This window comes from Sprattus sprattus (assembly GCF_963457725.1).
Source record: "Sprattus sprattus genome assembly, chromosome: 9".
Classification (NCBI taxonomy): Eukaryota; Metazoa; Chordata; class Actinopteri; order Clupeiformes; family Clupeidae; genus Sprattus; species Sprattus sprattus.
Window position 1 is genome coordinate 24124133 of NC_137928.1, and position 136243 is coordinate 24260375.

The window sequence follows — 136243 nt, forward strand, 5'->3', positions numbered from 1 at the left end:
GAGCACCCCCAGCTGCCGCAGGCCAAGCACTTGCTCTAGTCCCTCAGCCCCACCCATCACCACAGCTCCACTCTCCACCGTCCCAGCCAGTGCCTCCTTTTCCTCCTCACCCCCTGCAGCCACCCCATTATCATCCTCCTCTACCACCACAACCACAGCAACAACAACATTGAATATAATATAAATAATATACATTTTGTTAGGAAATTGAGATTTTAAAACAGCATGACTTTTTGTCATCATTGTTGTAAATGTGCAGGTCATGTAAATAACTGTTTCTTATCTGGAGGACAGATGCGGAAAGCTGCGGCACCGAAGACTTATTTTTTAATACATTTTAGTTAAAGGCATATTTTTTCAGCATCAATTCTGAACAAAATCGGAACATTCGGAACAAAATCCAGGTAACAGTAGCCTACATACCATTGGATGTTCTAAACAATCATGTTGGAACTTGAAGGAGTTGAAAAAATCTGAATTAAGGATCAGAGTTAATAATGATTGTCAATAATCCATAATCCAATGAAATGTAATCTTAAGAGTTTCTGGTTGAATATACTGTTAGATGAAATTACCTGAGAGAGGTGTGAATGAGTATTCTCACCTCTCTCCGGTCTAGAGTGAGCAAGAACACCCTGCACCCTGAATCATTCCACTCATCCCTCACTGTGTCCTTCTGAATGAGGAGCACGTTAAAGTGTCTTTGATATTCCTTACCTTCATGAAGACGGGCCTCATATTCATGGAGGGATGGGGCTATGGGGTGACTCCCCTTATGCTATGGAGGATATAAAAACTGAAATGTTACAATGGCTGACCTGATGAGACACAGGTGAAACTTTTGAATGAAGCCTCTGTCTATCTCTCTTGAGGCTGTATCACAGTACAAAATTAAAGAGTTTCCACCAATCTTTTGGTACAAAAAATAAATAAATAAATTTATGTACGTTTATATGTATTTACACAATATTTATTTATTCTATGATATATATTTTCTTATTTATTAAAAAAGTTAATTTTTAATGCATAACATACATAATCATACCTTGTTTGTTTTGCAGAGATTTTTTATAAGTGTACGTATTACAGTTATACCCCTGAGCACGTTCTCTTGAGCAATTCACACTGTTAAGCATTTCATACTTTTCATTTTCTTTGCGGAATGCATCTGTAGGTCTTTTCTTCTACTTTATTCCACCTGTTTTTTGGTGCCGCTTCTGCTTCTAGTGGATTTGAACACTAGAAGCAGCCTCACAGATTTCAGTCATGTTAACGTGACAGGTATGCAGTATCTGCACTCTCTTCTCTCCGTTGCTCTTCCTCTATATCCTCTGCACCTGGTACCACTAACGCCTGCACTCTCTTCTCCTCTTTTGGCTTATCCTCTCCACCCTCTGTCTGTCATATCAGCTGCATCTGACCAGCCGTCACTGACTTGACTTGACTTGAGGGCACTTCATAACGGGGCTGCAACAAGGAAGAACAGTAGGCTACTATTTCGAAATAGATTGTTAAATTTGCAATATGTTATCACTATCGGGGGCTGGAAAGAATTAACTCCAACTCCAGTGTGTCGCCTATTTAAGGAGAATAATCATTCCATCTAAGTCAATGGAAGTAGCGCATCTCTCTTTTCCTTATGGCTCTGACATTTGTCATTTGAAATAAGTATTATCTATGTAAACTATAGGTTGAGTTCATGCTGAGCTTGCACCTTTGCTGAATGGATGGTTGCTATGTATCATTTGACACAATTGTAAACACATGGCACATGCAGGCATTTTTAATACTAAGCCAACATGAGGCCTTCTGCCCGGCTCCTCCAGCAGGGGGTAGAAGTGTCACACCATTCTTCCGTAGGTGGACGCATTTACCTCCATGTAGCTTGCAGAGATTAAGAAAATCCTGGTCCTCTGATGCGACAATTCAATTACACTTTGCATCCTGGCAAAAATGCATCTCCAGTTTTAATATGTGTTGTTCAATACATTTATCCATCCACTTCTGTGTCGTGTTGGGAGTGTCGTGTTGGGAATACATTTCCTTAATCCACATATTCACTGAAAAACTGGCATTGGCTAAGTGGCGGAGGACATTATCCTGCCGTAATAAACAGTCTGACCCATAGTGAGCAAATGATCCATGTAGCAGCCTCTTGTGCTATCTACTTTGGTGTCAGAAGCCATATAGAACCAGGCCACCATATTTGAATCCATATTGAAAGGTCACTGAGTAATCATGTAGCAGGCATTTAATCTTCAGAGGTAAATGTCAGTCAGCTAGAACCTTTGCTGCTTAGCAAGTGTAGAAAGGCAGTCAGACAATGTTACTGTTTAGCATAAGTCTGACATTGAGTTGTGTAGCGATGCACGCCATGCAGGGCCAGTTGAAACACGTACTACGTGCCCTTTATTGCTCCCCTCACAATCCTGCATGGACAGCATGGTCTGTTTAAAATCACAGACCCTCAGATAAGTACATATTGAAAAGGTTTGTTTTATCCATTGGCATACACTTTAGCCTAGAACCAGTCAGGAAAACCACCTGTTTACAGACCAATGTTCTCAGTTCAGAGCCACTTGGCTATTTAGCAGACAACATTGTGGCTTTCAAGGAGGCTTTTATTCTCTGCAACCAGATGGGTGCCAAAAGTAGATTGTTTGGATGAGAAGAAACAACATGCCTTTAGTACAAATCAGGCTATGTCAGAACTATTCAGTGGGAGTGAATACAGAGGTTAGTCTGCAAGAGAGCAGTTTAACAATGTTTGAAAGATGTGAACATTTGAATGACTTGCCATGAGTCGTGTGCAATACTCTGTTAATCTATTCAAACACTTAGGCTCTGTTTCTGTGTAGAGGCAACCCAGGGAAGTAAAATCATCGGGATTATGAAATCCTTTTTGAATCACAACACAGTTATTTGTGAAATTTGACTTGTAAAATCAAGTTTCTAGTCATTACATAGGTTTGAGATTTCTGTGGGTAATCATAGTTTGTTCCACTCTCCATCAAAACACGTGCATTTGGCCTTGCCCCTGTGTCACACAATATCTGAGTAGCTGCAGAAACAACTCGAACGGAGAAATGTACCCTCCTTTTATTGGAATTAGCAACAAATAAATAACTGTATGCTTTATGTGTTCCTTACAGATATTCTCAGCCACAGAAAGACTTGCACACTTACTCATAACGCCCAAATCAGTGAAGGATGTCCTTAGTGTTGTATGGACTGATAGAATGCCTGATTGGCTTGCTACCTTAATAGTCCATGGGCCCGGACCTGAAATTTCACATATCGGTACCATCTGGGTGGGCAAAGTCTAGTTGCTATTTTTAAAATGTTATACATCCCTAGATTATGTTTTGATGTGATGACCCTTTCAGAGTGGCAGCTTTTTAGTGGTTTTCACCTCTTGAACATAGAGACCCATATCAGGCTAACTGGAAAGATGAATGCTCCAGTCATCTTGTATAACTGTACCATTATACTATTATCTCATCTCCATTGAAATAAACCCACCAATAAATACTTTGAATGGGCTCCTATGTACTTGAACAGTTCACATTGTCAATTTTATAAGGATATATAGTCTACTTTTGCGAAATGTGCAGTTTCAAATAATAATATTTTGTGGTTCTCTCTTCAAATACAATATTAAGTTATATTTAACTAAATAGTAGTCCCTCAGTTTGTATTTAATGAACCTAGACCACTAGGCCACAATCATTATGATAAAACTACACATGATACAGGCAAACAATGTTTTGGCATGTAAAATAGTTTTGTTTTATTTTTCGTATTACCAGTCCTTCAAAACGTACATTACATGTAAAACTGTTCAGTAAGTGGTCTGACAGTGCATATGTCCAGATGATGCTACACCTGAACACATGCTACACTTGAACATGCTCACTTAAAGTAACAGTATGCAACAATTATACTTCAGGATTAGGGTTAGGGTTAGCAATTTTACCTTAAAATAACAGCTTGAAAAGAATTGGGGCGCTACAATGACTTTTAATATGGAGAATCGTCTCTGTGCCATTGCAATACCAGGGTCCATAGGCATATAACTGCTAAATGTAGGATTGCCTGACGCCGCCCGGCTTTCTACTGTCTGCCGAATTAGTAGCTTATTTGCCGTCTTGCTTTGTCTTGTGTTGCACTTGCTTGATGTTTGACTGTGTTAGGACAGTTGTTGAGTAACTAGTTTGTCATAATGTCAAAGTCAGCACATTTCAAGAGATTTCGTTAGTTTTAGCCTCTAGCATATCGTTAGCGAATAGCAATTGATCCGGAATGCTCCTTTAACATCAATTGGCATGTTCTTTGTAACAACAATACTGATGGTTTGAAGAGAAGGGCTATTTAACATTGCCTGTTAGATAAACTAGAATTAGAACTGTACATATTGGGATATATTAGGTCCACACCCTCAACCTAGGAGTCAGTCACCATGACCGTCATCTGAGTCTGTTCACTCGACAGTGGGTTTTTTCTCCCTGGGTTGATCAGAACAGGTTTGCAGTTTGCACATATCTGGTGAGACATGTCCACTCAATCACCAACTTCCCATCATCGTCTGTGGTCCACCCACTTTCCTTGGAATCCGGCACGGAGGGTTGGGACTTGCCTAGTTGCAACATTTGACTTATACGAAATAATTTACAAATAATTGAGATAATGACCAAAATGATATCACTGTTAAGATGATAATTATGATAAAACTACACATGATACAGGCAAACAATGTTGTGGCATGTAAAATAGTTTTGTTTTATTTTTCGTATTACCAGTCCTTCAAAACGTACATTACATGTAAAACTGTTTAATTAGTGGTCTGACAGTGCATATGTCCAGATGATGCTACACCTGAACACATGCTACACTTGAACATGCTCACTTAAAGTAACAGTATGCAACAATTATACTTCAGGATTAGGATTAGGATTAGCAATTTTACTTTAAAATAACAGCTTGAAAAGAATTGGGGCACTACAATGACTTTTAATATGGAGAATCGTCTCTGTGCCATTGTAATACCAGGGTCCATAGGCATATAACTGCTAAATGTAGGATTGCCTGACGCCGCCCGGCTTTCTACTGTCTGCCGAACTAGTAGCTTATTTGCTGTCTTGCTTATTCTTGTGTTGCACTTGCTTGATGTTTGACTGTGTTAGGACAGTTGTTGAGTAACTAGTTTGTCATAATGTCAAAGTCAGCACATTTCAAGAGATTTCGTTAGTTTTAGCCGCTAGCATATCGTTAGCGAATAGCAATTGATCCGGAATGCTTCTTTAACATCAATTGGCATGTTCTTTGTAACAACAATACTGATGGTTTGAATAGAAGGGCTATTTAACATTGCCTGTTAGATAGAATTAGAACTGTACATATTGGGATATATTAGGTCCACACCCTCAACCTAGGAGTCAGTCACCATGACCGTCATCTGAGTCTGTTCACTCGACAGTGGGTTCTTTCTCACTGGGTTGATCAGAACAGGTTTGCAGTTTGCACATATCTGGTGAGACATGTCCACTCAATCACCAACTTCCCATCATCGTCTGTGGTCCACCCACTTTCCTTGGAATCCGGCACGGAGGGTTGGGACTTGTCTATTTGCAACATTTGACTTATTCGAATAATTTACAAATAATTGAGATAATGACCAAAATTATATCACTGTTAAGATGATATTAGCACATGTGTGATTTGGGGAAATTTAGCTAAAGCGCTGATCACTGAAAACGGTTATATAGCCCAAAAATATGAAAAGCTGCTTTTGTGCAAGGGTTATCATATATTAATAGACTTTTATCAGTCCTACAAACAACTTAGCATAGGTAAAGTTTTGCCCCCTCAGATGGTACCAATATGTTGTCTGGCCCATGGACTATAATGACTAATTCTAAAAGAACTTTGCTTAGCCTGTCATGGTTTGTTGCTAAAATCAGTTCCAGCTGTTCTCTCTGCTTCTGACCACTGCCCAGAAATTGCCAGGCCTTTTTGAGAGAAGCCTAATCTTTTATTGACTCATATTTCACTCTTGGGTTGTTTTTCTCTCTCCACAGAGAGGCAGCAAAGGCCTATTTGAACCAGATGATCTAACAAGAACAGCAAAGACAGAAAAAAACATCTAACTGCTGAGTCATGGATGAAGGGTGAAGCCCTGAGCAGTTTACATATAAGGCCATGTTTTATGGTACCTGTTAGCCTGTAAACATGACGTATGTGCCACCCATGTGGATTCAGTCATGGTTAATTTGTCTGGCTAGCAAGGTCGTCAAATATGGCTTAGATTAGATACTTGTTCTTGTGATTTTTCTACCATATTTCTACCCAAAGACCCTTTCATTAGTTTATAACTATTTGTATTTATTTAATGTATTGTTAATGCCATTAACCTTGAAAAGTAAATTCAACAATATGAAGATGAGCACCTAATTTACATTGCATTGTATGGCTCCACAAATGCTGAAAGAAAAATTTAAATTGAACAAATTGACATTTTTTAGCACAGTTCACAAATGAATGTAAGACTTAAAATAGTTTTTAATTGATGTATTAGCATGTCTGGTTGACAGATATCTCAAAACCAATCTGAGGACTGAAAAGATGGACAGAGTACTGTATGTCCTAAATGACTGAAACCCTCATACTCGTGTTGGATCTTGCCAAAAATGTTTTAGGAACACAATATGCACTATACGGGGCAACTGCAATACCAAATCAATTATTCTGTTAAATTCTTTGGAATAATTTTGCCTTCTCTTACATCATTCTACATGATGTCAGATGATGTTCAGAGACAATAAGAAGTTCATAATAACGAGTTAATCTATTGTGAAGCTTTCATTTAACCAACTATAACTGCTAAGACGTTGTCCCAGCCTGCGACCTAGCATTTTGAGTTTGCTGCTTATCTGGTATGTATGTAAGTATGGCAAGCGATATTAATCTAAAAAAAATATATGCTAGTGAAAAAAACGAATTACTTGTTAAAATCTGTTTTACTGTTCATGAAGAGGTTACCAGTTAATACAGTTTTTTACTGTTGACTATGGTAATATATGCAGTAGATTGAAAATACACTTAGTCACTACTCTAGTCTGAGTGTGAAACTATCACTATAGTTTTAGTTGACTTGTGAAAGGTACCCAGCACTAAGGTTATTAAACCGGTTTGGGAAACCACATGAAAAGCATAAATATTCAACTTTGTGACGTACTTATATCAATCCCATATTGTCTATATATCTGCGTGCTGATGTGACAAATCCTCAGCTTGACCTACCTTTAACCACATCCATCTCTCCAGCAATCAATGATGACACAATGCATAATGGATACACCCACCACTGTTCAAAATGTTCTAGGACTCCCCTACTTCTGTCTAATTCTTTTTCAATAATCCATGTTAGACCGAGCCCATGGGCTACAAATCTGTTGACTAATAGTTAGGGTTAAAGAAGCTAATGGAGGGGAGAGCTTGAAATGTGGCACAGACATCGACGCGGCATAGCTGTCTAGGGCAGTAGATGTGACAAGGGCAAGGGGTGAGGGCAGGTAAGGCAGGAAGTGAGCTGATGAAGGCTGGCAATATGCCAAGTCAAACTGTGTTTGGAGAAACCAATACTGACAGTGCTGCTTTGAAATTTAAATTTTAGCCATTATACTGACATTCTTATTTTCTATTATTTTCTAAATTAATTTTAGTTTGTTGTTTTATTGAATTTTATTTTGAAATGGTGTATTGATTTATTTTATTACTTAAATAAGTATAGGGGGGCTCATATTTTATCCTTTTGGTGTATTTATTTTGTTACGGTGCTGTGTGTGGTATGGTCGCTCTGTGCCGCGGTGCATTGCCTTTTTATCACGGTATTTCTTTTTGTGTCTGGCATTGTTTCTTTCTCCTTCTGACAATGCGTGGTGCTGTGTTTCCTAGTTAAGATCAGCGATGAGTCAGATTGCAATGACCACTGTGCACCGCCCCCAGCCTGTCAGAGTGTATCTTAACATCTCGAGTAGGTGCAAACAAGCTCCTTTGTATGCTAGGAGATCTTTGTAACATCTATTGCAGGGATACCCGCATTTCTTGTGTGTGTTATGCCCAGGGTGCGATTTGCCGGGGGGGATGGTGGGGATTTACCCCCCCTCTGGTTTTTACATCCCCACATAACCCTCAATTATTAAAAAAACAATGAAAAAACAGACAGGTTCTGACAGCGTTTTCATACACTTGCTTACATCGCTGGCAATAACTAATTGTTCATCTTACCCGAACTGTCGGCATCCTCAGAATTCGCGAACGTCCCCATGCACATAAACACATGTATACATTGTAACAATAACATTACAAACACGGAAATGAGCAAAGCCAGCTAATTAGGCTACTGTCCAATGAATATGAAAATATTTGTTCACTGAATTAGCGAGTTCTGTCCAAAACAGTTGCGTTTCAGTTTCAAAGTTTAAGTTTCGGTTTCAGTATTTCAACGTGAATGAGAGGGAGCACAATAACTGAGCGCCTAGCAGCGATTATCATATCATAGACATATATGATGCATGTATATGAAGAGAATTATAAATATGTATTGCTTGTTTTTTTTTTTCATGATAAAAAAAAAAAAAAAAAAAAACATCCCCCCCTCTGGTTTTTGGACAAATCGCACCCTGGTTATGCCACTTCCAGGAACCCTGTGTAGGCGGGGTGCTTAGACATACCCTATAGATGACTTATATGGACAGTTACTCTCCCATCCCTATCTGGTGGACAAAGGCCTAGTAGAAAGGTTCTTCGGTCATTGTAATGTTACATGTGTTATGTCTGTTTAGAAGGATTATTATAAATTTATCTCCCTCTGGAACGAAATACTGTTTTCTGATTGGCTAATGGGGTGTACATTAAGTTCGTATAACCGGACACCTTGGACGTAGTCCCAGTATAAAAGTTAAATCGCCGTTCCATATCAATGCTCTTGAATGGTTACCATTGACAACCAACGTAACGTTTTTTTTTTTCTTCAAAAAACGCACTACTTTCTCTAACGGGAGTGCTATGGCTTCAAATTAAGAATTCATCAGGTTATTATGCATATTACGTTTCCTAAAGATAAAGGAAATTCTAAATAATAATACAAATAATAATAAAAACATTTTTGGATGTTGTAAACGGGAGATAAGCGGGATAACGGCCTTCGAGCTGTCCAGTTCTAAAAAGGTAATGGACTGCGCGGAGCAACTCCACTTCGCTACGCGTCGTGGAGTTCTTTGCCCCGCAGCGTCCATTACCTTTGTAGAACTGTACAGCTCGTCGGTCGTTATCCCTTACGTATTTTATTTTATTCATTGTCTTGTCATTGATGATTCTGAGTTCTGACAAATCCTATTTTAGCTATTACCTCTGGACATTTAGGGCACTGTTCTGGGCCCGGTCCAACAGTGTCTCTTCCTCCAACTGACTCATTAAAAGTCTGAAATTGAAGCTGTACCATAATCTCTTAGCAAATAGCTTTTGCATAACTATTGTAATTCTATAAACTCCGTGTATTATGTCATGACTTCTGTGCAAATAAATTGCCACCTGTTTGCCAATTGGCTCTGAAACATAAACTCTCATAGCTAAAGCCTTATTTATGGTCATCCGTTTACGAAGACACATAGACATGGAGAGCCCTTTCCGTCGTTGCAAACCCTCTTCGAGTACCTCTCCGTGGCCTGACGTGCACCTCCCAAATTTTGCAACTATCCATCTACGTCAATCCGGTTTTTTTTAATGCTTTTAAACACCCAGAAACGTTGGAGAATCATAAATGTTCCCGCATCTGTCAAAGCTATTCGTCCATAGAAGTATATATCTCATCCTTAATACTTAATTAGATGAAAGACTTATATATGACACTGAAAATGGGAGCTGTCGGTTTTATAATTATCAAATGTTTGTATCTCTCATTTCCAGCTATACCATAGCCATATGCAACATATGTAATGTCTATATACATTTGAATATATCTGTATTTCTATACACTTTTGAATGTGGACATTCTTACCAAGAAATCCGAATGTATGCAGGAACCAAAAGAAAAGGTTAATTTGAGATTTTTTAACTTGGTTTCTGCCTGATAAAGAGTCAACACATTTTGAAGCTGCAGCCAAGAGTGGCATTAAAAAAAACTCACAATTAAGCTCTTCTTAGTTTTTTTGTGCTTCTTCAATTAGAAAGAAATCAGAAACGCAACTATGTGATATCATTAACAGTGTGACGTTTAATGTTAAACTGCATTAATTTCTTTAACACATCTGGAATAGTATGTTAATATTTACACCAGACATAGTCCCATGTAAAAAAAAGACCAGAAGTTGAAATGTCTTGCATGAACTTAAGAACTCTAGCAGTGGTAATAGACACAATGACTAAGAGCTCATTTTCCACAATACTGTAAACTCCAACGATATTCATCTTTCACAAACATAATCAAAGATATATAATTCATATGTGTTAGAAAATTTAGCTGAGATGCATCAATCTGTATGTACAAAATAAAAAGGATTAAGATGGTAAACAAAACTATGGCGGATAAAGTAATAAAAGCAATATAAATGGTATGTGCTTTAGAAACAACAACAAAAAAAACTTATAGTGAAAAGTAGCAAAGGGACCTAGTTGTAAGTGATGACTGATTTGTGATAATCAGATAAAGCAACAACTATTAATTATGTGCAACATGAAGAGAACTCAATCAATCCTTCAACACCTCAGTGACTTTAACCAGAACAAATTGGTGGACCTAATGAAAACACTAACACATTCAAGGAAAGGAAACAATACAAGACAACAGGGCCACACAATATGTACCCTCACAAATTTAACCGAACCAAATAACCACTGGTAAAGCTCACATTTTAACAACCTTCAATATCTCTACAATAATTTTTTTGTTATTCACATTGAACACAAACACATTTTTTGTCTTTATAACATACATTTGACATGGCAAAATAATGTGAGATCTACTGTGTGCTGTACAGATTGTCTGAGAGGACATCGTATTTGTCATTTGTGGCATGTGCTTTCAGCTTTACTCTGTTAACACTGAAAGGTTTTGGAATATCTTTCTACTCGTACCACTCTTCACTCACTTCACAACAATTTGAAGAGGCTTTGCTTTTTCTTCAGCCTGTTTTCTACGTATGTCACGCTGTCATTTGCACTGATCGTCCCCTCTGCCTCTTCTAAATATTGTGCTCCACAACAATAATGAACTTCCATATCAGTGTAATGGTTTTTCAAAGGACAAATGTCCCAGATGAGGACCATAAGCTTACTGCATCCACTGATGAAGGTAGGATGATCTAATACATTTTTGGATTTTCTCATGATTTGCCTCCACATGGAAGTTGATGGATGTAAACTTGACAAGAGTGAATATGGATTGCTCTATTTCTTTGGCAACAAAGTGGAAGATGTTAGAACAGAAAGCGTGCTGTTTTCCCTCCTTTACCATGTAGAGAAGCTTTCACCCATAGAAATGAAACTGAAATAGAGCCCTTAATTCTACCTCTTATGAGTTAGTGAAGACAACATTCACAGCCTTTGCTGGACTTCCTTGAAGAACATCAAAGATGCAGTACAGTAGACATACAATGGAGATATTATTCTGGGGAACAGTGAAACGGCAATGATTCCCAATAATTAATATTATGCATCTTGATACATCTTGAGGGCATCTAGGCCTGATCAACAACTAAGACAAATGCATTACAATGCCCGAAACAGAAAAACACTTTTGCACACAATTGTTATGCCGTCAGACTTAAATTATATTTTGGACGAATTGTCTAAACCTTCTTTATACACCTGTAAGATAACAATTCCATCATCATGAAACCACATTTGGTCGACACATGGAATTCCTGTCATTGATGTTTTGTTATTGTTAGTATCTCTGTTGAGTGTAAATTGCTAAACTGTGTTGAGGAAACCATAGGGTAACAGGCACTGTCATTTCCCATGTAATTATCCTGTGGCTTATGTCTGTAGGGATGCGTCCATGTCATTATTTTGATTTAAAAAAAGCTAATTGGGACTACTGCAAAGGTCATGTGCTTTCACTAGTACACACTGAACCACACATAATATACACTGTGATGCAAGCAAATGTAATGTGCAAAACATAAACGTGAAGGAGCATACAAAAGTGAGACAATCAATAAAAATGAATGAATCACTACGACTACAGGAGGAAATAAAATAAAAAACCCTATGACACATCAGTGTGTACTTTACAGGGATTGAGAGGCAAAGTAAAAAGAGACAAGTATAAATGCAAGGAAACTGTGACAATGCAGAGACCAGGGAGATGACAACACTGATTCATGATTGTTCTGGAACACAAGGGAAGAGAAGTGGTCTGGGTGAGGTGAGGGGGCGGCAGTGTTTCCAGCATGAAACAGAATGGTGAGGGTCCCTAATGACAGTCTTTGTAACATGCAGTGCACAATATTTAAGGATTAAGGTCCACAATGCACAAACACTTGTTACCATTCTGGGAGAGAACGCCCACACACTTTCATGCGGTCCAAATGAAAGGATGAGCATAAATGAGGCATATATTCTATGGTACCTTGTAGATGGGAAACAGTATAATTATACTGTTGTGTTCTGTTAATGCTGTCATGACATGTTCTCCTGAGCAGGACAGCACATGGTTGAGCCATTCAGGCTCTCAAACAGACTGCTCCTTAGGGAAGGTAAATGGGGGGCGGGGGGCAACAGGGGGACCAACAGAGGGAGGAGGGTTGGAGGAGAAGGTGTACATGGGTGGGTTGGGAGGCTGTGGAGGATAGGGGTTCTGGGGCAAGAGGGTGATGGGAGTGAGGGCGGAGGAAGGCGGTATCTCAATACGGTGATCCTGGTTGCAGGCATGATGGTAGCTCACATATTCAGCCGGGGTTGATAGCTCTTCGAAACGGTTCCCAGTGTTCTGTAGAAAGAGACACAAAGACGCCACATAGAGACAACAATGCACTCAAATTCTTAAAATAATGAAATGGACAAAGAGTGCATTTACATTCCCACCAGTAGTGGGAGTTTTGGAAGTCGCTTATTCTCAACCTATTATCATTTAAATGGACTACATTTATGTAGCGCTTTTCTAGTCGTTAGAGCATTCACTCACTTTACAGGTTAATGCCACACATCTACCCATGAGTTCATGTGACGTGGTGCATACAGTTTGTCTGTCACCTTGCCAAGTTGTCTGTGCATCAAAGAAAAGTCTTATTTATATTGCTCTGAACGAAAGCTGGTTTAATTAACAGAACTATCTGTTGTGGTAAACTAACAATAAAGGACTTTCACAGTGTGTGTTAGGAGATGACATACTTTATGCAAAAGGTTACATTTGGTACATCTTATGTTAGCTTAGTTTGTTAGCGATGAGACAATGCATGTACTCATCAGACTTTAAAAGTGTCACATCAAGCTTTCTGCTTGCTAGCTGATTCAAAACCGTAGCTTCACCACTCTGTTAAGGAGTGATATGTTTTGATCTTATATGTAATGTATATGTCTAGCTGGCACAGCTAGTGTCTGGAATGTTTTTTTTTTTTAAATAGCCTTGGTGCTATGCCCATTGTATGATGGGTTATTGAGATGGCCAAAGTTAAATAAAAAAAGAAGAATCGAGTAATCTGTCTGTTAATATTAGGTGATGAAAAGTTTCTTGTAGGTTATCTGATCTGATCTCAGTGTCATTTTTTGGTTTGGACCAATCTGCTTATATCTGTCTGAATGCTGCTGTCAGCTAATGCAACAGAAAGGTAAAGCACTGAATAGCACGATTGTGCAGGGTCCAGGATACACTAATGTGTGCACAGGTAAATTTTTGATTTAAATCTCATTGTATAATTTGCCTCTTACTGATTTGTAATACACTGAGAAATTGTAATGGTAATGGATACCATGAATACACTGTAGTAGGGTTAAAAGATGTCTTCTTCTTCCAAGACATATTCTCTTTATGGAACCCCAAATACCCCATAGCCAGGTGTGTTTTTATGTGATTTATTATTTTTATGAGAATATGGTCACTCTAACATATTGCCCATTTACATTGCATGTTTCCCCTTACATTTATCCCAAAGCCTAAATACATTAAAAAAAGTACAGACCATTGAAAAAAAAAAAAATCTGCCATCATAATACAATCTTAATTCTATATTTATAATTATCTAGTGATTTTGAATTTAGACCAAAGTTAATTTTATACATTTGTTAAAGAATACTTAGCCTTGAATCGCGCCCCAAATGTGGAGGACTGATTATTGATCTGCTACATTAATCACGATCTGTCTCTGGCCAACGGCCTGACACCCATCATAGGGCACTGTGTCAGAATATTCTGCACATTGGGGGATTATGCAGTGATGCATTGTGAATGCCCAGAGGATGCACTCTAACCAAGAAGATACCAGAAGATAGTTGATCCATTCAGCTTGGATAATGGCAGACATATATTAACAGTATTTTATTATTATTTATATGTTATGAGCAAAAAAGAAAAATGAACAAGATCATCCTGTGACCAGGCATATCGTACCTGGCAAGGCTTCTGGCTTAGGCCTTGCAGGGGATCCTACAGGAATTCACTGCATAGGCATTAATCGTGTACAGATGCTGCCCACCTGAAGGTTCTAGGTCACTGAAGTTTATTCAAGGCCAGAACTGCCCTTAATTATATCAGTAGTAGTAATGAAAACATTTGCAACATTTGCTGAAATGCCTCATTTTGTGTGTGGAAAACCGGGTAAGTTATTTGTTGTGCTCAAAATGTGGGTAATCATGGACAAATTATTTACGTTCTGTTTTTAAAGGTTATCTCTATCTGATATACCGATAGAAAATGGTCTCTGGCTGGAGAGTAAACTTTAAATGGCAGAGATTTAAAGTCCTGGATTGCGTATGGCTGAATGATACAAGCAATCGAGTTCTGACAGGGCGACAAGACGCTCAGTACTATAAGCAGAAGAGAGAGCAGAACTACAAAGCAAGTAAATGCTGGGCAAAGGAACAAATGCAGTATGCCTTAGGCTGGATATGCTCCCACATGTTGATGTTAGCCATACGCCATAATGGAGATGTAGGTAAACTTCAGCAAAGCGGCCACTGACGGGGATCTGATGAGGTTCTCGGTGTGGGTTAAAGGTTCAAAGGGGAGGGAACACTCGAGATACAGGAGTTGGCTGAGAATGGGAAAGGGAAGCCAATCCCACTAGGAGGAGAAAACTGGGAAATGAGTTTCATATTTCCCACATTGGCATCAGTGCTGGCCCCAAACGCCTACTAAAGGAACTAGGACCCAAAGCCTGTGCTGTGGCACTTAAGTCCCTTTCCTTCTACCAAAGGAAGATACTGTGGTTTTGAAGCAGCATCTAAGAGAACTATCCGGATGCATGTGCCCACAAAGGTTCTGAAATAAGCAAAAGGTAAGTTTGGTAGTGAAATGGGCGAGGGGATAGGGGAAGTACATGAATTTGGAACATGGAATCTGACCAAGAGAGAAGAAACAGTGGGCAGGCTCATTGATGATCTAAACAGTCATAGCATGATAGCCTAAAAATGGTACAGACATTTTTGACCTGGGTTTTATTAAAGACCACAGTTTATTTGACTGATTTGAACATTTTATCCAGTCATAATAAGAAACTAGTGACTAATTGAGACTTTATTGAAGTCATTATAGGAAGTTTTACGGTAGTAACGGATAGCTTGTTCACCATCCCATAACCCACATTTAAAATAAAGTGGTACCCGTAAATTAGAAAATAAAGAAAATGGGTGCCCTTTGGTCGTTTGGTCGTGAGACACTACTGATCCCTTCCAAATTGTCGAGTTTTCAGAAGGAAAACAGCACTATGAATGAACAGAAAGGGGAAAAGAATAATGGATATGAGAATGAATATAACTTACAAAGACTTTCCAAGTATCTTTACATCTACGAGAAGGATGACTCCCACCCTGTGAGCAGTGCAGTATTCATAAAGAAAAGACATTATGACAAACTGCACTAAGTCCTCATAGGTGAAATTTCATCAGATTACTACAGGATGCAGAGGATGAAGATCTTACACACTAGGGTAAGATGCCAGATATATACAAACAAAGGACTACAGGTACCGTCACTATGGAGGAAACGTCTAGAATCAAGCAATGTTGCTGGTCTCTTTCTGTCTATATTTGTATTGACTGGAATTTTTCAGTTGCTGATTATGTAGGTCAGAAGAGTCCCACAAAATATATATTGTACAGATTTGTATCACATTGTAAAGATGAACAGCTTAAATACTCTAAAAGTAATTTTTACTGCCCATTTATTGTACCTAAACACATAGCAAGGCTGAGTCCTGAAATAGTTTATTTCAGGTCAGGAACAATTTCTCCTGAAATCAGGATACCTGGTTTCCCTATTTTCTGTCTTACTACTCTGAATAATGTCATCATAAAATTATACAGTTTTATTACTATCTTTTAGAACATACTCAAATTCATTTTGATGGCAGATGGTCATAGGACAGATAAACACACCGGTTGTTCCCACTAGCAGCCCAGGGTCTTCAATGTGTAGTTCTATGGTCTGAGTCAGACAACTTAAAATAGCTTTAACAGCATGATGCCACCAAATATGTTGCTGAAATACATCAGTTATCAAGTGATCTACCTTTTATCAGTTTCAACTGTGCTGCTGTTGGTGTTTTTCAAGGCAAATCTGTTGCCAGTTAGTTGTTGTATTATTCTGCTAGTTATAGTGAAAAACCGTAAGGCCTCGTAAAGTAACTTTTTACTTGATGTAACCCCAAAAAAGAGTTGATTTGATTTACCTGACGTTCTCTTGTGCAAAGGCTTTGTCTTAGGATGTACACACAATGGATATTTCAAGTGTATGGTCTGGGCTTCTATAAATCCAGCTCTCAGATACAAATCACTTACTTTGCTAGGTGTAAGTATACAGTTATTCGAGTAGACAGTTATTAGTAAGTATAAAGTATTATACACAAAATGGTGACCGTAGTGTGAACATACAATGGATTTTTTTTTTTTTTTAACAGTGAAGATTGGAAAGGTTTCCAACACTATGAATCAAATGTAACTAGTTCTATTTTCTTATAATTTGTTGTGATTATCAAATCAGATCTTTCGTTATAATCTAAAGCTGAGTTCATGTCTAGCTGAACCTGAAACATTTAATTTGTGGAATAAAACTTGATCCTAAGAGTTTCTTTTTAGTGTTTGTGTTTATTGCAGTCGCTAGCAAAACTAGCCTTTAGGCTGACGTTAACTCTAGATTAACAATAAGTTGACGCTCTTAACTGTATTTTGAACTGTATTATATAAAAAGTACTCTGATCAGTGTTTCTCTTTTCAAATGTTCTATTGGGTTTAGTTGTTAAGGTGTTTTAGTTTAAATTAAAATAGTATTTTTATTAGTGGAAATCTTTTAAGGTGCCTAGAACATGTGAGGCCTCCACTCAAGATGACTGATTTTTCTATCTAATTATTATACAGAGCCTCCATCAGTGTTTTTCTTAGATCTACCCATTAATTGTAACACTACAAAAACACCACACATGCCTTTACACAAAGCCATGCAAAGACTCATGCATTTACAACACTCACAAAACCACACTGAAAAAAAATCATCAAATTAGTTGTTTGGTTTTTGTTGTTAGTATTACATGATTGGCGAGGACGACTCTTATTGTACCAACAGTTTTAGTAAAATGATTCCACTAAAATGGTATCCATTTCATTGTTTTAAAAACATTTTTGCAAGTTTCTGTTGAACCATGAAGTATCCTGCTTACCATGGAGTGATTTTGAATATGTTCTCCCAAAAATAACACTGTGGTATTTTCTCAGTTATTTGATTTGTTTAGCCTTGTTTAGCCATTTGGTTTGTTTAGCTTGGAAAGTACACTTTTGTACAGCTGAAAAAGAAAATATAACCCCGGAAGAAGGGAATAAAAAAACAAAGCAAGGGGTAAGACACTGAGGACACATTGAAGGAGTGCACTGTGAGAAAGTGAGGAGTTTAACTAAAAAGACAGTAAATGGAGGAGAAGTAAAAAGGGGGTGCTTCTGCATGTGTACCTTGAGGCCAGAGTCTTAGGGGAAAGGCCTACAATGGCATGCGCTAGTGTGAGCTAGGCTGGATGGTTGCATACTCGACCAGGTCCCCGCCAGTGTGAGCAGAGCTTCTCGGGCTGGGAGAGGAGGCCAAAGCTGCAGTATCCAGCTCCGCATACTGGACATCACAGTCCATGTGGCTAGAGTTCTGGAGATAAGAGAGGCGAAAGGTGTGTGTGAGGAGTGTGACTGTGAATGAGAGATAGAGTTGAGAGCAAGACAGATAGAGAGATTAGAGCGCTAGATAGAGAGAGAAAGAGAGAGAGAGAGAGACCGAAGATGGTGGGAGAGACAGAACAGAGAGTGAAAGTCTTTGTTTGTGTTTGCGTGTGTGTGTGCGTGTATGAGATAGACATGGAGATTTAGATGAAGTGTGTTTTGATAGAAGATAGACTCCAGACTCAAGTCCAATCAAAGAGAAGAGGACAGGAAAACTAATGGAGAGGCATGACGATGGCCACAAAAAAATGTTCAAACAGAAGCGTTTGTACAGATAAAGAAATGGACATATTTGGTGTAATGATAAATGTATGAAATGGTGGACGAACCATGAACTACAATCAACAGACAATTTAGGATAGTTATTGGAAAATAACTAGAAACTAGAGGACAACCTGACATAATCCAGATGTCCAGATACAGACACATGAATTTTGTTGAAACTAATAAAATAGGGACAAACGAAAGCAAAAACAGAGACCAAAAATATGTAGTTTTTCCAGTGTAAAGTAATTTGTCCAATTGTGTGAGCATTTCTTTGACGCTTTTGAGGGGAGAATACCATTAGACACAACAAGGGAGACTTTCATTAAGGAAATGTTAGCAAAAAAGAACTGAAACAAATCAAAAGAACAAGGCAACAAGATTGTGGTTGTATGAAACAAACAATTGAAACAGACTGTAGGAGATGAGCATGAGAGACAGATTTTTGTTCCTGGCTATATAAATGTCAAAGCCTTTTGAAGATCATAAATCATTCTGAAAAGGAGAACACATGTGGATGTTACACAACATTGGCAAGGTTATTGATACAGTAAATTTAAAAAAACATGTTGGACAGATTTAGCGTTACAACTTCCTACATCATCTTTCTCTGTTTTTTGGGGGTTTCAACTCTCGCACGGAAGTCGCTATAGATAACTAATATCTAGAAATAGCTTCCATGGAACTGGCATTAAGAATCGATTTGGAATGCAAAGAAAGATATGTGTCACTGAATGACGACGCAGGGAGTCAGGTCTAAGTCTGCTTCAGTTTCTTGCAACTGAGAAGATGTAAGCATCTGCAGTTCACATGACCATCAAGATTAAAAAAGGAAAAAAACGTATTCCATCGATATGTACCTCATGACTACATTGTCCTGTTATATACACAGTTTAATATCACTGAGCTCCTTTGTGAAACCATTTCAGAGTTTCAAAGTTTGTATCTGTTATATGACTAAAGCACAATACACTCAACATAATGTGAGCAGTTAGAGATTGAGTGTTATATCTCCCTGAGGGAGGGAGGGAGGAAGAATGGTCTCAGTCAACTGGGAAGAGAAGGTAGGGTTACCAATTCTTTGAAAACTGTAAATAAACAATGATAGAATTAATTTAACTAAAAATGTAAAGAACATTTGTTACAAATGAAGCGAGCATTAGAAATGTACTGTTGTAACAGCTTGAATAGGAATGCAGACCTGGTTGCCACAAATCATCACACACTTTATGAAATTACCAAGCTTCCTGAAAGAATACCAGTTGTCTTAACGACTCACAAATGCAATCGTTGAGATGCTTTTGGTCCCTTTCCACTTGACATTGTTTTTGTTGATATTTTGTTGACACAAACTCTGTGATAAATGCATGGTATTATCTGGTTCCAAGCTTTATTCAGGTTGATGTGTTGATGTGTTTTGTCCTGTAGAGGTTGTATATTTGTTTTCTTTTCCATTAACCCTCTTGGTGGAATCTAGGATTCCCCAATTACAGAGCTCTTAAGATTATAAATAAGAGGGGGACCTTTTTCCAATTTCCAGGGGTTTTGTTTATGTAAGTAAGTGCTGGGCATCTGTGCTGTGCACATGGACTTTAAATTGGCATGCACAGTTCTGTATCATGTTGTAATAATTCATGTTAAATGGCACTGAACATATTCTGAGTTAATTTCTTATAAATTTCACTGCTGACAATGATCAGTGGATTTAAACAGGAGATATAGTTTAACTAACACAAAATACAAGTCTCACAGGTCAATCTAAGAAATAAGTCAGTTTAAAAACTGAGATATGGTACAATACATGCAAACATTTAGCCTCCTTAGTAGGCTACAGCAATGTACCAACATCCTAGCTGTCCACTGCTCTTAAGTAACAAGACAGTTCACAGTAAAGGACAAAATTCCCTAAATGTCCCTTCAGAGCATGACATGGTATCATGTAATGGAATGTAGTGTCACATAACATAGCAATAATATACCCTCTTGGCTCTATATTTAAGCATAAGCATTTAAGAATAACATATGGCAACGTGTGGTGTGGTCATTATGGCACATTTTAAAAAGGATGGTTGAAATGAAGTAGGGAATTCAAATTTGCAATTTTTCTTTTAAGATTAAATATTGAATATTAAAGTTAAATTATGCTTAAAAGCTAAAAGCTACCACTGAGTAGACAATGTGATAGAGCACTAATATTAAACCTTGATGCATGTTCAATTACAGAGATGTAACACTCTCGACAATCCACAGGTCCAGATTTGCTTCAAGTGACCATTCACTTCTACCACAAATACAAGAGGGGTCAATTACAAAACCAATCTCTTGCAAGTTGTCTGGGGCAACAAAACTCACCATCTTATCAGTGAAGGCAGTTGACTCAGAAGGCGCCATGTCATAGTAAGGAGGCTGGAGAGGAAGCTTCTGCATTTCCTCATCTTTGTCCAAGTGAACCACCTATTTGAGACACCACAGCTCAGGAAAAGGTGGACAAATTGTTGTTGTGATAAAAATATGAATGTTGTTTGACATGCAAAGTTTTTTTTTCTGCAATTAAGCTTTTTTTTTAATTTTACATTAATCCTAAACAACATATTTGACTATCAACATCACTGATACAGTCATTAGCCAATGCCCATGAAATGTAAATATTAAGTTCACTAACAATCTACAACTACAACTATAAAAGACCAAAATAGCGTGTCTGTGTTTGGAGCAGGGTGCTATCAAATATCCCTGGATATGGGTATTTTACACAGAGGAAAGAGCTACTTTTTATGTAAATTCCCTTAACATACTTCTGCAGCCAGGTAAATAGGTACATACAAGACTAGTTTCTACAAGGATGAATAAAAACAAGGGAATCAAATCGGCTACTGAAGAACTAATGTAATGTAAAATCCATTTCACCAACGACCAAAGACTTCAGCAGCATTGATTTTTTTTTTTTTAAACTGAAAACTAGGATATTGGCATTGAAATTAACTTGAACCAGCTGAACAGCTACACTGAACTAAAAGACAGTGATTGGAATAAGGAAGATTTCTATATTTATTCCTGTCTGCCTTTTTCAGTGCGTGTTTACAGTATATATAAAAACAGAACCTTAGTTCTGTCTTAGTAGGCTTTCCCTGTAAGCACACATACGCCTCCAAAATGTCTATGTTATGTCAATACATCTGGAAAAGATATAAAAACAGTGATTGCTCATCTGGAAGATGTCTCAGAGTCATCAGATTTTAATGTCTACGGTTTAGCAATAAATTACTTGAATTTATTAAAAAAGCGACTTCACTCAGTTCACCAACACAAATGGAATTTCCCAAACACATTTCCATGTGTGAACTGGATCTTGCTTACCTGAATGTCTTCAGATGTCAGGTGGCCTTTGAGATCACTGTTCTTCTTTTTGGGAGGTGGTGGGGCTGGCTTGTGAGCAGGTGGGAGGTCTGTCCTATTAGGGGAAGGTAGAAAAGGTATTAGTTCATAGTGAAGACATTTTAACCTGTGAAGCGATGCCTGTCACATGAACATTAGAGGAAACGTTCATTTTATGACTGGACAGTTTTGTTTTTTCATACCATACGCAATATGTTTTTTATATCTCATTCTGGTGTGTCTAGAACATTTTTGGGGGTTTCATAAAAATATTATGCACAAGTGATATCTTTGTCGCATTCATCCTCTCCGTAATTTTAATCCCAACTGCTCAATTTAATGTTAACTTCAACTGATGTTAGTTAAATGCATCCTGGAAATCTACAGAAGCAAAAATAATTATATAATCATAACAATGGCAGGGTCTGTCATAAGATGGATCACTCAGCAATTGAATTGGCATATTATGTAGCTGAAGATAATATATAACAAAAAGGCTTCATGTATGGCATCTGTCCTACCTACAGTTATGTTAAATAATCAAGCCAAATGTATCCGGGACTCTGGCACACAGAAAGCAAGATTTTCTTTTGCATTGTATTACATTTGACTAAATGCACTTGCTATCATAACAATAAAGTGTGGGCAGCATGATATCAATAGTGTGGGCAAAGTCAATCCTTGACAGCACCTCAGATGCAAAGGGTGTGAAAGTAGATTTTGTTTAATATCATGCTCTTCTTGTGTGCTCATTCATAACGCGATCCTCTTGTCTCTGACCACTGTCCAGACTTCTCCTTGGTTCTTCATCTTATTCTGCATCCATCTCTACAACTGCAACCAAATACATAGAGGTGCACCAAGAAGCCCTGCTCCAGAATGCAACCACAGAGCACAACAATGACCAAACCACAGAGCCAAGAAAACACTGGCATGGCATCACAGCAAGTCTCTGCCTTCCAGTGGCCCAGCCAAAGCCCACAAAACATCTGTGGAGAGACCTGAAAATGCTGGTTCACAGATACTGCCTATCCAATCTGATAGAGATTGAGAGGACCAGGGTAGACTGTCTTAGTTCAGGTGTGCAATGCTTGTAAACTTTTACCCAAGAAGAAGTCGGAATACTTTTACAAAACATTTCAATTTTCACTTTTCTGTGGGTTATTGAGTGTTGATTGGTAGACAAAATTAAAAATACATCTATTGAAAATCTAATCTACAACATAATAAAGAGGGGAAATAGTGATTTCAATCCACAGTATATGAGCGCATTACAATATATTCTCGAATGTTTGTTTCAACAATCTTAATATATTTGCATCACATTTGAAGCCATTCCAAGTCCATGAACTACGTATTTGGCACTAAACCACATGAGCTGTCGGCCAGGGCACAGGCTCGAGAGACGAGGAGATGAGAATGCTTATAACAGTAATGAGTGCCATCCCAAGCTGGGCCATACCAAGGAATCAATCTAAGAATGACTATATCCTATTGTGCTTTTTCATTTCTTAATTTTCCAGTTCAAAATAGAACGTTAAATAATACATTCAAATTCACACACACGCATTTTACATTGCAGTGGAAAAATTCATTCAATATGTATTATAAAGTTGCCATATATTGGTTCTTCTGTTCCAAGATCAAGAGATCAAAAAGAGCAATTATCTTGTGCAGTATACATGCATGCATTATCTTTTCAACTGTTCATGACCCCATCATTCATTTATTCACTCACTCACCCACCCACACAGAATGAGTAATGTGACCTTTCAGCAAGGCCAGCTGACGTCTCCTCTAATACTGTATGTGTATACCTCGTGCATGAGCGCACCCTATCTTTCAAGCTCATTATTTCCAGTCCATATGACCTTGTCTCAAGACTGCGCGTTGCTCTTAAACCACAGCATGCGCCACGGACAGCTAACACCAACGCTGCTCCCATGCGTCACCTATATAGACAACACAGGCATTTATAGAAAGGTGAACTGATAACATTATGTAATTATATACACCACTATAACATTATCATTCTGATGAAAATATACATCCACAGCTATATTCCTCACAAATAAAGAAATAAGTCTTTGTTGACAGGTCACTTAGCAAAAGGTCCTACTGTGGCTCAATTCAAAATCAACCAAATGAAATGAGAGGCTACAGGAAGCGATTCGGTTTGATTGCGTTTTACCTTTAGAGGCTCATTTGCATTACTAGCTCAAAGCGGTGGTCTCCTAGCTTCATTCTTTGCACTCCTGAATTATTTATTTAATTATCTATTTTTGTAATCACGTTGCACATTGCACACACACACACCACAACCTCCTGAGGTTACACAGGGCGAGAGAGCGAGAGAGAGGGGGAGAGGGAGAGAGAAGCTTGTCAGAACTGGTTGACACTAGAGAGGAGAGAAGCCTCTGTATTTAGCTCTAAAAGCATCAATCCACTGCATCCGCCAAAACCTCAAAGCAACACACACTCACAGTGTTCTCTATTCATACCTATCCCATTTGAAATGGCATTGCCCACAGGAAGGGTATCTCTCCAAATGGCTCTTCCTTTCTGTTGGAGCCTACATGAATGCCAAAACTATAAATACAGAAACAGCTGAACTAATGGACATTACTGTTCAATAAAAAAGGCATGTTTATTATTTTGATTTGGAATTGAAATATCCCACTGACACACACACTGAGAGAAGCATAAGGTCAATTGTTTTCATCTTTCTGAAAGGACAACATAATAAATATTGATAATGAAAGAGGTTTTAAAATAGCTAAAAGTCTATCTTGTAGCTTTGATTTCTTCTGAATTTGGCAGTGAGTTGAACATCAGGTCCTGTACCTGTACCTGTACATGTAGTTTTCCATGCATGTAAACCATTACACTGTTGATGTCTTGAAAGCCATGGATGATGAGTGGCTTGATTTGTGAGATAAACCATTTTTCCTTTAATCTGTCAAATCTCTGTGTTGTTTAAAATGCAAACATCATGCAGTAAGGAGTTCTGGTCTAAAACTAGCAAGCAAACTACCAAAAACCTTCCAAACACCATTGACACCTCAGTTTGCACTGACTAAAGTTGCTACCATGCTAACTTGTGTCTTTTGGTAAATAGTTGCCAAAGTTGTGCTGTAAAAGTGTTTCTTTTTCACAGAGTGTTCTGGCCTAGAACACAGAACTACATAGTATGCGCTCGTGTGAAGGACAGATAAGCACACATGTCGTTCCCACTAGTCATTCAAAATATGTACGATCAAAATTAATTTGAAATTGTATGCCAAAACTAGTTGACCATGAGTTTCTAAAAGTGCAAAGCCTGCAAACTGCACTGAGGCTGGGTTCCCACTGATGAGTCTTCCATGCTGAAATGAGCGCTCTGGCTGTGACTAGACACGAGCCCTGTCTCCCAATTTCCCAAATGCCTTGTAAGCCCCGGTAGTTTGTAGCATTCAGCTTACAAATCATCTTACATTTCCAGACCATTTCCCACAAGCATGGTAACTCAAGGAGCACTTGAAAACGCTCATTGATCTACGGCTCTGGAGAAGTCATAGATGGGGAAGTGCTTCTTCACATGGACTCCTTACTCGGGTCACCAGAAGAACATACAGGGGAATTAACAACAACAACAACAACAACAACAATCCATTTGGCAGTGTTATTGCCACCGTATATCCTTTATTATCATTTTACAGTCTATAACCTTTTAGCTTTTCATTAAGAGAATAAGCTATTTGTAGCCATGGAAATATGATTACGGACCCATAGTTGGCAAAGTATGAAACGAGACATTGGCAGGTATGTTACTGACTCTATTTGTCATACCTTTCTTTTTAAGTTATAGTTTGTTAGATGTGCAGCTATGAAAGGTCGCTGGCCTTCAAATCAGTTAGTACAATAAGAAGTTTAATAAGCAGCTGTGACATCACCGGATATCACCAATTTAGGTGAGATTTCAGTACTGTTTAGATTTTTAGATTTAGGTCGTTTACTACTTACGAAATTGTAGCAGGTCTAACTCTTTTTGTATTTTCCTGCCTAGTTTGACAATTCCTACGACTTGTTCATTGACGTTGACCAATAGGATGACAGAGTGATCTCTGCCATATGATACATGGCGAAGAGAGAGAGGGATGCTGCAGTTGTGGCTGTCTGGTGGAACAGTGAAAACGAAAAGGTTGACCTGTGGCAACTATACCCCTGCCTTTTTGACCTTTCCTTGGGGGAGTACCATGACAGAGACCAAACATTTAAATGTTGAGAAATAAGAGGCAATTCAGCAACCTGCTGAGTAGCTGGTCATAGCCATGGTTGACAATTACTTGACCCTTCTCCATGACAACCTTTGAATTCATAGAAGGACATCAGGAGTCAAACTTGTAGTCTTACCGGTGTCGCATCCAAGACACAGCAAGAATTTATACCGCGACAATTGCCTAATCTGACATGGTGACCATCATGAAAGACATTGTGAAGTCTGATCCTGCCATAAATCATCGTTATTGGGAAATTGGGTCTTGTCAGAAGGATCATTTGGAGTTTAAGATAATTTAATGTTCTGTTGTGAGGCCTTCAAATCAGTATGGCTCTTGGGACCTACGTAGCTGTCTGACACATTCTATCATGATACTGCAGGTGAAAATTAGCCTGAGTAAAAGTTAGTTTTTTCACTGTAACTAAAGGAACTGAAACTATAATCAATCATTCAATGTGTTAGACATTTTAGTACTCTTGATTTCATTCTGGTGGCCTAAAGTCATTGAAAAGACTTACACCAGCAAGCATTCTTATAGCAGTCACTTAGAGACCATACTCTTGACATACCAACATAGAAACAGACCCTGTTCTCATAATACAGAACAATGAAAGATCAAAACAAGATAGTCTACAAAAACAAAAGGGTCATGCTGCATTTGCACCAAATGTTATACAGACTCATGCAAATGAAACAGATCATGCGGATTGATACGAGGAAAGACTGCACAGGATATAGTAGCAGATTTAGCACAAGTCTAATTTTAATACCTGAATAAAGTGCTTCAATATTTGAAATAATCCTAAGAATGGCTTTGTAACTAATACAATGTAAAGCATAACGATGCTTGTTTAACTGAATTAGTCTTAACTCGATTAAAGTATTACTTTTCTGGGGTTTGGTGCTAAAGTTAACTTGTGACAATTTCAACTTCACTATGGACTTGAGGCGTTGAGACCTATGAGACCTGATAATGTTAACACCAGCAGATTATTCCTGTTACAGGTTATCTTTTAGGTTTTGATATAGATTCTACATTTTAGATATGTATCTGTCTTTTGAGCTTTGCTTTTTTAAATGACAAAAATAATCGCAACTACAAGTAAAGTACTTGTAGGTTTTTGGCCTCTTAATGCAGCCAAGCATGGCTTAAGGTAGGAGAGACCACATAACTCATATTTCCATAAATAATATACTATATTAGAGAGAATTAAATAAGGAGAACTTCCATCTGGGTTATCATTTTATTCTTAATTCTTTATCTTAATTGATGTGCTAAAATACTGCTTGCATTGACACGGTAGAGCAAACAATATTTTGTTTGGCCATCATGCCACAACGTCTCCATCAAGGGACCTGAGACAGGGTGAGGGGAAGGACATGGAGAGGGTTAGGGTTATACGAGTCTGATGCTTTTACTTTCCTGGTAGGGGATTCAGGCTTCTCAGGAGGCTGAATGACCGGGGGTTGGGTGACCGGACCCTGGGTCACACAACTATCAGCCACAGCAATGCTGGGAGGAAACGAGGAGAGATAGAGAGTGGTTACCAGCGCAGTAGAAAAGGAGAGAAAGAGAGAGAGAAGTGAACTATGAAAGAGACAGCGGAAATCGAGAGTAAAAAAGCGTGCGATCTTCGATTTGGATGTAAAGAGTGGGTTGGGAGTGAAAAAAAGCTCCCACAATGGTCAATTATTTTGAATAAGTGTTTGAATTTTAAAGACAATCCAAGTATTTTATACGTATATCTCAGCTGTGAGCATGCATGAGTGAATGTAAAAATCCTGTCTTTGCCTTTGTTTAATATCTAGAACAATTACAGAAAGTTGACATATTGGCATTCTGTTTCCAAATTAGATTATTTAGTAAAGATGTCCATTTATGATTTAACTGTTTTTAGCCAAATAGAGGTTTTAGCTAAATTGAAGGGTCTTTTATAAATAAATATTTTGTCTTGTGTACAGAAATGTACCACAATAGACCTTAATTTTCTTAATGAAACATTTAAGTTTTTCATGCTAACAACATTTCATGCTAGCTCAACCACAAAGACCCTTCAACTAATCACCTCTATTTTAATTTACAGTAAGTAACTGGAAAAAGTCAATTCTGCTCTAACATGTGGATGAATTCTTCCTCTGTGGTGCTCAATGAAAACCTTTGCCACTGCGGAGCATTCTCAGCTTTTGGTTGAACTTCAAGTGGAATGTCCCAGCTGAACAAACCACGGGCAAAACAGTTCCATGAAAACATCGTAACTGAGGAAAGCAAGTTAGGAAAACTGAGGAAACAATCAGATTACATGGACTGTATCCAATTCAAGTAGCTAGCTACAGTACATGCTTGGATTTGACCTCCTAATTCATTTGTTGAATGTGTAGCAATATTTTAGACTACCTTGAGTCTCCTTGGTAACAACCATGCCATATATTTGAACCTGTGTACTAAAGCTAATGTTTAATTTCACTTCTGATTCCCATTACTTACCAACATCATCTGTGCTTTATCATTAATCTGTCAAACATTTCAGTATGCTTGTGAGCCTTTAGACTCATGAGTTTTATGTCTGTCTTGCAGACTGCCAAAATGCAATATTGATGCACACTAATCCTCACCATCTTGATTCTTTAGAGTTTAATCTAGCAAGTCACATGAATTTCACCATCAATGAGCTAAGAGCTAAGGGCAAGATTGGGAGGTCCTTAATTCATGTTCAAAACTGAGGCAAGCTGAGAGCCCTGCTTGCAGAAAGTGCAAGTAAAATTGTGTTTAAAGGCGAAGTGAACAGCTAATCAGACCTACGGAGGTTGTGTACATTGGGAAGAGAAAGGAACCTAGCACTTGGAAGCCTGTCAGTGTCGAGCACTGATGTATGTGTCAAGATGGTCTGGGCCCACACACTGAAATAAAAGGACCTCACCACTTTGTGCTCTGGATCTTTCCCTGCCACTGTGAATCCATTCTTAATTTTTTCAAGGTCATATTTTGTCTGACAAAACTCTTGGGTTATGTAACTTCCATCACCCTTCCGGATTAAGTCTTCTAAAATGCTTGCGGGCTAGCTCTCACATTTAGAAAAGGCTGAATAAAACTGTGACTTTGGTTTAGAACTTTTAAACTTTGATTAGTTTGAATTCTAAACCACCACCTGACTGGTGCTGACTGTTACCATGGAAACAGAAGACAAATTCTGCTGCAGAGGTAACATTATGATGTTGAAACTCATAATAACACTGATCTCAATGGTTCACAACCAAAATGAGAGAATCATTAAGCGCCTCATGATCCTTATCGGTGCCTCATGATCCAACTTCAATCCAGTTTAATACCAAAATACCCAGCTGGCCTAAATGTTTATGGGAATTTGGGAAGTACCTTCATGGCCCACCAGTTGAGAATCCCTGCTTTAAACAATCAGGAAATGTCTGGATGAGAGATTGTGGAAGCGGATTTGGTGGTTCAACTTGTCGATGGCTGCTGACAGGTCCAGCAAGATGCAAAGCTGTTCCAGGAGAATGATCACATCAGTCTGGAATGCTGCAGATGACCATGACAGACATGGCTTAAGACCTTAAGTCCTTTTGAGAAACTTGAATAAAAAGGTGAGGAGTGAGACCAGCCTGTAATTCTCCACCTGAGAACATAGTAGGATGACTACACTAGAAAGGGAGTGGACCCGATTCCTGCATCAAGATCTGAATCCAGGTCTCTAGTATTGCCTTTTTTCACTTAGCTGCTCTCAAAATGACACATTGCTTTTTCAAATGCCATCAGTTAACCAAGGATGGGACAGGTGAGAGTGACTGGGACTTGTAGATAGAGGGCAGTGACTTTTCAGAAAAGAGCTGAATGTGGAGCAAAGAGAATCATTCATCTATAGCCAAGTCCTTATAGGCAAGTCTCGCCACTAAGCCACCATCTTGGCAATGCCAAGGTAGCTTTATAAGGGCAAACAAGATCAGGCTGGGAGAGATCAGGCTCCTATCTAAATTAATGGGGAGAGATCAGGCTCCTATCTAAATGGATGAGGAGAGGTCAGACTACTATCTAAATGAATGGGGAGATCAGGTTCCTATCTAAATGGATGGGGAGAGATCTGTAACTCCACATAGGATGGTCAAACGGACAGTCCAACAGCGTAAAAATCTTTTCCCCAACCCACAAGAAACAAAAAACTGTAGCCTTTTTTTTTGTGTTGACTTGCACCAAATTTCGCATTGTTCGCATACAGTGAACTAAATGAAGTCATGGTCATACAGGTTAAAATTAGTGTTTGTAGGCATGTCTGTTGAAGTTTTGCATCAGGCAAAGGTCTAGCACTTTGAATAAGAGGGCTGCTCATCCATGGAAGATGAAATGAGCTCAGAGCTCAGGACCAAGTCTGATGGATGTGCTCACATCACTTCGGGTTAGCAGTGAACACTTGTCTTGTGGAATAGAAGACAGCAATATGTCCAGACCAGATGAGTCACCGAGAGGGCATGACGCTCAACTGAGGTGTATTTGTTTAAAGGAAAGAGTTCTATGAGAAGGCCTGTCCCACTTCCTTGCACAGAGTGTGTAATGTGGAAAGAGCTGTCAAGATAGCAGTGTTTACAGCTTTATCCATGTTTCAGTGAGAGCCAGTATCCATATGGACAACTGCCAAGCAGGGATAAAATCAGATTTATTGGCTGCTGATTGACAGTTCCACAACCCGACTGAAAGAGGAAAGACCGGTGTTAGGCAGATTGCCTTGCCTAACCTTGCCTTCTGTTGCGTAAAGGCACCTTCTTTGTTTGTATGACTGGGACAGATTGGAAGCACATTTCTTTGAGGGATGGAATGCACAGGCAGACTGAAGTCCTGAGAGACGGAGCAAAGTGTAAAAGACTTGCCAGTGTTCTTGTCAGGAGTGGATTCGCACAGGTAGATTTCCTAGGCTTTATGCAAGTTTGTCTTAAAACCACAGCAGATGTTTCACTGCATCTGATGCTTAAAATATTAGTACTAATATTGTTTATGGCTGATACCCCTCCCCCACCCCCATTACAGTTTATTGAGCTCCTAAAGGTGCTAATGAACTTGCCTTAAGTGCACAACTCCCTGAAATGGTTGCCTGCAATGGACAAACTAATCTCTGCACCTCATTAAGTCACTGCAAAAGAAATTCACTTTGTAAACAATTGCGTCCAACAAGAGATTGCTGATTTTGTAAAAAAAAAAAATTGCTTAGTCACATTCTTCTAATGTCTCAACAGTCTCCATTTGATCTTGTCATTTGGCCATTATCTTTTGTCTCAGTGTTAAGTGCGCCCAGAAAAGGAGTATGGTATTTGTTTACATACAGCTTCACTGTCCAAACCTTTGAGTCATTCGGTAGAGTTCAGACACATTTTATTCATAGTATTTGACCTCAGTTAGCTAGTTACCTTTCGCTACACTAACCCTAAAGGTCAACATAGTCCTCCAGGTCTCTGAGCCCAACCAAGTGTGAGATCATTGGTTACATGTTCAGTACTCACAGGTCATTGTCTGTCTCAGTCCGTGGTTTCTGGCCCCGTTTATAAACCATGTAGATAGTCAGAAACGCTCCGATGATGAGTCCTGCCACAACCACCAATCCCAGAACGCCAACAAAGCCACCAGGGAAAACTTGTGGTAGAGGCTTTTCTGCAGAGGGAAGTGAAAGAGATAGGAAATTGAATCAATGAATTTATTGTGCAAGATGTCTTTGTCCCTAATTACACTTAACCTTTGTTGCACATAAATGTAAACAACACAAGTCATATACATACTGGTGTACAGCTGGTATTCATACCTGAAAGAATGGTCAGACTTGCACCCCAACCAAAATAGTGCACAAATATACCAGATCATTTCATGACAAATGTTACTTTCGGACCTTTAGACTCTTACCAAAACATTTGAAGTAAGCCCTTGATGCCTCTTGTACATATGTAGGTGTAGAAACAACCAAAGACTGATTTGTTTACATCTTTGTGTCTCCCCACACATGTATTTTAACAGTTTAGGAGACTTGGGATAAACCATAAGGTTAAAACTAGTGTGAAATACATTACTCCTGTGGTTGCCTACAAATAATAATGTATAAAATAATAGATAATATAGAGCTTGATGTAGACTCCTTAAGACATCATCCATGTAGACAGCCGTACTTCATTCTCAAGCAACCATTTTGCAGGCAGCACAAGAGGAGCAACTAAACAGATTCAAAGATTGTACAGTACATTTCCAGATCTGGTTGGCAAAGACCAATGACCACATTCACACACCAAATGTATCATTCTCATGTAATAAGATAAAGTCCAGCAAGACTTTCTCTGTGCCTTTCAGACCTGTGGTTTGTTTGTTTGTTTGTTTGTTCCACACCATGGTTAACATCATCAGTTTTGCCGTTGCCCTTTTGCTTGGATTGATTTCACTTGGCAGTATTCCAAGTAGAACTAACTCTCTGAGGGCACATTGAAATATATGTCATCATATGTGGTCTGGTTTGTATTGGCAGGGGAAAGCATAGTAATGGTACTTCAGACCAAAACAACCCATCCATTACCAGTTGGATGAGATTACCTTAGGCAGATTCCATTGTATCTGGTATGGTTTGTTTGCGGTAAGCACAAAAGCGGGCCCCAATACAACCTAATTGCAGAAAGTAAACCACTGTACCATGTATACACAATACATGGTACTGTGGTATACATTCTGCAACTAGGGTTGTATTGGAGCTCGCTTTTGTGCTTACCGCAAACAAACCATACCAGATACAATTTTGCAAATTTTAATTTACAGTCACAAAAGTCTGTGCCACAAAGTTATCAACATTACTTAAGTAAGGATGTCACTAAATCGTTCAGTGACTTGTTTCACTTGAATCAGTTCAAGGCAAAGTCTGCCATTCTGGCGAAAGGTTATTGATATTTGATTTCAACGACCAATCAAATTAGTTGTGTACTCCTGAAGCAACATGTTGGTTGGCTGTAATTGTTTATGGCTTGGCTCATGACGATTCGTTTGTTTCCCATTTACAGCACCAGGGGTGTACAAACACCAGAGTTATGAGAGTCATGTACACCAGAGTTATTTTTGAGCACACACAATGAATAGATAATTAGATGGCTGCTGGTTGTTATACCAGCTATCAAAATGAGTGCCAGGATACAGACCCGAGGTTCAGCTCAGATGCCTACTTGAAATCTGGGTTCAAGAGTTCATCTGAAAGTATACAAAAATATAATTCGAGACATACTGTACATTTTTTATTTATTTATTTTATTTTGACCTGGAGCTTTTTTTTTGTTTTTTTTGGCCTGGAAGTTTAAAGAAACTGAACTGCATTTTACAATTTGCAACTCAACGTACATTTTGGTCATGCAATATGAAAATGCATTTTGCCATTTTGCAATTGACAATGCAATATGCAAAGCAGCAATGTAATCCTAAATTCAGTTTGAATTATTTGTATTCACAATTAGAATGACAATGTCAATTGCATTTTATGATTTTTGCCCCTTTATTCAAATGTATTTCCCCTTTGCAACTGACAATTCAATTCATTTTCTTTTGGTTCAAATTTTCATTTACAGTCACAAAAGTCTGTGCCACAAAGGTATCAACATTTTGGTGTGAAAGGGCCTTTTGGGGTCTTTAGTTAGGATGTCACTTAATCGTTCAGTGACTTGTTTCACTTGAATCAATTCAAGGCCGAGTCTGCCATTCTGTTGAAAGGTTATTGATATTTGATTACAACGACCAATCAAATTAGTTGTGTACTCCTGAAGCAACATGTTGGTTGGCTGGAATTGTTTATGGCTTGGCTCAAGATGCCTAGTTCGATTCCCATTTACAGCACCAGGGCTGTACAAACACCAGAGTTATGAGAGTCATGTACAAACACCAGTGTTATTTTTGAGCCCACACAATGAATAGATAATAAGATGACTTGAGGAGCCATTCGCTGAAGCTGACCAAAAGTGTAATGGATTAGAATAACAGACTGCATTCCTTCAGCCACACAAGGGGACTGCTTCTAGACAATGGTGGCAATGCCAGTAGACCATGGTGAACAGCTGGCAGATGAATATATCGAAACTAACTACATCCACAGTCAACCTTATGAGCTTGCATGAATTTGCAGTCTGTAATGTTGCAAAGAAGTTCCAAAAAGGTCCAACATTTTATAATGACCACTGCAACAAATTCATGACTGCTGCCATTGGCAACGGGTTTTGTGCTTTTAATTCACATATTTCATATCATTCTGCAAGTAGTAACGGGAATTAATTGTAACTTGAAGTCAGCGCATAGGCATAGGTTGCTGTGCAACACCTGAAACTACAAAGTTCTTTTTGCATGAAGAATAATTTTTTTCTATAGCTATTCAGTCCCATGCACCAACCAAGAAGGAGCTGATTAGATTAAACCCAGTGGCATGCATCAGTCATGATGCTTTATTAATCAAAGCATCCACCAAATTATTTCACACCTTCATTTCTCATCTGCCCTCTCTAAGAGGGTACCACATGATCAGGGTATAGCCTCTGCACAAGAGGGCGTCTAGTAGGTTTAAATAACTTCCTAATGGTTTTTGATCAATCATCAGTCATTTGATTGTTTGTTTTATTATTTGTATTGTTAATGCTGTGTATTAGAACTACTCATCAACCCTAGCCTGTTATAATAATTATGAAACCAATCTGTTTGGGTGGCTGTGAATGCACTTAGTTTTGATGTTCCTATGTAAATCTGCCAGCTGTTTACTGTGTCTCAGCTACCATGCCACACATCTGATGAGGAGCCGAGATCATCCTGCACTTGCCACTGGTCTGGGATTATCCAACAGGGGAGGGTATCCTGCACTTGCCACTGGTCTGGGATTATCCAACAGGTGAGGGTATCCTGCACTTGCCACTGGTCTGGGATTATCCAACAGGTGAGGGTATCCTGCACTTGCCCCTGGTCTGGGATTATCCAACAGGTGAGGGTATCCTGTTCAATATCAGCTTAGGTGATCAATGGCACTTTTGAATGTTGCAAAGTGTTTTGTATGCCTGACTCTGACACAGCAGTGTTCAGACTTCGTTTCAGTGGAGTTCAGACTTTAACTGTCTTTCCCACTTCTGCCACCAGGGGGTTCCAGCTAGGCAGTTCTGCCTCCCATCCCCTGATGGTGCACATGGAATTACATTTCCTTGCCCACCCATCATAGCCTGATCCAGTCGGTCGATTCCCTGCCAGCAAGTGCTCAGGCACAACTGACCAGAGGTCTCTGGGGAGACGAGGCCTAGTATTTATTGTTTATTGTACTCGTTATTAATCGCTCTGTCCCAGTCTACACTGCCTTCTTCCACTACCATTGGTCGAAAGGGTGCACCATCATATTTTATAAGTTTTCTGGCCATGTTTCCAGTCTTAACCTAAACTCTATGGTTAATTTGTGAACTATGTAAACCCAATAAGAGATCACCCATTTACAATGCATGACATATGTTCCTGTGGTAAATGATTCAGGCCTTAAGCTCTGCAATACCCCTTAAGATAATAATCACTGGTAATCTTGCTCTATTAATAATTACGTATATTTGAATTAAATGCAAATGAGTAATTTGCCTGTTAGTGGAGACAAAGAAATCTCTTCATCTTTTATCCCAGAGCTAGTTCTGCTTTCTCGTTAATACATATTCAATTAACTGACCAATCAGATATTTACAGGACACATTTTCACAATTCAAGATAAGTCAATATGCTTTTACCAGCCATTCTCTGGGCAAAGCATGCAGTGTGTGGCAATTGATTTTGCTAACCACCTCCATCAAGTCGGTCACTTCACCACATTAAGATCAATCTGGGATGCATATTGTATTGTGCTGGGGGTCCAGCAAAGGAAAGAAAAATGTTGGTTTGGCTGTTTTGTCTAATCAAATGACAAATGAAAGAGAATGCTATGCCCATGTAACCAGAACCTAGAAAAAAAAACAATATACAGCGTTGATCACACAGAGCATTACAATTCTGAGGTTGTAGTGGTGCAGACTGCAGACAGGCTTGCTATACAAGTTGTTTTCAATTAATACAAAACAGTGTCAAAGCACAGGTGGAGTACAGCATCAGAGAAAACTATTTCAAAGTGATTATGCCAAGACTTGTTCTCAAACAACAAATATGAACTATAAAATTCCTAGATTCTTTGTGGTCCTAAAATGCATCTATTACTTATTTGGACAGATTTCAAGTTCCATAAAACAAAAGTGTAAATAGAAGTTCTACATTGTTATAGTGACTGTGGTAACAGCCTATCGTGAGCATGTACCCAATGGTCACTGTAAAAAATATTTCACCCCTCAGGAGAGTGTGACCCAGTCCGTGTAGGCCTTCGTGTGTCACTGCATCTGAACCGTCATCGATCCATTCCATTTTCACAAGCCTTATAATCATAGCCCTTTGTGCCTCTATGCACACTGCCATCGGTAGGTGTAATGCATGGACATCCACAGGTTATACCTTCTTAAAGAAAGTTTTACAATGTTGTTCCACTTGCAAATTCAAAAATATATGTAAAAATGTAATAAAAGGTTTACTTAAAGCACAAGGCATAATAAAGCCTATGGTCTCCATTCTACCAAGACACCTACCTTTTACTTTTTTGAGATATGAAATATACAGACATCATAAATATGAAGATGTTAGTCTAACAGCAGCATCATCTATAAAGTGTTGTTACTATTATTGTTGATATTACAGATTTTTGTCTCTAAAAGACCTACCTTAGCTGCACTACAGGGATACAGGAGTGCACAGAAAACAAATTTAAAGGTAGGCCATTTTATAGAGTTTGATTACCACACTGTCTCTAACCATGCATTCAAACCACCGCTGACAGAGCTTCAGAGCAGCCAGAATTCAGTTGTTTCCTATATGAGTCAGCGACACAGGTGGCATACAGGAGCATGGCCATGAGCAGCACATTGTAAGAAGTCTGTGCAAGCATTGATTTAAACTTCAAACACTGGGCAATAGTTTAAATCAATCCTTACAGTGAGTTTGTTTAAAGATAACACAGGAAGCTTAAATGTGTCTGGCTGAAGACAGAGACGGGAGAACGGCTACCATTACATAACATTTACATAACATTTCTTAATAATATTGTGAACCTCTTTGCATGATTGATTTAAGTTAAGATTCAACAAGTTCTGTTTTAAGCGGTAATTTTTTGGGCATTTAACACAATTTTCTTACATTTACATTTCTGTAAATACATGTCAAAAACAGCATTGAATTTCACAATATGTTTCTACAATTACCACACAATTTGTCTTATCGTAATATACTAATAATGACAGTATGACACACTATTGAGCAGCTGCTACAAAATACAGTGTTGATCACACAGCACATCAGCATCCAAAGGTTGCCAATGTCAATACATGTTCAGTATAACCCCAATTTTATATTTAAAGATTCAACAGAATTGTTAACATACATGTGAAATTAAAATGTTAAATCTGCTGTTGATATATAACTTACAGAAAGTTTACAAAACGCACTCCCAAAGTGATTGAGTCTGAATGTATTTGTTACCAAGTGGTAGGCGCTGTAGCCCACCTATGAGAATACCATGCTTTTCTCAGAACCTGCGCTCAAGGGTAATTGGTGCGAGTGAGCTGCCATTGTGACAGAAATATGTGCTGCTCTGGAGGTCCAGAGGCACCTTGGCTGTACAGCTGAAGGACTTTGGCAAAAACATTTCAGACGAAAGTTTTGTGTGGAACGTTTGAACTAGTTTGACCTCCTCTTTGACAGCAGTTTCTCCAAGGATTTCCCCATGTTTGACTGCTCATGATGACCACAATAAATTAGCTAGCCTGCTTGTCATGGTGGGCAGATGATGTAGGTAATGAGCTAGCCAGACCTGACTTTAATGCTTATATCTGTGTTCACTGGTGTAACTAGCTCTTGAGTTTCTTTAAAATGAACTAGGCTTGTCAAAATAACATGTACATTTTGATGAATTAATTATAGAAAAATAACAAGTACAAAAATTCAAAAACAGATAAATACAGATTATTCACAATTTATGATGCCCCTGGACACTATATGTCACTGTACTCCACTCAGCGGCAGCCATATTGGATGGATATAGTGGCGGTTCATATTCCTCCCACTGCATGCTTTAGCTAGCATCAGTAGACTGATTTTGTAGTTTTTGGTAGTGGTATGTTCAGTGTACAGCCTCATCTTCGAATTTTTTTTTAATGGGAGTAGTTAAGTGGAGTTTATTGATCACTGTGAAGTGTCTAAAATGCACATTGGTTATAACTGGAATTTTACAACTGGAAGCTTGGTCCTGATATTCTGACAAATATCAATGGAGAATTGTCTTGCTCTGGTCTGCATTGAGGTAGATTTGTCCAGGAAGTATTTGTTAGGAAGGCTCTTCGCTCTTGCTCTCCTACAGGCTACTCAAGGCTACTACCAGAGAGCACAGAGTTGGAGCAAGAGGGGGTTAGCTTTTTAATTTGGCATGTGACATCAGGAAGTACATGCCATTGGAACAAGGAGGGACATGTCAGTGGCACCCACAGGTATGTGCTCTTCCAGGAGGATGGACATGACAGCGGATGCTGTTGAATGTAAGCTATGGTGACTGATGGTAGTTCTAATGTTACTGCAGCAAAACCAGGCATGGCTAACATGAACGTTCTCAGGTTTATTCAGGCTAAAAGGAGAAATGATGGGAGAAATGTATTATTATTTTAGTAATGAATTTCACATGGAAATGATCACCCTACCACGGAAGACTCCATTTTACTGTACAGTGGTCATTCATAGAAACAATTTTTTTTATTGGGTTGGCCATTCTTAACCAATGGCTTGGCAATAAGCTTATATTGGCACACTGATTTATTGGTCAGGCTCTATATACCATTAATTAATACACCATCATAATTAATCAAAAACGGCCACATTTCTTTTTAGGTGAATATTTAGAAACAGATACATATCAAAATATGTGAATTGCCATTTCAGCTGAATAAAGAAGAGAAATATCTAAATGCCTTACATATTTATTTGCGTTTGTAGTTTGTGTTTACATTTAAGTGACTTTTGTGTTATTAGCTTAAATCAATCATGCAAAGAGGTTCACAATATTATTAAGAAATGTTATGTAATTTCAAAACACCTTGGCACATGTGTTTCACAGATATGTACTAAAATTAGCAGCTAGAGCTGAAAAGCTTGAGTTCTTAAATGAAGACCTGTACTTAACCTTGACTAAGGTAATGTGACATAAATATCAATTGATGTTGATGGAGACACTAGTGGTAGCTTAGATATAAACATATAAATGTTTTCATGCTACATGTACCCTTTAGTCCCTGCCACCTTGGACAACTTCTTGTTTATTTCTGCGAAGGGAGAGGAGGAAGGGATAGACAAACGAAGTAATACATTTGCCTCAACCTGTGTGGGGTGTGGACCAACAGCTAGCCAACAGCTAGCCAGTCTGACATATAGCTAATTTAACATAAATTTGTGGTCATTAAACATAGTTATTTTCAGGAAATGTTAATAACTTTTTTTTAACAGAAATTTTGGTTTAAATGTAATTGTGCAAAATGTTAATGGGAACCAAATAGAAATGTATTTATTTTTGAACGGTGACCCAGTGTACATTTCCTCATATTAGTGATACAAAACATTAGGTTTCTCTTGTTATACCAATTTCCTATTACGTAACATTTAAAAAAAATGTATGGAACATTTGTGTAATGTCCAAGCAGGCACATTAATCACTTTATGTCAACCCAGACAGCGTCATCAAATGATCACCCTGCATTAGCCTATAGGTGCATTACATTTCACATAGTCTTCACAGTTGGCTAAAGGGGTTGGCTACAGGTGAAGAGATTTCTGTTTCTGCTTCGCGTCTGTAATCTACGCGAGCAATAGATCTCCTGGAATTATAACTCAGTGTGACCACTAGGGACACTGTTATTAGTTTTATTAATTGACAGTCATTCCTGGTCATTATGAAGTAAATGAACAGCATCTCAACACAAACAAGGACATCTTCATGCTCATAGAGTTGAGCTACTGTAGTTGATATTTGCCCAAGGCCAAATATAAAGGATGGCAATTGCAATTCAGCATACATTCCATCCACATCATCTTCTCCACTCTGACAGGTTAAAGACAATATGTTTCAGCACAAATACTTTTATCCCACTAATGGAGCTAATTCTGCACCTCACTAAAAAGCATCACATACCCTAAGGCTGTACGGGTACAACCACACAGAAGGAGCCTTTTTGAGGATTTTCCGAGGTCTTGGATCATAAACATTACAACTGCTGCCCAAAACAATTGAATCTTTAGTTAAAGACAAAATTCACATTTTCACTTCTTCATTATCTTTCTTATTATCATATGAAAAACATGGAAGGAGGACCTCAGAGAGTTAGAGGTTTCTGATCAACTGTACAAATTGAATTAGGCAAAAAGAGTGTGAAAAATATCGTTAACTGTCTTACTTTCTATTTTATCCCTCTTATTTCTCAAATTTCTTTCAGTCCTCATTTATTCATCTGTTGAATTTTAAATGTGGTCTGTGTCTTTCTCCTCTGGTCTAACCTGTTCGTACATCCACACATGCACACACAAGCACACAGCATTAGACATCAATCACATCATGGAAAACAACAAACATTACTAAAAGGTCTCCGTTATTACTGTTCCCCTGTGCTCGGCACTTTGTTGGCGTAGAAAGCCCAGAAATGATTTCTTTCTTCCTCTCTTTTACCCTCGTCTCTGCTACATCCACTTCCTTTCCTCCAGTGACTAAATGTCTCCTCTCTCTGTCTTCCCCACACTCCATATGTTTCTATTTTATCTGGCATGTGTGACAAACATAACAGAAATTCCAAACTCAAAAAAACCTTCTCCTCTTTCTTTCGCTTTTTCTTGGCCAGATGGCCTGTGACTCATACCCAGTCATGATGGCTTTAGCAGGCGGTACAGACCCTTGTATGACTGGAAGGTGGTGGGGAACCATTTCATCTGTGAAAGAGAGACAGAGAAATTTGCATCCCTGTTTGACACAAGAGCCAGGTAACACTGAGATCCCGCTGGTAAGGCTCTAGATTAAGACTGAACACATGTCTCCATGACAACATTCACTTAAAATAAGGTGTTAGCATGTGGTGAGTTATGTCACAGATAACGTATACGGTCGGTAGAATTTTCCCCAGAACAGTTGCCCTTTTGATTTGCTGCGTGAGTTTTAGATTAAACACGCTATCTCCCCTCAGACTGAGCAATGTGTTTTCCCACCTTGATGAGAAAACAGAAACTAGAAGTACTGAGTATACATTTCAAAAGGTGGGCCCATGTATGATAATGACAAAATAATTTAAATAAATAAATAAAAAAATACAACTGCCCATCATGTTCAAACACCTACTGGGGCAGATGCAAATTTGTCGACGTAAAAAGAAAATCCATCAAAATGCACTAAAACCATTCAGTACATTTCAATGAATATAGATGTTCTTGCTTAGGATTGCAGAACCAGATACTCAAGCATCTGTATAACCATAAGCACATTCAGTTAGACAGAATAATGAAGCTCCATTATGTAGCCACAGGGGCTTTTTCATTCTAAACCACAAAATACCAGAAAAAAAATCAAACTCCACATGGACAGCCACATTCAAAAACTCTGACTGCTGAATTTGGACTCTGACTAACAGAGTGCCCTTTTTGCAGGGAATCTTTTCTAACTGTTTCTAATTTTATATTTATATTTGAATTTTTTTTATTTTGTTAAAGAATGTTTTTTGGGCTTTTTGCCTTTAATGAGATAGGACAGTAAAGGTTTTGGACAGGAAATGAGACGGAGGGAAGTGGGATCGGTAAATGACAGCGGGTCGGATTCGGACCCGTGTCCCCTAGGACGTTCATGCCGGTATATGGTCCAGGCTACTGCTTGCGCCACAGTGCCCCCCCTATATTTAATTTTTTAAACTGAATCTAGATAATGTGCTTCTGTAGTTTACTGTATTTTTTTTTTTATAAATAACTGCTAGTGAGCAAGAAATTTAGTACCTGCCCTTCAAAATGTCTTTGTATAGCCCTGGACTACAGTAAGTAGTCAGTGAAGAGAAGTCGTCCCGTGGCTGACATTTTTCAAGATGCTAACCGGATGATAACCTGGGCCCTATTTTCCCATCTTTTTCGGTCCAAATCAGGGACACACCATCTTAACCAGATTTCAATCGTTAATTGTCCTTAGTAAATGTTTGTGCTAAAACATCTGGTAATATGGCCCAGGATGAAAAATACTGAAATTTCCCTTTAAGTACATACATTTGACCAACATTGTAGAAATACTGGTACTGAAATACAGAACAGTATGTTGCCTATGGTGTTGCTGAGATATCTACTAAAGTTATCATGCCAACCAACGAATGTAGCCTACTTCCAGGAAGAGGGAGGAGAGGGGGGTGGACCGATGCAGTGATACTCTTCTCCCAATCTGCTTAAAGTTTGCAATATGAAATGATTTGGCTCGCTAGCATATAGAACTTTAAGTAAGGTAGGTAGCTACGCTATTTAGGTAGGTCATGAAAGGGCAGAGAAAATGTCTGGATTTGATCTCAAACACTGTGATGTCTCAGTATACAAGCTCAGTAGTAAGACTAGTATGCTTTGAAGAATCCGAAGCACACGTCCGCACTGACTGAAGGCACGTGTTTTGAAGTATACCGGGGCCTTCACTGAAGGACCACAAGTGAAAACACCAATGAGAGATAGTGATACAAAATAAAAGTGCACAAGTCAAAGCTACTTTGGTGTCAATAAAGAAAGTTTAAAAGAATATATATTATTTGTAGTTTATTTTATTTTTCATATATTCCCACCAGTTGGAATAACCTTTTGACAGGGGTATAAGTGGGAGTTGGCAGGTCGAGTAACTCTACGGTCTGCTGTAGTGGTACAGCTGGGAAAATGACTAGCATTGAAATAACTCCCAAATTGATTTGTACTGTGAGCGCCGGTGGACTTATTTTTCTTTGTGGACAGGCTATGTAATCAGCTGACCTTCTTTTAAGCACCCATTTCTTGACATCTGCTTTTTGTTTTTTGGATCCCACTGGTCCAAAGGATGCCCAACCATTTGATTTGAAGTTGTGTCCTTAGTGGCGTTATTACATTTGATTTGTAGTTGTGTCCATAGTGGCATTATTATATTGTTCATTTTCAGAGAACCCTCTTTCACAGTCAGCACTGCTAACAGTAAGTGCTTTTACTGCCTTGTGCTGTTTCAGAAGCCCATCAGTCACCAGACTCTCTGGATGCTCTGTCTGACACCAGAAAAGCTGATGTTAAAAAGGTCACGGAGCTGTCTTATGTTCTCTTCCTCATAAAACATTGGTAAAGGTGATGGCCATGCTTTTGACATAACATAGATTTTTTTTTTTAAATGTGATGTTTCATTCTCAGTCACCATTTTGTGTGCGCATGCTGTCAGTGAGTGCTTCATCATTTTTTGGGATTTATTGACTTCTGCCTTGAATCATTTTGCACTGTTACCCCATGAAAGCATCCATGTTCAACAGCTTTAGCAACCTAGCTGTAGTGTGGTTCAGGATTGGAAAACCATCAAGTTACCCTATAATCAAGTTCCAAAGTGACAGCTACTGTGTCGATAGCTAGCAAGACAGATAGCCAAGTTGTACCTAAAACAGCATGTCTTGCGTGTTTGTTATATTTGTTGAACTTTGTTTGAAACGTTGCATTTGCATTTGAATACCACTTTAGAAAAAGCTACTCTGTGAATGCTTGCTCCCCTTAGCTAGCAATAAGTACAGTGACCCCACTGAAGAGCAGGGATGCAAAGGTAAAAAGGATGTGTGTTGAGTGTGGGGATGGGACCATGGTATGACTATTCATTATGATAAGTTGAATGAGAACCTTGATGACATCAGCTTGAAGGAACATGTGATGATGGTGTATAAGTGTTTGATACATTGGTATCAGAAGTGGGATGAGCGCCACCTCAAGGACTGGAGGGAAAATTACTGGAACTTTGAGCCAGGGCATTGAGTACCCCAGCTGCTCCTTGGCAGGCCTGGCTCAGCAGAAGATTGAGCCATTAGTGCATATCGAGATGGAGCAGGAGGACAGGCATGCCTGCGCTTGTGCCTCTAATGTCTGCTGGAGAAGGAGTCAGAGCCTCTGGCATGGACGTCAACAAAGTTGGCAGCACCCTGGATTCTAGCGAGAGGGCTGGGAACAGCACATAAACCACTGTGCTGACGTGGCGTTTTGAGCAATGCTTTAGTCTTAGCTGAATAGCCGACAAGCACGTTTGGTCGGGCCGCTGCGGACTCTGGCTAATGACATTGAAAATGTGACGAGACGGGGTGTGCACACATGCCATCTGCTGTGCAGACTGATCTGGCCTGTCACCAATTCATCAGGGCACTCTCCCCAGCTGACCTGCTCATCCATACACAGCTGATCCACGCACACTGCTTGAAGCCCTGGGGCATGCGCTGGAGAGAGGGAGATGGTGATGGAAGCAGCACAGCACGGCATGTTCAAGGAAACCTCCCAGGTAGTCAGAGCAGCGGAAAAAAGGGTGAGATTGGTTGGCCGTTGACTGCAATGATCAGGGTGCGGCTCTGCCTCCAGCGGGTTGCCAGGAGACACGGCCTCCATCATCCAGACGTCATACACCTCGGCCAACCGACGGCTGCCAGCGGTTTGGCTAATCTGTTCACATAGCCATCGATTGCCCAGCGCCAGCACCAGAAGCCAGAGCTCCATTCCAAGGCCGATGCACATTAGTTGGCCACCTGGGTCGCACTAAAGGACTGTATCTGGACAGTCATCCCTACTCGCGATCTACCATTTCCCTGATGGAACCTGCCATACTCTCAGGTACTACCGGCCTTCTCCCAGCAGCACTCTCACCAATCAATACCCAGTTGTGGACTGTGACAGGACAAAAGGCTGGTATGAGAGAACCCACTTTGAGTGCAGGCTGTAGAGACCAGGAGCTGGTGCACAAGTTTTGGCTCGCTGACAACAACGACCCGTGCCTCAATGTCCTGGACCTGCTGGGGAGCGCATGTTGACATGTAAGAGGCAGCTATCACCCTTCATATGGAGGCTGTGATGCTCCAGTCAGGTCAGGAAAAGGACGAATCTAAGGGCCAACGAACCAGCCGGCAAACCACAATCCAGTACCAGTGCCGAGCTTCAGCAGCCAAACCCACTATCCAATCCTCTTCCCCACCTGCCTGCTCTGCATCGCTGCGATCGCCGCCGTCAAAGCCTCTACAAGCCGGGAGGAGCTGCTGCACCAGTGGAGGTGGCTCTGTGGGACACGGAGCTCTACATCCACCGATGTGACTCCTGCATGGCTTAGAGAGGGGTCAAACTGCCACTCCCAATACCTGCAGTAGTTCCAGGTAGGGGCCCACATTAAGTGTGGGGGTACAGACCTCCACGGCCAAGGTGGGGACTTTTTCTCCAGACTCGCAGGTAAGGGTCCTGAGTGCAAGAAGGGGGTTTAATTGCCTCGTCAGGATAGGGGCACAAGGACTGAGACTTTTCTGCCTACCCCTGTCCCTTCGCCCAGCAGCAACAGCCCCAGAACTTGAGAGACTTGAATTGAATGACTGAGTCATTGGTGACAATTGCCCGGACAGGTGGGGGCTCTGAAGTATGCAAGGGGTGCATGCTTCCGTGGATGTGTGCGGTGATGCAGAGTTCCCATGATTCTGGGTGTTCGGTGTTAATTCTTCATTCTGTGTCTAAGTGTTTGATTTAGAAAGTGCTTGTGCCTCCCCTTCTGTGGAAATGTTAGTGTGAAACTGTTTCCCACTGTGCGATGTCTACATTAGACCTCCCGCGTGTTTCGTTGAGTCTGTGTGTCAATCACCACGAGTCCTAGTTTTCTTGCAGTGGAGAGAGCAAGAGGCAAGAAGGAAGAAGTAAGGTGTTGCTAATGTCTGCTGGAAGGATTGGCCAAGGTTACTAGTCGTCCAGTTTTGGAGAGATTCGGCTGCGAGTGGAGTTCCTTCATTAACGGTGAATAATCATTAAGATCATGGAGTCTTCTAAGAGAGAGGAATGTCATTTGTAAAACAATTCTTTAGAATTCATGTGAGCAGACTAAGGAGGTTATGTAGTTGAAAAGAGAAGGGGCCCAAGAACTGAGATACGAGTGTTTTGGTTATTTTCGGTAACATGCATTAAATATTAAGGAGTTTTGGTCTAAAAGGTATGCAAAAACCTTTCATACACCAACAACAGCACAGTGGGCACAGTTTACTTGCATGATTAGAGAGGACGAAAGTTATTACTATCGTTCACATGATCATAAACCATCAAAAGACGATTATCTCTGTAAAAATGAGTGTATTTAACTGATGCTCTAACTGAAGCTTGAATAGTAAAGCTTATGTAATCTATGCACAGTGTGACGTCTTTTTTATTGGATATTTATGTAATGCAGAAAGGACTGCGGTCCTGCTAAGCAACATACAGTATAGCACAATATGTTGTGAGGTTGTGAGGTTGTATAGTCTATATGTATACTGATCAATGGATTCAGCACGTATAGTCTATGACATAGACATAAAGTTATAGTTAATTTAATGTATTTAACGGGTTTATAAAAGTCACCCAAGCATCAGGTGTTAAAATCGCTTGGTCAAAATAATATATTAAAAAAAAAATCGCATTATTCATTTTATTGTTGCAATTGTGTCTCGGTCCGGAGAGGACGTCAGTTGGGTCCGGACCCGGACCGCGGTCCGTCTATTGCCGACCCCCGACATAGACTAGATCCATTGATCAGTATACACATAGATTATATGTGCTGAATCCATTAAACAGTATACACATAGACTCTATGTGTATACTGTTTAATGGATTCAGCACATATAATCTATGTGTATACTGATCAATGTATTCAGCACATATAGTCTATGTGTATACTGATCAATGAATTCAGCTGGGGCACATTGAGCCTCTGCAAATGATTGACCTGTTGTAGGAATTAGATCATTTAGATTGAGTAGATGCACTGAACATTTTATGACAATAGTTATATTAAGGCCTATTAAACTGCTACACTGTTACACTATGTCGGCTGACCCTAAAGTGTTAAGCCAAAACGCTAAAACTGCTAATCTACAGTGCTTCAATTCCAAAGTTAAATCACACTATCTTCTGCAGGAACAACAGAAAGGCTTTTTGCTGGTATACTCTAAAGTTGGACACAAGACACAAGACCTGATTTGGTCAATTTGTAGCCCTCAATGCTTTTATAAACCCTTCAAGAGTAGACTGAGGGGTGTTTATAAAATAGTTGCATATGAATATAAGAATATAATTGTGAATTTTATAAGTATATTCGGAGTATATTGGGCACTATACATGGTAGCCTACTGATCTGACTGCTGTGCTTTATTGTTTTAGTTTTTTATGTAACTGTTACATCTCTATTTGGGTACACTCTCTGAACTCGTTAATCAGATCTTTGCAAGCACACACTTTGCACAAAGCTTGGGCAAGTTATTTTTCACTGTTAGTGTTATAAAATGGCCTGGTTACATGTTTTTTGTGTGAGCATTCTTACTAGATAATTTGGCCAGCAATTACTTGGCAGTCAAAGGCCATTCATTACCAGTTAAGGGAAACAACTTACTGCAGTTGTTGTGGGGATTTATGTCAAAAACAAAAAAAGGTTTTCATCATTTCAGGTTTCTTGATCATCTGCCTATTCAGTGTCAAGACCGTTACCAACCCAATTGTAATTACTTGTTAGTACAACAAAAGGGACATAAATGTCGGAAAGGAAGGGAGTGGCTAAAATCTTTCTTGCTACTACCCAAGACCTTAAAAATCATCATACCAAACCAGTTATTCTGGTCATTCGTATATACATTTCAGCTCAAGTCCAAAACTTCCTGGTGAAATAATACATGCATAATACTCACATATTATTGGAGCTGAATTTAAAAAGATACACGTTTGGTTGCTTTTTTTTTTTACTGTCCAAGTGCACACGAATCAGCGGTGTCTGAATCTGTGCCAAACTCCAGACGGTTTAACCCTGTAATTCTTCCTATGTGTTAAGTGAAGGTTTATCTGCTGATGCGCATGTTTAAATGTAGTGAGGAAATGTAGAAAATACGCAGAGCCAATAAAGCATTGACCATCGTTTTAATTGCAGATAAGAGTATGGGTGATCTGGCCTGGAAGATGGCGAGGATAGGGTCCGGGAGACATGTGTAGTAAGAGGGGAGACATGTGTAGTAGTAGGGACATGCCCCCCACCCTCAGTAAGAGGGGAGACGTGTGTAGTAGTAGGGACATGTCCCCCACCCTCAGTAAGAGGGGAGACGTGTGTAGTAGTAGGGACATGTCCCCCACCCTCAGTAAGAGGGGAGACGTGTGTAGTAGTAGGGACATGTCCCCCACCCTCAGTAAGAGGGGAGACATGTGTAGTAGTAGGGACATGCCCCCCACCCTCAGTAAGAGGGGACAATGAAGATAGTGCTGCACCAATGCCAAGTGGACAGTCAAGGACTTTTGATTCGTCAAAGGTATGAGAATTATATTTTATTGCTATTATTATTATTTTTATTATTGTTGTTGTTAAAACAATAGAGTATTGTAAGTGTTCTATTTTTGCAGACCAACACTAAAGAATGTACAGTTTGTAGAATAATATACATTAATATTATTTACCTTTATTTTGTTTTAGGTTGTTAGGTTTAGACGTTTACATTTTGTTCAGACAAACCATGATGATGTATGATAATAAGATGATTTGAAAAAAGTGTTGTCCATGTATGTACCATAATGTTACTGTATGGGTTCTAAGTCCCTCTCCTGACCTCCATGTCTTATTACATCTCCATCTGCTCCAGGAGCACCTGATTAAAATAAAATAAAATGCAAATAAAACGTCTTTATGAGCTAAGTTAAGCTGTGTTCAGCTAATGAGACCATGGTCCAGGAGCAGGTTTCAGGACTGCTGTATTAATGTGTGGATTTAACATTTGGTGCTTTGGCAGAAATAGGAAACATGAGAAATACAGCTGTCGATATTTCCTGAACACACCTTTTTATGTATTTGTCAGATTCCATAGGTTAGAAATGTTTGGCAGGCAACTAGGTAGATTTACAATACTGAACAATACCAAGCCAGTGATTTGGGACTTACAAAAGCTTGTTATTTAATAGGTTGATCAATACAATTGACTTTCATTGGGTATACAAATATGAGCAATGGACTGTTACCACAGACTTCCCAACCCCTCAAACATACATTCACAAGGCAGCGTGAGGCTCTTTCTCCGTGAGATGTAATTTATATTCAAATGCTGCAGTCCAACTGACTCCAATTACAAATCCAACTGTGGAGAAAATTTGGAACGGCAACCTTTGCTCCGGCCAAGTCTGAGTTCCAACTTTTAAGTTCACTGGTGTACGGCACAAATCATGAAATGAAAGTCATCTTCTTGCTCTACCAAGACCACTGAGGAGTCACCAGGCCATAAGCGTTCCTCACATAACACCAAATGCCTTTAGGTCCCTCATGGTTTACCTTGATAGAACAGTATAAAGATGAAGGACTTCCACCTCTACAGTATTTGCGAGAGCCCCTCTAATCTCATATGCATTATTTATTCATCAAGTACATTATTTACAGAAATGTTGAGATATGAAACGGGCCATCACCAAATTAGATGGGAAAGGCCGACACAGTGGAAACTGAAATGTAAAACATGGCATAAACTTATGAACACAAATATTTATATGTACATGGTTGCATTTCGGCACCCCATTGTTTCAACATTTCAAGATACGTGATATACACATAATGAGACAACAGAACAGGTTTATTGGGCCGTAGTAGGATGCAGTTGTCATGACACACCTGTTAAAGCCTCCGGGATGGCTGAATGGCTTGTGCTTATAGTAAAAAGTGGTGGGTCAAACACGTGGTTATTCAATAGCCAAGAAGGTAAATGTGCTCCCTTTGCGCTATAATTGAGTACCATAATGAGAGATGAAACAGCACAACATTTTCTTGATGATTTGGTATGATTTTCAACATGTGCTTTAAACATAATACAAATCAAGGCTCACAATCAATACTGGATGAACTCAGATTTTCTGTGGAAATCAAAGTTAAAAAAAAAAATCAATTGGGATTTGTATGTTTGTGTTTGTTAAATTAACATGAAATGAAAAAGTGTTTAATATAGGATACATAGTAGATAGATCAACAGCCTGTTATTTCTCCGGCCACCCTATTTCCAAAACAGGAAAAAAATGTACCTTAGGAATGCGATGGTATAACTGAATAATTCTTTAAAATGATTATAATGATTGAGAAGCACACAGAAAAGGTCCTTTACATTTTAAATGAAAAACAACGACAACAACAGAACACTCCCAAATGCAGGGGATGTTAGGCAGATGGAATGTCTCTGCTGTATGCATTAACTTAGAGGATGACACTTGTGTTAGCATCTTCTGAAGAAAACTTCTGAATTCTCCTCAGTGGTGGAGGCCATCTATAACCTGTCTATACTGACCTGCATGTGGCATATGTTTGTGCAGGTGGCATAATGTTGTGTAGAACACTTAACCACCCAGGAGAGTGATTTCAAGATGTAGTTAATGCCATTATGGGAGCGGCTGAGAAATGTGTGCATTGATGACAGTGGTGCTCACCTCTGAAAAATCCCTTTGTAGTGTATTTCTCAGTACCTAACAAACATCAAACCCCAGCGTTCGAAAGCTGGTGAGGAGTTCTTCTCTAAGTGGCTAACACAAAGATCAATGGAATATAACACAGCATTGGAAATTGCTAAGGTAAAAAAAAAAGCATAAAACATCAACTATACTCCCTACACTCACAATGACATGCAAAATAATGATGAATGAAAAAATTACGCAATAAACATAAAATAAGGCTTTACAACAACAGTACTAGTTCGGCCAGGTACTGTGTATCTATGAATTCCCCCACTTATTTCTCAATCTTGTTTTGTGATGCAGATCTTCCAGGCCAGCAAATGCTATTGAACTAAGACTTCTTTGCTGTAAACCACAAGTTTGTGTGTCATCAATTGTGAAACCTCAATTGTGTGCCCCTCCTTGGCTTTGGCTTTGTTTTAAGCTGTAGGAAAGAGGCATTTTGATATTTTGTGCTTCTGCAAAGAACAGATGCCATGTGCAAGATAATGAGCAAAACAAAGTCAATACACAGTTTTCCCCAAAGTAATATGTTCCCCACATGTTATGGTTTACTTCCTTAATGTTCATTCACTCCACAGTCTGTTGATTCTCATGTATGCTGAAGTGTAACATACCATCACAGAAGGCCATAAACAGAAAGACAAACACTCACACTTACAAGATAAGAGTTGTACCCTCTTCCCTCACACTTGTTGAAATGCAACATTAAATGTTCAACCACACTTATAAAAAAACCCAACACATTTAAACATAGTATATTTCGTAATGACACAAAATAAGACAGCTCTTGAGAGTTTTTTCAGTTATTTTGTTGTCAGTTTTAAAGGACTGCTGAGATGTTTCACTGACAACGTGCGCACACACACACCACACTGTGGCTGAATGGGATGATGATGATGCACAGTGGGATATGAGAGAGCTCCCACAGAGCGCACACGCATCCTTTCCCCCATGTCTGGTGTACCTGTCGGTATATTCATGCAAAGATGCGGTCCCAGGTGTCAAGCAAGATCTAGCCTTGCATGCAATCAACAATCAATACCTCTCCACTGCCATGCCCATGGCGTTAAAAATAGAGACATACTCCCCTCGGACAATAAGACAGATCTGTATTTTGAAGGCATTCAGGAATGATTTGGGATTTCCATTGAGCTTGATGTTTTAGCAGTCAGAAGGGCACGTTGGAAGAACTCACCCAAAGGATACACTTCACATTCTCAGTCACAATACTACAAAATCTGCCTGAAAAGAAATAGTTTTGTATTGACATCAGTAAAAAGAAGGGCGAATCAGCTCAAGTCATTCACACCCTTGACACATTTTCTTTCCATCAGCAAAATGCAATGTCACAGACATTACTCAGTTGTGATAATGTGTCATTTTCTACCACCACAGTTCAAACACACCTCATATAAAACCAAGTCATATAAAAAACATTCAATTAAAAGCAAGGGTAATGCAGATAATAAAAAAAACATACATCCAGTGTTGGACTTTCACAATAGGATTAGGCAATTCTCATCCCAAACATTTACAAAATCTTGCTTTTGTACACTTAATGCTTTTATAATGTCACCAGAATGACACCCAACAGAATAAGACACCTTAGACTCCAACCTCTACTTTCTCCGCTGTGTGCATGGAACAAATAATACATAATAGTGATAAGAAGCTACAAGCAGTGTTTTCTAATGTTAAACTGAAAAGGTTTAGGTGGTGAGGAGTAGGACTGGTGTGAAAAGAGAGGGATGAGGAAGAGTTGGAAGAGGAGAGCTGGAGGGATGAAAGTGAAGGAGGTGAAAGGGTGTGTGGGCTGATGCAGGGCGGAGCGGTAGGTTGTATGCCTTGTTTCCCTTGTTCGTCTGCATGCCGCTAGACATACCACTCTTTCTTTGAAATGACCGAGCCGTCGGTTTGGGAGACCATATCATCAGCTATCTCAGGTTCAGGGTCATACTGGAAGGTGAGAGTCCGATCGTCGAATTCACGGCTCTCGCCCTCGTCCACAGTGAAGTAGGGCCTCTTTAAATCCTCCGTTTCACCATCAAAATCCCCATCTCCCTCATAGCCCCCTGATTCCCCTATCTGAGCCGGCTTCTTCTCGTCATCCGAGTCGTCTGGGTACTGCAGGTTCTTTGGCAGCGGCGGGTGTGCGGGCAGGCCGCCGGCCTTGCTGTACCCATTCCCAAACACATGTTTCTTGGTGCTGTAGTCGCCCTTAAAGGTGCGCTGTCGCCGGCGCAGGAACACAAAGAGCAGAATGCCGGCTGCGCCCAGCAACACCACTCCGCCAACAGTGGCCCCGATGATAGCACCTGAATTATTCTGCTCCTGCGGCATCTCACGGGTTGGCGGGTTGTTAGGGTAGTCTGGGTGGGAAAAGACAGATGGAAGGGGAGAGTGTGTCAGTGCTCTGGTGGAAGGAGGTGCTTTGAGTGCAGGTGCTCTTTTTGGGGGGGGAATGAGGGTAGGGACACAGGGAAGGGGAAGAACCAGGGACACAGGAAGGGGACCCACCCACCCCAACCTTCAAATATACAAAAGCTCCCACAAAGATGAAAAAACAGGCAAACATAATCAAAATGTGTCGCATGCGTTTTTAGTTACAAAAGAAAATGTAAGTTGAAATACAGCTAGAATGAAGCACAATTGTAGGCAGAACTTGCAACAGTTTTCTTATTTCCACAGCCTAAATATGATACAAGCATCAGGCAAATCAGCAATCAGAATGATATAAAAGTTACTACGGAAACTGTCACCAGGCAAATAGGAAACATAACTATAACCAGTTGTGTGACCTATATGTAGTTTTGTTTTTTTAAATGAATGAACTTCACTTCTAAATTCTATGTCAACGTTAATTTTAACTGTACTGCAGATATCAAATCATAAACACAGCACTGAACACATCAAGCCAGCAGTTAAGACCATCAAATGAACACAGAAAATGTGTGAGCACCTCAAATCTGAGCAAAGACAGTTAGATCACCTGCTTAAAAAAGAAGAAATCGAGGAAAGCTTGCTAGAGATATCAGCAACACTTCCATGTTTTCATTAAAAATTCTACAGGGTACCTCACATGAAAGTCTCGAGTGGCCAATGTGATACACACCTATTGAATGTTGGGGCCAAAAGTAATTTGCACCTGATAAATATGGAATACAACCATCACAAGTACCAAGTCAAATAGTGCATTCCCAGTTAAAGCTACGAGGAACAGACTACAGAGGGAAGAGAAGAGACAAGGGCAGGACACCACATGGGCGGTGCTAACTGGGAATGGCCTCCACTTAGCCTACAGGGTCACGGAGAACAATATGTCAACTGAATTATGCAGCTCAGGCTGAATTATGGGAATACTTGGCTGCTACTCACGCAAGTGTGAACATTCCATTTATTTCTTGGTCTCTCTACGTCTGACTGTCTCATATGGTATATCTGAAACATTGATGTGCATATCTGATTGGCTCAAGAAAGCCGTGGTCAGATTTTAATTGGGAACTTTAATGAGATTAAGCAGACAGCGGTATTTCATGATGGGTCTCAGGGCTAGATGAAGGTTGACCTACAGCCCGTAGCAAAACCCTATGTGGGGAGGAGAACGAGGGGGAGGGAGAGAGACGGAAAACGAATGCCAACCACATTACCAGCTACCTTTCCAATCACAGTCACTTTATCAGCTTTCCATCTAACTGGATCTGTAAGTGTGTGTGCGCGTGCAACATTTACTAGCCGTGGCCTAAAAGGGAAAAACAGTCCACATGTGTCTGCGATAACAGACACATCGGATGGCAGCTGTGAAAGATTCTGATGAGTTCTATCACTGAACCTGACTGAACAGGGGGAATCGTGATCAAAAGCACTGCAAGAAACCTTATGCAAGTTGGAGGAGTGAGCGTGCCCAGCTTCAAATGAGATTTATAACACTTGGCCAAATGTGAAAGGTTTCTGGCTGTGTACCCCACAGCTGCAAACAGTGCTCCAACAGCTGAGACGCTAACACTATTCTCATTCAGATAATGTCAGGGAATACTGAGGTATTTACAAAAGGTATCTAGGATTGAACATTAACTCAGACTCCGGAGCCAACCCTAATTCCTCCTTAATGCAAGGGTAAGCTTCCGGAGACTGCACCTCCTTTTCCATGTAAGCTACTATGAAAGACACATCTAGGTCCTGACCTGAGCTTCCTTATCTTTACTCTCCTCCCTAAGCTGCTGTTGAACATGTCCTCTCCTGACCATTCATCAGTAAGGTCAGAGACCCACTGTGACTCACATGATATCTCCACTGCTTTCCAAATCAACATCCTCTCTAACTCATTTCTCAAGCAGAGAATATTCACTAAATTCATTCAGTCTTGATCACATTGCTTCCACACTAACTACACCGTACAGTGAAAAGTGTTGAAAATGGGGGAGGTTTTACTATCAGGAATGGGGAGAGGGTGTGTGTGTGTGTGTGTGTGTGTGTGTGTGTGTGTGTGTGTGTGTGTGTGGGTGTGTGTGTGGATGTGTGTATGTATGAAAGGGGGTGCTTTGCAGTGAGAGGGTGCTGACACCAACGCCTGCCAAGTGACAGATTAAACAGCCTCAAAGAGTTGTAACAGCTGCCCCGACCATGCAGCTGACCATTCCAGGTCAACAAAAGGCTTGCTTATTAACAAGTCCCTCGGGGGAGGCAGATAGCACACCGCCCTTGAGTGTAAACGACCAGCACCGCTCTGTGGAGATAAATAGGTGCAGTGAAGCACCCTGAGAGGCTATCATTCAAAGACAACCAAGATAACATTATAGTGTTAAATAGGCCAAATCTGTGATGCATATGTGTTCCTGACAAGCTACTTTCTTGATATTTTCATTTTAACTTTAATATATACGTAGATATAATGGAGGGATGTAATATATTGAGAAACGCTGTAAAAATCAACACCTTTTAGAGAGAGGTGTTTATATGCAGTACAAGCCTGCTTAAACAAGAAACCCATTAGGTCTTTAGGGCCCTCCAGCATCATCGGTGGATTCTTCAATTTACAGAAACAGATAAGGCTTCAACTGGGGAAGTAAATGTGTGAGAGTCTAGAGCTCAAACTGCACAATCAAATCTTCATTACAATCTTCGTAAACAAAGCCGCTCATTGTTTGTGCCAGTTCCACCTACAAATGAGTCTGGCATTTTGCCTGTTATGACCCATCGGAGACCACAGCACTTGCATTTACTGGGAAATAAACTGTGAATCTAAGACCGGGATTATTTATCTAGATGTTGTGTAACACATTGCAACTAGACGCTAGGTGACCAAACCCAGCAAGTTCATACAAGTCCTGACTCTTTGTGCAATCAAGCCTAGGTAGCACACATGACTCAGAGCGTGTCGGAAATTGGAATACAGAGCAACAGTCTGACTATAAAAGTCAGCAGAATAGAAAACTAAATAGAGTGGAAAAAAAACAACACAGCTCACCATAGAATGGCCGAGGCATAAAATGCAAATAGTAGTTCTGGTGTTACCATACTAATGAAGGGTGTGAAAATAAAGCACAGGATAGCTCGAGTAAAGACACGTCAAGCAACCTCTCCCTCCTGTCCTCCCTCCTTTCCTCCCTCTTCCCCATCCCTCTGATGTATGTTGGTAACACTATTATCATTCTAATGTGCTTTCTAACCTGTGTCTGTTTTCTCCCCTGTAGTGGGAGTTTTGCTGAAGACTGTGACAGCATACTATTACAGTGTATATGTACCTACTGTATATACAAGCTCACTGTGTATGTGTACATGTGTATGCATGTCCTAGATGAAGAGGGCAGTGTTCATATTTCATTGCATCATGAATCACATGAGAACAGTGCTGTGATGCATAACCTGTCTGACAGGTTTGCCAAACTCACCCCCCCCTCAGTACTCCCTGCTCACAGGCCACTTGGGGAGGGAGCAGTTAATCTGCCTCCCCCACAGACTTCGCCTAGACAGCCAAAAGAGAACCATTGTATTTATTCTTCAATAACCTTGGCAGTGCATGTCATAGTTTGGACAAGGCGGGTTTAATGACACACAAAATACACACACGGCCTCTAGAGCCATGAATATGTCCTCAGCTCTCCTATAGACCCTAGCCTCCCACATCCATATTTAGAATCCCTTCCAGGCCTGTACCTGTGCAGCACAGCGCGGCTCTAACAACCCTTGTTGCCTTACTCTTCTAAAATGGTACTTCGCCTCTCTGCTCTCAAACATGGTGGATGGGTTCAAGAGATATTTGCAGAAGTGTGAAGCTACAGTGATTTTATCTCTCATGAAGAAGTTCACTAAATACCCTTAAAAAATCCCTAAATACCCCCTTAAGTGAACACTCTGAAAACAGCACCATTCATATGTGATGCGCTCTCAGTATGCATTGTATTCTCAGGCACTGATTTCAGACCAGTCACATAGTGTGTAGTTGACTTAAGCCGCTTGCTGTTACGATGCCAGATGTCAGCATTTGTTTGGGTTGTTTCCGTTTTTTCTTTTTTTTTGCACAAACAAAGATAGCCTGACCGTGTTTTTCCCGTAATGGGGACAGAAGGAAAGCTAAATTCAGCACAGACCCTTTCTGTAATGTGACTGATTACACTGAGCCATGCAAAGGACAAATCCAGACCTCCCTGTAGTAGTTCCCAGTCACAAAAGGCACCCCACAACAGGGATCAAATTACAGCCTCTTTCACACTATCAGGGTTTGTTGTCACCCAAGCATTTCCTTTACTTCTAACGTCTAGCACTCACAACAGAACCCTGTACAAGGAACACGATATCCCTCATCGGGGCACTCTGGTTGGGCAACATTACAAACAATGCAGACAGTTAATGACAGGCTCACTTTTTTCAACTGACATTTTCCCATCGGCCTTTTAGATCACTACACCACGCACAGCCTCACAGGGCCATGGAGAACCACACTCTCTTCCTTCCTTAAGGGTGATAATGAGATAATTGTAAGATGGTCTTGACAAATGGCTCATTGGTGCTGGATGGGAATCTGAGAGTGAGGATCTGCGGTGCTTCCCACACTAAACACGAGGGCCAAATGGGCCGCACATTTCAAGAGTTCATCCTCGGTTTCTTTTTTTTTGCTGATGAGGGCGTCTCCATAATGGTCTGACCACAGCACATTACGCTCATATCAAGATGCTCATATGAATCACACAACTCAAACATGTCACATAAAGTGTACTGAACTGAACTGCTTTCCATCTTTTCATGTTTGGAGTGCTGCTTCCACTTAGATGAGCATGGTGCTCCGTGCGAAGGCATGGTCAAATCGAGCTGAATGCAGTCTTTTTAAATGTTGTCAGTTCTTTGAGCCAAAATTGTTGGGTAACACTACACTTGAACCGTCAGTGATGAGGCTAACATGTCAAAATCTTAAAGAGTCATGAGTTGTTATCAGTGAGTCCGATGGGTAAAACAAATCGGGTCCAAAAATAACTGATACACTACAGTGCCTCAGGATGTTCTGCCATTGTGCAACCATTTTAAAAGACAAGGGGACAACGACAATACAATGATAATACAAATGCTTCCTGCTTGTGTTCAGTGCTGGTATACATTCTAGTTCCTGGCTACACTGCAAATGTAAATACAGTGGTAGAAGACTAACCATAGCAATGTACAAATTAAGCCATTTTAAGGCTTAAGCTATAGCAGCATGTACTGTGCTGTAAAGCATTTTACTCTAAAACACAAAGGGAAGTACAAAATAGTAATATTAATGAAGTGGTACCTGGATGTGTATAACGGAGGCCATTTATATTATGCAGATTCTGACAAATGCAAAACGATTTCACGCTCTATTTGGTGAAAAAAATTCTCACAGTATGCATGCATGCACAGACAATTTCAGAGATCTCAAAAAAGTGCTTTAATGACACACTAAAATACACACTCACACACACAAACACACACACACACACACACACACACACACACACACACACACACACACACACACATGTATACACACGCACACATCCCTGTATAATGTAGGGAGCATCTCAGCAGTTGAGCAGCTGATATGTGAGAGAACACATTTAAAGACACGTGATACACCTTTGAATGACAGAATTCAATACTTCATCAATTTGAACTAAATACTATACACTTCACTCAATATGCATCTTCATGCTGCCATTATCACACTGCTAAACGAAGAGTCTAATTCCAAAAAGCTGATTAATGTTTTAGAGAACCTGACAGTAGCCATTCTGTCAGTAGCATATGCGTACAGAGAGAGAGACATGCTGCTTTTAACACCACAGATGAGTAAATGCAGCATGGAGGACAGAGTGCTGATGTTAGTACAGCACACCAGGCAAAGCCTCCTGAGAAACACCACGCAGGTCAACATGCAAAGCCATGATGCAAATTAGACACAGTCAAAACCAAGCAGCAAAGATCTCCAAATAGTTAAAGTCAGAGTAAAACTGTCTCTTCCCAGCCCCTCCAGCACAGGCATTTATCTTCTTGGTTCTGTTGCGCATGAAGGAAATATTGAGGTTTCATGGCTACATCCTTGCAGATAAAATGAAGACAGATCCATTCTTCAATGCTGGTGCCAAATAAATACACCAGAGGGGCAAGGGAAGACAGTTTTGTTCTGTACTTTTTTGTTTTTCAACATTCGCCCTGCTCCTGGCAAAGCCAGCTCAAAGAAATGTGAGCGTGTACCAAAAACCCTGATCAGTAGTGAGATATCCTTACTCGCTTCTACACGCATCAGAAGCAAGACTTCAGAGAGGGGGAGGCGTTCTTTTTAATTGTATTAAATGTTGTGTGTTGTGTTATGATGTAGTGTGTTGTGTGTTGTGTGTTTTGTGTTGTGTGTTGTGTGTTGTTTGCTGTGTGTTGTGTGTTGTGTGTTGGCTGGCAGGCCAAGGGCCGGTGTGGTTGTATGTGATCAATAAGGTGTGTGTTTGCGCCACTCAGCGTGAGCAAGAGTACTGGTAAACAATATGAAAGAAGAACCTGAGCAAGTACTAACATGAGAAAGGGTGTGGAAGTGTCTGTGCAATAAAGATTTAGGAGAGACAGAGCGGGGAGAGGTTGGGAAAGTATGCCTTTAAAAGAGGTTGGGTTGTTATATAAATGATAAATAAGAGAGAGTAGGAATAATTGAGTTAAACCTCAAAATACTTGACGTGAGGTTAATTTTGTGGGTGCAAAGTAGTTTGTTTATTTCGCTCACATTTCCAAGGCTTGCCAATGCCACTGTGCAGAGCCAATGATTCATTCCCCCAGCATCGAGCAAACGGGTGCTTAAGCCAAGCCGCCTACCTGTCACGTTGACGTCTACCCGTCCCGAGCGGGTGCCGATGGTGTTTGTGGCATCACAGACATAACTGCCAGCTAGGTCATACGTCACGGGGCCTTTGAAGAACAGGGTGTTGTTCTTTATCTCAACATTGTTGGGCAAGGACCCGTTCAACCTATGAAAAGAAAAATGAGACAGGGTAAGATAATGACAGGTACAACCATCACAAGAGGAAAAGGCTTTAAAGTATCTAATGAAAACAAAACACCAGTGTCCCAGAGCCCTCCCCTCCTTTCTAGTTTAAAAGGAAAAACAGCATTCTGGTAAAAACACCATAGCTATGGATGCATGTCCAGGCAGGCACACAGCTGATGCCTGAGGATACAGCACTCTTCTGAAGGAGAAAACAAAATGGGTGGTCAAGAGAGACAAGTGGAAAAGGGAAGGGATGGGGGGGGGGATGTAAGAGAGAGAGAGAGATGGAGGAGGGGACTTGTGTACTTAGCGTAATTTAATTACACATAAAGATAGCCAACTAAAAAGAGGAACAATGCTGTGTACCTCATTGCATTTGTCATTTATGAGAGTTTATCGAATTAAAATAGGCCGAGGTTAGGAATCCGTAAAATCCCATTACCATTTATTGCCATTTTTACTAAATCTACTTTGATGCCAACTTCCATCTGAATATAAAAACATCTCCTTTGTGCTTACATTCTTGTCTGTATCTGAAACGAATTCACTTTATTCTATATAAATCTAATTTCTCTCAAGATGTCCCAGTAGAAAAACAGACAATCTCTAGCTTGATATTTTTTTCTTTTATTTTGGGCATGCTGCCTTAGTGCTAACTTCCTCAGCTTGATTTCTGGACTGTACCATTTTTGGAAGTGTGTGAGAAAAAGCGCATGAGAAAATCAGTGGCTGTTCACAAATGACATCAGAGAAGAGAAGAAGAAGAAATGTGCAAAGCATTTCACATATGCTCCTGATTAGATCTGGAGCCTGACCCCCTCCCCTGGCATGTTGTCTTGGCATAATCAATTACCTCTCTACCTTTACGATCCCAGGCAGATCCAGGCGCGCCAGCTGGGAACCTCATTTGTGAAACCAAATATTTACCATGGCATACCACAGAAGCTTCTTCCAATAACAAGAAGCCACAGGCAACTTTCATGCAGACATGATGTAGTACAGCTACGCAAATGAAATAATCATTACTATCATAGGCCTGTTTTTGTTGCATCTGAATAGCGAGATAAAAGGAACAGGTTTTGTGGGCGATGTTCTACAGAACGGATTGGTGTGTGTATCAGTATCTGCTTCTACATGTGGGGATGTGTTCGAGACACAAGAGTCTGTGGCGATTGTATTTTTGGAATGTGTGGAGGGGTCTCTGCATCCTTCCTATGATGTGTGAGAATTATACATGAGTCACCGCTACATGTGTGTATGCGAGCATTGGTGTATGAGTGAGTGTGCACACGCGTGTGTGTGTGTGTGTGTGTGCACAGTGCTTTCTGCCAGCCTGGTGCTGACCTCGTTGTGGAAGCCCTGGGGAGCCTTCACAACACATTTAGCGTCTTGTTTCCACTGCTGCAATGGCCGTCCTCTCCGATCTGTCAGAGTTGTGCACTCGTCCCTCCTGATCACTGTCTTGCCTCCCTTCCTCCCTCGCTCAGCTCCTCCCTATATCTGTTCCCCTCCCTCCCTTCTATCCCCAAGCTTTGTCCTCTCATTTTCTCTCCCCCTCTTCCTATCTCTCTGTTCTGCTTTCCCTCTGTTGTTGAAATGGAACATTCCTCTCTGCTTAGTAGCCATCATAAGGGCTACGTTGTTCCAAAAACCAAATGTCAGCATATCGTTGGGAGGCAGAGTTCTCTCTAACGCACTCAGACTCATTCAAAGATAAACTAGGCCTTGGAACCATCACATCAAGGACAAACAGGCACTTTGGTCCAGCCTGCCTCCCTCAAGTGCACTGACACATCCCTCCCGCCCCAGCACAGAGCAATTTCAAGTCACACTGCTAGGCTACATTTAGCGCTCAGCTTCAGTGTATTCCATCCTCCACCTTGTTTGTGAGACAGTTCTTAGTTAAAAACCTAGTGTTTTCATTTACACAATTGGTACACATATAAACACAACACGCGTGCTACAAATGTATGCAAACACACACACACACACACACACACACACACACACACACAGAAATGCTAATGACATAGTTCTCTGTTTAACAAAGAGGTTGGGGAGAGCAAACAGTTGTTGGCTCTGTGAGAGACGACTTCAGCAGTGATCACATTTTTGTTTCACACACGGCCATTTCAGATTGGGCAAGGCCCAGATGGCTCTGCTGCTCATTTGCCAGGCAAAGCAATGATGTCACCCATCCACGATACTCTTAATCCACATTGACTCAAATTACTAGCCGCTGCTCCGCCAGGACTTTGCCAATGAACACAAAGCATTACAGGAAAAACAGGCCTTTCTGTACTCAATAGAGCAACATCATGGCAAAGCACGTCAAAGACAAAGAGAGAGATATGTCTGCTGGTGTCTCACAGGATATTGGCATGTCCCTCATTATTTTCCTTTTAAAGCCTTGCCCACAATGCCATGACTGATAGTGTGGGTTTACTTAAAGTTAGATGTGTGAGTGGTGTTTCTGAAGAAGCATTTCTAAGTGAGACCACATAACAATTTAAGGACTGACATGCTGTGTTTAAGATGTACTGGAACACAGTAAGAAAGAGTGGGTAACTTCAGTTTAAATTCATGAAAAAAGATTGAATGAAAGGGCAGTTGAATGGTTAAAAAGTGACCTTACAGTAGCAGGTGTAGGGTGTGGTAAAAGCAAACTCAACTTTAACACCTGGCTTATGAAGACAAAGATCCCTTTACCCTGCCCACAGGACTATGTCCACTCTCATAATACTCCTCGTATAACGCAGCTACTCCTATGCCTCTTATGACTTTACAAGAGCTTATTAGTCTAAATAATTAGAAATATGTGCTTAAGGACCGGCCCTTACAGTTTCCACTGATAGATGGTCACGGCTGGGTTGGCGTCTGCGTTGCAGGTGAGCTGGACATCCTGACGATTCAAATACCAGTTCTCATCGAAGCCGTCGATCTTGACATCAGGCTCATCTGGACACAGAAAAGACATCACGACAGTTATGCAAGGCCGGTGGAGTTCTCTGCTCATTGAAATATCCTTTTCCCACCAAACTGTAATGCTAGACACGTGTTCATTTTTCAACCAGATACATGATAGGCAATGCAAGATGGTTATCTTTGCTTGTTACACAGGTTAACATGAAGGGGCAACATAATGAATCTGTGTACGTAGCGCTAAAAAATGGTCCTTGTAAGATGCAATACATTTAAGATGGCTTAACCCTACACACTGCACACATTTTTTTTTTATAATAATAATAATTAATTAATATACATATCACTGTACAGATAACACACGCATCAGCACATACATCAAAACAGCCTTCACTGACAACATTTTGAACATCATAACTGAGCAATTAGCATGACAACAAATACATAAAAACCAAATCAAGTTAAAGCATGTCCTCCTGAGAGAGTTGATCTAGATAAGAAAACTCCAGTATGGTGTAAATAAGGGGCCCTTACATTGCACATTGAGAATGACGCTGTCAGTGATTCTCTCGTTGCGGTAGGTGACTATGCAGGTGAGTTTCTGCCGGTGGGTCTCGCGGCTGGGCGTCACAATGTAGCTGCTGCGCACCGTGACTGTGCCGTTGGGGTTGCGCGTCTCCTGCAGGTTGAACTCGCCCTTCAGCTTGGTCTCCCACTTGATGACACTTGGAGGTTTCCCATTGGCTGACACGCAGGTGGCCACGGTCATCTTTCGCTTCTGTGACCGCGCGATGATGGTTGGCGTGGTGAGGGTCATACGGGTCAAAGGCCGCGCTGAATAATCAAGCCACAAAACAGATGAGGTTTCATTACTTTTCATTTTCGTTATTTTCACACACTTGCTAACTTTTATAGGCATTTCGGGACATAAATCCCTCAACGAATCCGTTCCCTATGAAGAAAAACAGTGTTTTGTGCCTGCAGCTTCAGTAGTGCTGACAGATCAGGTGTGCATGACAGTTACAGCACGAATGAGGCAAGCAGCAATTTTTTCTCTGAGATGTTTTGGCATGTGTCTAATGACAAGGGTGTGTGATGGAACGCTAGGGTTATATATTGCATGTATGTCTGTGTGTAATCAGCGAAGGGTATGTGTGTTTATCTGAAGTCAATCCTCAGCTCTCTGGGGAGGTGTAACCATAGACAGCTGGCTCAATCAAACAGGAGGTATTGGCAGAAAGGTCTACTTAAGTCAAGGGCCTCTTGCTGGCTTAATTAAAAATAAAAAAAATGCCACTCCTTAATTACTAATTAGGGATTCAGTCAGATGAACCTTGTCTATAATAAAAATGGTGGCTTTTTGTGTCATTACACTGTGTTCTCAAAAAAACAGGACTGGGTAGTTTAATTAATTTGGTAAGTAAGTAGAAGACAACATACAAATGACATATATGAATAATGTCCTTGCAAGTTTCAACATGTCTATTACATAAATCCTTCCTTCCTTTTCATACTTTGCTTTTAGACATGAAATGCTTCACAAAAACGACGTGGTTTGTAGATCCATGGGTCTATATGTGGTTATAGTGTGATGTGAGAGTCTTTACCGAAGACAGTTAGGTTGACCATGTTCTCCCGGTTGCCTGCAGGGAAAGTGGTGTACTCGCAGATGTAAGCCGCTTCATCGGAGAGCCGGAGGTTGTTGAACACGATGGTGGTGTCCTCCAGCAAGGGCGTGCGCTGGCGGACCGCCGGGTGCTTGAAGCTGACGCGGTCTTTGAAAGGCGGCAGCACAGACACACCCAGCGCAGGGTTGGCTATGGCCACATTCTGTTTGGTGCCATTCAGGAACTTCTGCCAGGTGACCTGAGAGATCTTCACTGGGGGTCTGCTGTTCATGAACTGGCAGCGCAGCTCCACCTGGGAGCCCACGAAGCCGGACTTGATGGAGTCCATCTGGACACTCTGACCCAGAACCCCTGGAAGAGAGAAAAAGGAGAGAGAGAGAGAGAGAGAGAGAGAGAGAGAGAGAGAGAGAGAGAGAGAGAGAGAGAGAGAGATAAGTTACTGAGAAGAGAACAAGTTCAGAGAATAGGCACACTCAACAAATCCAAATCAGTCCAAGAACTTGAAATCTTTCTCCGTACGTGTAAATATGGTTGGGGCCTTGTGAGTTTTAACTGCGCTAATAAAGACTGTCAGGCATTTGGGGAAATTCCAGGACTTTTTAAACAAAGATGTTTTATTTCTAACTTATTCATCTCCTTGTCTGAACCGTGCATTTATTTCTACTGTTTTTCACATTAAGGAGTCAGCCTCCCCCACTCGATGAACTCTACGCTTCCTTGTTCTCCACCGGTTTGTTGACAGTAACAGAAAGGTGAGGCCACAGCCAAGATTCATCACTTCCTCCCACTCTCACCCCCTTTCTTAATGTAGCAGAAGGCAAGCTGCATATGAGCTGCGCCATCTTTCTTTGTTCTGACATGTCCCTACCTGCACACCTCACTTATCTACAGCTGAGCACCTTTCCACAGAGATGCCTTAACTCAGGAAATCACAGGGATGGAAATTCCCTTCTCATGGAGGTCAAAAAATAAGTGAAATTAAATATAAACACAGAAAAGCAGTCATTTTGGTCTACAAAGCAATTAGTGAATTTGATGATAGCTCCACTGTGTGTTTTTGTGTTAGCATTCGTGTGTATATATCCACAGCAGTGAACACATAATCTGTAGTGGGATCTACAAGGGCTGTAGCTCTGGCGTGAGATGACGGTACAGTATGGTTTCACGTAGGCCAAGCCTACCACATCGTTCACACAAAATCATGAACAAGTTGGTACCTGAAGGTGTGAGTGTGTGTACGTGTGTTAGAGGGAGAACAGAAAGTACTGGCCTGAATCATCCAAACAATGTTGTGGGCTTGTATGCAAGTAAGAACAAGTACAATGTTTCCATTACTTTGGATTTAGCCACTTCACAATGCAAGATAGAAGGTTGCCTTTCAAATCCAACATTCTCTTTTTTTAGTTTACAAGCATACAGTAAGGATTTAGGAAAGAAGAAAGCTATATGTGAAACTCTGGAGCATACATTTCATCTCTTTTTTGCCCTGTCAAGCCTAGCCCTGAAGTCAGCGCTCAAGGCTCGCATTTTCTGATAACAGATGGATTGGCTTATAGTGCCTGGCAGACACCAAAACTGCTGGCCATCCCTTTAGGATGACACCTGTGTCCCTGTGTGCCTCAGTGTATGAGAATGTCTGTACACTGTCTGTCTGTTCTAATAGAAAAGGCTGTATACTGCATTGCCCTGGTGAACCAAAAAAAATTCAATTTATAACATACAAAACATCACTTATGAAGGGGCAACAGATTACGGAGGGCATGGCCACGTTTGAACAATGGGACAACATGAGATGGGAGTAGGAATGTGTCCACGGCAGTATTAAACACAGCGGCATGCGTAGTGTCCAGTGAAAATAGGATTGGGGATGGATGTGGGGTGATTACAGAGTAATTTAAGACCCTTAAGTCTAAAAAATAAAATGTGGGAAATGACCGAAATCATGGGTAAAGAGATTACAGGCTGGCTCAGAAAAACCTGGAATATCCTCGACATCACTGCGCGCGCACACACACACACACACACATATCTGCGAGCTTAAGCTGCTCCTAGTTGTAAATAATGGGCCCTATTGTAAAACCTCAACGTGCTGAGCACACACTAGTATCATAGAGCGAGGGGTATATTGGAATATGTGTGTTTTACAATCTTAAACCTCTCAAATGTTCCCCGTGAAGGACTGAGAAGGTTCAGGTCTGTTGGCAGCGCTCCTGTGGCAGACTGGCTGCTGGTTGACGGTTGGTGACTCTGCTCCCTCTCTCTTTGTGCCTTCTCACCATTTCTCCAGCCACCACATCCGGTGGGCTTTTCCACTGTCTGTCAAGCCAGAGGAGTGAGTCGGGAAACTAAGCATTAAATTGCGACTCGTGATCCAAATTGAGTAAATACAACACAATAAAATACCACAGAACGTCTGTGTCTTATTTTCTGTCACGCAGTACTTAAGACCTCGAGACACCAGTCTTATTATATAGCCTACATGCAACCCTTCAGAAAAATGTTCTATTTAGTTCTGTAAGGAAGACTTCCAATTCAATAACTGTGAGAAATCGATATAATTCCAGGCACTGGCATGATTATCCCTAACTTTCCCTGTAGCAGCTGCACAGTTACAGGACTTGCTGGGAGAATCATCAAACTGAACGTGTTTGATCCGGTGTCAAGACTTTGGGCAGAGACAAAGCTGCCAGGGGTATAATGTGCAAAGACACAAGCTTCATGGTAACAGCAAACTTCGCCTTGCACAATCAATTAGCTTTAAATCTCCACATCTTCGCGTGGGTACATAAGATGACACGCCAAACCTTCCCGACTGACATTTAAGATGTTGGAACTTTCAGATTGCCTCGCCTTGTCATGAAAATGGCGTTTTGTTCTTGTAACAGGCTTTCCAGCCATCACAATAAGTCCAGTGTGAGGTTGGCATGCCACCGACAGTGTTCCCGAAGAGGCAGTAATGAAGCAACAGTTTTCTCATTAAGTGGGGTGACACGCAGCGACAACAAATAACTTCTCCATCACAAAAGCAGTTTCCATCTCTTTGCAATGACTATTACACATGTTATTTTTCACTACACACTTTCCTTCTTGAGGCTTAGGTCTAACAGCTGTATTTTTTGAAACGTCTGACTCCATAAATAGCCAGGGTTTAGGAAAAGCTGAACAATATGCCACATTACTTAGGTGGACAAAAGCAAATTAATTGTATTAGACCAGGGCCATGGCGACCTATTAGGAGGATACTGTTTTGGAGAATTCATGTATGGTCCATTAGCTCCCTTCTATCAGAGATTCCACTTCGATAATTAAATGGCGGCTTAAAATGGATTGACATCAGGACACCCAGACTAGTTCCATACTGCATCACGGATGTTAAACATCCCATGATCCTCTTCGGCTCCATTTACAAGCATATAAAAAGGCAGCTTGTGTTGTTCCACTTTCTTATTCAGGACACAGAGACGGAACACCCCTTTTAAGTCCCATTCTCCCTTCTGCATCTTTATGGAGCCCTCCTCAGCCCTGATGAGAATGCCAGGACTTATTTAGCCATGTGGGACTATACTAGAAATGCCCATTTAATGTATTTACAGAACAGAGATCCACTTGGCCACATTACAGAGTAAATATTCTGAATGTAATTCATGTTTGAAATTATACAATAGTCACAGAAGTTGTTCAGGTGAAGCTGCTTACTGTAATGGCATTAATGATGCACCACAGTCGAAAGAAATACAGGATGCCGTCCTGTTTGGGGCAGTTCTCACAGCAGGAATGAAAGACAAGAATCCGCTATCAAAGGTAGAGGAAAGACAACTTGTCCTCTGAGATAGACGGTTATGCTGAAATGGACGAATAGACTGAAATACATCCCACAGTTGAATAGATAAGGATGCTTTTAAACGTGGCATATTTAGTTTGACTGACTTGAACTCTGGATCATTTACCCCTTTGGTACCGGTGTTTCCAAATTATTTCATAATGTGCATGGTCCTCCAAACGAGTTTGGTAGGTTATCCAAAGCAATACTATCTACTAAGGCCAATATAAGCAGATGCTTGCATCCATCCCAGATGCCCCGCAAAAGGCTTGATTTGGGCTGATTCAGTGTGCATTGATAGGTGCAATAGGTAGGGGACAAAAAGGTGATTTTGTGTGTCTAAATAACATGAAGGGCCCAAGGCATAACAGCACTCTTTATACAGAGTTCTTTATACGTCAACAAAGATTGAAATCCCATTCAACCTTCTCGGTCTTCCTTGGGTAAATATTTGCATTCAGTGGCAGTTCACAGGAACAGATGGTTTGTAGCCAACATTTTTGACTTCTAACTTCTCCTTTTTCGGGTTAAAGTCCAGACCAACACAACTCTTCGCCTCAAGACGCTTAATATGCAGCTTAAGCATGTAATTTGATGTTAATCTATTTAACGACATATTGGTTTTATTACACTAATTGAGGTCAGACAAAAAGAGGAAGGAAAATTCAGATATTGACTTATTGATTTATTGTAGGCCTGTTGTAATTTCTTCTTCACCTCTTCTTTCAACTGGCTTCTTAGTTACATTTGTTCTATTGTCTTCGTTTTATTAAGCACACGTCCATGTTTATATCTGTACCATGAAGGCCTATTTACTTTAACAAAACATGGCAAGGCCTGTTGCCGATGTTCTGTTTACTAAAAGAAATGTCTTTCCAGTTGACAGGGAGTAGCATGAAAATTGATAATCCTGTAAGAGTTGACATCCCCTCCCCATTAAGAATATGTGTTCTTCACTAAAACCCAAGGGGCAAGGGAACAGCACGATATGCTGCCATCCATCACCTAATGTGAATGAATCCATTCCCATCCAATCCCAAGTGAACTGTATTCATGCAGACCACACAACTGAGGGCTGGAGCCACAAACCCATGCACCACCCCTGAGAGTCCACTTTGCTGCCTTTACTACTGGGCTGCTGCTTAATGCTAACATTATATATATATATACATATATATATATATTTATTTACACACACATATAGAGCAGAGTATATACAGTACATATATGTGTATATTTACTGTGTATACTCTGCTCTATATGTGTGTGATTCTACAACTGGTAAGTATACATTTTCTATGTCTATTACTAAATGCCAAAGCAGGTGTTTATCCGCAATGTACAAATGTGAGTAAAGTGCAGTATACATCTGTCAAAAAACCTTCACCATTGAACAGCATTTTTTTTTCCTGTCACCAAAGTAATTTCAAAACCAACATTGTGTGAATGTATTGCTGTTCTCTGGTCTTGAAAAGTGTGTTTCTACGGTCCAGTGCATGACCTTGAGAATAAAAAAATATTATGTTGAAAAGAGAGCTGGGGAAAAAAGCATGCCTACAGATCGCTTCAGGTCAACGATGCATGCAAACAAAAAGCTGGTTTCTCCACTCCCACCCACTGGCAGCCACTCTATAAACAAGGACGCCATAGTTTCGGTTATGCTTGGGGGAAAAACAAACACTGGGAAGTCACTATTAACTCATGACATCACCCCTGAAACTAGATAAGCAGTGACCTATCTATGAAGGTGGAGAGTTAACAAGGGGAATCCAAAAACCTGAGCTGCTCCTGGTTTGTCACGTGAAACTGTCACTCTTAAGTGAAAGGGGGGTGAGTAGTTCCCTAGCATGATCTGTAACTTCATCAATTAAAGATGTACATATATGCATGACAAGAGGAGAGTGGGAGGGAGGTTCCAATGCACTCTGCATCTTAATTATTTACGTTCTCATTCACCCAAGCTGTTGCAGTGTTAGTGTGTGTGTGAGTATATGTGAAGACAGGGCCTACCTAGATCGTAACCATCCTAAATCAACAATGGTATTGATATAAAACTCTGATGAATGTACACTTTTAGAAGATCAGATCAAAAAACGTCAATGTTAGCGTAACCATTAAATCTTCCCAGTCTAAGATTTAACCTCAATGTAGCAGAGGTTGGTGAGAAAGACAAATATATTATTAACACCTTTTTCTCAGGGTTTAAACCTGCCACAGCTGTTAGACATTTGGTCAATGTATAAAAATGGCGCTGGGAGGCCTCTTAAGGGATGGATTTTCAGAGGCAGACACTAATTGCCACATTCTACACCACTTACTTCATTCTACAATTAAGGGATGTCCATAAACCATGTTTTGTGAATACTGTTGAATGTTGTCACTGACCATCATCTAGCCTCATAAATATTTATCTTGAATCTCTATCTTTCTGGATGCATTTGGAGGAGTGCTGGTATCACTCTGTACCTTTTCACATTCCATTTAAAGCAACAGAATTTTGGAAGGTAAAAAGAAACTTCAAGGAACTCTTTTCTTTTTTTTCCTCGTCCTGTTTGTGTGTGTGTCCCTGTGGAAACCATCAACACACAGTACCTCTCAACAGTGGGGGCGATGGCAGGTGCAGCCAAGTGACAGGCCCTGGGTCACAGCACTGGCAAGCAGATTACAGCACTCAGGATATTAAGCTAAAAAGCAGCCCACCACAGACACTGTCTAAATATGTAATGACATCCAGCAAGACTTTTAAGAGGCCGCAGTCTATGAATAGGTAAAATGTAAAGGATTTTTTTGGGATACTCACAAACGAATATCCAAAAAGACTATATCAACAAAGTGCTTCATTATTTGCCTGCACATTTTTACCTTCAAATAATAAAGCATACTTATATCTCGCTACTAGATTCAAAATAATACGATTGTATTTTTCTATACCCATAGTATCAACACCTGGAGAAATCCCCACACTGTGAAAAAAATCAGTACACAGGAGCTGTGTGTATAGGGATTTGGAAAAGTCTTCACTACATGCGAGACACATTTATTTTGATATATGCAGTGTTATTTTGATATATGGTAAATCTGTGAGGCATGACTGAAGGCTGTTGGGCCTGCACCTTAGAGATATTGTTTCAGTCAATGCACCATGAAATGCATCTCAAATCTGGTCAAAAAATATGCTGATGTCAAATCTGTGGACACCCATGCAGGACAATCTTTTCCCTTCGCTATTTATTTAAGAGTTAAAGACAAGCTTGGAGAAGTTAGTATCCAAAATATTCAGATACACAAAAATGACTGTACTTAAGGGCTAAGTGTTCAGTTGAAATCCAGTGGTATTAAAATTACCTAATCCTACATTATCACATTTTATGAATGTATTGATTAGATTTGTTCAGATCTCTGGACAAAGGTACATACCAGTAATTATTATATCAGTATTATTATGTTATAATTATTATATCAGTATTCTTTTTTTGCCAGAACGCCTGATGCATTCCTAAACTCTTCCTATTATTCTACAGTAACTCATTATTCAGCATGGACATAAATATGACATATTACAAGGGGATAGCTATAAACCTAAAGAGGAATATTTTATTTGAGGTACTGTTGAAATCCTCAGATTCCACCAAGTTAAACTCTGCGGTCTCAAAAGTTGACGTGGACAAAAGTCCTGTTGAGTGCTTATACATTTCAAATTACTTTGGAGAAAACATGACAAGCCCTTATAAAAGAGCATTGCTAACTGGGGCCAATATACTGAAACAGAGATTAGGAGTTACTACGCTAATGTGATCAGCATACTATAGCAACAGCATGTAGGTAGCCCCTCTGGCTTTGTACCTATCAGATCAATGAACATGACAGAGTTAGAAATTGAAACACCAGTTGACTTAGGCAAAAGCAAACGGTTCTCAGAAAACTGCAAAACTTAATTTCACTGCCATGCTCTAATTATGATGGCAAATGGCCATCTAGGTCTGGGAACCAACACAGGTGCTTTCCAATCTTGAGTAAGCATAAAGACCTGGCAGGTAATGGTGGCTAGACTGCTTCAATGGTAATAAGTAAAAATCAAGGTCAGTGAAGGAAACCTCTACTGTAACACTACATCTGAATATTAGGACAACAATTTGGATTGTAAATATACCCTTAGATATGAATCACCAATAGTTTCAACCAAATTAATTAAAAAATTAACCAATTTAAATATATATGCCACATTATTTAGCAAGAAGAGAAAAAAATGCAAATCATCTAGCTTCTCGGCAATAGTCAAACAATTCCTATTATATTAATAATCTGTGAATCATTGTATTTCCTATGCTTTCAGATCTCTGAGTTCCATAAAAGTGGAGAAAGCAGTCCTATATTTCTAGACAAAACTTTAAAAAGGGCTTGGATGTTGCCTTAAGAATGGGATATGGGTGAAGCTGTGTGCTCCACTAATAATCCATGGAATGCTTACCACACATGCCTGCTGCACATTCACCCTTGGCTACGTGCGCTCTCCAGCTGGGACTCAGGACTACATCTCCCCCCGAGCACTATAGAAACACATCCCCACTCCAAAAAACAAGTAGCCATACTCGCACATATGTTTTCTTTGCTCGTCGCATTTCCGTTTTTAGTTTGTGCATGACTAGGAGTGCTAACTGTTTCGGGAGGCTCAGCATTAGATGAGCGGCCTGGTATGCAGTCCTACTTTCAATTAACAGACGAGCATCTGGCTCGGAGACTGAAGCAGAGAACCGCAGAGCCACAAAGAGGGGGGAAAGACCGAGCCTGGAAAATAGAGGGAATCGAATAGAATGGGTAGAAGATACTGGAAAATAGAACAAATAGAATAGAATGCGTAGAATATAATGTAAAATAGAATGAATAGAATAGAATGGGTAGAATATACTGAACTGGAATTGAGAGTCCAACCATGTTAGCTGACAAATCAAAACCAGCTGTGAATGAATTCTATACTGGACCCACTGTCAAAGTCAACTCGAAAGCAGAACAGACATATGAAAACACTAAAGGTTTTCTGCCTGAAGGAAGCCACGAGTGATCAACACGACAAACATGAATCATTTCACTGTAGGGGCTGGCAATGATGAGGAATCAACAAAATCCTACTTATCAAAGCCTAATAATGAACCACATTTTGATAAATTCCCTTGTACAAATGCAGAATGTGAATAAATAACAAATAATATTAAATATTCCCATGCCTCTTAAAATAGTGTTTTTTATACAAACATGGAATACCTGTTCTGCTGGAATTAAACTGCGTTATTGCCTTATGCTATAAATCACTTCAGCTGGTGGATCTGCTGTGTATTTTCATAGACACTCCCTATGAAAGACAAACATGCGATTTGTATCAGCAGTAGACATCCTTTCGAATCCAAGCAAAGCAGTAAGTCGTGAACATGTCAGAACATCTTTACTGTCACCCGATTAATTTGACTATACACTTAACAAGGCCAGTAAACCCACTGAAAAATAGAATGTGATGCTGTTTTAAATATTAAGAGTTGGTTACTGTGGGCTCCCCATCTCTTCTCCTGCTACCTCTCGTTCCTTGTTTGACAGGATTGACAAGCTCACTAGCCAAGCTGATTAAAGGCTTAAAGGTCACTAAAGAGGGTCAGCTTTTACACAGACACCTGCCCCCATGCCGTGGGTCAACCCTACTGAATCCGCAGTAATATAGGACAGGTGGATTCATTACACACCTATGTAGACAGGTCTGTGACAACAACCATCACAGCTGTCTGTGAACACTATTTGAATGTTTTGACTGTTTTTGGATAACCTATATTATGTTTTTTAAAAAGGCACTCTTTCATATGTTTGTTTGTTTGTGTTTTTAGGTTAAGCACATTTATACAATTCATATTTGGGTATGCTAAAGGGACACATGGAGAAGGTTTCTTCAGAAGCCAGAATGTTTCAGTGGGCTGAATCCCATACGTTATTGTCTTTCTCTCTGCATCTACTCTGTTTTTCTGCCTGGAATTTTTTTTAATGAGTGGCATCATCACCACATAGTATTCTTTACTAACACCCTCTTAAAGGCTAAAACTGAGACATTCACAGAAACAGAAACATTATCTCCATCCCTGATGAAAGGCAAGCCGGTGAAACACGAGAAGCTGAGGGTCAGTCCATCTATTTTCTAGACTGGTTTCCAATCATTTAGATATTTTTGGAATGTGTTTGGTTTTCAATATCTCTTCTCAGGGCTGAGTCAGCATCCTGTGACCTTAGAGATGAATAGAAGGGTGAAGATCCTTTTCTCATATTTGGCTTGAAGCCTGTTCTGTTCCCTTATTTCAAGTAACAGATCATATTCTCTTGAGAAGGGATTGTCTCCAAAACAATACTCAGTCGAGGCATTGCTGACAATAATTTTTCTGTGTAAACTTAAACTCCAATGAAACCTGAACTGTTATTTGTTCAAACAGTGGCCATTCATTCATTGCAGAGACACACTGACATCACTCATCACCGGGCTACTAAGAATCAAGAACTGGTTCGGTTATTTTCTGTTACCCAAGAGTAGTAGTATGCTAATATGAAAAAATTATGAATTAGACTTTCTTCCTCTTTTTTTCTATTGTTCAAATAACATCATTAGCATTTAGTGCTTTAGCAGGGGTTTTAACAGCCAGGTAAACGTCAGTCAAGTCAAATGGTAAGTAATAGTTTGAAAGCCACATCACAAGCTTCTGTTTCTAGGGCCATGTGATGTGTGATAATGGTTGTATTCCATTGATTGGCTGTATTGCATAGCTTATCCATTATGGAACCTATACAAATTGATTGCTGTGGGATGCTTTGGATCTTTTCACCAAACCACTGCATTTAGCATTGGCAGGGAGTAATGCCTGCAGTAAGTTGTATAGTAATATAGCTATTAGCATGAACACATTGCCAACAGCTACAACATCTAGATTAGTTCTTAGCCATGCATGTCACCCCAAAGAGGCACTTCATGAATTTACCCTTAAAAATAGTAAAGGTTTTGTTTTGAACATCCTTTATTTTTTTGCCTATTACTAGAGGCTATTACTTTTCTTTTTCATCAGTGTTATTTACAATATGGTTGGAAATGTGCTGCTCTTGTTTGTGAAGCAACACCGACCAAAATGGAAAGAATATTAATATTTATGAGTTTTTCCCATCAATGCACCCAAACCACTCAGCTGTTATGAATTGAAACTTGTAGTGACCTACTTAAAAGAATGCCAGATGACAAGGATATGTATTTTCTTCTTTCCGTTTTCTGAATCTTTTCTCGCAGATTCTAAACAGCACATAATATTTTATTTCAAGCTCTTTATCCACCATGTTGTGAGTGGATCCAGGGCACACAGTTCTTTGGCCGATGATTAATCCAGTGAAGGGCAGTCTCCTTTCTGGGCAGGGTTACAGGATTGGCTAATGCACCGTCACTCTCTTGCAGAAACAAGCAGGACTAGACACAACCGCTTTTCTCCACCCGATTTAGCCCACCTCACTCAACTCCTATTTCACCACAGTTCAGCTGCCAAGAAGGGCTTTCAGGTAGCTTGTGCTGCAGTTTACCCATGTATTCAAGACAAGAGGGGCTGGGATGCTGCAGTTTACCAATGTATTCCAGACAAGAGGGGCTGTGATACTTCAGGGCATATAATTGTGGCTTTACATCAGTGGCTCCTAAGATATTCAGTGCATTTGTTCCCATGAATTAAACCTAACCGTTCATCATTGACTTAATCATTCAAACATCATGCAATATTAGTAAGTCCTCTTACTAATGCTTTATTCATTTTAACTTCTGCAATTCATTACATTAGCATGTTTCAGGAAAAGATCCAAAGGCTTCTGAAATGACTACACTTTTGTTCCACCTACTCTCCCAGGTCTGCCATCATGCAATAAGTCGATAGAGCTGGACAGCCAGCGTCTGCATTAATAAAGGCCAGGGGGTTCTGGACTCTCTATGTTAAAAGGTTTTTGACAGACTCTCTCACATCACTCCCTTGTTGACCTTCAGAGCCAAGTCACCCTGAAAGCAGTGTGAGAGGCGTGAACTGTTCCAGTGTCTGAAGTTACTGTATATCCCTCCATGCATTTCTGAAGGAGCAATGGCCAAAAACAGGAATTTAACAGAAAAAAAGATATGCCAACAGGTTAACCTAGTGCATGCTGCCTATGTTCTCATTAACACTTTTATACAGTGTTAATTTTGGTAGTACGGATTTTCAGGTTCCTTCATTAAATGTAACCACTGTCCCACAATACACATCAATTTGTGCAAATGCATCGCATTGGAAACATACATGTGGCACAGATACAGTCCATCAAATCTAGTGGTTGATAATGATTATGTGTGGCAAACACATGGTTGTTGTGCTGTGTGTGTGTAGTCTCCTCTCAGCATGCAGATTCTGTATGGATGCCTAGCGTGACATAAAACCCCCACATGTGTACCCACAACCTGAAACACACACACACACAAAAACGGAAGGGAATAGACCGGCTTGGAGCGGAGGAGGAGAGAAAGGGTAAGGGAGAGCATCTGACAGAGAGAGAAAGTATGTGGTGTGTCAGAGAGAGAGAGAGCAGCTGCAGTGCATGTCAGTGGGGGGAAGGGGGAAATGCTACGCTTGTTAAGCCAAATGTTGTGATGGGGGAGAATGAACCATAGTACATCAAATTTTCATATGAGCATCAGTGCATGGCTTAGAAGTGCATTACTGAGGCAAAGAAGCAGAAAAAATATCCTCAAGGAAAAGCCAAATGGAAACGCAGTTCATTTGCATTACGTTAAAGTCAAAGCATAGAATGATTTCACTATGATTGAAAGATGTCCGAATATGCCTGATACATCAAAATGGGAGCTTCAGTGTGTAACTGATTGTGTTTTGTGATTGTTTTAACCAATATGTGAACACAGTTTAATCGGACGGTAGAATGAAGATTGTTCCCCATCCTGCCAGTGAGTCAGAGGACTAGTTATGTCAGCTAAAGCCTGCCTGGTTGCTAAGATACAAGAGGACTCCTTTAAGGGGCAATGGACAGTGGGGGAAAGGATGGAACTCATTTCTTATTTAAAAGGTCATAAATCATCAATAAACCTCTCAACTCCAGACAGAAGTCTAAATTTCATGGGAAGTTCTTTTATTGTCCTTTTGAAAATATATAATGGCAAATGGTCTACTTTTGAGTATTACACAGCTAGTTAGCTGGAAAACAGTGGGAAAGATACAGCAATGATTATCACTACCTCTCATATTCATGTTAAGACCCACAGGCAAGCATACTGACTGCCAGTTACCTCAAGGCAATGGGGCACAACCACTTGCCTCTACGTGTATTGGATGGGGAAATCTGTTCCGGCTCATTCCACCCGACTCCCACCACTCAATCAAAGCAAAATTCAGAAGAGATAAGAAGAGTTGTCATGCTTAGTTGTCTGTAGAAAACACATAAAAGGATCCACCATGTTGGAGTAACACATTGGCACAACATTGTACGTTTTGCCTCTAGCCATGGTGCAACAAGGTAAAACACATGGACAGTCTCTATGGACAACACTTTCCGTTTTTTTTACCCTGTTTTCTACTTGTGGCCATACTGTCTTAACCATTTCAAAATGGTGGCTAACTGAGCCCTTGTCTGTCTACCTCTATTGCTTGTCAGGAAGGAAGTACCTTAGTGACAGAAAGGGGAGGTGAGGTCTCAGTGACACATGAAATATACATTCACTCACGTCGTTCTGCCTGCTCAAATCACACCATGGCAAGTTAGGGCATGTGCAAGTCACTGTCTGTTGTGCTTTAGAATTCTCTGTAATCTGTTCCTTCTTTTCACTACATGGATTTGTTTTACTGACGGGAAGGAAGGCGATACACCCTTGTCCTGTTAGTTTGCACACTAAAAGGCATCTCAAATGTCGGAGGTACTGAAATTATTGGAAAATGACTCCACAATCTTTAATCCACATTAAACATGAAGACTTAATTAATCAGAGTGAAGAAAAGCTGTATGATTAAGGGGCAGTGTGCACACAACCATTCTTTTGTCACGCTGAAAAAATGCATGTTTTGGACATGAGTCTTAAAGAGAGGCCAAAAGGTTTCTCAGGTGAAAGAGATGCAAGAACCAACTTGTCCTTTCCTTGAGTGTGTACCCTGGAGCATCTCCAAGGCTCTGGTGGAGGTATGTGACAGAAAAATGGCCTGATAAATCTTCAAGGTGATTATGTGCTTTAAATCTCCCACAACAGAAAAAAAACATTAGGGCCATGAGGGAAGGGAAGTCTATGATCAATTTTCTATTGACCAATGCAGTGCAGTAAGATGCAATGCGGTATGGCACTACAGTATGGTTAACTCTGGACAAGTACCTGTGTGGTTTCCCATAAGAGCCAGTGAAGGCAGGCAGGTTTAACGGCTGTTAAGGTGTGGTGACACTATCTCACGTGACGAACGACAGTGGAGGAGGTGAGAAAGCAGCCGAAGAAAAGGAAGTACACTTGGGGAAATACTGCAGCAGACTGCAGCCAATGGGAAAGCACATGAGGATCTGATATACTATTTAAACACAGTGATTTGTCTACTTCAGGGCTTCATTTGTATTGAGAACATACAAACAAAACCTTTGCACAGACTCACTGGTATATGTATTATACTAGTGTATTGTTTAACACCATAATTATTTATGTTGTCGTTGTTTTTAAGCTATTGTGTGCCACATCTCCAAGCGACATCTCCAGTAAAACCTGTCTGTGACAACCAGGATATAAGCTCTCAATGCAAAAAGCAAGGACATGTTATTTGCTTACAGAAACAGTACTAGAGACCATTTCAGCACAGGGGTCAAACTTTGGAACATTTTGAAAGTAAGCGGACCCTATTACTGGGAAGATGGGAAACTGACCGTGGCTGCCAGCATTGTAATCCCTTTTTTACATTACCATCAAACCCAGTTTAAATCCCCCAAACTATGTGAGAGAGTGAACAGCATCTTTTGTACTTTTTGTGCTAATTACAGTTCCACGAGCAGTGAACTGTCCATTCACTATTGTTTTCACCACAGAACCACCCATGCGCCTATACATCTACAGTACCTCAGTAATATTACTCACCCTCCAAACAGACACTTTCCCACAACAAGCACGCCCCTCCCTGCCTGCCCAAGTTCTTCCCACCAAATCAAGTGCACACTGCCACAAACTCTTTGTTGTCCACCCCCCTTCCTCTGCTCTATATTGTGTAGCGCTTCCTCTTTCTCATCCATTTAGTCGGCCATGGCTGTCTAACATTCTTACACTAATTACATGGGCCTGAATTCTCAGCCTCCTTTACATCCAATCAGGATGGAGACTAATGCGTCCCTCTGTTGATTAAATGCCCCAAGATCCACTTGCCAACTTACCCGGCATCTGATGGTGGATAGGGGGGATGGGAGGGACAGTGCTTGACCTGCGTCGCCTTTACCTTGGTGAGTCTATTTACCGTTGAGAATGCGGTTGAGACCAGGTGGTAGATGGGGACGGCTAAGCCAATTATTTTCATCTGCCACTCCCTGCCGGCAAACATGCCGACTTGAATGGCCAGGATCTGCGCTTGGCTGCCTTAGCACCCTCAGAGAGAGTATGCACACAAAGGAAGAGGCGAACGTCAGGTGCCTCAAGTTTCACTCTGCATCTGAACCCCATCTCACACCAACCTACTCCATTACTGCTGGCCCAGTACAGGCACCCCCATTTCGCACTGTCCGTTCAAAATGGCTGTTATTTTCTGACAAATAGATATATATATTTTTCCCTCTCCATCAACCATCCCCCGCTCTCTCACACATGGAATCTGCAATGAACTCTGGATGTGCTCATGGATGAGTGCATGTATGTGTGCTTGTGTATGTGTGTGTGTGTGTGTGTGTGTGTGTGTGTGTGTGTGTGAGAGAGAGAGAGAGAGAGAGAGTGTGTGTGTGTGTGTGTGAGAGAGAGGGAGAGGGATAGGGAGAGAAAATGATGACCAAGGCAGATGAAAAGAAGTAAGAAGCAAGTGTGATCATTCAGGTCAGAAGCAGTGCTCTGATGAGTAAAGTGTTATAAAAGTCCCCTGCCCGTAGGGTCTATTCCTAACTGTGGAAGAGTGAAATTTGAGTAAGCCCCAGCCAGTGAAGGTGCTATTACACGACACAGGTCACATGATGCATGCTGAAACATCAGACGGAAAGATACATGCTTGAAAGATACATGCATGTCAAAAATATTGAACAGGGGAAATGATACCCATGTAATGGATCCATGTAAATGTCTACATGTATATTACACAGTACATACAAATTGCTTCTTTCAAATGCAGTTTTCCACTCTGTGGTGCAGGGAAATAACCTGTATTGGCTATCTCTAGACTTTCATGGGATAGCACAGTTTTCCTATTTAACCTACATAACACACAATGCTATAGACTAGAAATTAGGTTCTGTGTCACACATTACACTACTAGCTTCCAAAAGAGGATGCTGAGGTATTACTGCCCTTCATATGAATAATAAAACCTGAACTCCCTCAGTAGCCTTATAAGGTGGTTGTGGATGCACAATATTGCTTTTAAGACTAAATGAAGATGTTGTGAAGCACATAAGGGCAGTAAATGGCATCATCCTCAGACACCCAAAAGTACGCCAAACTACAAATGCATTCAACAGATGTAACTGCAATTATATCATTGATCCCTAAGGTTCTTAGAATGTTGCATTTTACATATGGCTGGTGAAACAATAAAGGTTTATAAAATAAAATGATACCATGGTGAATAACAAATATTTGGTGTATCTTTAGGGCAAGAACAAAATGGCGGAATAGCAACTTATAAAATGGTAACGCACATTTGACTCACGGTTGCTAAACTCATTGCAATGCTACAAACACTGTATCTGCACATAGGATCGCAACGGAGGAGTCAAATATTAACAGTTATGATGTAGTGTCATGGTTTCCTCTATTCATTCTGCATCTTCCACTCCAACGGAAGAGGAGCCACCACTGTGATGATACCCAGCCCTGCGTGTCACTATAACTCAGTATCTGGCCAGCTCTGTCGCTGTGCATTCTTCTCCAGGGCTGGACTGAGATCCCCTACACGGCTTACCACACCCAGGATGGGAAAAGATATAAGAACACAGAGATTGTGTAAGCTTGTAAAATAGGGTAGACAAGCTTTAGTGGATTTTATTCTTCCATTTTAACCAAATCTCTATAGAAAACCCAAGCCATGAAATAATATTGTATAGTATGAGATTACACAATATTGATTATTTAATTAATCCTTTTTATTTTTACTTATTAAAGCAATCTCTATGTAATCTACGATCAATCCAGTAATAGATCCAAAGCCACAGGCGAAATCCTTTATTGGGTTTTGGCCAGCTACCTCCATTCATGCTATACCCACAGTCGTGCGATGGAAGTCATAGGTAGGGACAATAGAAAATGACATCCACCCCCTTAGGAGACGGCAGTAATGCCATCACGCCATCCTCTGCTTGCAGGATTGTCACACAGAGAAGACCCCAAGGTCATGTTGCTATTCACAGTCATTTAAAAATATGCATGAACAAAAGCATCCCTGCACTACTGCAATAAGACCACTGAATCTTTGTGGTGTTGTTGCCCATATCTGCAAAATCTGCATGGTAAAGTTGAGTATTTCCAAGGTGCACTGTACACCCACCTAATATTATAGCCATCTGCTACTGTATCCTGCAAGAAGGTTCACATTCCCTTGCAATGGGCGAAACGCTTCCTCTGGGCCGTATTCTGTGTTTTCAGAATGAACACAGGTTAATGGCATCATGCTGGCCAATGCCAGGTCAGGTATTTCCATGTCTTTGCCATTGAGTTCTAACCAGATTTGTGGCCAGCCCTGTAAAGAAATAGCAGTTGATGGTTTGGCCAAGGTTAAAGAATTGGCTACTGGGATAGATACTGGTGAAATACTGCATGTGCAGTTAAACCATTATTAAACCAAATTAAACCATAAAGAAAGTGCAAGACAAGATCCAAAGGCTAACTCAAGGGAGGCAAGATGGTCTTATCAGCTACTATGCACAAAGAACAGTACACATTATTAACCAGGGGATCTGGATCCAAAAGTCACTGTTTTTATCAGCACCATAAATCTGGACACTGGCCTGGATTTCAGATCAACAGCTTATGTGGAGCAACACATTAACCGAACCATAAATAATGATGGCATATAGGAAAGACCTTTGTTTATACTGCTATCTCTCTTCGGCGGATAGCAGGTATCCAAATGATCCATGTGATTTAACAAAAATGTCCTAACGTTTACAATAACAACCCATGGAATGAGTTTTCCACCACATCTGCAGAACGTTTGAATCAGATGGGGGGGTCGACGACGAGTACCGCAAGAGTAACTCTGACCTTGGTAGACACATCATGTCGCATGTCATCACATCAAAAGAGAAAAACAGGGAACATTTAGCTCCCCTGTGCAGACAGCGACACACAATAAACTTTTATACAGAATCTTATTTTATATGGAAAATAATTGTAGGCTTGAATCCCAGTGGCAACACTTGAGGAGGTTGCAAGGTCTTGACTTCTATTTAGCGAGGAAGAGCAGTCACAGTAAATAAGAGTGGCTCATGGAGGGAAATGGGTTCCTCTATGGTGAAGAAACAGGGTGATGAGGGGGACCTGTTGGTGAGGGGAGTGCCGGTGAGAGTGGATACTGAATACCCCTGACTGTGTGGGTAGACGTCGGGCCGACTCAACAGAATCATTTATGTCTGCCCACTAAAATGTGCAGACAGTCTCTCACAGCCTCTTAGTCAGATTCTGTTTACAAGAGGGAAGTGTGTTTTAGCCATTGCTGATTTCCACGTGCTCACTCCCTCTTTTTATTCGTACTCTCTTTACCTCATACATTAAAAAAATGCTAGACTGCGCCAATGGAATGCTGCAGGGCGGTGGTAAGCAGTGTAGTAATCCACTCTGACAGCTTCTTCTGGGGGATCTTTTTTTTTTTTTTTTTTTTTTTTACATCACTCTTATTCTCTTCATACTCTTGTAAAAAAAGGGATCCTATTAATTTTTGCTTCCCTCACTTCCGCTCCACAGATACAAGTAATAAAAGCAAGTCAAAAAAAGAAAATCAGAATTCTGTGTGCCAAGGAAATCAGTTAGTAAGAGGTAAATGCTCTGATAAGCTTGATGTTCTTATGCAGAGGGGGGAGAAATAGAGGTTTTCGAGGCGAGCCACGCTCTGCCGAGTGCAGTTACTCGTGCGAACAATGAGGTCAACACGTGACCTCCTTCAGAGCGGAGGACCACATCCCTCCTCCAGCACTCTAGGGGCCAAGCACTAAGAGCCCGCTGAGCAGGAACACCTCACAAACACTGTAGCATAGCATAGCATAGCATAGCATAGCAACCTCGCAGCTCAAGACCTGTGCGCTCTAGCCCTAGAGTGATTCAAAAACATCTATAGGGCATGTATGCAACAGGGGAAGTCCAGCCTCTTTCTGCTACCACAATAACGATAACAGAGATGGCACGCTCACTTGGAAATGATTCTTGACTGTCACTTTAAGGGAACGCTGCTTAGCCATGCTAACTGGTTACATCTGTGAATGTAGTGGGGAAGCGTTATATAATATGGTGGAGCCCTGCAGAAACATTCAGAGGCCTTGGAAATGGAGCACATTTCCACTTGATATTTAATATGACCACCTCATATGACCAATCTGCATTGTCCTTGGACACTGAGATATCTAACCTTGAATTCTCAAACGGCAGCTCTGGTAGGAGCATAAAACATTCATGCCGCTTTGCTTGGTTGATATATAGCCAGTGTACACATAATGCAAAGATGCCTATAAGTTAAACGGATAGAGTGCCACTTCATGTCAGGTAGTTGAATTAAATAACCACTGCAGGCATGATTACTAAATTCACCAGCGGGCAGCAAATAAATACTACTACATAACTACTGGTCTGACTTATGTTGACAACAGGAGCAACACGATTTATGTCTTCTGTGGTACCCCAAGCTAACCTCAGTGTCCCACTAGAGTGAAGTGGTGGAGAATTCCCCTGGGTAAGGTCATTGGTGACATCTCCTCCCAGGGACATGCTAGAAAGGCTTTAGGGCCCTGGTGAGATGACCATAGGACTGGGAAGATGAGTCAATAATGACCAGACAAGGGAGATAACTCACCACACCTGTCAGCTCTTAATCCAGCCGCATGTTTTGGATAAATAAACGGCAACCTTCGTTTGGACTGCCTTTTTTGTTGAGCCTGGATGCTCACGCCTACATAGGGTACACATTTATTTTGCGGTACTAGTGATTAATAAAACCTGAATCTGGTTCTAGATTATTAAAAATTAAAGCAATGTTAAAATCAGATCATGTTAATGTCCCAATACTTAAAAATATCTTTCATTTAGAATCAAGTATGTTTATCAGACTGCTTATCTGTACGACAGAAAGCACTGATATCATAAATGTACTGATTATATCACTATGATTACAACATTCTGTGAATCAGTCTATTGTAAATGTAGATGGCCGCTGGAAACTAAATGTGGTTTTGGCTCCTATACAGAGGACTCTGTGGTATTAAGTGTTTCAAGAATTCAGCAAATATATTTTTCTATCGCAACACATGAGAATGTTCCCTAACTTGTAGCTTAATGTGAGGCCTTGACTTTGGTTCTCGTGTTTCCAAAATGGAATGCCCCAAGCCTGTTACATACAGTTTATGTACCACAGTGCAAAAATATATGTCCATCCAAATGCAAACAAAACATCCACGCAAACATCCATGTCTGCACACAGATGTAATGAGGCCTCTCTCAGTATCTGTGAGAGAGTTGCTGCCTGTTTTGGTTGGCAGACTGTTGTGTCTATCTGACTTCTTCAGGAGCAACCACACATACTTCATATCTGGCCTTGTGTCATTGTGTGTGGATACAAATGTAATACAACATAACATGTCCCATATTCAGTTTGTGAAAAGTATTGCCAAATCACTAGAGTGATGGAAAAAAGTTGTGTTGGACTATTTCTTTGTTTGTGTTTATTTGTTTGTTTGTTTGTAAAATTGCAAATGAATCTTAAGTAACATATTCAACATCAGATTTAGCATGTGATTCAGCATAACATCAAATTGGTATTGTATGGTAAATGAAGGGAGTCCTGAGGCTGTCTTGTGATCATTATTCTGAGCTGTTTATCCTGAGCTGCTCTGATTTCTGTTCTCCTTATGATCAGTCTCCCACCTTCCACCATTTAGTCTGCCCTGAGATATGAGCGTTTATCCCCCAGAAGTAAATAATAAACAAAGTAAACAACTATCACAACCAGGTATTAGTCCGCATTAGCAAAGATAGGGGGTCAGGGTTCCTGCTGCCTTAGGTGAGTGACACAGGGCATGTCTGGGACTGTGCCACCTCGCTAATTCAGATGGTACACAACATGAGAAGGAACTGACAGGCATTGTGGGAAAACACAAGTGATACTATAAGCATTCGCTCATCAACAGCTTACTTCTACTCTCAGCTTTAAGAGGATGAAGCACCGTAACATCTCATCAAGTAATGCTTACAGTCCTGCGCTCAATATACACAGGATAATATGTTAAATTCTTTGCGCTTTTGGTTAGGGACTTCCCACAGTAGCCAGACGTCTCGTACTCATACCCAACAACCTAGCCTATGTATTATAGCACAACAGGGTGCAACATACCGACAACTAATAATGCTTATAGGGGCAATATGTAGACGGGACACCAAGCATTTAAAATCAATACTGCATTACAAATTCAAAATATTGGGAGCATTGTCTCCCCCCTCCCACTCCTCCACAGACTAGAAGCTCATGTAGGTTACCAGGTTAAGGGTACGAGCTCAATATTAATCTTTGCCAATGGCACGCGACGAGGATTCCTACACTATAAGTAGATCAGATTATGTATACGTTTGCAGTGTCTAAATTGTTTGCAAATTATAAACAAGCTCATATGGATTTTTTTTTTTACTCTGTCAGTGTTAGCTATATGCATGGCTGGCTATGTACTGTACGTTAGCCAAAGCTAAGCCTGTTATCCCAAAAACAAACCCACTACTCCAAAGATAGGCTATACACTGGAGTTAGAGTTACTTTATTCCAGGCCCCAATAATGATAAAACATATTGCTCAATCTTACAGGTAACATATGAATAATTTCACATCTATTTCAGAAGAGTAGCCTACTATTCTTGTTTCAGCCTCATGCAGATCTCAGTTATGAAGTGCCCTCACCAGTGTCAAGTGAAGCCAGTGAGGGCTGGTCAGGCGCCGCTGATACACGAGGCAGAGGGCGAAGAGGATGAGCTAGAGAGGAGGAGGGGGAGAAGAGAGTGCAGGTTCTAGTGGTACAAGAGGCAGAGGATCTAGAGGAAGACCAACAGAGAGAAGAAAGCGTGCTGGCCCTGCATACCTGTTAAGCCAACATTACTGAAATCCATGAGACCAGTTATTGAAAGTCGTGAAAATCCATGAGCTATCCCCACTGCCCACACATACACACATGAAAGAAAACACATGCAAGCATCTGGTTACATTTGCAAGGCATTTCGTAAATAGGTTTGGTTTGCCTTGAGAAAAGAAGTTTGACTAGTAGCCTACACAGACTTAGTGAGCCACACAGTGCAAACATGTCAGTCTCTCACCCGCACTGCAGAGCAGTCTAATGGACCTGTTATTATTATTCAATGCTGTTGGGGTGGAAAATTTAAATTCAATGAGAAATGTTGAAAATCTCTGAGTCTCAGGGATAAAACCAGACTTGACAGGTATGGTCCTGGTCCACAACATAGAGTAGGCATCTGAGAGTTAGAGCCAGAGGAAGAACGACAAAGAGGAGAGAGTGTATAATGCGGAGTGTCTTCATGCTAATTTGAATGAACTCTTCTAGATGGGGAATCTATTCGATAAGATAGATAACTAGCTAGTAGCTAGGGATGGGCATGAGTATTCGTTCAACATATACACTATTCACGTTCATAAATCGATTAAATAAAAAGAGTGAAAGTTGCATATTTTTGTCGTATAGGAGAAGCCAGTATTTCAGTTTAGTGTGTTTCCTTAATCTCTAATGACATATGGTGTTCATTTTAAGATTTAGTACTGTATGTTTATTTCATATTTGTCTTTTAATAAAATCAACAGCAAAAAAACATGCGCATTCCATTGGGGTTGTCATTCAGCATGTCAGTGTTTCATTGAATTAAGCCCACCACACTTCCACCAGGAGGCTCAACAGTGATGTCTGGCGTCCCCTACCCACCCCCCCTCCATAAGCATGATGGGTTAGGACACACGTCAATACCAGTGACAACAAACACACCCCTCAAGATACACCTCAAGCATTAGTGAAAGACTTCCTCACAACAGCCATGACCGGGTGCCAGTCCAACAGGGAAAATCTGGCTTCTCTCCTACACATATGATCACTTCATTTTTTCCACACAAATTCACCCAATCACAAAATGAGGGTGAACAGGATGGAACCACCATTTAAACTGTTGCTAATGGGTGGACCTGCTGATACAATCTGTCACAGGAGTGTAGGGGGCGTGCTCTGTGTGGGTAGGTCTGTGGCTCTGACTAACCACAGAGCTGCAGTTTAGGAGAGGTATGGGGGCAGGAGAGCCCATCAGAACCCACGGAGAGGGGGCACCCCCTGGCACAGCTGTAGTGCCCCTCTCTGCCTGTGGTCTGAGCTCTGCCCCCTTGACCCTTAAACCCTTGTTGGTCAGAACTGCCATAAAGCTGAAAAGCCTCCCGCCGTCTCCATGGCGACTGGCCCTGGTTGAGCAGATGGCGTCAGTGTGCTGATCTGCAATTAAAGAGGCAGAGTGGAGCTCTGGGGGGAAAAAGTGGGTCAGGATCAGGGGGAGAGGGGCTGGGAACGTGTGCCTACCTCTGCAGTGCTGCAGAGACACTAATGCGCCTGTGCATGCGCCTGCACAGACCAACTGACACGAGCGCATGCAGTCACGCTCCAATGCACCCTTGCCTCCAAGCGGTTAATCATCGTGCAAAAACAAACGTCCTCCACTCTCTTCCTTATAAGCCAGTGTTGTGTGTTGGAGTGGAAAGAGAAAGGATGGTGCTGAGCGAGATCAAAGCCTCTTCATGCAAAAATGCAACATTACAAAACAAAAAACACTAATTCTATTACAAGAATACATGGCGAAGACATCTGATCAAAATAACATTGGCAAATAAACCCACAGCAGGATTAACCCTTTCAACCTATTTCATCAAACACACACACACATGTACACACACATGTACACACACACACACACACACCGACACACACACACACACACACACACACACATCCTCATGTCCTCTGATCAAGATTATTTCTACAAGAATGCTTCTCTCGCTGTGATTGCATTTTCCCCCTGCAGTCTCATTAATAAACATATAGTGAGGATAACGCATGTAGGGGAAGCCAGCAGCTGCATACTGATGATTTAAGATGATTTCAGAACCCGTGCAGAGTTTCTAATGCCATGGTACTATGCTAGATGTTCCTGCAAAATGTTAATATCAATGCAGTGCATTATACAATGCATCATGTTTGGCAGTTGGTTTTATACACAGCTTGCAATATTAAAATGCAAGTTTTGTTGGTGTGGGTTGAATTGAACACTGGCTCAGTCCTTGCGGATCTTCCTTGAGCCGACCTCCATCTCAAGAGTTGTTTTCTACCTTGACATGCATCATAAAAACATATACAGTTCCTCCCTGATTTCAAGAGGTGTTGTAGGTTTGGTTTTCTAAATAATGCTGCCCTTAGCTAGCTTTTTTTGGGGAATCTGGGAAGAGTCTCAGAGGTAGGCTGTTTGACATGCAGTGAGCCAGTTTTCATCATATTTTATTCTAGGTACCTCCCAAACAACTACTGCAAAATCTAACCAGCAAGCTGGAAAAACGGAATTCACTTAGAGCAGTGCAATTTCTCTTCCAGCTAGCGGTCCCTTGGTGCTCTGAAACAGCGCTGCTGCCAGAAATTCAATGTTGTCGTGAACTACAGTCGCTCCTGGACCATGGCCTCTCCTTCCCTTCCCCCTGTGACTCACACACACACGTACACACATGTGTACACACACACACACACACACACACACACACACACACACACACACACACACACACACACACGCCACCCCCACAGAACAAACATGTAAATCAGGCTGTAACATAGCTCCTTTTGGACAGGTTTAAGAATGGTTTGGACAGCTTCATCTCCACATCCCTTGCAAATCTGTCCTCCATGGATGTGCAATATTTCATGTGATTTTACAGTGAACTTCTTTACATAGCTGCAGCAGCTCAGGTACAAGTATTTCCTTTTTCCTTCTTCCTAAAAATACCATGGTTTCTGCAAGATTATTTCACTGCAAAAGGCAAAAGCTATGGAAACAAATGCTCTCTTTGTCCTCAAGCTCAGGTAACTCTGGGAACCTAACTGGCACATCGTCAAACATAAAAAAGATATTTGAATGAAACATGCCCACAAATACAAGCACACAATTACACTCTCACACACACTACTAAGACCTGACACATACTCACAGATCTTCCACACACCATCACTCTCACACACAATAATCTATCTGTTAGAGTGATTTATAGTACTGTACACATACATTGTACTGTAGTCTATGAATGACAGTTTGATAGCGAGTATGTGAGTTTATGACAGAGAAGGTTTTACAGTTTGATGATGATGATTGCACAGGAGCTGTAGTGAATATGTGAGAACATGTTAGCTGGATACAAGAGAGTACCACGGTGTGTGAGAGAAAGTTAGGGTTTTACAAAACCCTAGGGAGGTAGGACACCAATCTTCACTTCGGCTGTATTTTGGTGTCATTAAAAGACTAAAAGGTCAAAGGCTTCTATCTTGACTCCCCATTTTACAGCAACATTTAGCAATCACCACCAGATGGGCTGAAGTACTGAATTTTGTCATTGTATTTAAATAACTACCAAATAAGCTTAAAAGATTGCATAATGCAGTTTTATCTTGATAAGATCCATGTCCATGTAAAAATGTGATAGATTTGTTCAGCTTTTTTGAATGAGTGCACCTGGTTACAGGTTTTCATTCAAGCTAATTTATTCTCCAAAATCAGAGAATACTATGTAAATGTGTATTATCTATTTATACTACTATACCTGGCTTGTTTATCATTCATTTGCATGACTATACCTGCTTTACATTATAATTCTAAGTAATCTGCTAGCTTGTGTATGATCTATTTACATAACAACAGATAATTTGTCGAGCTGAGACACAATCCTTCATTTTTTATGGGTGAGTTGTTTTTGAGTAAAATACATCTTTAATTTGTTTTAGCCTTAACTAGTTTTAGCTACCAAGCCTAGCTAGGGAAATCTAATTTTCAGATTCTTGCCTTTTTTCAAAGCAATGGAGGGAATACACCAATGTGATCTTTCTCTTTCTATCCTTCCTTGATCCTTTTTCTTTGTCTCTCTCCATTAATCCCCCAGGCCCAAACGGGAGGGGCTGAGGTGAGATGTGTATGAGAAGAGTGGGGAATACAGGTGGGCAAGTTTAGCCAGCCATGTGGCTGACTCAGGTCTTTCTCTAAATGAAAAGGCTTTAAGCGAGGGAATAGAAGACTGTAGAATCAATACTAGACTACATCAGTTACTTTGGCACCAATCCCAGTGGGAAGGCTACAGGATCAATTCCAAACTGCAGAGCATCTTTCCTCTTATCTTGTTATATCTCAGAGTGATGAGAGCGATTTTCCTACCTGAGTGTTAAACAATAAGGTAAATACAGTAGATGATGGAGTCTGCTCCGACAGATAATGTCACAATCTACTGAAATGAAATGTAACTCCTTGTGAAAGAAAATGGAAACCCCAATTATCAGCTGCGCTGAAGACGGTCGGCTCACAATGATGAATGTATTCTGAACATTAAATGAGAAAGACACTGTGAAAAAAGGAGCATTTCACTTAAAATGATTTCACCGACACACCCAACACACAGAGATCGAGAGATTGTGTGTGTGTGTGTGTGTGTCTGATAATACAGAGCATTCAGATGTTCAAGGTCACTGCAATGGCATGAGAGGCCCAGACTTAATCCCCCCTTATAAGCAGTCAAACCTGAGGTTGTCTAGATTTAACAAACCTTTTGAAGAGTGCTTTAGTTTTCTCCATATTCCATCAATAGTATTTTGCACTGACAGGGTCAATCCTGTTTCTTATACCCAACTAGGTCATCTGTCTGTGGTAAATTGACTTTATCAGGCTGAGGAGATGAAGATATTGGGGGTAGATACGATTATCTGTTTCTCGGAGTACCTCTAGAGAGAACTCTGTGCAGTATGCTTTGCTCTTCTTTCCTTTTCAGTATGCCCACTTAGGGTCTAAGGGCCTGATTTACTAACAGGATTGCGCCCATTTCTGGCGTAAAATAGCGGTCGTAAACATAAAACGGTATTTACTAAGGGGGCGCATTTGAGTAGAGTCGCATATTAACGCTTTGAAGGTGTGTACCTGCAAACAGGTGGGATGGTTCCGAAACGTGGGTGGTAACGTAGGCGTGTAGCGCTATTTAATGGAAGGACTGCTCCTAATGATGTATTGCGTCGTATTTACTAAACTGCCTGGCGAGCGCACATCTCTGATTTGCAGGGTAATTCTCCGCCTCATAAAAGCACGTCTTAACCAGGAAGCGCATTTCCACTGAGTCTGAAAACGTTGATATGGCAGCAGCAAGGCGACGACAGAGACAGAGACAGCGAACAGAAATATTTTTTTCAACTCAATATTCATATATATGAAATTAAACTTTCCGAACGTAATTGGAGAAATTGATCGCACCCACATGCAAACAGTCCCACCTTCAATCCACGAACACGTTTACCGAAACAGAAAGCACACATATTCAATGAATGTCCAGGTCATATGTGATGCCAACATGACCATTACTTACGTGGTAGTGGTCTGTCCATGACAGTTTTATCTTCCGGAATAGTGCCATCTATCCATGATTGAGCAACGGTGATTTTGGCTACTTGGTAAATGTATTTGTTTCAGTGGGGATATATTGTAGTGAACCCATGTCCCTTGTAGAACGTATTAATCTCGCCATGTACACATCTATATTGTTATAATAGACAGTTTATGCATTAATGCCACCAATAGCATATTATTTATAATCGTGTTCTTTTAAACATCTCGCTGTAGGTGATGGCGGGCAAAACAACAATATAACCCATTGAATCAGGTTCAGTGATTGAGCGAACGTGGACCAATATATCTATCTCGCTATATCTATTCGCTGAACCTTAGTTTTTTCTTCCTCGAATCTCCATGGTGGCAGTAACTTGCTGGCAAATTCTCCAGTCTTTTAACGGTGCGCTAAATAATGATTGCCCAGCGCGTATCTGGCTTGATAAATATCACGGAAAATGCGGGGAAACACTGTGCGTTAATGTGCGCCTGGCAAAGGTGCAGATTAAGATGCGTTTGCAAATCAATGTTAGTAAATCAGGGTCTTTAAAGGGTGGAGTAAGCACAGCTTGCCCAGCGCAGATCTGGCTTGATAAATACCACGGAAAATGCGCAAATATTAGTAAATCAGGCCCTAGGTCTGTTCATTTCAGAGGTAAACATGGCAAGACATACACTATATGTGGGCAACTGAAGACAGAACGTCTTTATAATGTGAATCTTAATGTGATGCATATAGTAATACAGCTTAGAGATAATATTCAACAAAGTTCTAAAGTGAATAAGGACAATAGCCCCTCCCATGTTAGAATCATGAAAACTAGATACAAATGAGAAGATAATAGAGATGACAAAGCAGACACCAAGCTTCCGCAATGTTCTAGGGAAAGGGCCTCGAGGTGTTGACAACCCAAAATATGTTGATCAGCCCCTCAGCTCAAAAGAGGTTAGAAGACATTTTAAAAGTCTCATTGCAAGACTATTTTCTCAATTACACAATGGATCAAGTATAATTCCAAAGGTAATTTGTCTGCAAACACTGAAAATAAATACATCAAATGTAAAACTTGTATAAGCATTCAAATCCCTGTCCATCGGAGTAATTTGACCCTAACTTATCCTAATTAGGTACTGCTTATGAGTGATTAAAGCAGAGATCTCCTGGATCAAATGCTTAAGTGAGAAAAAGACTGGTAAGGGAGGCCACCACAGTCCAGCCGACACCCTGAAAATTCTGACACGGTTCAGTGGTTAAAATGGGGGGGGGGGGGGGGGGCTGTTGTAGAAGTCCAGCCTTAACAGCTATCCATAAAACTGGGCTCTATTGTGGGTGGCAACAAAAAACCATTGTTTTCAAAGATCCACATTACAGCATGTATGGAGGTTGCTTAAGATGTGGGAATAGGGTTTTATGGTCTTTTGAGACCAGAATAGAGCTTTTCTGGCCAATCCACAACGCGCTAGATGTGGCATAAATCTATCACTGCCAAGGCCTCAAGGAACACCATCCCAATCGTGAAAAAGGGCAGTGTTAACATCATCTACAGGAACTGCAGAATTGAAGTGAGAATAAATGAAAACAAATCTACACAATATGGCAAGGAAACCTGTTGTTGTCATTTGTAACACTAAGGCTTGGGAGAGGGATGTACCTACCAGATGAACTATTACCCAAGGTATAAGGCTTAAGCAAAAATGGAGTGGCATATAAACAGTTAAGTGAATATTTTTAGAAATCCTACTATGAATCTGTGGCACAGTAGTCCAAGACCACCACCCCATTAACCTAAATGTTCTATATACTGTAAATTAAGAAGAATAAGGGGGAAACACTGCCGAACAATGTGCTGCTAAGCTGGTACCTACTCACTTCAAAAGACTTAAGACCATTACTGGAGCAAAGGGCTTTTCTATTATGTATTAATGTATAGAGGATGAATACTTAAACACCCAGAATATTTTAGTTTTTAATTATTTAAATGATGTGTGCACATAGCCTGATCCCCCCTTCGATGTTGTAAAGGGTGACAAGTTCTGCTAATGCTGAACAACACAGGTAAACGAACCAACCAGGGCCAGATTCCCAAGGCTAAGGAGCAAGAGCTCTAATCCTCCAAATTCATCATGACAGACTCAAATCTTAACAAGTCGGCCCATATATTTTCTTCCTCTGGGGCAATGACAACAACCATCTCTGCAGGGGGTAAATGCTGCCTCACCGGGGGAGCTGAATCAGTCCTCATCTGCTTTAACACTCTAGCCTGCAGAGCCTATATCTGGATAATCACTTGCCCTCATCGTGAGTACGTCATGAGAGTGTCTTACGAATGAAATACATGTTACTAATTACCAACACTCTTTTTCTCTGCTTAGCCTGAGAAACTGGATGTACATGTGGCATGTCCGTGTCATCTGGCTGTTACTTTGCCTCAAGCCATGGCACTGGGCCCATAGACGAACATGATGGCAGGATCACCACCTTTTGAGCCAAAGAAAACACTGAAGACGACACTGATGTGTTTTCCAGACAACTGTAAAACAGACCTGTTCTGGTATATTTACTCACTTAGCACATCAAAGGCCATAGATCTATCTAACACTTGGGGTTATAAAAAAACAACTTGTTGTTGCATTTGGGTACATAGCAAACACAATTCATTCATTTGTTGTTGTACTTAGATGATTCAGTGCATAGATCCCATGACTTAATGGGGCAGACATGTTACGACCCAGACTACTTGCTTGAGGTGTATGCTGCCATTGCCAGCTGAACCTGTTAAACACAAAATTAACTTGGACAGAGGAGCCTTTCTTATGGTGGCTATCTAATGAAGCTTTGCTTGCCCTCCTTGTTAGACTTTGTCTGAAAACATCAGCTCCCGACATTATTCCCCCACTGACAACCTGATGAGTTTTTTTTACTAAAACTAGAATCAACAGACTTGCTTGCGAACACTAACAGCAACATAAATGGGAGGAAGGCTAGTGAGCTTGCTAACTGATGTGTTTCGGCAATATAATTGGCAACATCATGTTTTCCTGTCGCATAATGTACAGAAGGATGAGCCTTCCAGTGGCCAGGTTCTAGCCTTTCTTACAGCCAATGACATGGATTGAGAGTTCCCAAATCTCGCTGCCCTTTACAAAATATATCTCACAGCTCCTGTGAGTAGAAACCCGCCAGAAAGTTTCTTAAACTTATTACCTTCAACTATTAAAAGGCAGGAAGCGCCTCGCAACTTGCATCACTTTTGATCGAAAGACAGAGCTGCAAACATTGTTTGGATAAGGTGGTCAACAAGTTTTCAGAAATAAAACACAATGTGTTTATGTTGTCTCAGAGTTATCTAGGCCTATAGCACGGTCACTTTCAATGTGAAATCATATACAGGCTGTTAGCCTTTTTTTAAATCCATCCAAGAATCAGTTGTATGACACAGCTTGTTAATACAATGTATTTCAACAATTAATATGTTGAAAATTAAATCAGTTTTTGAAGCTCCGCCCCTGCTTACCACCACAGTTTGGCAGGATAGTAAATTCAAAGCTTCCTTTCCTCTGGCTAGTTAGCTAGTGTTGGTATCCAGTTCATGTTACTGCAAATTGGAACTAACGACACGCTGCCTACTTTAGCAACATAAATTAAAAACTGTTTTTTACCAGCGCAACAAGGCAAGACAACAGATCATTTTTTAACAGATTGTGTACACTTTTGTTAGCGAACACACGTCTCTATTTTGTGAATATCAATGTTTGGCTCTTCAGCTCAGACTGAATCATAACCATCAGGCTCTTTTCAAATTGCTTTTGGAAAAATACAATAACTGGACTTAGATTTGTGATAGCCCAGTCCCTTGGATGTTATAAATTGATTGATAAGTGCCTCTGCAAAGGAGCTCAACACTTAGGGGACAGATCCCTGACAACACAGGCTCTCATTCATGACCACTGTGACATTACGTAACCTGCTTATATGTTAGCACCGGTCCATGGATGCATCATCGTATGATTATCAAAGAAAACACGGCTGGAAGAGGATTGGCTCGGAGAGTCACAGCTCAAAGTATTGAACTACATGCTGAGATGACACACACAAAAATGTGTGCCACTTTAAAACACTGAAATACTAAAAGCTAACTCCAGGGGTTATTAATTTCTGTTTATTCATGGTTAATAGAAAATTGATTTAGCATTTATGAGTGAAAGAAATAATCTAAACAGTGTAGTATTGTGATATTTTTCGGCACAATTCTATAGCAATACAAATATCAAAGTATTAATATTTAGATTTTTATTTTGTTTTGGTACATATATCTACTCTGATAAGATTGCTTCTGAGGTCCAAAAGGTGGCGCAAGACCTCGCTCGTCTCTTGCGTCACAGCAGAAATAAGGAAGGAGAGAGCAAATTTAACATGCCATGATGTCTGCATGCTCACAGTATACCTATGAAACATAACATATGGAAGAAATATATCGCAATATATCACAGAATCGGATCGCAATACTGGCATTATTTTAAAACGTAAAGAATCGCAATAATATTGCATCTTGGCCCAAATATCAGGACAGTCAAATATCACATCATCGCCTCTCTGGCAATTCCCACCCCTATTATGAGGGACCCTATTTGGGTGACAAAATTGAGACAGAGGGAAATCTATGAGGTTTTTTTTTTAATGATACTTAAAATTATACTGTAAATAAATAAAGATTAACTTTCTCAGGCCAAGACCATTGACTATCACAAGGATCACTATCCTGCTTGACCCAGACCTGCTGTTTTGATTGACCAAGCTCATTAGTCTTTACCAAGCCAGTTGGCTGTTCCTCAAGACAAGGGCAATTAAACCAAGATAATCATAGTTGTGTTGAGCTTAACTTTTTTGCTGTTTAATGTAACAATCAATCTTAAAGCCCACTTTTGTCTTTTTTTAATAATTACAGTTAAAATGACATCAATCATCTTAGATGTCATTAAACCGCCATAAGAAGTTTCTTCTTTAATAAAGTTATGGGCTGCAGGCGCTTTAACATCTCTATCGCCATCTGCCTGCATTATTTTCCATATGAGTGGCATCAATCCCGCTTTCTTCCCTGCACCCCCTCCCCCAACACACGTCTCTCGCTCTTACTCACACACTGCGAGACAGAGAGAGAGAGACCACAGATTTAAATACTATAAAAAAAACAAATCATGCATGTTTTAACCGATGTCCTTACCTTGAGCAGCCATGGCCAGGAATAGGCCTATTCTCCAAAAACTTTCGAACATCGCCATAGCACCAATTCGTTTCTACAAGGCTTTCCGTAGCACAATGATTCCCAGGAGAGGGTTGACTTCTTATAGATCTATACAGTTAGGCATGTAACTTCAGCACTAAATACAGCCCAATGTTACATGAAATGTCTGTACCGTTTGTTCATTGAAGTAACGGAGAATAAGAAGTCAGTCGTTGTTCAATGAACGGCACTGCGTAAACTATCACCAGGTATTCACGCTGTTTATTAAAAGTGCAAGACACTTCTCATTAAAACCAGATGCAGGCAACAGTGAATGGTCAATTAGTTCACCTAGCCTAAAGTGTTTTTTCCTGCTGAGGCAAAAAAAAGACGTTGAGGTCTAATAGTCGATTTTAAAATATCACTTAAAATAACAATGCATTTCCTCCGTCAACCACCGATCCCTTCTGATGCATCCAGCTGCCTTGGCTTCTGCAGCGTATCGTAGATCTACCCCCCTCACGATTTAGGGTAGCCGAGGACGGAGGGTCTCTGTCGATGAGAGAAGGGGTAGTGGATCTCCTGATCGATGTTTTAGCAACAATTTCCAGAAAACGACTCGATTTCTTCTTAATCCTTGACCTTAACCGTGAGTAGCCCGATTTGATATTTCCCAAATGTTGGATGTTTCCTTCAGATCTGGTCCAGGTGAAAGCTCCTCAAAGTTCAGTTGATCCCCTATTGTGCACTATGTAGGCATCAAGTGGCCAAGTTAAATAACTGTTTCGGAAAGAGACTGCTGCGACGTGACGCTAGCCTGCTGAATCGCGTCTCTAACCATTGCAATTAAATTGCCTATGATGGGAGTCTCTTATTCGGCAATACTACAGACGTAGAGATCGCAATAATACCACCACAACCTGGACTGCTGTGATGTTGCTGACAACCACTGAGGAAAAATCCGAATCGAGTGACGTTAGATAAGGAGGGGCTTGGACTGCCATGTTAAGCGAGTAGGAGGTAAGCGCCGCCATGACAATCTTGCATGGATGGAGTGCATTAGAGCTGCAGGCTGGATATTTAGCGTAGGCAAATCACAATATTTTTAACACGTTTCATACACTATTGCAACATTCTTGTAATTTAGCCCTGTTAAAACTAGCTGAGAAACAAAAGAAAAAGACAAAACCTCCTGCGCTCGTAAAGGTGTCTAATGTCCCCGCGTAAACTAGCGAATAGTAGTCTACATTGATGTCGAATTCCCCTCTCCCCGCAACCACTTAATAACTTATGTGTGAGACATCAAATTCCGGAACACGTTCCTCCACTAGTCTCAAGGTCTGTTTTTTATTGGTAAATTACCTTGCGTGTACATTTATGGACATCCTGAGCTCACTCTAAAAACTAGTCAACCTGGGGTCTAGCGCCCTCTGTACGCGGGCAAAAGTGACTGAATCTGCTGCGGAGGATCAGACCCCATCCCACCCATAGTGGCATCCATCTCCCGGTCATCTCTAGACTAGCGCAATGCTGATCTAGCAGGACTGCCTTCATGGGTGGAGAGACTGTTACTGATGATTCAGAAATATGGTCAGCCAAAGAAGACACGTGTCACATCACTGACTGTTAACCACTGGGTCCCTACAGCTGCTAGAATTAAATTAAAATCTCTTACCTTTGCCCAGAGAACAATCCCTAGATCTGCACCTATAATATTGCAATTCATTCGATTCAGAATGGGTAAATTTGGTTTAATATAAGTGAGAGAATTAAAAAAAAAAACAGTATTGTGAAGTAAACATAAAAAGACAGAATAATTTGTGTGTTTGTGTGATTTAACCCTGTGAAGCCTGTTCCAATATTCCAGTGATGAACTGCATCAACATATCTCAAAGAACAGCATAAAGAGATACACCACAAATGGTGAATCACAAGCATCTGAATTTAGCTAGAAAAAGAGAAGTATGCTGAGGGGATCAAAGGTATCATTTTTGTAAGTGCAAATACAAAATGCAGAAAGGGATCATAAGAAAAGTAAAGACTATTGACTGTGTCTGCCTATCTCCCTATGATGGACAGCAGCATGGCATGAGTTTTAGATGAAAGATTTTTTTTTATCAAAGACTGATGTTAAAAAATGGAAATTTTCATGCTCTAAAAGGAGAAGAACCTGAAAATGTCCATTTTGAAACGTCAGTCTTTGATGATTAAGCACCTTGAATTTTATTGGTTTGGCACAAGGAATAAAATGAAATAGAACAATCATTGTAAACAATTGAGAAAAGGCAAAAATGAAGATGTATTGGGTTTCACAATTTATTTATAATTTAAAAGTTCACATGATCCCCCTCATCATCTCACAACCATCCCCTTTCTTTTCTGTCTTTTTTTCAGCAGTTGTAAATCCCCCCATCTCACCAAAACATTATTCACAACATCCCCTTCATCATCTCACACCCAACACCACACCCACCAGTGCCACCACCACTCCTCAAGATACACAAAAAATAAAAAGTCATAATCACGGAAAATATGTTCTCACAACCACCACTAAACCAACCCATCCTTCAGGGATTACACCTTGACCTTTCTCATGGCCTATTAATCCTCCTCCTTTGATCTTTCATTATGATTGAAGGGTGTGACTGTGTCTCTCTTACAGACAGCGGCTGATATTTAGCATGCCTAAATTGACCTACATGCGTAGCAAGTGGTTGAAGTATTCACCTACAAACATGGAATCAAATGGCCAAGCAGTGTACTGGAACAATCTGAATGAATGTCACTTTGAGGTTGTCACACGTGTGAAAATAGGAGGTTCTGAGAACTATGTTGGTATTTGTAGACAATTAGGTCATTGACAATTTGACAGTGAGCAACATTTCTGACACTTGAGATATAAAGAAAAGCCAACCAAGAAATATTAACAATTTCCGACAAAACTAAATCCAACGTCTAATGAAGCGCTACAGAGAACATGCCAAAAGTAGAAAAGTGTTCCAATCATTAATGCTGCTTCAACAGAAACTTAAAGAACAGCATAAAGAGATAACTCACAGATGATGAGTTTCACAAAGATCTGAATTCAGCCAGAAAAGAGAAGTATGCTAAAGTGGATTATTTTTGTATGGAAGTGCGAATACAAAATGCAGAAACGGATCATAAGAAAAGTGAAGAAATTATGGACATGATCAATGTTGTACTAAGGGTTTAGAGAAAACCTTAGCACCGAAATATTGACTGTGTGTGCATATATCTGATGATGAGTTTCCTTAGGTAATAACAGATGACAAAGCTGATGAATCTCTCTATAATGGACAACAGCATGGCATGTTGATGGCCACGTGTTTGCAGCCAGTGGATGTGGCCCAAGAGATCTTTGATCAGTACTATGGTGTGTTTTCTTTGGCTCCAGCAGAAGGGGACTGTCCTGTTAGAGTACTACTGAATGAAGCGGCACTTCAGTTTGGTCACTTGCCCTGTCAATGTTTGTTTGCCTTTTTCATTAGGCTCTTGCTTGGGTGTGTGTGTGCTTCAGTATGAAATTAGTTTGTAGTTTTGTTTTTTGCTTATATAGATACAGTGCCCTCCAGAATTGCAGTGCCCTCCACAAATATTGGCACCCCTAGTGAATATGAGCTAAACAGGCTATAAAAAAATATGTCTTTGCTGTTTATCCTCTCAGTCTTTCACCCGAAATATACACAAAAATCTTACCTTTTCATTTAAGTAAAATTATTAAAAGAAAAAAAAACATTGACATTAAATAAATATTTTCCCCAAAACATGTGTGCCACAATTATTGGCACCCCTTAATGTAATTTTTTGTCCAGCCTCCATTTGCCAAGATAATAGCTCTGAGTCTTCTCCTATAATGCGTGATGAGGTTAGTGAACACGTGGCACGAGATCTGAGACCATTACTACATGCAGTATCTCTTCAGATCCTTCAGAATCTGAGGTCAACGTTTGTAGACTTGGCTACAGCTCATCCCACAGATTTTCTATGGGGTTTAGGTCAGGGGACTGTGATGGCCATGGCAAAAGCATTATTTTGTGGTCGGCGAACCATTTTTGTGTTGATTTTGAGGTGTGCCTAGGATCATTGTTCTGCTGGAAGGTCCAACCACGGCCCATTTTAAGGCTTACTGGAGGGGGCTGTTAGGTTTTCATTTAATATCTGCTGGTAATTGATGGAGTGGAGTCCATGATACCATGTATCCTAACAAGATGTCCAGGGCCTATGGAAGAAAAACAGCCCCACAACATCAAAGATCCGCCACCATACTTCACATTTGGCATGGGGTGCTTTTCTATATGGCTATCTTTCTGTCTACGCCAAACCCACCTTTGATGTTTGTTGCCAAAAAGCTTTATTTTGGTCTCATCTGACCATATAACTCGGTCCCATTGAAAGTCTGACTTGCATTTGGCAAACTGTAGGCGCTTTAGTTTGTTGTTGATTGACAGCAGAGGCTTTTTTCTGGCAACCCTCCAAAACAACTTGTGGTGATGTAGGTGGCGTCTGATGGTAGTTTTATGTAATATTAACAATTTCCGACAAAACTAAATCCAAAGTCTAATGAGAACTACAGAGAACATGCCAAAAGTAGAAAAGTGTTCCAATCATTAATGCTGCATCAACAGAAACTTAAAGAACAGCATAAGGGTTCGAATACACATAAGCGTTTTTTTTTAAAACGGGATGCTAGAAAATGCATTGATTCCTATGGTTTGGCGCGCTTTGCGTGTGCGCCTTTTCTCCACCACGCGTTTCGTCTTTGGAGCGTTTTTTAGGTGTCCTTAAAAGTTGAACTATTCTCAACTTTCCAGCGCAAGGCAGGGAGGCACGGGTGGAGTTCGGCCGTAGCCACCGAGGTTTCATTAGGCAACAACACACGTGGGATTATCCCTTACCTACCCTACTCCTACACGAGTGCTATATTGCTTTTATAAAACAATTCTACAGTCAACAAATTAACATTTCAACACGAAGTTATTGATTAAAAATGGTTTATTTCGCCATTGTTTCTCCGCAACAAAAAATAGTGCCATTGTCAACGTCTTGGTTTGGAATTATAAGAATTTTGAATGCGCTTTCATTCCGGAGTGATTTATTATTAGCTGTGAAAAGTCTATACACCAGGCTGTTTTGGCCGCTGCACTTTGCCAAGGCGTTACTGAAGCGTCTGCCCCTGTAAAAAAAAACGCTTATGTGTATTCGAACCCTAAAGAGATAACCCACAGATGATGAGTTTCACAAGCATCTGAATTTAGCCAGAAAAGAGAAGTATGCTAAAGTGGATTATTTTTGTATGGAAGTGCGAATACAAAATGCAGAAACGGATCATAATGATGAAGAAAATCTCTAAACAGTTGAAAAGACCCATGTCCACTATCATGGCAATAATTAAGAACTTTAAAGCGACAGGAGAGGGTAATAATCAGCCTGGAAGAGGACGTGTGTGTACATTGACACCACACACAAAACTCTTGGGTTGTTTTTTCTTCTGGTGATTTATTTGAGATAACGTATATTTTTTATTTATGGAAACCATGTATCCGCCTCCAAAGAGACAAACCTGTGTACCCTTAGTGGGCTAGTTAAACTGTATCCTCACTGTTTACCTGGGTGAAACTCCCAGGGTGGCGTAGTCGTGTGTGCCCTTCCTAGTCCTAGATCTCTACCTCCACGTTGTCTTGCAACAATGTGGCATAGTTGGAAGGATCTACTGAATACATGTATTCCATTTATTTTTCTGATTGTTATTGGTCTAAAGTTATAGTGTATTGACAATATACAGACGTGGACAAAATTGATGGTACCCTTCCGTTAAAGAAAAGAAAAACCCACCATGGTCACTGGAATAACTTGAAACTGACAAAAGTAATAATAAATAAACATTTACTGAAAATTAACTAATGAAAATCAGACATTGCTTTTGAATTGTGCTTCAACAGAATAATTTAAAAAAACAAGCTAATGAAACTGGCCTGGACAAAAATGATTGAAGAAAATTGTTTGAAAATAATTTGACCATAGGGACATGGTAAACTAAGGTGTGTCCTCTCATTGGCATTAAAGGTGTCTCAAACTTGTAATCAGTCAGTCGGCCTATTTGAAGGGTAAAAAGTAGTCACTGTGCTGTTTGGTATCATGGTGTGTACCACACTGAACATGGACCACAGAAAGCTAAGGAGAGAGTTGTCTCAGGAGATTAGAAAGAACATTATAGACAAGCATGTTAAAGGTAAAGGCTATCAGACAATCTTCAAGCAGCTTGATATTCCTATGACTACAGTTGCACATATTATTCAGAAGTTTAAGGTCCAGGGTATTGTAGCCAACCTCCTAGGAAGTAGCCGCAAGGGGAAAATTGATGACAAATTGAAGATACGGATAATACCAATGGTAACCAAAGAGCCCAGAACAACTTCCAAAGAGATTTGAGGTGAACTCCAAGGTCAAGGTACATCAGTGTCAGAATGCACCATCCGTCGCAGATTGAGCCAAAGTTGACCAAGGAGGCACCACTGTTGAAAGCAAATCATAAAAAGCGAGACTGGAATTTGCCTAAATGCATATTGACAAGCCACAGGGCTTCTGGGAGAATGTCCTTTGGACAGATGAGACTAAACTGGAGCTTTTTGGCAAGTCACATCAGCTCCATGTTCACAGATGCGAAAATGAAGTATACAAAGAAAAGAACACTGTACCTACTGTGAAACATGGAGGAGGCTCGGTTATGTTCTGGGGCTGCTTTGCTACATCTGGCAGTCTTTAATCTGTGCAGGGTACAATGAAATCTCAAGACTATCAAGGCATTCTGGAGCTAAATGTGCTGCCTAGTGTCAGAAAGCTTGGTCTCAGTCGCAGGTCATGACTGCGCAGGCCTGTTTGCAGGGTCCACTGGAGGTGCAGGAGGCCTGTGTGCAGGGTCCACTGGAGGTGCAGGAGGCCTGTGTGCAGGGTCCACTGGAGGTGCAGGAGGCCTGTGTGCAGGGTCCACTGGAGGTGCAGGAGGCCTGTGTGCAGGGTCCACTGGAGGTGCAGGAGGCCTGTGTGCAGGGTCCACTGGAGGTGCAGGCAGTGGCGGACCTAGTCATTTGGGGGCCTAAGGCGAACATAGCCAGGGGCCCTCTTCATCCGTCCTTTTAATGCAAAAAAAAAAGGGCCACCTCAAAGCAGGGGCGGACTGGGGGAAAAAAGTGGCCCGGGAGTTGTCTGTCAGAGCGGCCCACTTAATATACGGCGCGTTGCCCGCTCAAGGTATGCAAAATACCCATACACTTAACATAATTTTGGATGATTACAAAGAAATAACATTATATATGTTTTTTAATAACATTTGGATCCACAAATTTGCCTGGATGGACACATGGAATAAAATGATACTGGCTATTGTAACACTCCAAGGTAGGTATAGTTAGATGAATATGATTAACTCTGGGCTAGTATCAGATGGTTAGGCCTATATGTATAACTACAGAGCCTTTAGGAATAAATGTCAGCAGAGAAAGAGTACACAATTTTTTTGATAATGATTAGGGCGACCTACATTAAGCAATATCAATTTTTTTGTAGGCTGATTAACTCATACAGCAATACCTTTTTGTATAGTAGATGGCAGCACACAATCAAAATATTTCCCCTCTACCTACATAGCTACAGTAGCTATATGGAAGAAAGTTGCATTCAGGAGACTTCATAAGCGAACATGATTTGGCTCCACATTAAATTATCCCACTTTTTCATTATCCACATGTCTCAAATGTTGTATGATGCAACATAGCTTTACAGGACACATAAAATATGTCCAGTAACAACGTAAAGAAGGGGGCAACATATAAGTCAAAACCAACTATATTTATTGACTGATCTCGAAAGTATTGGCTTACAAAAGCTAAATAAGTCTTCACAAAGAAAATAACTCAGTGTTAGGGCAAAAAGCGAACATTCATACTGTACAACCTATGAAAAGTGACAGTGGTAGCCTACAAATAAAGAAATACAGACCGCGTTAGCCACTTCACAGCGTGCTAGCCATGATTTTCTTTCGTTCCAACTCTTGGATGTAGGATTCCACCCTTTGTAGAAACCTGTTGAATCGATACATTTGGTGTAGGAAGTCCTTATTGTTTTGTTGTGAATTTATCTTAATTAGTACGCCGACAGAGAAAAAAAATCTCCTTTTCCTGAAAGCAGTTCGTCGCCAGAATCGCCCTTAAGGTCCGCCGCCACTGGTTTGAACTTTATTGTAGAAATGAACAGAACAGAACATACGATGGGTTGTAAACATCAGTGATAATGGTAGTGTTGCATGCTGGGTGTGTGATTATGTGTGTGTGTGTAGGGGTGTTAAAGGTGTCTACGAGCGAGACACGCAAGTATTAGGCTAGAGTGATTGACGATTATTCGATTATTCGATTATTCGTTTTTCCTCGATTCTCTCTAAAACGATTCTCTCTCGATTCAGAAAAGTTCATAATCGATTTTTAATTAAAAAATAAAATAAAATAAAAACTTAATTAATGTTTTTTTACACATCCATTTTATGTTGAAATGCAAGCTGCATCGATTATTGGATTGTTCATAGAAAGTCAAAATTGTGACAAGGAAAAGCTTTTTCTCTAATAAAAAATAGAGAAGGTAATTCCTACTTTGTGTTTGATAATTAAAGAAAATCAACAGATGAATTACCTTCTCTATTTGCTTTATTAGAGAAAAGGCTTTTAATGGTCACAATTTTGACTTTCTATGAGCAATGCAATAGTCGATGCAGCTTGCATTTCAACATAAAATGGATGTGTTAAAAATGTGTTTTTTTTTTTTAAATTACAAAATCGATTTAAAATCGATAATCGATAATCGAAAATTGATTTAAAATCGAATCGTTGACCTCTGAATCGATATTGAATCGTGAGGTGCCAAGAGATTCCCACCCCTACTGGCAACCGTGTTATAAAAGCAATAAAGTACTTGAGTCAGTACTGTATCGTCAATAATGTACTTGTTCGAGGGTTTGCCGGCCCTCCGCGCACAGTACTGCCTCTCGAACCTTATTGCTTAATTATTAAACAGATGGGGAATATTTGTGAAAGAAGAAACTTATTTTTAATCTTTGAGAAGGGGTGTGCTCATTACCGTTTCAAAGGAGTTTACGTTTTTGGTGGGGTTTGTGTTTCTGTCTGTCTGTAAGAAGGATTACGAAAAGACGACTGGCCTGGTTTTCATGAAACTTGATGGACGGGAGTAGCATGCAGGTACACATGTAGCCAATGAACATGAGATGGGCCAATGAGTCAGGCTACTTTGTAAATGTTTCCATGACAGTAATTAATCCACAAAAGATCATTTCTCAACATATTTAAATATCCAAGTGTTTTGATGTCCAATTGAGCATGATTGTATCCAGAAGAAGGAAGTGGAGGTTGCACCACACCACCCACATGCTTTGTAGAAAAGGCTGTCCCCAAAACCAAGAATCAAAGGCAGATATTAAATGGTGTGGGAGGCCACCACAGTCCTACCATCACCCTGGAAAATCTACACAATTCAGTGGCTGGAATTAGGGTGCATGTGTTCACAATCTTCAGAGCGCTTCATTCAACTGGACTCTATTGGAGGGTGGCAGAGACAAACTTTTGTTTTAGAACATCCTCATTAAAACATGTATGGAGGTTGCTTAAGATGTGGGAAAGGGTTTGTAAGGTCTTATGAGACCCAAATAGAGCCTTTTCCAATGCCTCAAGAAACATCCGAACAGTGAAATATGGCAGTGGTATCATACTGAGGGGATATTTCTCATCTGCAGAATCTGGGAACATTTTAGAACTGAAGTGAGAATGAATGAAAATACATTCTTCACAATACAGCATGAAAACATGTTAGTAAAACTAAGGTCGGGCGAGGGATTACTTGCCAGGCAAAAACAGTGAAGTGGCTCAAAAACAGTAATGTGAGTATTCTATGACTCAGTCAAAAGTCATAATCTTGTGGAGAATCTGTGGCACTGTAGACCGCCATCTCATCAACCTAAATGTTCTATATCAATTTTACGAGGAGGAGAGGAATGGGGGGAAAACACTGCAGAACAATGTGCATGGCTGGTACCTACTCACTTCTAAAGACTTAAGACTGTTACTGCAGGAAAGGGTTCTCTACCAAGCATTAATGTATGAAGGTTGACTGCTTTTGCTAGCAGATTATTTTAGTTTTTAATTAAAATGATTTCATTTTTATTTTAGCAGACAAATAACTTATTCAACCTGTAGAAATACACGACAGCACATGGACACATATATGTAGGTATCTTTTGTAAATAAGAACATGCTGATGAGTTTTACTGGGGATGAATACTGCATACATGCACATCCCAACATGCACATGTAGCAGTAGACAGAAGAATAGGGAAGAAGAGTGAGAAGAATCTGGAGGGTACCAGAGGTGGGAAAGACGATGGATGTACTGGATGGATGGATGGATGGATAGATAGAGAGAGAGAGAGAGAGAGAAAGCGAGAGAGAGAGAGAAAGTATCATGTATTTTCATATACATTTCAGGCATTCAAACAGCAATAGCATATTTCCACTGCATAAGTGAATTACCCTCACCCCACAAAACATCTCCCACTTAAGCAAATACAGATGTGCTCTCAGGGTTTCAAAGTCCTCCTGCCTACACCCCCTTTTCTGATTGGCTGAATACACACACTGGAGAAGAGAATTCACCAAAATACCCACTGCAGCATTAGAAACTTTCTTGAAGTCATCACACCGGCACAAAAATGGCCACGCCACACGATAATGCTGTCCTTCAAGCAATATTTAACCCAAACACTCCATTTGGAGAGATACCTGATTTACATCAAGAAGAGGATCTTACAGATGATGGTAATTGCTTTAGAACATCCTAAATAACCAGGCTTATTCTTTCTGCTGTTCTCCTGCATTTGCGCTCATGCTTGTCATAGGATTCTACTGAACAGGTACATTACCTGAATGATGCAATTGTTGCATGATTATAAAATCAGTGGATATTTTGCGCATGTTTATGCATTTTGCGCATGTTTTTGCATTTTACAAAAATATACCATAGCATTCAGTGCATCTGAGGACTTTTCCATGTTGATCTCTGCTGCTTTTAATGAATACTTAAAACCTGCTACCAGAATAATTTGAACAGAAACTAAACACCGTCCATTTTCATTATTGCCACCAGATGGTTTATTTGACCCAAGCTTGCTGACTCAAGTTAAGCAGTTGGAGTTGCAGGGGGTTTCAGCTGCAGAGTCAGGAGACACCAGGGCAGCACTACGGTGCTTTGACCAGGCAATCCAGCTGCTGCCAGAGCGACCCTCAGCCTATAACAACCGTGCCCAAACACGTCGCCTGCTAGGGGATACCGCAGGTACTGCATCCTGAACTGTGTCAGTGATAATTAAAGTAGCCTATTTAATTCAATAAAATAATTTTTCTATTTTTTAATTTTGAATGCATTCATGATGAGCCAGTTCCCCTGAACCTTTTAAGTCCCTATTTGAAGTATTTTTTTGAAGAAAATACCTGTTGAATTCAGGCTATAAGTTATAGAAGAGTTGCTTTCACTATATTTTTCCATATGAAGAAATAATGTGGTCTAGCTCAACCTAAAAACCATTTGAAATTATTTTCAGTGTCCTAAACCACAATGATGGTTTTAGTAGTCATTATCTTTTGGTATCATTTAGGCGTTTTTAGGCATTTTTTATCGCCTGATGGTGTTCTCATTCCCTTAGGAGCCATTCTGGACCTTGAGCGTGCCATAGCTCTGAGCGGCGGCAATGGGCGCTCAGCATGCCAAGCCCTGGTGCAGAGAGGACTGTTGTTTAGGCTGGGAAACCAGACCGAGGAGGCAAGGCAGGATTTTACACGGGCAGCTGCCCTAGGCAGTAAGTTTGCACAGCAGCAGGCTGTGCTGCTTAATCCCTATTCTGCCCTGTGCAACCGCATGCTGTCTGAGGTCATTAACAAGCTACGAAACCCAAATGTTTCAGAGATGAAGTAGGAAAACAGTTTTACATTCTGGCTCTATAGGGCTCATTTTATAAATCGATACATCTGTGTTTTGATATAATACTACATTTAACATCATCAATAAAAAACAATACATATCACTGTGCATGTTTATTTTTATCCCACTTAGTTTTTAGCTAGAATAATCTAACATGTCATGTTTAATCAAATCTACAATCTGTAAGTGAACGTGAATGTAGGTCATGTATGCTAAATTATGTATTTGTATATGTTTTCGTTTCAAATTAAAATTGAAATATGAATCAGTGCCCAAAAGTTATGAAGATCACGTGAATAAAAGTGACACAGCCCAAAGCAGATAACGAAAAGTTCAGTTTTAGGGGTCTGATTTTGCCCCAGTTGATGTATGTTAGCATCCACTGTACTGACAAACTAACACTGGAACAAAAATTAAACCAGTTGATGCAGAGTTGAGATGCGGACTCAGTATCATTCTTCCAGACTTCCAGAGGCTGCCCTGTGCAACTATCTAACATCTAATCTATTAAGCCCAAAAGGACCAGAGATGCAGTAGATAAGAAAGGAAATCATCTCTGGTAGCTATAGTAAACATTTTACTACATTTGTAAGAGTAGTAACATTAAAATTGGAGAAGATCAAAAGAAGGAGGACATTTAGATCTGTCATTGATGCGTTGAACCTGACCCAAGGAATCAACAAAGAAGCTCTACTTAACTTTTCCGTAAGAAATTACGTCCATACAGTCCGAAAATTATGTGCATAAACGTTTCTCAAACCTTCACCCATTGATGGCGCTAGAGCGTAACATTTGTTTAAAGGTTTCTGGACTGTCCACATCAGGGGCCTCGCTAGGCCTATTTTAGAGGGGCTTTACCCCCCACCTCATCACTAAAGTAGTGTTGAAAAACTACCAGCGATCGCACCATTGTGTTTCCAATAATAAGGATAGGCGCAAGGAACAATGGGAAGGCTATTATTGCCATTTGTCTGTGTTTGAATACTTACCGCTATAGTTTACTCCAGGGGTTTCATGGCAGGCCACCCTTTGACAATGAGAAAAAAAAACTATGCCCTCCCCCTTCCCAACACCAAAGTGCAAAGATTGAGACACTCATATAGCCTGTTCTACATTTGAACAACTGACATTTTCAATTTAATTGAATCAATCAATCAACTTTTAAAAACAAAACAGATGTTCATTAGCTGTTGCATAGCTTTTCTTTAACATTGTTTTTACTTGTCATTCAAATACGGTTTTATGATTGGCTATTTATCGTTCTATTCTTAGGAACAGTTTATGTTAGGTGCATGTCCGTTGCTTTAATAATTAGGCTAGCTATACCTTCTAACGTACAGGCTAACCGGTAGGCCCTAACCATATTATATCAGTTCAAGGTAGGCAATGAACTTATAATCAAATAAGTTACTTATAGGCTACCATTCTGGGAGAGCACTGCCGTACTTAATTTGACCAGCAGTTGGTTGTTTAGGGTTCTCATAATGGTTTTTTTACACCCTCAACCCACACCTCTCCGTGCCACTCCCCCTTGCCACTCTTTGCTTTCTCGTCTCTTCAGCATATCAGTTTAATCAGTTCATTCAGTTGAATTTTACATTTTTTGTTTTAATCATAATTATCCTTTAGTTTTTTTTTATCCTTGGATATATGAACCTTCTTCATTTTAGGCGGCAAGAATAAATCGAACATAAATAAAGGTCTATATGCATACAATAAATGAAATTACTATTTAAAGGTGCACTAAGCGAATCAAATCCAATACACAAAATCAGCAAATATCTCCTCATGGTCGGTTAGCTGTCCATTCTGTATTGGAGCTGGAAAAATGCCCGGTATTCGTACACAGTCCTGGCTCTGTGAATGGGAAACAACAAAGTGGCTCCACACAACAGTGTTCCAGCCAATCAGCAATAGAGAATGTTCATGCTGGACTCCATATTGTCAAGAAGGAGAGATGGCCAAGAAATAGCCAAAAAGGGAGAAGATCTGAAGACCACAAATGGCAAAAGTTGTTATATGAACAGGCAAGGGTGAAGACCTGCATTGACATCTGTAAGACGTTTTAAGAGTTCTGTGAGACCTCTGAGAGTTCAAATTCATGAAATGATTCTGCCTGACAAGTTCCGGCGCCAAGCTATCCCATAGTTGGTTTGTTTTTTGGCCACCACTTTTCTTAGGCTAATGGTCTGCACTGACTTCATCTCACTCCTGTTTAAGTTATTTGTGCAAATGTCCAATGGCATACGCTGTTATCATTATGCACACCATTTCACATAATACACAAAATAATACACCATTTGACAGACCCAGATGAACTTTGGGTGTCTAGGATGCTATATGCACCATCGACCTAGTCCTGGCACATGTTCCCTCCGTCTTGTTACATTTAATTTTCATATAAATGATTCCATAACAATCATGCCTTGAGGCAGACAACGATTGGGCAGGGGAGGAACTCCACACTGGTCATGAGCAATAGGACTCACAACCCATCATTACCCTCTCATAACTGGTTGTTTCAGAACTCACGATTTTACTCTTACAAACAAGCATACTCTTATTTCTTATCTTAGCTTTACTTACCAGGACTCCACCTTACTGGGGCTTTATTGTCCCAACTGCGGAGCCTTACACTCCTCTCTTGGGTGTCGGTAGTGACTATTTTCCTGATGAGAATCAACTTCTCTCAGCAAAACGCGAAAACCACCTGCCTAGCTGCTAACGTTGACCACGTTAGGTTCGTAATTGTTAGCACACTCTCTGCTCACATCAGGGATTCAGCCTGTGGCGGGTTTAAAGTGCTTCACATTTATTTATCCTAACATTCACGCTTCATCTGCTTTTGCCAAACAGTGTTTATCCAATTTTTCATGGGTTTCCCTGCCTTTTTGGGGGATAGCCAAGGCCCTCACCCACCTCCTGCTCCATCCACTCAGAGTGACAGGGTTTCAGCCCGGATTCGCTGTGTTGGCAACCTTGCTGGCCATTTTGTTATCCATGGGCTCTGTGTTTGCTGTTCTGCTGTGTGCTTCTGTTTACGTTTTGACATGTGCTTCTGTTGTTCCATGTGTTGTCTTGGCTCCTCACCTGTCACTTCCTGTCATTGTTTAGTTTCCCTCCATTTCTTGTGTTCACCTGTTTCCTATTGTGTTTCTTGTTGTGTGTAATAGGTCTGTGTACTTATATTCTGTGTTTTTCTGGTTCTCTGTCAGTTCATCTCTCTGTCCTAATCCTATCTATGTTCCTGATTACCAGTTGGCCTTTGTGCCTTATTGCTGGCTTGTTTTTGTTTCTTTTTGAGTTTTTGTTCCATTTCTGGATTCTGTCCTGGTCTGTGCTGTTCTGCCTGCCTGGTTTTGTTACTGTTTTCATTTTGTCAGTACAACTGAGTTTTTCTGTTCCCCCTGCCTTTTGTGTGGTGTCCTTGGGTCCTCTCCTATCCTGACACAGAGGCAGCCCGCAAGACAGCTGGGCTTCAGAATCCCCAGGAGGGAACAGCCAGTCACAACAAGCTGCTGCTGCATCACAAAGCTGAAGCACGAGGGGGGAAAGTAGCTTGCTAGGCCTACCCTGCTTACCCTCAGACAACAGGTGTGGGCTAGGCTTTGACTTACCTTCTACCCCCCCCCCCCCCCCCCCCCCCAAATGTGTTTAGCTCCTCTACCAGACAGCCACACACCAGCTAGGTTGCTAGCACATCAGTATTCTTACATTTGCTCCCTCTCAGTTATGTTTGCTCTCGCAAAAAAACAGTAATTAGGAGCACATCAGCGTCAGAAAAACACAATGGCAAAAACACAAACCATGCCCCTTCTACATCAACTTACCTCAACCTATCGTATCCATGCCCTGGACATAGTAGAAGTCCACTTGTGCTTAATAAAATACTGCCACCTGCTGCCACATCCAGGAGTGACAGGATTGAAGGAGAACAGGTAGAGCATTCTGATTTTTGAACATATAAAGGTCTCACGATTGGATAGAATTATGGTAGCTTATACCACCAAGCCAATTATTTCAAAAAGTCTGCAATGTGACATTTTTGCAAAGTAAAGAGATGGCAATGAAATTAATTCCAACATAGGCTGATGTATGCAATACTGAAAAGAAAATTTGAATTATCACAAATAACTGTTCCTGCAATTCTTGAGGACCCCCTTGTGGAGCCCAGAGCTGGCCATCCAGCTTGCCTTGCCAGCTCTGCCCGTTTCGGTAGACACTAGTAGGCACACCAACCTCATCATCCATCTATAATACCCCTGCTGTGAAACAGATGTTATGCAGAACTGCAAAAGATGGGTAAATGCCGTGGGCGAAGTTGTGCTCCACCTCCAATGCCTCAAACAGCAGGCATCCTTCAACATGACAAAAGCCCTGACATGGCACTGATTGAAGCCATTCTGGAAGTGGCTCTCGGTATGCCATTAAGTCCCTGTAGGATTTTGCGATCTCACGACTTTGCAAATTCACACAAATTGCAGGTTGTTATTTTCTTACGTTACCGCAATATTTCCACAGCAGCAGCAAATCCAGTCACTTTTGGCCAAAATAATCACAAGCCCTCACAAGACCCTCACAGTGGGACTGAATGGACAATGCATGGTTACCCACTATCCCTCACACATAAAGAAAAAAGGAGTAGGATTCACAGTATCCTGCTGTTCTTGAAGACTTTGATGTTGTATATTGGCACAGGAAAACCCATGAAGAACCAAAGCACACAGCACATCAGAAAGTTGGGGAACAGCAGAGGAAGACAACACCAGGCAACAATCCCACCCCTTTATGAGTCCCCATCTTCCAACGGCTACCTACCTCCAGCAGGATAAGGCACCTGGCACATCTACCATAACTGTTTGATGTGATCATATAAACATGGACCAGAATTCAGGGCCTTTGCTCGTTCCATGCAATTCATTCAATTATGAATTCCTTCTGTTCAGGAGCATGGGGGGGGGGGGGGGGTCTGGGAGTGTGTCTAGTAATACCCTCGTCTGAAAGCACCACCTTACATCTCAACAATGCTGTTCTGGGATTCTAAGCCTTACCAACCTTGTTCAAATGACTGGTTTACACTAACGGTCCGTCATGTTCACTCCAAACTTGGAAAATCAGCGCCTCTTTGGAAAAAAATCTGAATATTTAAAATATGATCTCAAACCTCCCTACTTCAATTTGGAACTGTTTTAATGGATTTTAAAAGGATTTTAGCTGAAAAGTCTGTGCGTCAGACGCACATCATGCCACACATGCTCATATCAAACATGAAACCTTAACAAAATCAAAAGTCATTGGGAAAATCATAGTCACTTGAAGGTTCAGATATTTGTGTCCTACATGAACAAAAGACCACTTCTGAATGAAGGCTGGCTATTCATCTAGTCATATATATCAAAACAATAGCGTGAAAAAGAACCTGGGGCCAAACTCATGTTCAAGTCATTCCAACAATAGGTAAAAAATTGAAAAATAGGTACCTGCAGTAAGCTCAGTTGGTGCATGGAACCTTGCACATTGGGACATTTTTCTGTACTTTTAGTTGTACTTTTACTTTTAACTCAAAGATTTTTAGCATATTACCATTTATACCTTTGTTACAACTAGTTTATCTACTTGACTGAAATGAGCTGAAGTGTGCACGCGGTTTATGATGCATGCATATCAAAGTTATAACACGCAATATGTGACATCTACTTTTCTGACAATCACATAAGCTATGCATGTATTCTTTATGTTGTAAGGAAATATGAAAGACAAAAATTGAAGTTTAAGACCAAAGAAATGTAAGCACCAACATTTGTTGGAAGCTGTTGATCCCCGCACCCCTACCTCTAACATCTATGCCTCTGACCTAAAATGACGATTAATGTATTAGCTAGTGTCTTATTAGTATTATTATTATTATTATTAGTGTCAAGCTGACACCCTACACACTTGACTGCCTCAGTGAAGTTGACTTATCGTTGGCTAATATACGCTATTGACATCATCACATAATATAATCATTGACAGTTACTAGCTAGTTTACCGTAGCATAAATTACAGGATTGTGCGCTTATAAAAGAGTGTCCAGATATCTATTATTTTTCTTCCAGTACCAGAGTGCTTGAACTTCAGCCATCATCTAACATTTGTTATGACCTCTCTTGCATGTCTTGGCATCTCAGGGAGTGTATATAAATGCCCGTTCCCCGGGGTATACTCTGGCCTGGGCCAAAGTATACCCAGGTTTAGTCTAGGTGGGGGTTAATTGGGCCTGTTACACCGGTATACAGAACTATATAAGGTATCCTGGATGGATAGTGGGAAAGACACAGGCGTTTATCTGTCATTAACATGATCATATGCTATCAAAATTAATTTAAGGATGTTACCAAAACTAGTTGCCTATAAAACCATACCTGAAATCATGGGCGGCTCGTCCATAAGGGCGATTGGGGCGACGCACTGCCTATGGGAAAAGAAAAAAAAAACCCTGATGTATAAATTAAACTTCCTTGTAAATCGCTTTGGATTAATGCGTCTGCTAAACGGCTAAATGTAAATGTAAATGTCATATTTTTTCTCTGTCGGATTCTACCACTAGACCGTCTGAGAGGTCGTTTAGATGAAGTCGAGTTTGTCAAACTAATACAGATAGCTAATACAGATAGCCCTATAATTTAGACGAGCACTCTCTATCCGCACACAGTATCCGCAACGATCCAAATCGGGGGTAGAAAGTGAGTAGATTTGAATTGGTACGGGGCTGGTGTTCGTGTGCACGGATTCACGCAACCTGATGATGTCATTGCCCTACGTGATCGCATCGCGACCTCAGGCTGAAGCCCTATTCACCCCATTACTTCCCCTCATAACAGCAACAATAATTTAAATGTATGACTTACCTTTTTCTACTGTGCTTAGTTGTTTCTATTGGGATAGTGTGCTGCTCTACCTACACTTGGATAGTTTCTCCTGGTCTTACTTAGCCACGTAATTTTTGAGACCAGCCAGAACACCTGACACAATAAAGGTGAATGCTAAGTTAGCTCTAGTCCTGTCAGACAACGATAGCTGTCTGTGTAGCCTACTAGCTAGCGTTAACGTTACTTCAGAGGTACAGTACGTGAAGGACAAAGCCCTCAACAATAGCTTACATTTGTTGTTAGTAATAAAACCATGAAATTGGAAGCAATTGTAAACCATCCAGAATCCACACCACTTGCATTGTGGTCTCCCATGATCAAGCTCAGCCTCTCAATAAAGCAAAGGCATTTAAACAACTCACAGACATGTCATTCCGCGCTGTTCCAAACTCTTTATTATCAATAGAAAATAGAATTAATTTTATAGTCTGCTCTGACCACTGATTTTATTAACCACCATAATGTATTACTGTGCAGATTAAATGTATGCTATGCGGTTAGGCTAAACGTTGCTAATAGTACTGGCTGTTTACTCGTGTCCTCCTGTCTTCTTTTATGTTTTTCACGTTTTTTCAGTTGTCTGTAGCAGCGCTAAAGCGCCACCAACAGGCGTGGGGGATGTACTACAGCCCGTTCAACACAATCTGGAGGCTCCGTCTTTACGCAAATCTCTCGTTACCAGGCTCCGTCCTTACGAAATTAAAAGATTCGATTCGTGTGAGAAATTAACCCGATTCAGTGATTCTAGGCTTCATGTAAAGGGCCCCTGATATGCCTTTGAATGCCATTGTCCAATCAGGTAACAGCCAGGCAGTCAAGGCAAACGTCGTGCTTCAAATGGCCCCGCCGCCTCTGGCAATTTCGGGTGAAATGATAATCGCCCCAGACCTCTCCTATTGACTCCCATGTTAAATCCATTTTTTTCACAAAACAGAGCTCTATTTGGCTTCCGGGAGGGCTCGCCCCTCCATGTCGTGTCATAAGTAATGGACGTAAAAGTCTATGGTAAAAGCCAATAAGGACGTTGTCGATGCCGCTTCCGATGCCGGATCGTAGTTGTTACCGGATCGTTGTCCCACACATCGCGCACACTCAAACACAAACGGTTAATAGCATAAGGCTCAATATCAATTTATCTGGCTTGTTTTAACGCATAATGTAGGTTTATTTAACGTAATGTTTTATAATGTTGTAAACGGTTAACAGCATAGGGCTCAACGTCAACATATGGGGCTGGTCTTAACGCATAATACGGGTACATTTAATGTTATATTTAATTGTGTTGTAAACGGTTAACAGCATAAGGCTCCGCTCAACATCAGCATATGGGGCTATTTTGTATTACTGTTACTAGTAATGAATGCACTGTTTAACTAAATAAAGCTTAAAATCATAAACCTTGGTGGATAACCTGGCTAGTTGTAACAGTTTCGCAAAGTGACGCATGCGCGACTACGATCCGGTAACTACTACACATGCGCGACTACGATCCTGTAACTACTACGATGCCGCATCGGGGAATAAAAAAACAATTAGGACTTCCTAGATCAAACGTATCCATTCAACAGGTTTCTACAAAGGGAGGAAAAATTTAGAAAAATGTATGAAATGGAACGAAAGAAAATCACGGCGTCTGTATTTCTTTATACCACTGACCCTTTTCATAGATTTCACAGTGTGAGCTAACTATGAATTATTTTTTATGTGATGACTTATTTTGCTTTTGTAAGCCAATACTTTCAAGATCAGTGAATACATATAGTTGGTTTACACGTATGTTGTCCCCTTCTTTATGTTGGTAGTGGACATATCATGTGTCCTGTCCAGCTATGTTACATCATACAACATTTGAGACGTGTGGATAATGAAAAAGTGGGATCATTTAGTGTGGAGTCACATCATTTTTGCTTATGAAGGCTCCTGAATGTAACTTTCTTCCATAGCGTTCCACCTGTAACTTGCTACTCTAGCTATAGAAAGAGGGGAAATATTACTGTTGGTTGCTGCCAATAGTGGACAAAAAGGTATTGCTGTATGAGTAAATCAGCTAACTTAATGTACCTACTGAAATAATCATTATCCAAAAAATTGCCCACCCTGAGAATTTTTTAAGGAGCCGCCACTGCCTCAAATAGTGTACAATTGTAACATAGTGTTACTTTAATTGCTTATTTGCTCTACATGGGTTTAGAATCGAGCTATAGCTAGAAATTAAATCAAATGTAATATAAGATGGGTCATAATAACGAATAACCTGCGATGTTATTTTCTTCTGGATCTGTTTATATTGGCATCATCAGCTGCTGGCTGTTTTCTTCTAGACTTGCTTGTTTTGAACATGCCATGACTGAACAATAACTCAGGTAGCAGGAATTGGAATAAAACGTTACGAACTAGCAAGCAGTTCAGTCAACTGTGAAGACCCAGCGAGTGACAGAAGCAACGATCAGAGTATTGCAGAGACAGGCCTCTGCGAACTGGCAGTTTCCACGTCTTGGACCGACGGTGGTTTAAAGGCACCCAGTGCAACTTTATGTAAACATTGAATGAAAAATAAACATTCAATTTCTAGTCTTTTTTACACGTAGTAAGTTTCAATAATTCCATACCATTACATATCGACATTCAAGGAGCAAAGATGAGACGTCGTTATGTGGTGAGAACTGATAGAAAATCGTAAACAACAACAATCGCCGGTGGGGAGAAGCCATTTTTCCATTGACTGGAAGCCTGCTTTATTTATTGTAGGTTACAAAAAATAAAGACAATGGTGGCGATTGTTGTTGTTATCGATTTTCTATCAGTTCTCACCACACAACGACGTCTCATCTTTGCTGCTTGAATGTCGGTATGTAATGGTATGGAGTTATTGAAACTTACTAGTGTAAAAAAGACTAGAAATTGAATGTTTATTTTTAAGCCTCGAAAGTTGCACTGGGTGCCTTTAAGAGACGCTGGCACATTCAAGCTTATGGAACGAATGTTGAATTAGTTAATTCATTGTGATCATTTTAATTTTAAAGCGAATAGACTACACAAGAAGATTTATAATGTAGTCTTATTCTTCCGTGATCAATGTAACGGTATTCTGAAATTGTAACTGTATCTGATTAGGATAATTACATTTTGTATTCTAAATACGTGTTACGTAGCACACTGTAGCTACACGTGTGTGTCTCTCTGTGGTAGCCTACTAGATTTGGGGAGCTCAAAAGGTCAACTGAAATTGATTTGAATAGAAAAGGCAAGCCCATATGTTGCCATAATGTTCTCAACTGCTTTTTTCTTACCAGTATCAGCCGGGCATACAGCCTGTTAATCGTTAAAGTTTTAATTGCAAATAATAACGGAATAATAAGGCCAAGAACAAAAACATTCGCCACATAGGCTACTCTACACACATGAGACCGCCCCAGCTCTCTGATTGACCGAAGAGGGCCAGAAGTCATGCGCATGTTCAGAAATCTGAGAGGTACCTAGAGGGCGCAGCAGATTCTGGGATATTATTTTCAAATATTTTCTTTGCCGCCGACGGCCGCATCTCCTGGCCTCCGTATAGGCAGGAAGAAATGATTCCGTAGCAGTGGCATCCCTGAAAACTCTGCCGTTGATTGGGCAATACAAATGTCTAGTCATTCGGTCACGGTGAGCCCCCAGTGCTCTCACTGACACTCGCACCACAGTTCAATGGAGGAACGGCCCAACGAAGGGGCACTCGGGAGATATTCTAATCATGGAGAAGCGGAAAACAACCCTGATCGATTGAACAAATTGGTGAATAATGATCAGTGCCACTGCCAGCACCAGGACGAGGAAACGTCGACGAAGAAAACTGGTCAGTTGAAGGAACCATCTCAAACTTCAGGCGAAGACCTTGCTACGGTCTAGATCAGGTTGTTCTAGCTAATGCTAGCTAGCTAGTTGAATCTATCAGTGAAAGTTACAAGGGAGTGTCTTAGGTGTCGATGTTGAGATACTTAAGTTAGCATATAGCTAATATTAGCTCCTTGCTATCTACTAGCATGTGTGGACATTGACCTTGTGCACCGGTTTCTGCCCATTCATCTTAGAGCTGTAACAGTATTAGCTAACTTTAGATTGTTCTGTGTTCATTATCGAAATTTACAATGATTTAAAAGGCTGACATAGTTAGTTATTAGTTTGCACTTGAAAAGACTTCGGAGACGACTCTGATACCTAGCTTCTTAACTAGCTAGCTCAGTCGCTTCCCCAGCAACTCGGACCGGCTCTCTTGGAATGTACTTGCTCGCTCGCCTGTACTGTTGCTATTTCCTGTCCGCCATGTTGGGTGCAAAAATGGCATAAACCCGTTCGAAAATCTACATACAAGTACTTAAGTATTAAAGTTGACACACGATTGATACTACTAACGTCGATGTCAACTAGATATGGTAATCAAATGATTGTCAAACTCTTACTGTTTCTAAGTTAGCCAGCTAGGTGGCTAGAAAGGCTACATCGCTTGCTTGCTAACTGGCGAGTCGGTCTTCAGGGCCTGTTGCTCTCGTGTCACTCTGTCAGTCATGTGAGCAGGCCTGTCAAGAATTTTAGACAGGCGAGGTTTGCTGGAAATATATAACCTTAGCAGTGTAATATTAACTGCAGTTCCACGCCAAACAGCAAAAGTAAGGAAATGTTCATATAACTGAGCACATAGTCGTCGTTCTTTCTTGTATATTTCTCGATCGGTTATACGCAAACTTGGTAAAAAAATAAGTTATAGACCTAGCAACCAAGCTAACGTTAGTTAGCTAGCAATTTGGCCGACGTTACTGAATTGGGGGTAGTTGCAACCTAAGAAAGCAAAGCTGACCAGATTATAAGGCTTGTGGAATTCAGTACATTTGACTTCAACGACCCACCATAAAGACCAGTACTTGGCTTTCAAGCAACTTGGCTTGTTAATTTTACGTGTACTATACACACTAGGATAGTTAACATAATGACCACCGAAGTCTTCTTGCCTAGCTTGCAATATGTGAAGCATTCCACTAGATCGTTTTCTCAACGCAGAACTGCTACCGCGGAAAATGTTTGTAATACGTGCCTCCCATGTGTAAAACTAGTAAACCAACGTTAGCTGGTTAGTTAACAGCCGTTACTGTCACCAAAGGCACTATACAAAATTCCCGATCAATGTTAGATGTAAATCTAAAACGTTACATGTAAGTATACTTTTTGCTAGGTCATTGGATGGACACGTCAGTGTTGCCAAGGCAGTCCACATCCACGCGCCTGTGAAGTCTATTATTTGCATGTCCATACATTTTTTTTAACCAATATTTTCAGCGTCAGAGTGCTTAGGTGTCAGAATACCGTGTCAGAGATCAGCCCAGTAGTTACCGCGCCATATTATATTTCTCCTGACGTGGTCATCTGGGTTGCAACTATTTAAAGAACTTGTAAACAGTAAGATAAGTTTGTCCCAATAAGGATGGTGTGTCGTTATACACTATTTAAAATTGTCTTTGATTTATTATTTGAAGAAAAGTGTCTTATTGAAATGAATTGTCAAAGGAGTATATGACATAATTTCATAATAAACAGTGTATTACATACTTGCCTAGTATCTGTTATGTATCTGGACGTTTACAGGAATGATCCTATATGTGTTTGTAAGCAGCGTTGAGAGGACTTCCTTTCTCAAGTTTTAATCTGAGTGGAATCTTCAGGTGGACCTGGCAGTTTGCCACTTGAAACACTCTCTTTGCTTCTAGTGTTGCCAGCCTGCTTGTCTGACACTCAAGCATGCATCCATTCTGTTTTAACACTGTTGAGCAAATAGTCTAGTGTTGACAGCAGGTGCTGCCTGTAACGTGATGTTTATTTTACTGGTGCCCCGGTGGCACTTTAACTAGGTTTGGTGTTTCTTTTGTCTTTGGCAGGTTATGGGAAAGTAAACGGAGTCACTAAGGAGGGAGAGCAGATTGCCACTGCCTTGAATCCAAACAGCATCCATCATCCTATACACAGCGGCCATGACGACAGACACCCCTTGAAACCCAGACCTTCATCAAAGACGTCTGCTTTCCACGGGGCAGTGGAACGTAGAGGAGGAGAACGCGGCAGCAGTGGTGACCCCAAAAGCAACATGGACTGTCTGAATGAACGCCCACCTGACTTTAAAACGCTGGAGGTTAAGAAGGAGGCTCTAGTATCACTCAATGGCATTTCGGCCTCTTGTACCAGTTCCAGCCAACTCACCAATGGTTATACTGGGAAACTAGGAGCCCTGACGGACAACGACGGTAGCGGATCAGAGAACGGCTACACCACACCCAAGAAGCGTCGGACCGGTCAGCGAAGTGCCAAAACTGCAGCTGGGGACCTTGTGATCGTGGCGCAGACTGCAAAGGCCATGCATCCAACGACTGCAGGCAGGCAGCTGCCAGAACCGCCTCTTACTGTCGAGTCTGCCGACAAACACCCATCCTCTGTGGGGAGCGGCAATGGCAGGATTCGAGAAACACCAGTCACCCCCTCGTCTCCTGTCCTCCCCCCCGGCGAGTTTCCACGGAAGAACTCTGACAACAAGGCAGCTGGCAAAAAATTTGAGGAGCGACCCGTGAAGGCCAAGGTGGTCACCGCTGCCGCTTCTGCTGCGGCTAAAGACGACTCGTGGACGCTGTTCAAGCCACCACCAGTCTTTCCTGTGGACAACAGCAGTGCTAAGATAGTGCCTAAGATTAGTTATGCAAGCAAAGTAAAGGAGAACCTCAACCGGGCCTCAGCCCAGGCATGCTCAGCTGCTGAGAGGGACCCACTCCTTCCTCCCCCGACCCCGCAGATGCCGGGCAAACTCTCCCAGGTGCCCATGTCTGCTGTTAAGACCATCACCTCTACCAGCTTTACTAATGGCCCTCTACCCTCAATAGAGGGCAGCAACAATGGCTGCCCCCTACCTGGTGCTCCCTTTAACACCCCTGCTGCTCCTGGTACTGCGTCCATGCTAGTCTCTCCCATCCAAGCAGGTGAGAATGTAGCGTCCCCCTCATCCACCCCTGGCATGGGCGGCATATCTGTGGTGGCGGAGCCCCGGAAGCCCAGTCTTTTTGTTTACCCGCATGCCGCCGGACCCCCGTCTAATATGCAACTGTCGCTACCCAGCGGCCGCCAAGCTGACCCGGCACCCACTTCCTTCTCCTCCTCCATTGCGTCAGGACCTGCCTCTAATCCCGCTTCCACTGCACCAACACATCAGAAGTCTCTGGGGGAGATCTTTCAGAATCAGTGGGGTTTGTCTTTCATCAATGAGCCCACTGCCGGACCCGACAGCAGGAGCAGTGCTGGTGGCGCCGATGCTGCCAGCCGGACAGAGGGTAGGGCCAAGCCCACGGTGGTGACCTTCCAAGGGGGGTTCCCCTCCGGTCCTCTGCCTCCACAGGGCTCCACCACTTCTGCTCATAGACAGGAGCACCCCCCTTTCCCCAAGGCCTATGAGCTGGACAAGCGGACTAGTCCCCTCTCTTCCAGCAGAGTGGTCACCCTCCGCTCCTCTCCCGGTCCTCTGGCTCAGGAGGGAGGCTTGCTGCAGACCCCATCCCTTCCCTCTGGAGCCCCTAAAGATGAGCCCAGGAACCTCAGTGCAATAGTGTTCAGCTCTTCCTCTGCTAAGGACCTGGGGATAGATCTGCTTCAGGCTTCCCCAACAAACACTGCCCCTGTGCTGGCCTTGGCCAGAGAGCAGGGCCATACTAAGGGCTTTGAGCGGAGATCTAGCTGGGGGATGTTTGATTTAAAAGCTGCTGTAATTTATCACACTAAAGGTAATTGGGCTGTAGAGAATTTGTATTATTGGAAAGGCAAAAATATTGTATAAGTCAGTGTAGGGCATCAGAGAAATCCAAGGTTGAAAAGTAAAAACTCTGATATGAAGTTCATATTTCAGTGTATTAAACAAACGAGGGAACAAAAAGTAGGTTTTGGTCATGCCTAATTCCTGATGGGTTATTTTAAGATACTGTTAATGTAAATCTTTAGCTGTCTGTTCCTGGTCTGCTACTCTTTTTTTCATTTAGATCAGCCACCTATGATTCATTACTATTTCAACCTAATGTTTCAAACTGTATCGTAATCTATTTCTGTTATATTAAGTTAAGCAACAGTTTTGTTACAACTGAGTGCCCTTTCTTGCATCTTCTCATGGTATTTATTTGATGTATTGCTCTTTTTCAGAAATGGAATATATTCTGAATTTACAAAAACAAGGTAAGCAGGGGTTTTATATTTATAACTTTTTTTTCTGTCCAAGACAATATTGTGTGTGCAATTATTTTTGGCATTTGCTGGTCCATGTGTAAAAATGATGTACTTGTCTTTGACGAAATGTTGGTTAAGTGAGTTTGCCGTAGGCAAATCCACAACGTCATTACAATACATCATCTATCTCAACAGTGTTGTTATTCACAGTTCCTCTGTTGTTCTGAAGGTAACCTCTAGAAGCTCTATATCTTTCTCCTACTCAGTTCTACTCTGAGACACTACTTCTGAAGTCTTGTGTTTTTGTCATTTATTTTAACCTTAAACTGAGACTACAAAATCCTGAGTCATGTTGGTCACATGACCTAAATCCTCCTTCTCCTCTCTCTCCTTCCTCAGATCCAAAAAGAGTCGTCCTCTACAGAGACACAAAGGACAAACCTAACCAGTGAAGTGACAACCTGGAGAACACTAAACGTCTTCAGCTGGGACATTGCTGCTGCTGGCAGAAATGAAATCAAACAAAAACAAAAAAAACTAAAAAAACATCAACAACAAAGAGGAGTATGTGCTGTGTGAAATGAACACGGCTGCTCTTGCTAAACAAAAAAACATTGTTGGTTTTTGAGCTGAATCTTTAGAGTGTGATGGAGAAGTTGTGTGGGAAGCTTGTCAACACAAACCCAGTGTGGTTAGTCAGCAATAGCAAATGTGTGGGGGAAAGCCAGGATGGCTGTGGAAACTGAGGGGTTAAGGAGGCAGCCGGAAGAAACTGCGAGACAATCTTAGGAATGGATGACTTGAGTCGTGAACTGTGGCGCGGTTGTTCCTCCTTGACCTCCTCAACAAAGCTTGATAAAAAGTGGTCAGAAATGCTGTCTGTTGTCAGTGGAGAAGCAGTCAGATGAGACTGTGGATGGTGTGTCCTTCATTTCAAAGAACAAAACTACTACTACAACAACAACAAAAAAACTAAAAACACACTCTGGACAACCCTTAAACAAACACACATGCACATAAACACTTTCTTAACAACAAGAAAAAAAAAATACCGTTCTGGTCAAGGCGCTATGTTGAAGCCACTGAGTTTCATAAACTGGAGGAAATGCGTCAGAATCCTTCTTTCACTCCTTCCTCTGAAGGGAAGAGGAGTTGCAGTCCTTCTTTAGATGCCTCTATTTTTGATTTTTTTTTCTGTGCGAATTCAGAGCGTTCAGAAGACTTCTGAACTGTTTGGACGCGTCCTGGAATTCATGCGGACGTAAAAAAAAAAAAAAAAAAAAAACTGGGTGACGTGAGTGTCTCAAATGACTGCCCTTGTGACTTTAAACGGGAGGGAAAGAGAGAGGAAAAACACTGACATCAGAGGGAATTTGTGTCTTGCTCGAGATTCAGGTTAATCTGAGAAAACGGATACTGTTTAGATGTGTTGGGGCAACAACAAATTACACTAAGCCTTGTGGGCGCAAATAATTGTCTTAATGTTAGTTTTTGATTTCAGATGGGGGTCCTACATTTGTTGGTGAACACTTAACTGAAGTTTTTACGTTTTAGTTTTTTTGTTTGTTAGCTTGCCTGTTGTTTCTGTTCAGTGGACAAGGAGAACATACTTGGATATCCATAAAGCACGACAGATCAAAGTCCAAATTGGAACCCTATCCCCTCCCAGGTCTCCTTTGTGGGCAAGCACAGTGTCACAGGCATTCTCCCATTGGAAAGATCTCAAAGTGCTATTGTTTCAGTTGTCTTATCAATGGCTCTCTGAAACCACCAGACAGAAGTCGCCGCAGCTCAATATGTAGCTGTGGTAACCGTGGCAAAGCCTATGCTGTTTTATCTATGTGTGTGGTTTTTTTTTTTATTATTTTTTTTTTTCCTTCTATGCGGGATTCTTGACTTAACTTCACGTTGTTTTTATGGACTGTTTGCTCCTCTCTAAAATCAGAATTGATTTGATGCTGTGTCGTATGTTCATAATTTTGTTTACCCCAATGCTCAGAAGGTTGTACTTCCTTTTTTTTGTTAGGCTGTGTCTTTTGTTTTTGTATGTCCCTCATTATATGCAGACTTGACTGTTTCTTTCCTGTTCTAATAGAGCTGCTGTTTAGTCTCAGTTGCTTCTATATATTTCTTTTCTGCAAGTAATTTTGCACAGAGTGAGCAGCAGCTACTACTGTTGAGTTTAGGGAGGGTTAGAGCATTAGATCAGGATCTAATCTTTTCTATAGCTTGAGGTTGGCAGTGTGTGTTTGTTTGTATGTGTGGGGAAGGGTGTTTCTTCGGAAGCCTTAGTTCCTGTGTTCAGCCTGCTGTTGGGGTGTTTATCACAGTAGACAGGGCTTTATTTTTGTCACCCATCTTTATGGCCGGTGTATCCTAGGTTGACTGTATGCTCCTCCCCCTTCCCTCTGCTGTCCTCATAGGATAGGTTAATGTTCAAAGGTCTTCCCTATTGGAAAAAGAGAGGAGAGAGAAAAATCAGTTCAGTATTTCTTGCTGTTAAGTAATATCAAAGAACGAATACTTAAAAATGTACCTTTCTCTGTCTTTCTCTCCCTCCCTTACCCATTAAGTTAATTGAGTATAAGAAATTATTAGCACTTTATCTAATCTTTAACTTCAGTTGCCGTTTTAAAGTAGACATATCACTACATGACGGAAAGATTTCTAGAGAATAAAATATACTAACTTAACAGTAGCCTCTGGCTGTCTGTGCTTTAAAGCATATAAACGTTTAAAAAAAAAATAAGTCACTCAGGTAGGCTTAGGACTTAATTGTAATTTAACTTAATTTACCACCAGTGTTATTGACCAAACTGAAAACAAGATTGACAAAGCCTCTCCTTTACTGTGTCTTCTTCCTTGTGTCCACCTGCAACTGCTCGAGGCCAAGCCCTTTATGCCCCCACATTTAGAGTCGGAGAAGTTGGAGCAGGGTTTAGGTTTCTCTCTGGGTCACAGATTTACATGGCTATGTTGGGAGAGAAGACATATGGGCAGTTTTGTTGTTTTTAGTTAACTCTTATTTTCAATGGTTTAATCCTTAAGGTGTCTCAATGATGTTTGTGTCTCAGTACTTGACGTCTGTGAAAGCAGAGTGGAGAGGTGAATTGAAACCTGATTAATCCATACTATTTTAGCTGTTCAAAGCGATTTTTTTTTTTTTTTTTTTTTTTTTTTTTAAATGGCCTCACCAACACTGTGTTGTTCTCCCACTTTTTGACCCTTAACCTCAGCCTCCTCCAGTGACCTATCGGGCCTTGTTTGACGTAGTCAAGTTTGGTCTGATCATATGTGTATTCCATGTTGGTCATGCTGGTTACAGACAAGGGTGAAGCCTTACCTCGAGTAAACCTTCTGATTTTAGGATTTTTCATTTGTATCAACATATTTTACTACTGGTTTCAAGCATCGGAATAAAAGCGTTACGTTACCATTATGAGTTTATGTGAAACCGTTTTTATACTTTTAGTCCTCGTTAAAGCTTGACTCATCCAGGAAGGAGGCCCTTGTCAGTTTTCAGTCGTGCACCACATGATCTAGTCATTTTTATCTGTTTCCAGGGAGTTCATCAGTAGTTCACTGCTGTTACTTTAGTCTCCTGATGCGCTGTTGTAGGCAATCAAATTTTTCAGACAAAGGGATTTCAACCTGTTTCTTGTCACATTTTCGCCATCAGTAAATGCACCATTTTAAGTAGCATGACATTGCAATTCTTTGTTTTATTTAATGCTTTGTTTTTCATTCTTGTAATAACTTCAGCTTTTTCCTCATTTTAAAACTGAAAACTAACGTCCAAAGAGCTGTTCCATGCTGTGTAGAGAAAGTTCTTCTCAATTGTTTTGTTCTTCTCTTTTGAGACATACCGGTTGTTTCAATTTTTTAAACCTGTCTTAACAGCTTCTGTCAAAGCAGGAATCAACACCTTGGTTGTAGTGTTAATATACTTTGTGCAAGGTTCTATCAGATATAACTGCATTCTCTTAGAACCATGCAAAATGAGTCTCATTAATGTTCTCTTTCTTTTTGTTGTTGGAAAAACAATGCCTAAAAATGGACCTGAAGACAGAAATAACAGCTTATAAGATGGACTTGCACCTCAAAAAAAAAAAAGACAAAAAAAAAACCTCATTCATCTGACACTGTCACAATAGACTCTGATTTTGTGCATACCTATATGAGAAAAACTTCTGCCTGGCCCTCATGCTCTTTATATGTATGTCACTTTAGAACTACATGAGTGGGGAAACTCTGGACCTCTTGAGATTTGTGGTTCCTCGATGGGCCTTCCTCTTACATGCCCAGACACATTGACTTTTGTGCGCAGAGCAGTTTACAATCAAAGAATTGGTGGAGTTCAAAGATGTGACTGTGGTGCGTAGCCGTGCTTAATGCGAACAGGCCAGTAAGCAGAGACTCTTTTGAAACAGCCAGATTCTCAGTCATATGGTATGTGCCACAGTCTTGTGTTTGACACTTTCCCAAAGTGTGCTGCTTGGGGATCATAGATCTGAAACCTATGTGATTTTGTCCAATCCCACCCAATCTCCCAGGCCAAAAAAAAAAAAAAAAAAGCAAAAACAAATAAAAGCACTTGTTCGATTAGTATTCATTGTGAACACTAATCTGGTGACATTACTTCCTGCTTTCATCATCTGGACTGTAGTGTAGTTGTTGCTGAGCTGTTGTGTCATCCCAGAATAGTGGAGAGAAGGGCGCATGATCGGAATTGGACTGGCAACGTGGCTGATAAAAGTGCTTCACCTGCATTTAACACTAGAGTCCTAACATGCTCGCCTGGATATTTTCTCCGTCCTATTCTAGGATTAAGCCCGTGGTCTTGGTTTTCTGTTTGGCTGGGGCCTTCAGCTCGGCAAGTGAATAAATGAGTGTGTGTGTGTTTATGTGTGTTTGTCTGTGTGTTAGTGAGGGGAAGTGTCTTCATACTCGCTCACAATGTTATGCAAAGTGTAATGTTTGAGAATTGTCAAAAAAGGAAAAAAAATATATATATAAAAAAAAAAAAGATTCAGGGTGCCTGTGCTGAAAAGAAATTTGAAATGGGAATCACTTGATAATCATCCAAACATGTATGAATAACTTTCTTGCATTTTTTTTCCTTATCTCCCCACTCTTAAATTTTGTGCCATGTTTTGACTGTTAAAACATTTTAATTAAAATCTCATCTTCGTGTCACTCTTTCCATATCCTGCCGTTCTTGATGGGATCGGGGGGAAGGGAGGGAGGGAGGGAGATGAGCATTTTGTTTTAAAATATCTTAGTGTCACTGCTAATAAAGTTGTTGGAAAAAAAAAACGTTATTCTCATTTGTTTTGTTTTTTGTCAAGCTGCCCATATCACCACCCTCTAGAACTTTTTAGTAAATCATATTTCTAATTTCTGTTAATAGAAAAGAATAGGTTTTGCTTGATATGGGTAAAATTCAGTTGAAATATTGATTGAAATGACTCCTAAGATGACACACATTAAACAATCAATGTTTTGTTGCTATTTTCTGGGAGATCGATGTCGTCCATGTCAGGGAGAACCAGGACTTTGGTAGTGAGATGGAAAGGCCATTGAAGCAGTCACATTCACTTGTTTAGATACCTGAATGTAGTTGGAATTTCAGAGTTCCTTACACAGACTTATTAGAGCCTTTTCAATGAAGTGATGGTTCTACAACCTGTATCTCGTTCATTTATTCAGTGAATGTGAAGGCACTTAAATCTGTCAGACGTAGCCAGGCTAAGTTTCAGTTGTAGGCTACGAAACACAAGTGACCAATAGTGAAAATAGATAGGAGTTTGGTAAGCTGCTAAAGTCCAAAATGTGGCATTTCCGGGTTTCTGTACCACTTAACAGAGTGCAGGCTAGGACTCCTGAAATGGGTCCATCGACTGCTGACTGATCTGCACCATAAGATATATGTCAATGTGTCATTGGGATGTGTGTTAGGTAGTATGTGTGTGAGTTTCAGGAGCGCTTGCTGCCACACTTAACATTGAAATGAGCTGGATCCTCGCACACAAGTGCGTTTCCCTTGGGAAAGTCCCCGCCACCACCACCACCCCCGGGACCTGGCTGCCATCCAGGGCGAGTGACTCACTGGGGGACAGAGCAGATGAGAGGGCTGCAGCTAAACTTGGACAAGGGGTTAATTCTGAGGTCAGGTGCATGCCTTTTGTTTCCATTGACCATTTTTATTGCATGCTGAACATCTTTTTCTGATATGCACACATGGAAATGGCACAATAAGCTCTTAGCAGTTGGTTCATGTCAGTGGAATTGTACTTTCTCTCAATACATTGTTAAGGAGAATTTCATATTATTTAAAAGGACAAATGCACTTGGTGTGACTGATGGACGGCATGATCAAACATGAGGTAGACTGAAATTATTTTTCCTTTCTGAATTTGGTTTATTTGTCTGTAATTTTGTTTTTTCATCAGTAGAGGACGCCATTGTACTACTTGACAAATGTGTGCAAAAAACGATGTAATGTTGAGCATTGCTTCTGAAAAGGGATTTTGCACTCACACTAGTGTATTTGCTTTAGAGATTGCCTTTGACGTTTACAGGAGTCATATACTAACGCACTAATTGTATCAAGTCTTTTGAAAGCAATGCATTTTATTCCTTAATGAAATCCTTAGGACAATTTTTACCCCTGTCCATTGCTTCAGTTACAGTGCCCTCCACAAATATTGGCACCCCCAGGTAATATGAGCTAAACAGGCTATACAAAAATATGTTTGCTGTTTATCCTCTTGGTCTCTCACTCAAAACATTCACAAAAATCTTACCTTTTCATTGAAGTAAAATTATTAAAAGAAAAAAAAAACTGTTGACATTAAATAAATATTTTCCCCCAAAACATGTGTGCCACAATTATTGGCACCCCTAGAAAAAACTTTAATTCAAATCTAACTGAAGTATATTTCCAGTCATGTTTGACATTTTTAAGTTCACCTGTTTGATAAGGAACTCTTATGAGGTCAACCATGACTTCTAGTTCCACTGGCGTACAAATATGAATTAGTCAAATTAGTCATTCATCACTGTGGAAAAGACCCAAATAACACAGTGACGATGTGCGACGAAAAGTTGTTGAGCTGCACAAATCAAGAAATGGACACAAGAAAATCTCTAAACAGTTGAAAATACCCATTTCCACAGTCATGGAAATAATTAAGAAGTTTAAAGCAACAGGAGATGCTAAGAATCAGCCTGGAAGAGGACGTGTCTGTACATTGACCCCACGCACCGTGAGGGGATGGTTCTACTGGCAAAATAATCTCCAAGGATCACAGCTGGAGAATTGTAGAGGTTAGTTGAGTATTGGGGTCAGAAAGTCTCCAAAACTACCATCAGACGCCACCTACAACACCACCTGTTTTGGAGGGTTGCCAGAAAAAAGCCTCTGCTGTCAATCAACAACAAACAAAAGCGCCTTCAGTTTGCCAAATGTAAGTCAGACTTTCAATGGGACCGAGTTATATGGTCAGATGAGACCAAAATAAAGCTTTTTGTCAACAAACATCAAAGGTGGGTTTGGCGTAGACAGAAAGACAGCCATATAGAAAAGCACCCCATACCCAATGTTAAGTATGGTGGCGGATCTTTGATGTTGGGGGCTGTTTTTCTTCCAAAGGCCCTGGACATCTTGTTAGGAAACATGGTATCATGGACTCCATCAAATACCAGGAGATATAAAATGAAGACCTAACAGCCCCCTCCAGTAGGCCTTAAAATGGGCCGTGGTTGGACCTTCCAGCAGGACAATGATCCAATGCACACCTCAAAATCAACACAAAAATGGTTCACCGAGGTTTTGCCATGGCCATCACCATCTGTGGGAAGAGTTGTATTTTCACTGCACTGCAATCATGCAATGTTACACAGTTTTAGTACAAAGACATTTAATTCCTTTCCTCTCACCATTGACGATATGCAGGTTCACAGTTTAGTTGCTCTTTTCCATATTATCCCATTCTAATGACATGCACAGATTGGTGTATGCACCTAGTCTGTCCAAGTGTATCTATAAAACAGTATCAGTAGTAACACACTTTGCCAAGCTGAAACGAAAATGTACCATTAAGCACACAATTATCACAAATGTATGTGTGTTCATAATGCAAAAACCAGTATGTTTTCGTTTGTAATATCATGCTAGTCCTGTTACATAGTGTTAGGTATCCACGGTGATATCTCATCTTTGATAGAGAGGCTGGCCTTGGTTGTTACTTTCAGCTTTGGTGAATTATCACTATTATGCAAACATATTCTTTTCACGGTGTAAATCTGCATTTTCCATTTTATGCCTTTGAAGTCTAATTTCATGGGGCTTCCCTCTTCAAAAGGGGCCTCCAGATTTAATGACATAAATTTGCCTGTCCACTTAAATATGGGTCGCTTTGAAATGTGTGTTCTGGTACTCCATCCGTACATGTGAAAGAATTATCAGATTTCCATGGAATTCTGCATTTCCCACCCGTAGTACCATCCACTGTAGGCCTATGTCTTTTTTAATTTATTTAGTTTGTCCTTTCCATTTCAATTCATGTCCAGCCTACTCCCATTCCACTCTCAACACAGTCCCTACTTCACGTTATCTTATTTACTGAGTTAAAAAGAATAAGGCAGCATCCATAAAACATGGCAAGGCTGACATGAAAGGAAGCTGCTCTGCCCCTGCTGCTGCTTCCCCGCCTTTTTGTGGAGGAAACCAAGGGCCTAGAGATGCATTAATGATGGCTGGATGGGTGTCCCTGGACTCCAAGGCTGGAGCATCCCCTTCTGTATATTCTGTATAAGGACGGGAAGTGGAGCAGCACAGATAGGAAATCTCACACGCACCTTTCCAGGAGCACGAGGGATGAGTCGGCCGTCTCGTTCACGTGCTGCTGAATTCTTCAACGTTCCATTAAAACACACTTAATGCAAAGAGGTCTCGGAACATGTGACCCGCTAGAGCTAATAAATGTGGGGCATGTGCAAAATTGAGAAAAAAGTAGATCCCTTTGAATTAAGAGGCGAGAAAAAAAAGACAGAGAGAAAAAAAAAATAGCCGTGGTCATCCGAGCATTTCATTTCCTGCCGGCAGAGAGGCACATGACATGTTTCTAAAAACAGTCTTCCAAATGATTCTCAGTGCTTTAAATAGACTGAGCTACATGAGTGAGAGGTCAGTGAGACTCATTGTATTGCTGGCCCTGCACGCCACTCTGGGACGTGATCTGGAATGGACCTCACAGTTCACACCATAGCTCTTAGAGGGTCACTGTGTGGCTATGGTTGCTATGGTTGCAATTTAATAACTGTACATTCTGGTGCTCTTTATCATGTGGTGAAGTGTGATCTGAGTGGTACTGTTATTGCATTTGTTAGCACAATGCCTCTTGTACGTTTACTTAGTCATTTCCAACTGCATTGTGAACACTGCTGTACATTTTTGGAAAACCCAAAATGTATTTCAACAAAGCAAAGGTAAAACTTACCCAAATGTGAGTTTAGAGGGAAAAATCCCTTTAGTTAACATTTGGCATTTTGCACAAACTCCTCACTTCAGGAGTCGTTGGCTGTTTCACAATTCATTTCAAAATATGGAAGACCCCAGATTCATGTGAAAGGAATGACCCATGTGAACGAGTATTAATCTGGGAAATATTGATGGTGCATCTGTGCTTCATTCAAGAACCAAGAGAAATTAAGTCTGTTTATATTGCAGGAATTTGCCTGTTGCCTCAGTTGCAGTTGGACAGAAATGCAGGAATATGGACCAAAACACACTATGAGCTTGGTCAGTTTATTCTCTAATAGTTTGCCTTTCATGCCTGCCTGGTTGGACCTCCGGTTATGCACTACAAACCACAGCTCTGAATGGCCACAAGAATTCAGCGGACACCACTGACAGAGTGGGTGGTCCAATTAGAAAATGGGATGATCATACTTATTCACCCTATAACAGTAGATCCACTTTTGAGGGTACTTACTGGTAAAATCACCTGACAGTTTTGTTTTCGAATTTTCCTTCATCACTCCTTATATACCACTTAGAATACACCGCTTAAATCTCCTTTTTCATTTTCCTTTCTTTTCCATGCTCCTGACCATCTGTTTCTTCTGCTCCAATTACAAACTATGATAGCTTCAGCTCTGCCTGGACTTATTTCACTCAACATTCCACTGCCCTAATACCACCTCCCCCAGCACTCTTAATATACACACATACACATACACACACACACACACACACACACACACACAAACACACAAACACTCATATACACACCTCCTCCACCCCCACTTTTGTCAGTCTCTGTACAGACCGAACTGGGCCACTGACTAGCGGTCCAAGTCTACATACTTCTGTCACCCCAAATCTGTCTGGGCGATATCTCGAAACAAGACCAAACCATGGTACCCATTTTTTGTCTGGTGTTCTACAGCGGGAAACCTGCTGTGAGCATACATTGCACCACTATTCTCCATGGATACTTAATTGATTGTCATAATTGTGTAACTTCAGGATCTTAATACCTGGTCTGATGACCCATGCATGATTTGCCCTATGCATGATTCACTTCTGGTGAGTGATGTTTCTGAGTAGCAAAATACAGAATATTTAACATCCAACAAATGCGTACACAATCAGCAAAGAACACTTAAGCTTCCTGACCAACCAATGAACAAACACATATATTATGCATTTGCGAAGAACAACATAGTCATAGATTATGCAACTTCTAAATCATTCATCACAGCAAAAGACCTCAGATCTTGTGTATCGCTGA

The 136243-nt window shown here is 40.6% G+C and overlaps 3 protein-coding genes across 3 annotated transcripts; 2 read left to right on the forward strand and 1 right to left on the reverse strand.

The window, feature by feature from the left end:
- Positions 1 to 12733: 12733 nt before the first annotated feature.
- Positions 12734 to 65493, reverse strand: nectin1b (nectin cell adhesion molecule 1b; the record flags this gene model as incomplete). The annotated part of the gene is made up of 8 exons (XM_080845038.1): positions 12734 to 12991; positions 21028 to 21129; positions 22033 to 22126; positions 31811 to 31958; positions 60414 to 60565; positions 63426 to 63543; positions 64042 to 64341; positions 65115 to 65493. Coding segments are annotated over 8 exons (1551 nt in total), but the record flags the coding sequence as incomplete, so codon positions are not given.
- Positions 65494 to 109048: 43555 nt separating this feature from the next.
- ttc36 (tetratricopeptide repeat domain 36) lies at positions 109049 to 110307 on the forward strand (the record flags this gene model as incomplete). The annotated part of the gene is made up of 3 exons (XM_080844671.1): positions 109049 to 109154; positions 109483 to 109671; positions 110039 to 110307. The coding sequence occupies 3 exons, from the start codon at positions 109049 to 109051 to the stop codon at positions 110305 to 110307; spliced, it is 564 nt and encodes a 187-aa protein (XP_080700797.1).
- Positions 110308 to 120908: 10601 nt separating this feature from the next.
- Positions 120909 to 130661, forward strand: nufip2 (nuclear FMR1 interacting protein 2). The gene is made up of 4 exons (XM_080844288.1): positions 120909 to 121059; positions 123131 to 125011; positions 125421 to 125453; positions 125844 to 130661. The coding sequence occupies exons 1-4, from the start codon at positions 120912 to 120914 to the stop codon at positions 125894 to 125896; spliced, it is 2115 nt and encodes a 704-aa protein (XP_080700414.1). The 5' UTR covers positions 120909 to 120911; the 3' UTR covers positions 125897 to 130661.
- The last annotated feature ends 5582 nt before the right edge of the window (positions 130662 to 136243 follow it).

Excerpts from the sequence above, each read along its gene's own strand:
- nufip2 (XM_080844288.1), top strand. The coding sequence starts at position 120,912 with ATGGAGGAACGGCCCAACGAAGGGGCACTCGGGAGATATTCTAATCAT. Across the intron at positions 121,060-123,130 it reads AACGTCGACGAAGAAAACTG|GTTATGGGAAAGTAAACGGA; the intron begins GTCAGTTGAAGG and ends TGTCTTTGGCAG. Across the intron at positions 125,454-125,843 it reads TCTGAATTTACAAAAACAAG|ATCCAAAAAGAGTCGTCCTC; the intron begins GTAAGCAGGGGT and ends CTCCTTCCTCAG.